Source organism: Podarcis vaucheri (genome assembly GCF_965113315.1).
Source record: "Podarcis vaucheri genome assembly, chromosome: 15".
In the NCBI taxonomy this organism is placed as follows: domain Eukaryota; kingdom Metazoa; phylum Chordata; class Lepidosauria; order Squamata; family Lacertidae; genus Podarcis; species Podarcis vaucheri.
The window spans coordinates 10,077,976-10,222,154 of NC_138753.1; the positions used below are offsets into that span (position 1 = coordinate 10,077,976).

The 144,179-nt window shown below is 44.1% G+C and overlaps 1 protein-coding gene across 1 annotated transcript; it reads left to right on the plus strand.

The window, feature by feature from the left end:
* Nucleotides 1–45,884: 45,884 nt before the first annotated feature.
* Nucleotides 45,885–88,799, plus strand: WSCD1 (WSC domain containing 1). The gene is made up of 9 exons (XM_082201244.1): nt 45,885–46,391; nt 59,129–59,829; nt 63,117–63,231; nt 64,708–64,895; nt 74,016–74,137; nt 79,365–79,542; nt 84,356–84,520; nt 85,032–85,232; nt 86,850–88,799. Exons 2-9 carry the CDS (start codon nt 59,403–59,405, stop codon nt 87,200–87,202), a joined length of 1,749 nt encoding a protein of 582 aa, XP_082057370.1. The 5' UTR covers nt 45,885–46,391; nt 59,129–59,402; the 3' UTR covers nt 87,203–88,799.
* The last annotated feature ends 55,380 nt before the right edge of the window (nt 88,800–144,179 follow it).

The window sequence follows — 144,179 nt, forward strand, 5'->3', positions numbered from 1 at the left end:
ATTTTAGATCTGGTCCTAACCAATGTTGATGACCTGGTTAGTGGGGTAGATGTGGAAGGATCATTAGGCGCGAGTGATCATGCTCTTCTGAAGTTTACTATACAGCGGAAAGGAGCAGCCAAGCATACTAGGACTCAATTTCTTGACTTTAAGAAAGCCGACTTCATAAAACTTAGGGAAGTGCTGGGTGAGATCCCATGGACAGCAATACTTAAAAGAAAGGGAGTTCATGATGGCTGGGAGTTTGTTAAGAGGGAGATAGTAAAAGCACAACGACAGGCAATACCAATGAGACGGAAACATGGAAGGTGCCTAAAGAAGCCAGGGTGGCTATCTAAAGAACTTTTAACTGAATTAAGATTAAAAAAGGATGTGTACAAAAAATGGAAAAGGGGGGAAACCACCAAAGAGGAATTCAAACAAATAGCCAGCACGTGTAGACACAAAGTCAGAAAAGCTAAAGCACAGAATGAACTCAGGCTTGCTAGAGAGGTTAAAAGCAACAAAAAAGGCTTCTATGGGTATGTTCGTAGCAAAAGGAAGAACAAAGAAACTGTGGGGTCACTCAGAGGAGAAGATGGTGAAATGCAAACAGGGGACACAGAAAGGGCTGAACTACTCAATGCCTTCTTTGCCTCAGTCTTCTCCGATAAAGAAAACAATGCCCGACCTGAAGAATTTGGAGCAAATGATTCAGCAAAGGAAACACAGCCCAGAATAACTAAGGAGATAGTACAAGAATATTTGGCTAGTTTAGATGTATTCAAGTCTCCAGGGCCAGATGAACTGCATCCAAGAGTATTAAAAGAACTGGCAGATGTGATCTCAGAACCACTGGCAGTCATCTTTGAGAATTCCTGGAGAACAGGCGAAGTCCCGGCAGACTGGAGGAGGGCAAATGTTGTCCCTATTTTCAAAAAGGGGAAAAGAGAGGACCCAAATAATTACCGCCCAGTCAGTCTGACATCAATACCAGGGAAGATTCTGGAGCAGATCATTAAGCAAACAGTCTGTGAGCACCTAGAAAGGAATGCTGTGATCACCAATAGTCAGCATGGATTTCTGAAAAATAAGTCATGTCAGACTAACCTGATCTCGTTTTTTGACAGAATTACAAGCCTGGTAGATGAAGGGAACGCAGTGGATGTAGCCTACCTTGATTTCAGCAAGGCATTTGACAAGGTGCCCCATGATATTCTTGTAAAGAAGCTGGTAAAATGCGGTCTTGACTATGCTACCACTGAGTGGATTTGTAACTGGCTGACTGACCGAACCCAAAGGGTGCTCATCAATGGTTCCTCTTCATCCTGGAGAAGAGTGACTAGTGGGGTGCCACAGGGTTCTGTCTTGGGCCCGGTCTTATTCAACATCTTTATCAACGACTTGGATGATGGACTCAAGGGCATCCTGATCAAATTTGCAGATGACACCAAACTGGGAGGGGTGGCTAACACCCCAGAGGACAGGATCACACTTCAAAACGACCTTGACAGATTAGAGAACTGGGCAAAAACAAACAAGATGAATTTTAACAGGGAGAAATGTAAAGTATTGCACTTGGGCAAAAAAAATGAGAGGCACAAATACAAGATGGGTGACACCTGGCTTGAGAGCAGTACATGTGAAAAGGATCTAGGAGTCTTGGTTGACCACAAACTTGACATGAGCCAACAGTGTGACGCGGCAGCTAAAAAAGCCAATGCAATTCTGGGCTGCATCAATAGGAGTATAGCATCTAGATCAAGGGAAGTAATAGTGCCACTGTATTCTGCTCTGGTCAGACCACACCTGGAGTACTGTGTCCAGTTCTGGGCACCACAATTCAAGAGGGACACTGACAAACTGGAACGTGTCCAGAGGAGGGCAACCAAAATGGTCAAAGGCCTGGAAACGATGCCTTATGAGGAACGGCTAAGGGAGCTGGGCATGTTTAGCCTGCAGAAGAGGAGGTTAAGGGGTGATATGATAGCCATGTTCAAATATATAAAAGGATGTCACATAGAGGAGGGAGAAAGGTTGTTTTCTGCTGCTCCAGAGAAGCGGACACGGAGCAATGGATCCAAACTACAAGAAAGAAGATTCCACCTAAACATTAGGAAGAACTTCCTGACAGTAAGAGCTGTTCGACAGTGGAATTTGCTGCCAAGGAGTGTGGTGGAGTCTCCTTCTTTAGAGGTCTTTAAGCAGAGGCTTGACAACCATATGTCAGGAGTGCTCTGATGGTGTTTCCTGCTTGGCAGGGGGTTGGACTCGATGGCCCTTGTGGTCTCTTCCAACTCTATGATTCTATGATTCTATGATTCTATGATTTTATCCTCAAAACAGCTCTGTAAGGCAGGTCAGGCTGAGAAAGCTGACTGTCCCAGGTTCACCCAGTGAGCTTCATGGCTGAGTGGGGATTTGAACTTCTCTCAAATCCTAGTCCAATCCTCTAACCAGTGCACCATGCTGACTCTCATAAAAAAAACCCAGCCAAACAGTACAGTGGTACCTCAGGCTAAGTACTTAATTCGTTCCTGAGGTCCGTTCTTAACCTGAAACTGTTCTTAATCTGAAGCACCACTTTAGCTAATGGGGCCTCCTGCTGCTGCCGTGCTGCCAGAGCACGATTTCTATTCTTATTCTGAAGCAAAGTTCTTAACCTGAGGTACTATTTCTGGGTACCTCAGGTTACATACGCTTCTGTACCCTGAAGCGTATGTAACCCAAGGTACCACTGTATTGTAAAACCAACCAACACAGGGATTCTTTTATGCTCCTGGAACATAAGAACTGGTTCTCAGCACTGTGCAATGGGCTAAGGAAGGTCACCTCAGCTTAGACGACACGGTAGCAAATGAGGGCCCTTAGTATCTTTATCATTAGTTATCACTGCGAGACGTAAATGGGGCAATCAAAGGATTAACAACAATCACATTAAACTCCGGAAGCGAAGCTTCTCACATGACAGGAGGGCTAGAGAGTTGGAGAGACAACTGTTTGCACATAAAACAGCAACACTTTGCAGGTGCTGCCTATCGATTTAAAGCAGAGCTCCAAATTGACAGAGGTCTCTCTCCATCTCCAATCCATGGCTATCACTCTGAGCAAATTCCTGTGAAATGTTCTTCCTGAAGAACTGAGAGCAGACTGGCTGGATGCCCAGAAAACACATCACCCTCCAGTTAATTTCTACAAACTAAAAAAAAAAAAGGGGGGGAGGATGGGGGAGACACAACAGTATTGGATGTTCAATTGTATTTTTTAAAAGGCAGGATCAGAGTCATTCCACTGGGTGCTTTAAGAATGAGACAAAACCCATTGATGAGGTCCTGAGAAATTCAGTTCAGTGCACATTTAAAGGTAAATCTACCCAATTCACAGTTCCTGAATTGTAAAATGGACCAAAACACAGCCACCCTTCAATATTCACTGTTGCTGCTCTTCTCTTCCTCTCCCATCCTGAGATCTTGTGGTGAAGGGTGGCATATAAATCTAATAGTAAAGGTAAAGGGACCCCTGACCATTAGGTCCAGTCGCGGATGATTTTGGGGTTGCGGCGCTCATCTCGCTTTATTGGCCGAGGGAGCCAGCGTACAGCTTCCGGGTCATGTGGCCAGCATGACTAAGCCACTTCTTGCGAACCAGAGCAGCGCACGGAAACGCCATTTACCTTCCCACCGGAGCGGTACCTATTTATCTACTTGCACTTTTATGTGCTTTCGAACTGCTAGGTTGGCAGGAGCAGGGACCGAGCAACGGGAGCTCACCCCGTCGCGGGGATTCGAACCACCGACCTTCTGATTGGCAAGTCCTAGGCTCTGTGGTTTAACCCACAGCACCACCCGCGTCCCATAAATCTAATAAATAATAATAAATAACCTTTTGCATCAATGTGCCTCCCCTCCCTCTATAATGTTGGCTTGAACAAGTCACTTTTTCCAAGGTTGAATAGAAATTTTGGGAGGAGCCCCTGATTGGCACTAAGGACACCTCTTTTGTCCCTACTTCAGCCTTCAGGAGATCAGCTTAGGGTTGCCATATGTCTGCTTTCCCCCATACATGTCTGGAATTCAGACAGTCCGTGAATTGCCTGGAGTGAGGTGGTGGTGAGAAATTGGGATTCCACCGGCTATCCCCACCACAGAGCACCACATTGAATTGCATATGGCCCCTTCTCATGCACAGATGTGGCCTCTGAACAGATGTTCATGTTTAGGCTCTAGTTCAACCTTCAAATGAAGTTGTGGATGTTGGGAGGTTGGAAGCAGGGCAATTGCATCTGAATTTGGCTCGGCTCACTTTTGTCTTGATAACTTTCCAAAATCAATGTTTTGAAGCAATGAAATGATTCCCTTTCCCAATGTTATCACGATCCATACAATGATAACCTCGGTATTAATACCATAACTGGATTTTAATGCTAGCTGTTCCATCAGAACATTGCCTCAGAGAGTGCAGGAGTGCCTGACTCATTGAATTACAATCTGTACATGGCAGCGAACATCAGTACGAATGTAGAGGACTCAAGTTGCATTGAATTTTGGGGGAGAAAAAGGCTGCATTGGAAGGAATGAAATGTTACAGGGGCCCTGGAACAATAGACATTTGTCGGCATATCCTGCAGGATTAATAGAATTGTGGAGTTAGAAGGGAACCCAATGGTAATCTAGTCCAACATGGGAATCACAGCTGAAGAATCCCTGACAGATGGCCACCCAACCTGTTTAAAAACCTCCAAGGAAGGAGAGTCCACCAACTTCTGAGACAGTCTGTTCCACTGTCAAATAGCTCTTATTGTCTGAAAGTTCTTCCTGATGTCTAGTTGAAATCTCCTTTCTTGTAACTTGAAGCCATTGATATATGGGATCTGTGGGATGTGAGACATAAGTAGCAGTCAAATACGACATTCCTTGTTTTCCTAGAGTGGACATGCAAGGGGATGCTTGGTTCAGCCAGTCGGAACTTCCTGTTTCCTGCTAGACTGGGACATACTTCCTCTTGCATGTGACTAGAGGTGGGCATGACCTTACCTGTGCAGGTAACAAAAGCACAAGGCACACAGCCCTCCTCCCCTCCTCCTCCTCCACCTTCCTTTCATTGTGTGAACTGCAGTGACTACCAGTCTGCAGTCACTGGGATTAACCCCCCATATGGGGTAGATGCACATATATATCTGTAACTAAGTCTGCCTTCAGGGATCCAACTGTGAACTGATGATGTGAGTAAACCTCTTTTATATACCTTACACAAGATTGTGGTGTGTTTATTCTTTTAAGAGGGATATAAGGGAACTTACCAGGTCACTAATATTGAGAGGCTTAAACAAGCCTGCAACCAGCTATCTGCTGTGCATTTAAAAGGGGAATGTAAAACTCTGCTAAGTTATAGAACTTGCTAGCGCAAGTTAGGAAGGATATTAATAAACAATATATCCTCTCCTGCCTCCCCAAACATTCCCACAGGATCTACCCAGTGGAGCGGGAGAAAACAAGCTTGCTCCATCTTCCATGTGACAGCCCTTCAGATATTTGAAAATGGCTATCATATATCACCCCTCAGCTGTTTGGGGGCAGAAACCCTGCAGGGAGGGAAGGAGGAAGAGAGCTATTGCTGGTTGTCTGAAGCCATGTCAGGAAGAAACCTTGGAGGGAGTGGGGAGGGAGACTGGACAATTCACTGTTTAGAAATGTTTCCATAGGAAATAATGGAAGCCGACAGTTCGTTATAAGAATGCTCATCTAACAAACAATTTCCTGGCACTGCACTGTGTCCAGAAAGGAGGACTTGCATGTATGTCACACAACATCCATGGCATTGAATTCAGTTCATAAATTTGGTGTCTGTTTGCCTCATGATGGGGCAATGTGGCCTCTTCTGTTTTCTCCCCACCCCCCTAAAAAAACCCCAAGCAAATCATTTCAAGAACTGGACTTTAAATCCTGTGGTCAGGATGTACTGCTCTGGATGATTTCCATGACAATATATAATTTAGATGTAGAGGGGCATTGTTGATTTGCCAAGCACTCAATTTGCCTGGGGTTTTGCTAAATCACATCTCCATTTTCCCTTGCTTACCTCTCACTATTAGACGACAGGTTGGCGGCTGCAAAAATCAATAGGTTGGAACAGCTCCTGTTGACGGCAAATCTGGAATCAAATGAGCCACTGATTGAACATGGCAGGCATGTGAACTTGTGTTCAGGAAGTTTTGTTTTTTTTATAAAACAGCCCTCTGCCTAGATCAGTTTCCCCGCAATCATCCAAACCGACAACTTCAGTTTGCTTAGCCTTTACTCATGACAATATTTTGAGGAAATCTCTCTGGCATGAGTACATTTCCAGACCTTTTTGTTCTGTGCACGTGCCCTTGTGGTTTTATCCAGCTTTTCAAAAGGTACGGCAAAGATCCCAACAATGCCAACTCGTATATTATTATCATTAGCATGTGCACTGGGGACAATGCAAAAGTTCTCAATGGATGGGGCCGTGGCTCATGGGCAGAGCATCTGCTTTGCATTCAGAAGGTCGCAGGATCAATACCTTTGATTTGGGGACTTCCATTGAGGTGAGGAATTTTAATTAAAATTCTACAAGGCAGGCTTAAGCAGTATGTGGACCGAGAACTCCCAGAAGTGCAAGCTAGATTTTGAAGGGGCAGATGAACCAGAGACCAAATTGCAAACATGCGCTGGATTATGGAGAAAGCTAGAGAGTTCCAGAAAGACATTTACTTCTGCTTCATTGACTATGCAAAAGCCTTTGACTGTGTCAACCACAGCAAACTATGGCAAGTTCTTAAAGAAATGGGAGTGCCTGATCACCTTATCTGTCTCCTGAGAAATCTCTGTGTGGGACAAGAAGCTACAGTTAGAACTGGATATGGAATAACTGATTGGTTCAAAATTGGGAAAGGAGTACGACAAGGCTGTATACTGTCTCCCTGCTTATTTAACTTATATGCAGAATTCATCATGCGAAAGGCTGGGCTGGATGAATCCCTAGCCAGAATTAAGATTGCTGGAAGAAATATCAACAACCTCAGATATGCAGATGACACAACCTTGATGGCAGAAAGTGAGGAGGAATTAAAGAACCTTTTAATGAGGGTGAAAGAGGAGAGCGCAAAATACGGTCTGACGTTCAATATAAAAAAAACAAAGATCATGGCCACTGGTCCCATCACCTCCTGGCAAATAGAAGGGGAAGAAATGAAGGCAGTGAGAGATTTTACTTTCTTGGGCTCCATGATCACTGCAGATGGTGACAGCACTCACAAAATTAAAAGACGCCTGCTTCTTGGGAGAAAAGCAATGACAAACCTAGACAGCATCTTAAAAAGCAGAGACTTCACCTTGCCAACAAAGGTCCGTATAGTTAAAGCTATGGTTTTCCCAGTACTGATGTATGGAAGTGAGAGCTGGACCATAAAGAAGGCTGATCACCGAAGAATTGATGCTTTTGAATGATGGTGCTGGAGGAGACTCTTGAGAGTCCCATGGACTGCCAAAAGATCAAACTTATCCATTCTGAAGGAAATCAGCCCTGAGTGCTCACTGGAAGGACAGATCCTGAAGCTGAGGCTTCAATACTTTGGCCACCTCATGAGAAGACTCCCTGGAAAAGACCCTGATGTTGGGAAAGATGGAGGGCACAAGGAGAAGGGGACACCAGAGGACGAGATGGTTGGACAGTGTCTTCGAAGCTACCAACATGAGTTTGACCAAACTGCAGGAGGCAGTGGAAGACAGGAGTGCCTGCCGTGCTCTGGTCCATGGGGTCACCAAGAGTCGGATACGACTAAATGACTAAACAACAACAACAATATTGAGGTGAGGAAGTACTTTATTTCATCTGAATCTTCCAGTGTTCAGTTACATTCAATGTCCACGAGTTCTAGTGTTACAAGGAATAGCTAAAATTTCCTTTATCCACTTTCTCCAACCCATGCATACTTTTACAAACTTCTATCATGTCTACCTTTATTTACCTTTTCTCTCAACTAAAAAGTCCCAAACACTGCAACCTTTCCTCCTAGGAGAGTTTCTCCACTCCCTTGATTATTTTGGTTGCCCTCCCTTTTTTTGGAAACTTTTCCTACTCTACAACACCCGTTTTGAAATGAAGCAACCAGAACTGCACACAGTATTCCAAATGTGGTTGCACCAGTGATTTCTATACTGGCATTAAGATATTGGCAGCTGCAATTTCAGTTCTTTTCCTGATGATAGTTGGCGTGGAATTTGCTTCCTCAGCCCCCCACAGCTGCAGCATACTTTCTCCCCACTGTACAGAATTTTTTACACTGCTATCATATTCCCTTTTACTTGCCTTTTCTCTGAGCTAAATAGCACCAAACATTGCAGCCACACAGAGGAGGTGGTCCAACCCCTCATTTATTTTGTTGTTGGTTTTCTGAAACTTTTCCAGCTCTGCTGGGAACTTTTCCTTTTCTGAAATTGCCCTTGCCTACTCTTTGCCTTTTGGGGATTCTGAGCCCAGCAACCACCTGCATAAAATATGCTCCTGTCCAGTCCCCAAACTATACTTTGGAAGTAGAGAGTCACTGCCCGCCCCAGGCAGCCTAGCTGTAGACCCCATGCTGCTGAGGAAATATCTGCCTATCAACCTGTCCCCTGGCGGTGCAATGTAGCAGAACATGACATAGCCAGTGTGAATAATTCATCACACTCCGCTGCCTGGCTTGATGTGTCAGTCACCATCAGCTGCATTCCTCTTAAAGAATAACACAGTCCCTGGTCAATTAGGAATGGGGGAGAGGGAGAATTTGATTTTCTTTGCATTTTAATTTGAAACTACATGCTTCGTACTCCTGGAAGCAGTATGCAAACCGAAACAAAACAATCCTTTGGCACTAATCCGAATTTTGTGATAAAGTTCCCCAGTCAAACAATGGGGACAAAACTCCATCTGTTAAGGGGGAAAGTGTACACAGCGATGCATCACTTGGTGAAAATAACACAAAGAATTGTGCTGTATTAGGGAAGTTGCTTGTAAAATGTGGATGTTAGTCAAGAACCACCAAGAGAAATACAGTGGTACGTCAGGTTACATATGCTTCAGGTTACATACGCTTCAAGTTACAGAATACGCTAACTCAGAAATACGCAGTGCGGCAGCAGCAGGAGGCCCCATTAGCTAAAGTGGTGCTTCAGGTTAAGAACAGTTTCAGGATAAGAACGGACCTCCGGAACGAATTAAGTACTTAACCTGAGGTACCACTGCATGTGTATTCAGAGAAACCTGCACTAAAATGTTGAATAACGTTCAGGAGGATTTTCCCTCTTTTTAATTGCAAACTCAATTTAAGATTGGCAAAATGAGAAACAGAGAGAAGCAGAAATAGGTAGATATTCCCATCCCTTATTGTTCCTACACCCTCAAAGAAGACTCATGATACCAAAGCTTGGTAATGGTTGTATTTATTGATATAACAACTTGGAGGAACTGCAAAACAAATTAATCAAATTTACTTAATTCAGAAAGTACAGGCAGGTGAGGATTATATCTCATTCTGGTAGGGAAGCATCCCTCCAGACTCCTGGGCATGCAATAGGGTGGGGATAAAGACTTTTCTCTGTCCACTTTCCCTGCACAATGCATAATTTTATACACCTCAGTCATGCCCCTTCTTCCTTGCCTTTTCTCTTAACAAAAAAGCCCAGAATGTTGTATTCTTTCCTTGTAGAGAAGTTGCTCCAACGACTTGTAATTTGGGTTTGAGTCTCTCAGTCCACTTCAAGCTGTGATCCATGTTCTGAGCTGCTTTTCCACCTATACAATATCGTTTTAGTAGTGCAGCAACTAGAACTGTGCACAGGATTCCAAGGGTGTTTACTCCTTAAATTTGTATAGAGGCATTACAAACATGGCTGTTTTATTTTCAAGCTCTTTCCGAATAGAATCAATAATCATCAGGTTCTCCATCGTGACCCAAACATCTCTTTCTTGGTCAGTCCAGTCACCTCCATGTTCAGACATCAAATATGAATTTTAATGTAGGGTAGTTTGGTTTTTTAAGAACTGCAGAGAACACATGCAGAATTGACAGCGAAAACATACTTCTGATCCATCTCTACTTAAAAGACACTCATAATTTGGAACTGACAACACAAAAACTGCAGTTCCCCCCACTTTAAAGAAAAATGCCTGGGACACATCATAAAGATTATCAAAGCCTCAATTTTAAACGGCTCCCCGTCATGGTTTGTAATGAGAGAAGAAAAGGGGAAAAAAAGCTATCTTGAAGTCCTGGCACTAATAAGCCTATTGTTTAAAGGTCACCTTCATCTAGGAATGCTTTATTATCAGTAGAACAGAGTAGGACTGAATATGTAATGGCTTTTATCTGATGATGGCACTGTATTCTATTCTGTGAGATAAATGCTTCTGATGATAATCATTTATATACAGACGTTGCAGAAGGAAAACAAACTCATCCGGGGAAATTAATTACAAAAGTAACTCTGAAGGTGGGCTGCATTTCACTGTTCTCCATTTCAACAAGCAACCCAAAACTTCTTCTGCAGGAGTGCTAGTGATCCAGGAAACTGTCTCTATACAATACATTGCAGGGTTGGGGTTTTTTTTGTTTTCTTTGCCAGTTTTGTATCACCCTGGCCACACCAGTGTCCACAGCAACTTCTCTGAGAGAGGACTGAAGATGAAAGATCAGGACTGCAGCCAGAAGTGGTAAGAGCCCATTCTTCAGATCTGGAAGCTCAGCGGCCCTGGCAGCAGCAGCACCAGCAGCAACAGTGTTGATGGAGAGGGGTGCAAGGTCAGTAGCCATGATTGGGCTTGAACTGAAATGGAGAGATGATGGACAACCTGCCTTGGGTTTTTCATCAGGTGCTTAGCAGGTTGGTCCTGCCCCGGGCTGAATTATGCGGCACATTTCGACATGCTTTCTCATACCAATTCTTCTTGCAGGGTAAAGGTCAGCCACAAGGAACAATATATCCACAGTTCTGTCACATCGCAGAACCCAAGTTTTCTGGGCACAGAATTGAGGTCAGAAGCAAAAGGAAGAGGTGGTGGCAGATGAAAGTTGAGCTCAACTCAAAAGCTGCCCTTCCCGGTGCGTTTCTAACTCTACAGCTCTTTAGAGCATGGGCCTACACTACTGTTAGGTGGAATGAGTTCAGTGGCCACCACAGGTGGCAGGTGCTGAGAGGCATGATGGGGCAGGTGGCTTTGGAGAACAGAGCTCTGTGTGTCCATCCCTTTGCTCGCTAAGCTAGCCTGCTGGGCTCAGGTGTTTTGGAAAATGCTAGCCCATCACCAGTGCTGAAGTAAGCTTCACCACCCACCAGACTTAAGCAGGCTTCTGTATTTGACTTTTTGGATGACTGCTGCCCAATTCTTTACCTCAGGGCTCTTCCAGATGTATATTCAGCATTCCTTCGGCTTTGCTTGCACAAAGCTCACATGGCGGTTAGACTATACATTTGTTCTAATTGGTTTACAGGGCAGTTATATTGAGCATTTGCCCTTCATTCACTCCAATTTGCTTGCAGGGTATTTACGTTAATCATTCATCCATTGCACACTTTCAAGGCATTTCCCTGTCACTTTTCAAACTGCAAAAAGTTCTGTTCTTTTGCTTTTAAGTGGAGTTATTGAGCTAGAGAACTTCAATGTGCTTTAATTTCAGAAGCTTCCAGTTTCAATATGTCCTTGAATCCCTCCTGAATAATAGTGACAGTCTAGAGGAACTCTCAGATGGCAAACATATCCTGAACTAGCTGAGCTTCAAAGGAAAATGTCACCCCAAACAAGCATAGGGCAGAGTAGCAGAAATAGACTCCTGTTTTAGCTAAGATGGTTCACCTTGACTTCTCTTCTTGGAAGGTTGATGCTAACTCTTTTCTGTCTTAGAATCCCCCCTCTCTCTCTCTTGTTAGAGCACAGAGTATATTTGTCTCTGATCATGTGTTGGGACAGAGAATCAGGAAGTATGATGGGTCACCTTATCCATTTGTCTCAACATCCCCCTGGACTCTGTCAAATCACTTGGATGAACCAAAGAATTAAAGGAGAGATTTTTCCCCAGAGAGATTATCTTGAGGCAAGTCTGGCTTTGCATGTTTTCTCAAGTGAATTCAGTGTGAAAGTTGAACGAAAACCTGAGAAATTACACACCATTGCCATCATCAGTCATGCTTAAATTGCAAATGAAAAGTGGTGTTAGGGATGAGCATGGCCAATCAATTAAAAGTAGGACTTGGCTCAAAATGTGCCCTTCTGATAAACAGAACAGGGTTCCAAAGCAGCTGGCAAAAACCTTGTGCTTTGTTTAATCTGCATGTTCTTTCATCTGGGAAGTGCTTCCCTTCCCCAGCCCAGGCAAGCAGGGTGGAATCTGCTGCCAAATGCCACATGTTTATGCAGTCTTTGGTCCACATAACAAATGAGGAAGTGCAACTATGTGTGCACAAAAATATTCAAGGCTTTTACTTGAAGAAAGCCATGGAAAAACAAGAGTGTAAGTGGAACTGGGCAGATTCTGCATGAGCTGAATTTCCTGTGGAAAATCAGCTGCTCAGGGATGTAAACAATGGCATGGGGTGCAGAACTCCAAGTTCTGCACCTCTCTGTTAGAGACACAAATGCCTTCTTAGCATTGTTTATTCAAGCATCTCTTATGTGCTAGCCTGGTCGCTCATTGGATCGGTCGTTTCAGCTTTTGTCTGAGTCACTGAGTTCCACTGCAGTTAATCACTCCCCAGCGAACTCATAGACAGTTTCCCAATTAAGTTTAAACCTATTAAGATATCATTTGTTTTAAACTGGGAGCGACGTGATTCCCTCCCCCTCTGCCGCACCCAGGTAATTAAAAGACGATGTGTGGTCAATGAGCAGAAACAAACAAACATGCAATGCAAGTTGAGACCCATTCCTAAAATTAACTTGGGTGGGGGGAAGGAACCCACTATTTTCTGGCTGAATGAAACAACACATTTGGATGGCACATAAACCAAGTGCATTGTGTGCATAAATCATATTGACACCTATGATGTGCTCTGCCAGGTGATTGGTCTCCTGGAACATGCAGAGTAATGAAGAGGACATAGCAGAGGGGTGTTGTGCACAGGAGGGGCCCTAGAAAGTGGTGGGAAGGTGGAAACCCCATATATGGGGTGTGGAATCTCAGGGGGCTGGATGCAGCCCTGCAGACCCCTTCGGCTGGTTTTTAGAACTCTCTGCAGTCCAAAGGAACTAAGAAGCAAGCTAATGATGGATTCACCATCAAAGTCATGCTGGAGAACACCACCATGGAGAATGACAGACTTGCATCCAGTGTTGCAAGATAGTTGTGACGTTGGGTTCGATTTTCAGAAAAGTTCAGACAGGCACCACCACCACCATTTAAAGAAATCTTGCTCTGCAAGATTGGCATTGGTCTAAACCACTAAGCGCCTTGGGCTTGCTGTTCAGAAACTTGGCAGTTCAAATCCCCGCGACGGGGTGAGCTCCCGTTGCTCTGTCCCAGCTCCTGCCAACCTAGCAGTTCAAAAGCACCTCAGTACAAGTAGATAAATAAGTGGTGGGAAGGTAAATGACATTTCCATGCACTATGGCTTCCGTCTCAGTGTTCTGTTGTGTCAGAAGTGGTTGTCATGCTGGCCACATGACCCGGAAAGCTGTCTGTGGACAAATGCCGGCTCCCTTGCCCTGAAAAGCAAAATGAGCGCTGCAACTCCATAGTTGCCTTTGACTGTCCAGGGGTCCTTTACCTTTTACCTATTACTTTTATTGAAATCCAAACTGATTACTTCATTGAAATAAAAAAAACACCATCTCCATATTTATTGAAAAAAGTCAATCAAATGAGCTTCAAATTGGGTTTTCTCATTGAGGCCTGGAAACCTGTACTGGGGGAACAAACTGTCAGCCTTTCAAGCAGGCTGGGTCATATATTCTATGGCATTAAATACACTTTAGTTTATTTCAGTGAATGTGTGGGGGGGAGGGGCATAATCAGATTTGCACATTCCAGCAGCAAACGCAAAAAGCTTGCTGGAGAGTGAGCTTCTGCAATAACATCAAAAACAGCAGCAAAACTGTTTATCAGAAATTTAATCAGTCCCTCTTAAGGCTCTGTCAGACTCGTTATGTTGGGATCCATTTCTGTCATATATTAAGATCTGGAAAGTTGTTTGAGCACAGCAGTGCAAATTAAATTGCCATCTAAAGCTTCAGAGGGCATCAAAACAATAAGCACAACCAATCTTCTTTTTTTAGCAAAAGAAAATCACCAAGGGGCCAAAACATCACTTTACATGATAGGTCCTTATGAAGTTAACTCCATATTCATGCTTGACAATAAACACTGCAAATCCTTTGTGGGTGGAATTCTAAAGGCTCAGGAGAACATTCAGTGAATGTTAGAATGGGCATAGAACAATAGATCTGGGCAGTAAACGTGAACATTTCACTACAACGTAGCTCATATTTTACATTATCGCCTGTTTTATGCTTGTTTTTTCTTTCTTTTCCTGACACAGATGAAACAAAAGCAAAAGGTAATCTTCAAAACACTCACTTTGTGTGTCCTGGTGCCTCTGTAAAATTTCACATAAGCTTTGGTCAAAAGCACCCCTAATGTCATGATCTCCCCAATCATGAAACATTCATCTCTGACCCACCAAGTGTCCCCATTTCACAGGGACAGTCCTGGATTTATAGAAGTTGTCCCAGTTTCTGTTTTGATCCCAGAATGTCCCATTTTCCCTTAGGTTGTCCTTATTTCCATCAGATAAATGTTGGAGGCTGTGGAATTATCTGACCCCTGAGCTGTCTGAAGGCAGCCCTATATGGAGAAGTTTTTAAAATGTTTAATGTTTTATTATGCTTTGATATATGTTGGAAGCCACCCGCCCAGAGTGCCTGGGGCAACCCAGTTAGATGGGTGGAGTATAAATCGTAAAACTATTATTGTTATGGAATAGGACATCTTAATTTTCATCAGAGAAATGTTGGAGGGTATGATAGCTCTTTTGGTTTTGTTGCATGTGAAGCCCCTGTTCTGTAAATGTGCTTGTACCAAGTCAGTGTAACTATTTAAAATAGGGACATAGGAAGTTGCCTTATACCAAATCAGACCTTTGGTCCATCTTTCTCCAAAGCAAGGGCCTTCTCGGTAGTGGCGCCCGTCCTGTGGAACGCCCTCCCATCAGATGTCAAGGAAATAAGCAGCTATCTTATTTTTGAAAGACATCTGAAGGCAGCCCTGTTTAGGGAAGTTTTTAATATTTAATGCTGTATTGTTTTTAACACTCGATTGGGAGCCACCAAGAGTGGCTGGGGAAACTCAGCCAGATGGGTGGGGTATACATAAATTATTATTATTATTTATTTATTATTATTATTATTATTATTATTATTATTATTATTATTATTATTTATTTATTTATTTATTTATTTTCTACACTGACTTGGTGTGGCTCCCCAGGGTTTGGAGATGACAGGGATCAAACCTAGCATATTCTGCATGAAAAGCAGGTGCTTTACCACTGACCTATGGCCTTTCCCCAAATTTGCAATGGACCAAGGTTTAGCAAATGATGGTAACATTGTATGTCATGTGTCAGGGAACTGACATCGGAGCGAGAGGCGAAGGGGAGGCTCCCAGATGATGCTGGCGAAGGACCCAGCAGCAGGGGGAGAAACAGCTCAGTAGAGGGGGAAGCCAATCAGCGCAACACCGGGGATAAAGGGAGGCAGACGGGGGAATTGGAGAGAGGGCTCCAGGACTCTTCACTGGACATCAGTGAGGAGAGCCCAGGTCCTCCGCTACCCACGCCTTCCCTGCGCAGAAGACTCCCGCGCAGTGAGAGGAGGAGGAGACTGGGTGTCAAACAACTTTTATGTTGGAAGAGGTTCAAGAAACGCCCACTGACGGATTCTGCCAGTGACTGAGGCAGCCACCATGAGAAGGGGCTGTGCAGTCAGAAAGGTTTAACAAGGCAAATTAACTGAGAAAGGCACCAGTTTACGCACAAGTAACTCATACCTATTACATCATGGTTAGGGATGGGGGAGAAATCTTATTCCGTTTGCATTTAAAGGCAAACCTAATTTGCACTTTTCGAAACAATGCGTAAACTGAAACAGTCATCCGTTTAAATTCGGTCTCCTCCGAATTTTGCAATGCAGTTCTTCAGTGACAAAAAATGCATATAAACAGGGAAAGGGACGCCTAAAACCTTTTATAATTAATAAAAAACAATATACACCAATGCATTGCATTTGGGGAAAATGCTATTCAAAATGGCACAGAGAAATCTTTATATTGAGAGAAATTTGCACTAGCGCTCTGGTGAATTTTCAATGGGGACTTTTATTTTATTGGTTTATTTCATAAAGACTGCAAGAAACCTCAAAGCTGTTTGCAAAAAAAGAATAAAACAATAAAATGATTGGTAAACCAGTTAAAAACAGCTATTTATTTTTTTAAAAATACAAATATAATAATGATAAACTAAAAACAGATTAAAATGCACATCAACATTTCACATATCTAGGTGGGTTTCTCTAAACAAAATGCTATTTGGGAAACCACAAAGGCTATAGTGGTAGGATAATGCTTGAAATGCATGATGCAGGTGGGGTCTTAAGATGAATAGTAATAATGCAAAGTCAAAGTAATCTATCTTTGATTCAGATGTTTGTTTTGCTTTGCATTTGCTGTTAGCACATATGTATCATTTCCTTCTCTGTGGGGAGGTAAAACTATTGGAGAAAAACAACCCCACTTCCATTTTGTGCATCACCTCAACTTTTTGCAACACCCGATAAATCATCTGAAGAGCACACATTATGACTGTCAATGCACCGTTGTCCAAGCACAAGGCTATTTTGAGACATTCGAGAGTTACACAATGCTATTTTATGCTTCATTTGTCTGTTTCCTACTGGAGGCCATAAATAAATGAAGCATAAGTTGCTTCCTCATGGAACACTGGAAATAAACAAAACGATGGCTGCAGTAATGGGACAGGACTTGGAGGATGCAAAACTGGACTCTCCGTCCAGCAACAACCCTGTTTCGCAGATATTTAAGGACCTAAGAAGAGCCCTGCTGGCTCAGGCTAGGGGACTGAGTTCAGCATCTTGTTCCCACAGTGGCTGACCGGGTGCTCATGGGAAGACTGCAACCTGGGCATGAGCACAACAGCACCCTGTCCCACTGCAAGTCCCAGCAATTGGTATTCAGAAGCATGATGCCTCTGACAGTGCAGGTAGAACATGGCCAATATGGCTAGTAGCCATTGTCCTCCATGAATTTGTCTAATCCTCTTTTTAGCCAACCAAGGCCATCATTACCTCCTGTGGGATTGAGTTCCACAGTAAGAGGAAGTAAGTGATATAAAGGGTGAGACAATGTTTTAAGTATCCTGGTCCCAAACTATATATGACTGTATACCTGAAGAAGCACCTCCATCCATACCGTTCAGCCCAGACACTGAAATCCAGCTCCAAGGGCCTTCTGGAGGTTCCCTCACTGCGAGAAGTGAGGTTACAGGTAACCAGGCAGAGGGCCTTCTCAGTAGTGATGCTCGCCCTTTCATCCGATGTCAAGGAAATAAACATCTGATTTTTAGAAGACAGCTGAAGACAGCCCTGTGTAGGGAAGTTTGGAATGTTTGATGTCTTACTGTGTTTTAATTTGTTGGAAGCCACTCAGTGTGGCTGGAGTAACCCAGTCAAATGGGTGGCATATAAACAACAAGTTGTTGTTGCTATATGATGATGATGGTGATGATGATGTTTACCCCACCTTTTCCCCTTGACAAAGACTCAAGGCAGCTTACAGATAAAATAAGAACAGCTAAAAACATGGGGGGGGGCAATCATTCACACACAAACAAACACACACACACACACAACACACACACAATTAAAATACATACAATTACAATAAAAGCAGCACTGCACCAGCCCTTTCATTAAAAGCAATCAGTTCCCCAAAGCTTGTTGGAACAAGGTCTTCACCCGCTGGCAGAAAGACAAGAAGGAGGGAGCCACTCTAACTTCTCAAGGGAATTTCAGAGCCACCAAAAAGGCCCTCTTCCATGTCCCCACCAAGTGTGCCTGTGAGAGACGAAGAGAAGACCCCCCCCCCCAATCTCAGAACCTAGCAGGTGTTGTGGCCTTTCAGTCCCAGGACCTTGAACTTAGCTCAGCGGCCCGTTGGCAGCTAATGCGATTAGCAAAGGCAGTGCTAATCACTCCCACAATCCATTAGGTTTGCTTTGCCCACGATTTGTAAAGGAATGGCTTTTGTTTGCTGCCGGGGATATGAATAGTGAGGTCAGCATGTGAGAGGCAAAATGTTGGGCGTCTAAAAATAAGTTTTTGCTGTTTGGTTTGGAGATGCCAGAACACCTTAGGCTCTTTCCCCTTGACTGGAGCAATTAGAGAAAGAGGAGTTCAGCAGAGGAAGTGGGTGTCCCTGGAGTAAACAACCATCATATGTAGCATTAAGAAGACAGGAAGTATGTTGCTTTCAGCCTCTCCCAAGCGGCTACTGAAAAGGCAACAGACTTCGTTAGAAGCACTTCAGACATTTCCCCTTTCCTCTTTCTGTGGGGATCATCTGTAACTGGTCCCTGCTCCACACATCTCAGCTGGCTGGGGAAATTCACTTGGTAGAGCAAACTTTTGATTCAGTGTCAAATCATAAGGAGGACTGAGTGATACTGTCCATTAGGCCCTGTAATCTGCGTTCTTTATTTACTAGAGATGTGCAAAATGTCGCCTGGCTTTGCTTATTGTGTGGGCCCCAACTGCACCATACATTTAAAGCACTATCATACAACTTTAACCAGTCATGGTTTCACCCAAAGAATCATGGGAACTGTAGACTGTTAAGAGTATTGGGAATCGCTAGGAAGACCCCCCCCTTCATGGATCACTGCCTTGCCGTGGCGAAGGGGCTTGAAGAACTCAGAGAAGCTATGAACTACGCCGAGCAGGGCACCCAAGATGAACAGGTCATAGTGGAGAGTTTTGACCAAACGTGATCCACCTGGAGTAGGAATCGGCAAGCCACTCCAGTATCCCTGCCAAGAAAACTCCATGGACAAAGACAACAGGCATATAAAAGTTATGACACTGGAAGATGAGCCCCTCAGGTCGGAAGGTGTCCAACATGCTACTGGGGAAGAGCGGAGGACAAGTACAAGTAGATCCAGAGCTGATGAAGCGGCTGGGCCAAAGCCGAAAGGACGCTCAGTTGTGGATATGCATGGAAGCGAAAGGAAAGTCCAATGCTGTAAAGAAAAATATTGCATAGGAACCTGGAATGTAAGAACCATGAACCTGGGTAAGTTGGATGTGGTCAAAAATGAGATGGCAAGAATAAATATTGACATCCTGGGCATCAGTGAGCTAAAATGGACAGGAATGGGCGAATTCAGTTCGGATGACTACCATATCTACTACTGTGGGCAAGAAACCCGTAAGAGAAATGGAGTGGCCCTCATAGTCAACAAAAGAGTGGCGAAAGCTGTACTGGGATGCAGTCTCAAAAATGATAGAATGATCTCGATACGAATCCAAGGCAGACCTTTTAACATCACAGTAATCCAAGTTTATGCACCAACTACTGGTGCTGAAGAAACTGAAATTGACCAGTTCTATGAAGACTTACAAAACCTTATCGAAGTGACACCAAAGAAGGATGTTCTGCTCATTATAGGGGATTGGAATGCTAAAGTAGGGAATCAAGAGATAAAAGGAACAACTGGCAAGTTTGGCCTTGGAGATCAAAACGAAGCAGGGCAAAGGCTAATAGAGTTCTGTCAAGAGAACAAGCTGGTCATCACAAACACGCTTTTCCAACAACACAAGAGACGACTCTACACATGGACATCCCCAGATGGGCAACATCGAAATCAGATTGATTATATTCTCTGCAGCCAAAGATGGAGAAGCTCTATACAGTCAGCAAAAACAAGACCTGGAGCTGACTGTGGCTCAGATCATCAGCTCCTTATAGCAAAATTCAAGCTTAAACTGAAGAAAGTAGGAAAAACCACTGGACAGGTAAGATACAATCTAAACCAAATCCCTTATGAATACACAGTGGAAGTGAGGAACAGGTTTAAGGATTTAGATTTGCTGGACAGAGTGCCTGAAGAACTATGGATGGAGGCTCGCAACATTATACAGGAGGCAGCAACTAAAACCATCCCAATGAAAAAGAAATGCAAGAAAGCAAAGTGGCTGTCCAACGAGGCCTTACAAATAGCGGGGGAGAGAAGGCAAGCAAAATGCGAGGGAGATAGTGAAAGATACAGGAAATTGAATGCAGATTTCCAAAGAACAGCAAGGAGAGACAAGAAGGCCTTCTTAAACGAGCAATGCAAAGAAATAGAGGAAAGCAACAGAACGGGAAGAACCAGAGATCTGTTCAAGAAAATCGGAAATATGAAAGGAACATTTCGTACAAAGATTACCATAATAAAGGACAAAAGTGGTAAAGATCTAACTGAAGCAGAAGACATCAAGAAGAGGTGGCAAGAATACACAGAGGAATTATACCAGAAAGATATGGATGTCTCGTACACCCCAGGTAGTGTGGTTGCTGACCTTGAGCCAGACATCCTGGAGAATGAAGTCAAATGGGCCTTAGAAAGCACTGCAAATAACAAGGCCAGTGGAAGTGATGGTATTCCAGCTGAACTGTTTAAAATTTTAAAAGATGATGCTGTTAAGGTGCTACACTCAATATGCCAGCAAGTTTGGAAAACTCAGCAGTGGCCAGAGGATTGGAGAAGATCAGTCTACATTCCAATCCCAAAGAAAGGCAGTGCCAAAGAATGCTCCAACTACCGCACAATTTCACTCATTTCACATGCTAGCAAGGTTATGCTTAAAATTCTACAAGGAAGGCTCAAGCAGTATGTGGACCGAGAACTCCCAGAAGTGCAAGCTGGATTTAGAAGAGGCAGAGGAACCAGAGACCAAATTGCAAACATGCGCTGGATTATGGAGAAAGCTAGAGAGTTCCAGAAAGACATCTACTTCTGCTTCATTGACTATGCAAAAGCCTTTGACTGTGTTGACCACAGCAAACTATGGCAAGTTCTTAAAGAAATGGGAGTGCCTGATCACCTCATCTGTCTCCTGCGAAATCTCTATGTGGGACAAGAAGCTACAGTTAGAACTGGATATGGAACAACTGATTGGTTCCAAATTGGGAAAGGAGTACGGCAAGGCTGTATATTGTCTCCCTGCTTATTTAACTTATATGCAGAATTCATCATGCGAAAGGCTGGGCTGGATGAATCCCAAGCCGGAATTAAGATTGCCGGAAGAAATATCAACAACCTCAGATATGCAGATGACACAACCTTGATGGCAGAAAGTGAAGAGGAATTAAAGAACCTTTTAATGAGGGTGAAAGAGGAGAGTGCAAAATATGGTCTGAAGCTCAACATCAAAAAAACGAAGATCATGGCCACTGGGCCCATCACCTCCTGGCAAATAGATGGGGAAGAAATGGAGGCAGTGAGAGATTTTACTTTCTTGGGCTCCATGATCAGTGCAGATGGTGACAGCAGTCACGAAATTAAAAGACGCCTGCTCCTTGGGAGAAAGGCGATGGCAAACCTAGACAACATCTTAAAAAGCAGAGACATCACCTTGCCAACAAAGGTCCGTATAGTAAAAGCCATGGTTTTCCCAGTAGTGATGTATGGAAGTGAGAGCTGGACCATAAAGAAGGCTGATCGCCGAAGAATTGATGCTTTTGAATTATGGTGCTGGAGGAGACTCTTGAGAGTCCCATGGACTGCAAGAAGATCAAACCTCTCCATTCTGAAGGAAATCAGCCCTGAGTGCTCACTGGAAGGACAGATCGTGAAGCTGAGGCTGCAATACTTTGGCCACCTCATGAGAAGAGAAGACTCCCTGGAAAAGACCCTGATGTTGGGAAAGATGGAGGGCACAAGGAGAAGGGGACGACAGAGAATGAGATGGTTGGATGGTGTTCTTGAAGCTACTAGCATGAGTTTGATCAAACTGCGGGAGGCAGTGGAGGACAGAAGTGCCTGGCGTGCTCTGGTCCATGGGGTCACGAAGAGTCGGACACGACTAAACGACTAAACAACAACAACAACAGGAAGACCCCCTATTCTCTTTACTGAGCTACAGTTCCCAGAGTGGTTTAACAGTCAACCCCTTTCAATGCTATTATTATTACTGTATTTTCTGGTGTATAAGACTACTTTTTAACCCAGGAAAGTCTTCTCAAAAGTTGGAGGTTGTCTTATATGCCGGCTACAGCAGCAGCTCCTGCAGCAACTCCCCACCAAAGGATAAAACAAGAGCAAATTAAATCAGAGGACACCAAGCTCTCTAGATGAAGCAGAAATATGCTTGGCCCCAGAAGCCCCTGGCCACTGGGAAGTGGAGCGGATTTCTGAGCTGGACTGGAGACTGGGTTTTTTAAATTTTTATTTGGTGTGCGTTGGAAGAGGGGTAGTCTTATACGGCAAGTATTTCCCAAACTCTATATTTTAACTGGAAAAGTTGGGGGGTCGTCTTATACGCCCAGTCATCTTATACGCCGAAAAATACGGTAATTAAATTTGCATACCACTCTTTAGCCAAAGATCACAGGGCATAACCAGCTCCCACAAACACATTTCAAAGGCCTTGTTAATTAGCCAAAGGCCCATGAGAAGAGGAATGTTTTCAGTTGATGCCTAAAGATATGCAATGAAGGTGCCAGGAACATTCCACAAACAGGGAGCCACCACAGAAAAGGCCCTTTCTTATGTTGCCATGAGGAGGAGGCACCTGAAGAAAGGCCTCAGCTGATGACCGCAAGGTCTGGTTTGGTTCCTGGGGAAGTCCATGAAATTGCTTTGCAAAAATGTGTATATCCGGCAAAATTGCATACAAATGTGTAGAACATTGGTGAGTTTTCATGAAGATTTTAAAGGACAAAACAAACCTCAGACTGATGTAGAAATTTGGAGAACTGAAGACTGGGGGGGGGGGAATAAGAAATAGAAAGAAGTAGAAATGGACAGAGTCAGTCATCCCTGCCCCTTCCACTTCTGGTTGTTCAGTGTGTTTAAGAAAACTTGATGCAAGCACTACCAATGCCCAAGTTGGAAGAGGAAGATGCTTTGAATTATGGCGAACAAGCACCATGCCATTTTAATTGGCCCCCTGGTGAATAGCAGCTTGAGAATGGGAGCAGCTAATTGCTGCCCTTTGTAAAATGTCTTCTCTGAATTCAGCGCTAGAAAAGCACATTCTCAGTGGTCTTGGGGGAGTTTCCAGTGCCTCCTCGGCCATGCTCTTCAAACAACTTGCTGGCTACGCAAATATGACATTCAAATTGTAATGCACGGGGGGCGGGGGGGCGGAGAACAGAATTGTTTATGGGTTTCTCTTCCAAAGCGCAGGCCTTAATGAGCAAACTACAATTCAGTCCTACTATGTCCAAATAATACTTTATTTGGTCGCTGAAGGTTTTTGTGGTGGCTCGTTTCCCTAATAGAACAGAAAAGTTACCAGGACCACCTATCCAAGCCCTCTTAAGACAAGGTCAGAATTATAATTATGGTTACAAAATGGGTTAAACTGAGGTGGTAAATTTGGCAGCTTCAAGCCTTAAGAAGAAGGTGATTTTTTGTTAACGTTCCCTTGCGTTCAAGCAGCACTATCTCCCTGCAAAGATAAACCTAGCACATCGTGGACAAATGTTCAAGCTCAGTGCTTATTCCGACTTTCAGGGAGTTGTTCAATGCAATGTGTGTGAATAGTGACATTCTCTAGTCTAATCACTAGGTAGCACTGGACACCATTGTATCTGCGCAGAGTCAGGAAGGTCCTGTATTCTGTTGCTCAAGAGAGGCCATTAAACTCTTGTCTAACTTCCTAACTACTGTAAGCCTTCCATGACACAAAGGAATACTGTGGAGGGGGGGAGCATTTCTTTTTAAAAAGTGGATTAGTGCTCCTAGAGAGGCAAAATGCTTAAGTTCACATTAACTGCACCAACCTAAATTTCCCAGTTGCTCAAATTGCTCCTGCAAAATACCAATAGCAATGTCCAAATAGTAAGGTCCCATCTGCGCTATATATTTAAAGGAGGATGATACCTCTTTAAACAGTGATGGCTTCCCCCAAAGAATCCTGGGAGCTGTAGTTTGTTAAGGATGCTGAGAGTTGAGTGGAGGCCTCTATTCCCCTCACAAAAAAACAGAGTTCCCTAATTGTTAAACTACTCTAGGAATTGTCAGTCCATGAAGGGAATAGGGATCTCTTTAGCGGCCTCAACACTGTATACCTGAAAGAGTGTCTCCACCCCCATCATTCAGCCCGGACACTGTGGCCAGCTCTGAGGGCCTTCTGGTGGTTCCCTCACTATGAGAAGTGAAATTACAGGGAACCAGGCAGAGGGTCTTCTTGGTGGTGGCACTCACCCTGTGGAACACCCTTCCATCAGATGTCAAGGAGATACAAACTTTAGAAGACATCTGAAGACAGCCATTTATAGGGAAGTTTTTAATGTTATAATAAGAATAAGAATTTATTATTTATACCCCACCCATCTGGCTGGGTTGCCCCAGCCACTCTGAGCGGCTCCCAGCAGAATATTAAAAATGCATACAACATCAAACATTAAAAACTTCCCTGTTTAATTTACAGTGGTACCTCTGCTTGCGAATGGGTTCCATTCCAGAGGCCCATTCGCAACATGAAAAGAGGGCACTGCGGTGCGTCTGCGCATGTGTGGGTTGTGATTCGCTGCTTCTGCGCATGCGTGTGATGTCATTTTGCGCTTCTGCGCATGTGCGAGTGGCGAAACCCGGAAGCAACCCTTTCTGGTACGTCCGGGTCGCCGCCGGACATAACCTGAAAGAACATAATATGAAGCGGATGTAACATGAGGTATGACTGACTCCGCGGACACGGAGCAATGGATCCAAACTACAAGAAAGAAGATTCCACCTAAACATTAGGAAGAACTTCCTGACAGTAAGAGCTTTTTGACAGTGGAATTTGCTGCCAAGGAGTGTGGTGGAGTCTCCTTCTTTGGAGGTCTTTAAGCAGAGGCTTGACAACCATATATCAGGAGTGCTCTGATGGTGTTTCCTGCTTGGCAGGGGGTTGGACTCGATGGCCCTTGTGGTCTATTCCAATTCTATGATTCTATGATTCTATGATTCTATGACTGTATTATGTTTTGATATATGCTGGAATTCTCTCAGAGTGGCTAGGGCAACCCAGTCAGATAAAATTATTGAGTGCTAAAATGTTGAGGTTATAGAAAAAAGGGGATTACAGCTGTAAAAGATTAAGTAAAAGAAAAGAACAAGGGAAAATTAGATAAAATCAAGGGGGAGGATTTGCTGAAACAAATCTGGAAATAGGGATGCAGAAAGGGGAGGTACGGGGAAGTCGGTGAAGTAAGGTTTAAGAAAAAAGGATTTGAAATTATACATGTTTGTTTATGTGTTTGTTTTTTGTATTGTCTATTGTTTGTGTTTATATAAATTGTGAAAAACCAATAAAATTTTTTATTAAAAAAAGGAAAGAAATAATAAAATTATCATTACAAGTCACGGTGGGTGGTGCCCACTGGGATCTGGTAGGGCAGAAGGAAGGGAGGCCAACAGTAGGTGGAGCCAGAGGCAGCAAATGACAGTGTTGATCCCTAAGTAGCTGCTAGTGAGACAAGCAGGTGTCAACAGGCTGATGACGGACTGAAGTTGGTGGGTCAGCAGCTCATCTGCCCTAAGATATCAGCCTCTACTGCTTGCAGGTGATGCTGGCCCAGGATGTCAGCAACCTGCTCTGGAGCTTATCTCAAAGTGTGTGCTCGCTTGCACCACGACCAGGCCCAGAGCATAAGGAGCCCAAATCTGTATCGACACATTTCGGTTTATATAGTCCAACAGGTTTTCACACTGTAGCTGGAATAATCTCCTTTCCATTACTCGCTGTGGTGCAGTTAGCTCAAACTAACTCTTCTTGAAAAGGTTGTCAGGCTTCATCAGGGAAAGCTGTTCGGAATGGAAAACAGTATTGGCTGTCTCATTTAGACAAATTTTTATTCCTCTGCTGTTATTACCCCAACAAAGTTTCACTCACTGTACGGCATTTAGCTTTCTATTGATTTCTCGACTGTCGTTGAGGGCCTCTCTTTGCGCCGCCCAAGCAAAAGGATTGTTAAAGGTGGATTGAATTTGCTGAGGTCAAAGATCAGAAGTATGCTGGTGAACGTGAGGCTCCCAACAGGACCAAAGCTAATTGTCGTTATAATGTACAAGCTGTAAAATCAGAGGAGGCCCTGAATTATTTACTCACCCACCACCACTGTCCTTGCATTTGCAAACCTAAAAAAACCAACACAAACATATACAAACACCACTCCTGCAAACCCAGGTGAAACTGAAGCCCAGTGGGGCTTAAAATCCAAACTTAACCCGCGTCACTTAAAAATTCAAAGGGAACCAATGGATTAATTGCCAGGCTGGCTTTCATGTAGGAAATACCCCTTTCAATGGCCACACCTGCATTAAACATATGTTATAGGAATTCTAAGATGCCATAATTAAACTGAATGTTCATTAGTGCACACGGTAAACACACATATATAAGTACCGGGCTTTTTCCCCATCAGAACTCAGTTCCAGCACTTTTCAGGTAGGCACCATTGCTATTTTAAGAGAACATAGGAGGTGTTCATGGTGAGTTCCAGCCCCTCTTTTTTCTAGAAAAACAGCACTGCATAAGTATATAAACTACATGTCTGAAAGATCAATCCAGGAGATCAATCCTGAAGCCATCTTGACTCTTAATGACTCCAAATATTCCTCTGCAGAAGGAAATATATTGGAAAAACCTCTCCCAATGGTTCTTTTCACTTAAAAATCCTTCAGATCTTGCCTTAAGCACATATTTTGTCTATGAATAGGGTAGGCTTGTGACCTGGATTCAAGAACTAAGGTATTTTACCATCTCAAAAAATTTGCCCAAACTGGCCAGGAAATGCAATCAGCAAACATTATCAGTTAACTTGACAGACAGGAGGCAAGCCATACCCTCAAATTTCTGTTGTAGACCACCTCTTTCTGCGATGGGGTGGTTTTTGGCTAAGGGGCTGGGCAATTCCTTAAGTCTTTAAAAACTCTTGCACACCTGTGGTCTGTGTCTTCACATCCCACCAAAGGGGTAGAATGGCTTCTGTTGCAACAGGAAAACAAAGATCTGCCTTGCTCTCAGTGGATCCTGCCTCCATCCATTCTTCTCTGACCAATCATGGACTTGACGGTGAATGAGTCCCTTGATGGAGAGCTGGGCTGTAAAAGCCAACTCTATTTTTTTCTATTAACACATTCAAAGCACTATAACAGTCATGGTTTCTGCCAAATAATATTGGGAACTGTAGTTTGTTCCGGGTGCTGGGAGTTGTGAGGAGACCCCCTATCCCTCCCCCCACTGAATTACAATTTCTGGAGCAGTTTGACAATCAGTACTTCTTTCCTGGGGGACTCTGGGAACTGCAGCTGTTGTGATATCTTTTCATGTAAGTTTCCTGAATAAAGACATTTTTTTCTTTTCTTTCCAGCCATCCCAGTGGGGCGGGCAGGAAATGCTCCTGTTGCTCCTTTATATTCACCAGAAGGATTATATCCCAGGATTAGTCCCCACAATTTATAGTTAAAAACATGATCTAAAGAAACTGGCTTGATATACTCTGGTTGACTGCTAGCCGCCATGGTTGTTAGAACTGGGCTTGACGTGGTTCAGTTTAAAGGCACCTCCTTAAAGCCTTAGAAATGGTAGCAAACCACAAAAGTAAATGGATCTGTCGTATGCAACATCATTAGCAACAGAGAGAAATGTTCTGGAAAACTGCAAAGAGAAACTGCAATGGAACAGCAGGTTCTGGGGAGAGGAGATGTTGAGCTTTCGGATAGGAAAGACTGCCTTCGGCATAAATTGATGGTTGGTGTGATTCTTTTTTCCTTTACCAGAGCAGGTGTGTGTGTGTTTTAATCTTGCACCTGTAATATGTATATCCCCAGTGACTGATCTCAGAGAGCATGCAATACTGTAGCATTGTTGAAGCTGTGACTGGGGACTTGTGGGTTGACGTCTTTGTCATCATCCAGTCCCTGAGTCCACCTGCAACCCTTCCTGCTGTCTGCCTCTCAAGAAAAGAGCACAAGGGCAGAAGAAGAGCTCCGCTGAATCAGGCCAGTGTCCCATATAGTGCTGCATAAAGCACCAGCTCCTAGGGGCTGAGACAGTTCCTCCTCCTCCTTCTCCTCCTCTTCTTCTTCTTTTTGTTATTTATTAAATTTATATACCATGCTATACCCAGGGGTCTCAGTGCAGTTCACTGAATAAAATCAAGATATAAAACCACAAAATACGTAATAAAAATATAAACAACAACCCCCAAAAAAACATGTTTTAAAGGGCCATAGGATGTAAATCAGATCAACCAAAGGTCTGGTTAAAAAGGAACGTTTTTGACTGGCAGCTAAAGGTGTACAATGAAGGCACCAGGAGAACTTCCCTAGGGAGAGCATTCCACAGATGGGGAGCCACTGCAAAGAAGGCCCTGTTCTCATGTTGCTACCCTTCAGACCTCTCGAGGAGGAGGCACACGAAGGACTGCCTCAGAAGATGATCTCAGAGTCCAAGTAGGTTCATATGGAAGGAGTTGGTCCTTGCAGAGGCCGGAGCTAGGTGCTCCGGCACCTGGAGCAGCGTGACCTGGAGGCAGGGGAAGCCACCTGTGGGGGCGGGGCTAGCATCTGGGGGGTAGTGTCCCAGGGGGGCAGGGTGAATGTCCCGGGGGGACGGGGCGAGCGTCCTGAGGGTTAGTGGCCACCCGCCATGAGTGTATGTATGCAATTGCAAGTGATTATTTGTGAGTAAATGTCTTGTATTACAAAGCCCTGAAAAACGTGGGTCCAGAATACCTCAGCTTGACCACCTAGATCATCTGCTGAAGCATCACTGGTTGTTCCCTAAGTTGATGAGGGTCATCTGACAAGGACAAGAAACTGAGCTTTTACTTTCATCAGTCCAGTATTATGGGATGCACTGCCAATAGAGATTCAGCAAGCACCCTCTGCACTAACTTTTAAACACCTGCTGAAAGCACTGTTATTCTGCCAGGCCTATGCAAGCAATTCAGAATACATCCTTCCACAATGGTTAACTGATGGCTGGATCGACACTGATCTGTAAAAACACTTAAAAAATAATGCAATTTTTCATTGAAGGTGGATTGCTGCTTTACAGCACCCTTTGGTGTCACATTTTTATAACACACGTTATAACTGACCAGTGTAGATTAGTCCGATATCTGTTTTTAACATTTTTTATGGCTTTCTTTGTATAGTTTTATGTTTTGTTGCTGTAAACTGCTTTCATACTTAAAAAAAATATGACGTGGTAGCAGAGAAACAGGTTCAGGTACCAGGTACCAAAATGGCTAAAATGAGTGGAAGAATCAGAAATCAGGAAGACCAAAATTTTAATAAGGAATGGGGAAAATTTATAATTTATCTTAAAAATCATTGTAAACAGCTAAAAATGTTAGGATTGTAATAACACTTGTAGTTTAATGTTGAATTATGGAAACAATGGAGATGTACATTGGCGATTGGTGGCTGCTGTCAGTGAGCGGGCAGATGATTGGTGGCTTTGGTAAGGTGTGTGATTGGTCAGGTGGGTAAGCGATTGTCGACACCCCCCCCCCAATAAATAGCTCAAGAACTCTGGGCAACCCCCCCCAAAAAAGGTTTAACAACTCTGGGCAATCTCCCCCCATTTCCTTAATATGGGTCGTCTTATACATGGGGGCAGGAGAGAGGGAGAGTTGTATGCATTTTCATATCTCTAAGAGTAAGAGTGGACTTCTGGGATAGCTGAGTCTGTAGAACATGAGACTCTTAATCTCAGCATTCGAGCCTCACATTAGGCAGAAGATCCCTGCATTGCAGGGGGTTGAAATGACCCTCATTGTCCCTTCCAACTCTACAATTCTATGATTCTAATACAACTTCTTTTCATCAGAACATTCCCATCAGGCCTCCCAGGTGAAACTATCTTGCTATATACACCACTACCACCACACACTCCCCCGCTACTTCTCTACACTTCTAATGTGTATTAAACAAAGGCATTAGCAGCATTTGTCAAAGTGGCCCAAGAGAGGTCTACTTAACACTTGATCTCTGAATGCTTTGCAAAGAACTGCGGATGCAAAGATTAACATTCCTGAGAGTCTTCTTGCCAGGCTGTTCAATTTCTGTGTATGTTTCAGCAAATGAGAAGCAGGCGGAAAAAGGACCACAGATCCTAGCTATTCAAAATACCTCTGTGATGGCTAAAAAGAAAGAAAAAAACCATTCTCGCATGAAATGCACCTAAACCAATTTCTTAATCGGGGACATTAAACAATTCTGCTCCCGTGAGCATAACGATCCAAAGTAAATAGGCTGAGATTTTCTGAGACTAAATGCTGCTCCTTCTGCATGCAGGTCACACTTTAATGAACTCGCATTCCACAAAGCTTTTGAGATGGAAGGAAGATGCTAAGGCCGTTATTGTGAAGGCTCCTGGTGCCTCCAGAGCAATTGAGTAATGCGGCCAACCCCCAAACAACCATTTTTAACATGTTTAATTTGAGGTTAATTCTGGGCACAACACTTTGATGTGAGCTTTAGCCTCAGGTGTCTACTGGTGTCCATCTAACAGCAGATGAGGATGGGAGGGAAAATAAGATTTTCAAATGTATGGAAGTTGTTCTGGGGTGTATGTGTGAACCAAGTGTCCTGCGCTGATGATAGGGGTGGGTCAAAATATCCACTTAGGCTTCTCTTCATTTCTCATTTTCCCCAATCTTAAATTCAAGTTCTTCACATTTCTATACCAGGTCACATTAACCAAAAAAATGGCCTCCGCCTACTGTTTGGGCTACCTGCCTTGTATCTCAATGGACATCAGCCCCGATTCCAAGGAGCTCTATAAAATTGCCCTTTAGTGGATTTAAAGCCTTGTGATACAGGCTCTTTATTCGTTCTGGGGAGCAAGATATAAAGAGATACTATTAATGCTGTATTTCAAAAAGCCAATGGTGGGTACATAAATCTGGGCAAGCCTTTTTTTAAAAAAAACACACACCTCTTTTCTTAAAAATAGATATTACGAAGCCAAATGCATCCCTCTCTTTGCTGGTCAATTGGGCAAGAAAATGCAGAATCACAGTGGAAAGGCTTTTGGTTATGAAAATGTTCACAATATTGGGAAAGGTCCAAAAGACACCCCCCCCTCTCATTTACATCTCACAAACAGCTCGTAGATCCAACTCGAGCTAAAAGCACTGTAAATACATCATTTTTCCAACTCAGCATATGAAATCCTCAGAGGGTGGAAAAGCCTCTAGTAGGCCATTTAATTATATACACTTGGCTCTCCATAAAATTGCAAGGGTTGGGGGGGGGAAATATTTTCTTTCTGCTGGTGTGGAACACTTCAGCATATGATGAGGCCAGCAGGCACCATGATAGAGGGAGGGCAGGTTAGGGGCAGGCAACAGACTTTTCTGGGTCCTAGCACACTATATGTATACTCCCCTGTTTCCCTTGGGTTGCCATATGTTCGCTTTTTCCAGGACACACCCTCTTTTTCATGGGTAGAGTCGTCATAGCAGTCCATAGTTAAAATTAGAAGTTGGCAAATGTGTCCTCTTTTTTGCAACCCTATTTCCTTATGCCTCTTCTTCTTCTTCTTCTTCTTCTTCTTCTTCTTCTTCTTCTTCTTCTTCTATCATTCATAGCCGAGTAAGATTGTCTTCCATAAACATGGTTTTAACAATGAGTCCGTAAGTGACTGTGGAGGCCAATTCTGGAACTACACGTCCTTCCACAGTGGGGACATTGGTTTCCGGGTGGGAGTTGATCACAGTGTGGATTTGCCAAGTGCGCCTTCCTCTTAGCACATTTCTCCCTTTCGTCCTGAGTTCGAGTGTCTTCAAAGCCCATGCCACCTTTGGTAAAGGCTGTTCTCCAATTGGAGCACTCTCAGGCAAGTGTTTCCCAATTGTCAGTGTTTATGCTACATTTTTAATGCCCCACAGGTGAGGTGGAGACCCCAAAAGTAAACAAAGGGCCATGCACAAGTTGCCTGACAGACTGAGTGTCAACGGGTGAGGCATTCCCTATAGTTGTATTTCCATATTAGAAAAGACTTGACCTGCTGAAAGTCTGCTCGCCAACAGCTGTTAAAGCCACAAGAACCTCCATTCCCCCATTGCCACTGCTTAACCATGCAAAGAGCTCAATTGGTAGAGCATGAGATTTTTAATCTGAGGGCCATGGGTTTGAGCCCCACGTTGGGCAAAAGATTCCTGCATTGCAGCGGGTTAGACTAGATGATCCTTGTAGTCCCTTCCAACTCTACAATTCTATGGTTCTATGGGATGTTGCAAGTCAGTGATGTTAGTGTAGGTGTTTCATCCGTTGGTCCTAGGCTGGCAAGACTCTGCTTGGGGCAAAAACCAGTCAAGGAATTTCAGATGGCGAGGAGTACCAGAGTGTGTTTTGAATAAATGTGCAATTAATTGTTACTGTTTTGAATGCCATTGCTATCTTCCTTAGTGGGTCATGCAAACTGCTTTTCTGAATATTCTTTTATAGGGCAGTGGATACTGGAGATGAGTTTGTGGAACCAAGGAGGGGTTGGCCCAAAAACATTTGCAGATCACTGATCTAATTAATTCAATTCACAAATCACAAATCATTTTTAAAAATCAAAACATCTTTAAAACAATTCCAATACAGATGCAGACTGGGAAACATAACTACTTTAAAAGGCTTGTTGGAAGAGGACAGTCTTCAGCAGGTGCCAAAAAGACAACAGAGATGGTGCCACTCTGATATTCATGGGGCAGGTATTCCAAAGGGCAGGTGCCAGAACACTAAAAGCCTGGTTCTTCTTCTCCTTCTGAAGACTCACCAATTCATAAATTTGATTCCTCTTGACATTGCTGATTACCAAGCATTTGGCACTTCTGATTAACTTGATCCTGGGGGGAAAGATGCTGGGTAAAGGGAGAAGCTGTCTCTCAAAGAATATGCCCGTGCTTGGAATGGATATATCGTCAATTTTAATGGCTCAGTCATCCAGTTATAAATTCAGTTCTCCACATTTCTGCAGCAAATCACAATTTTAAAAAAAAATTATAATGGACATTCCTAGGCATTTCAGTGCAAATTTATCCTGATAAGCACATTTATTTTGCATGCAGTTTTGACTAACATACACATTTCCCCCCTCATACATGTCTATCCCATAATGTTCTTGCAAGATCTCATGGAATAGGGATCCACCCATGAGATCTTATGAGAAGAGGGAGGGATCAAGGCCTTTAAAAGGTTTCATCTGCAAGTGTTGGGGCCATTTTCCCTTGAGTTTCCTACCCACCTACCCTTAGTGGCCCTCTCTGGGTCATCTAGGTCACTGGTTGACAGGCCAGAAATAAATTGCTTTTCAATCTCAACCACAGTTGGCCTGCTGGTTGGGTTTTCCCCTCAACCACCCGTAGCAGCCTGGTTTGCACCATGCCAGGGTTCGATGCTGGACCATTCCCATGAAGTAGGGCGGGGACGAATCGCTATTCCACCAGAAGAGGCTAAGCGGAATGCCAAAATTACCCTTGCCTTCGGCCAACCCCACTTTCCAGGTGCGCTGACTCTAGGAGGCAAAGGTGTCACCAGTCCCCTCAATATTCCTTGGCAGGGGGCTCAGCCCTCCCAATATTGAGGGCGGAGGAGGCCAAACTGCCAAGACAAGCATGGTTCGGCATCAAAGTAGGCTCTGTCTGAGCACAAGAGAGGAGGCACGGTGGCCATTGAAGCTGTGTGGAGCTGGGCAAGGCCTTCTGCAGACATGGCTCCTTGTCCTGACAATGCGTGCGTGATTTCACATGCACAACACATCACTAACCTCCCAATCTTTGCCTCAAGATAGCACATATGTCATTTTCTGCTGCAGTCAGTAAAGGCTGGGCCAGATTTCACCCAACACCTGTGCCTTGTATTGGTTATTCCCTGCTCTCTCATAAAAAAGGTAAAGGGACCCCTGACCATTAGATCCAGTCATGGCCAACTCTGGGGTTGGCCGAAGGAGCCGGCGTACAGTTTCCGGGTCATGTGGCCAGCATGACTAAGCCACTTCTTGCGAACCAGAGCAGCGCATGGAAACGCCGTTTACCTTCCCGCCAGAGTGGTACCTATTTATCTACTTGCACTTTGACATGCTTTCGAACTGCTAGGTTGGCAGGAGCAGGGACTGAGCAATGGGAGCTCACCCCGTTGCAGGGATTTGAACCGCTGACCTTCTGATTGGCAAGCCCTAGGCTCAGTGTTTTAACCCACAGTGCCACCCACGTCCCTTTGCTCTCTCATACCCTCCAACATTTTGCCAGTGAAAATAGGGACCTCCCATTCCTGTTGTTGTTGTTGTTGTTGTTGTTATTACCCTGACCATCTGACTGGGTTGCCCCAGCCACTCTAGGCGGCTTCCAACATATATAAAATCATAGTTTTAAAAAAGTCCCTATACAGGGCTGCATTCAGATGTCTTCGAAAGATACTTAGCTCCCTGGCTCCAGGGGCGCATAATTCTATACCCTCCGATGAAAACAGGGATATCTTTCTATACCTGCCAACATTTCTCTGATGAAAATAGGGATGTCCTAAGGAAAAGTGGGACATTCCGAGATCAAATCAGAAACTGGGACAGCTTCTGTAAATCCTAGACTGTTCCTGGAAAATAGGTACACATGGAAGGTCTGCTCTCCCAAGAGCTGAGAAAAGGCTGATGGGTCTCACTTCCTTTCAGCAACCATGCTGCAGAATTCTGCACTGACAGCAGTTCATGGAAGAACTTTCTCCTTCAAAATTATAGGACGGTATCCTCCACTGAATTCATCACCAAGGAAGGACGGAAACCAAACGGTTCTCTGGTATACCAGGAAAAGGTGTTAATTGTGTTTTTTAAAAATAAAATAAAACGATCTAGGTTGTTCTCATTCATTTCCCGGCCTGGCCAGCTTCCTGTTAACTACCCTCTCCCCTTTGCTGGGCTCGTTGCAAGCATATTTTCTCACCTTCAATGTCCTGAAAATTAATGTGAAAGCAAAGGAATGCTGGCATGCCTGCTCTCACAATTTAGCTGAAGAAACAATAGTGATGGATGTTTAATAGATGTGAAATATCTGTTTTTAATCTCCTGTGCCTCAGATGCTACCTTTGCAGCTGAAGGGATTGTGGTGCATATTGAAAGATTGTTCCTATTTTTAATTGAGTTGCCATGTAAACAGACGTTCTGACTAGTGTTTTGATGTTGGAAAACTGTCCCCTTGCCTTGCCTCATCTGGATCCCCATCACAGCATGGACTGTTTCAGCAAAACAAAGAAGAATAAATTTAGCATATAGGTGACAAGCCTCCACTGCTCACTTTTAGGCGTGTTTGCTGGGGAGGTGGTCCCACTATGATCCGTGTAACTTCCTTCATGCAAACAGTGAGAACAATGCTGTACAATACCAGGAAATGGGTATTTAGTGTGAGATATAAATCCTTTTGAAGAGAACAGGCCATGTATTATGGGGTCACAGCTGTGGCCCAATACTAAGCCAGGTGTATTGGCTGCATTGCATAGGTTCTGCAGTTTATAGTTATAACAAGCAGGCTTGTTGAACAATACATTGGCAGGATTTTAAGAACACTTGTAATTTGAGAGTTATTATGGGAAAAATAGGATGATTTTTTTTTTTGAGTAATAAAAATATGCAGTTGCTTTTGTTGGAAGCCACCCAGAACGATTGGGGCAACTCAGTCAGATGGGCAGGGTAAAATAATAAAATGATGACGGTGACTATGGTGTCTGTTAAGGGCGTGGCCCTCAACAGCTGTACATCCATGGCATTTTGGAGAGTGAGTTAACATGGATCACTATTAAAACACAGCACGTTGAACTGAAAGATTTTGTTGCTGTCATTAATGAAATAATTTTGACACAACAACAGGCACCCTGGCAGTGCTGACTAGCCCTGCCCCAATATCGCAAACTCCGAGTAGAAGGACACATTCAGTATTCCATTGTTATTTCCACCAAAACTTATTTACACTGTTGAATTTATCTCAATGCTGCCAACGTTTTCAAGTGTACACAATTTCCCCCCATTTATTCAACAAACATTTTCCAATCTTCTTTAAGCGAATGTTCTTCTTGCTCTCTTATTCTATAAGTTAGATCCGCAAGCTGCGCAAGACCTCGCTTGTTTTTCATTTTTGAGCCAGCGTGGTGTAGTGGTTAAGAGCAGTGGACTTGTATTCTGGGGAACCAGGTTCGCGTCTCCGCTCCTCCACATGCAGCTGCTGGGTGACCTTGGGCCAGTCACACTTCTCTGAAGTCTCTCAGCCCCACTCACCTCACAGAGTGTTTGTTGTGGGGGAGGAAGGGAAAGGAAATTGTTAGCCACTTTGAGACTCCTTAGGGTAGTGATAAAGTAGGATATCAAGTCCAAACTACTACTACTACTACTACTCCTCCTCCTCCTCCTCCTCCTCCTCCTCCTCCTCCTCCTCCTCTTCTTCTTCTTCTTCACAAAACACGGGCCACCATAGTTTTACATAAATAACATTTTTTGACACCTGGGAATTCCCTTCTGAATTATCCCCAACAAAAAGGACTCTGATTTTTCGGGGGGGGGGGAGAGGTACTTTTAACCATTTCCCCCCCCAATTCATTATAAATTATTTCCCAATACTCTTTTACCCTTTTACAGGTCCACCACTCGACCTCATTGCATCTCCCCATTGGCATTTAGACCCCACAACACCCTTGTGTGGTCAGTTAGGTTGAGAGACAGTGACTAGCCCAAGGACACCATGTCAACTTCATGGCTTTGTGGGAATTTGAACCCTGGTCCAACCCTAACCACTACATCACACTGGCTCTCAAGTGTGCTAACTGATGTGTGGTTTGGAATTTAACTATCCTTCATATTCCACACTTTCCAAATGTTCTAATGGAGTTAATGGTTTTAAAAAGGGGCATAAAAAATCATGTTAACATGTGTGTTTTGATCAGATACCCCATACATTTAAATGCAATTTTCTTTCTTTTTAATTGCAGATTAATTCAGAAATGTGACAGAATGAATTTAAAGTGTCAAAGTGAATTGAATCAGCAGCAGATTATTTGCCCAACTCTGTTTTGGAAGAGTCCCTGCCAAATACAAAGAACCATAATAAAGAGGAGCGGGAGAAGAAGGGCAATTGTATCTGGAGAAGCCCTCAAATCTCAAAATTAAGAACAGTTGCAATTCGAAAAGAACTAAAGAGAAGTGCAGAGAGCTATTGGAAGGAGGACACATGTCAGGGTTTTCTTCATTTGTTATTCTTTGCCATTCCAACTCTTTTTGGAGGGTGGTACAACGCTTTTCTTCCTGCAGCTCCCTTCTGTTCGTTTCAGCTCCAAAATTTCAAAGTGTGTTCTTGTGAATGCAGCAGGGATATTGCAGTTGTTGCTTGGTAACTGGCCGTGACATTTCAAAAATGCCTTGCTTTTCAATGAAGCTTCCCAAACTAATGACTGTAAAAGGAACAGTTGTTCTTTCAGAATCATTTTGTATCTCTCCTTCTTTTAAGCTTCTTTTCAGAGGCGAGAGTATATTCGCATTTGGGCTTGGAAAAACGTGCCCTGTCACTGGCCCCGCCTGGGAATCAAAAATCCTTTCCAAAACAAACAAGCTCCCTTTTTCCTTTGGGAGTTGATAAATTGTCGCTCAAGAGCATCGTCAGTCTTTTGGCTTTTCTACTCCTCTTTTTATCCATGTTATCTGTTCCTTGAGGAGATTCCAGGAGGTGGGTCTGTCTGCTGCCTTCCACTGAATCAGACCAATTTGCTTCAGACTTCAGGTTTTGGCCAAATCCCATGAACACCCCTGCTTCAGACCATAGATAGATATTAATATGTAGGTAAGGGCTACAGATAATGCTTGTTTTTAGATGACATTCAGGTGCATCATGTTGCAAAATAATATACCTGCTACACATAGCATATTGTGTGTTCTGCAACTTATTCAAAGCACACAGAACAAACACTTTCCACACACACACAAAATGACGCCCGAGTTTCAAAAATGCAAGATATGTACTTCCAAAGTGGGTTATTATCTTGCCATTCCAATATTTTGCTTCAGGTTGGCTCTGTCTTATATGTATTTCCATGGAAGTCTGCTTACCTTAAACGGTCAGGTTAAAGGGATCCGTGAGGAGTTGTTTCTGTCCGATGCCCTTATGGGGGTAGGGCGTTAGAACTCCTCTAGTGGAGACCTCTATTTGCTGTAAGTCATAAGGTCCCTCATGTTGTGGCTTACCCTTAGATACACTCCCAGGGATATTGAATCCTCGTGACGGGGTGAGCTCCCATTGCTCAGTCCCTGCTCCTGCCAACCTAGCAGTTCGAAAGCACATCAAAGTGCAAGTAGATAAATAGGTACCACTCCGGCGGGAAGGTAAACAGCGTTTCCGTGCGCTGCTCTGGTTCGCCAGAAGTGGCTTAGTCATGCTGGCCACACGACCCGGAAGCTGTACCCCGGCTCCCTCGGCCAATAAAGCGAGATGAGCGCCGCAACCCCAGAGTCGGTCACGACTGGACCTAATGGTCAGGGGTCCCCTTTACCTTACACTTCCAGCAGACATGTTGGAGCTAATTAGATGGCTTCACCCAGTGACTATGCCAAATGGTTCTCATCTTTATCCAATAAAGTCATGGCCTATTTGAACCCAAAACCTATATTCTGCTGTCTTGTATGGTGATTTAACCATATTGAGAGTGATTGGGTCATGGGGCCTTGGCACACAATTACAGTGGTACCTCGGGTTACAGATGCTTCAGGTTACAGCTGCTTCAGGTTACAGACTCTGCTAACCCAGAAATAGTACCTCGGGTTAAGAACTTTGCTTCAAGATGAGAACAGAAATTGTGCAGCAGCGGCGCAGCGGCAGTGGGAGGCCCCATTAGCTAAAGTGGTACCTCAGGTTAAGAACAGTTTCAGGTTAAGAATGGACCTCCAGAACAAATTAAGTTCTTAACCCGGGGTACCACTGTACTCAATCACCTCTTTCAGCTTTTCATCGCAATGAAGCAATGGACCGCCACATGGTTTCCAAATCCTTCATCTTTCTGTTGCGAATCATCTACAGTTCCACTCCTCTCATCTTTGGATAAGGCAGCCTGACAGTTTTCTTAATTTTGTTGGTTGTGTCCTTTAGAGGAAAACTCCCTCCCCCCCCACTGGCGTGGTGGTGGTCACTCTTAATTGGCTTGACTGTCTTCTGCCCTGAAACATTATGCTAATGGAGTTGAAATTGACCGAGATAGACTAATTGCAGTGTCTTTACTATTTCTCCTTCTGATGCCAGGGAGGTGGGGAATGCTAACGACAAGAGCTGACCCATGAAGGAACAAAGCACACTGTCATTGCTCTAATTTGGAGTCTGGATCGGTGTGATCGCCGTTGCTCTCCATGTCGGCCGCTTGCTAATTGCTGCTGTCAGTTCCCAATAATGAATGACTGAGTCAGCACAGCATGGGGGGGGGGAGGGCAGGGAACCCAACCCTGATTTAATGCTGTAACCATCTTAACTTTGCTCTGCCTAAAGGGAGATGGGCAAAAGCTTTTCTTAGTGCTGTTGTTTCTTCCCTCTTCTGTCAGCTATAGCCATTTGGTAACTATAAAGCCCACCTTAATGTGCATGATGACACACACACACCTTGCACCGGACCTCCCCCCCCATCTTGGGAAAGACTTGGTGCCTCTGCTAGCCACCAAGGCTGCCTAATAGCACCTTCATCTTTGCAACCCACTTAAGTTGTTGAACAAAATTGTCCTTCTTTTATCATATACAGTTGTACCTAGGTTTTCGAACAGCTTGGTTCTTGAACCTTTTGGCTCCCGAACTCCGCAAACTTGGAAGTGAGTGTTCCAGTTTGTGACTATTTTTGGAAGCCGGACTTCTGCAGCTTCCTATTGACTGCAGGAGCTTCAGTTTCCAAACATTTTGGAAGTCAAACAGACTTCCGAAACAGATTCCATTCAACTTCAAAGTACGACTGTATATTATAATGTTGGTGGAGTTTCCTCTCTCTCTTTTTCTACTCTTGGCTCCCTCTGATCTGTCAGATATATATATACAGTGGTGCCTCGCAAGACGAAATTAATTCGTTCCGCAAGTTTTTTCTTCTTGCGAGTTTTTCGTCTTGCGAAGCACGGTTTCCCATAGGAATGCATTGAAAATCAATTAATGCGTTCCTATGGAAACTGCTTGCCAGGCTGGCGGTGCGGAGAAGGGCTTTTCTCCCCACCGCAAGCCTTCAGGACAGGTACGGGAACATTAATGCGCTTCTCCTCTGTTCCCGGGGCTTGCGGTGGGAGGAGGGTTTTTCCTCCCCACCGCCAACATTCAGAACAGCATTCTGAATGTTGGCAGTGGGAAGGAAAACCCTCCTCCCACCGCAAGTCTTCAGGACAGCCATCCGAAGGCTGGCGCGGGGAGAAGGGCTTTCCGCCCCACCGCCAGCCTTCGGAGGAGGTCCGAGGACAGTGGGGAAGACGCGCTGCGCTTCCCCGCTGTCCCGGAGATTTCCCTATGGGCTTTCATCTTGCGAAGGAAGCCCATAGGGAAATTCGTTTTGCGAAGCGCCTCCAAAACGGAAAACCCTTTCGTCTAGCGGGTTTTCCGTCTTGCGAGGCGTTCGTCTTGCGGGGCACCACTGTATATTTAAGCCAACAGCTGAAACAGTCCTTATCATCTTTTCATTTTCAGTTAAACTTCTTCAAAAGCTTTGTTGTTCCTGCAAAGCATCCCCGCCCAGCCACTGGATATTGTGTTGGCAATCATTCACAATCATTCACAAACTACTGAACACTGAATGCTAGCAACTCCCCTTCACTCAGTTCAGAATTGGCCCAGTCCTATCAGACTATTCTCATCGAGCTTATGATATTGGTGCATGAATCTCATGTATGTTACTTAATGTACTATCCACTAGGAATTTTGGCTAAGAAATTCAACCACCTCATTCTCACTTGTCCATCCCAGCTTTCTTCAGGTTTTGTGTACCTCAGTGGTACAGTGGTACCTTTGGTTAAGAACTTAATTTGTTCCAGAGGTCCTTTCTTGACCTGAAACTATTCTTAACCTGAGGTACCACTTTAGCTAAGGTACCCCACTTTAGTGGGGCCTCCCGCTGACACCGCACGGCCACTGCACAATTTCTGTTCTCATCTTGAGGTAAAGTTCTTAACCCGAGGTACTACTTCAGGGTTAGTGGAGTCTGTAACCTGAAGCATTTGTAACCCGAAGTGCTTGTAACCCGAGGTACCACTGTAGATCATTGCATGTGGAATATCCCAGCTTCAGTTTCTGACTTTTCCAGGTAAGACTTGGAGTAGGGTTGAAAGGACCTCTAGTTCTCTGAGGTTCTCCTATTTCTGATCTTAGATTTGGTTCTCATTTCTGCTGCAATTTGCAATATGAAACCAAATTTCTCCCCTTTCCCTGCAATCCCTAAGCATAAAAGAGCACTCTGGAAGTTAGGAGTCGGTTCCCTGGAATGTCAAAGATACGCAGTCAATATTTTTCAAATGAAGAAACTTTGCTAAGATTAAGGATAAAGGATGAATGGGATATCAGAGAAGCAGCAGAAAGGGGGAAACAATTACTCTCTAAATACTGTACATGAAATAGTCTTAGAGATCTCCCAACCTGCAAAAAAAAAGGGGGTATGAAGCAAGTATCACACATGCCAGGGCTTTTTTTCCCCAGCCAGAACTCACGGGAATTCAATTTCGACACCTTTCAGGTGGGCACCATTGCCATTGTAAGAGAACGAGGGAGATGTTCATGGTGAGTTCCGGCATCTCTTTTTCTAGAAAATTTGCACTGAAACATGCTCCTTAGCTGCTGATAAATTGATGTCAAAATTCGTAAGGCCTCTTTTTTATCCCTGCAAAATAAAATAAAAAGGGGTGCTGAGGGAATGTAAGAGAATACACCGATCTAGTGTGACTGTGGTAGGTTTGATGTACTCAACATGTAGGCAAGGCACACCTGTGGAGATTGACTATTAACACTCCCCCCTCCACCTGTAGAAGGAAAAGGTGTAAACTGGTAGAAGTCTCTAACCCTGGTAGACAAGAATCCATCATGGGAAATCTTAGCTGCTTATTCATCTGAGAGATGCTTGAGAGACATGGTTGGAACAGCTGCTCTGAAACAGAGAAGCCAGGTCATTTTGGCAGGGATTAGTGGATTTTAAATGTCACTGTCATTTTATACTCCTGCCTTTCAACACAGGGAGTGCCAAAATCTGGGTGCAGCCACTGTGGAGATTCTCTCTCAAGTTACTAACACACCTACATTAGATGCTGTTAGGGATAGAACATGAGCAGGAAGTTTTAGAATATGGAGAGAGAGAGAAAGCACAACCCTTTGTATTTCTATGTGGGCTGTGAATGGCCCATGTCTGAAACCCCGAAGAGCTGTTACCAATCAATGTAAACAGTACTGAGCTTTTGAGAAAAATGGCCCATTGGTCTGGCTCAGTATAAAGTAACTTTCTACATGCACCTTAAAGATAATAGGGCAAGGGCTGAGGATGCATGGTACACTGGCTTGAGAGCAGTACATGTGAAAAGGATCTAGGAGTCTTGGTTGACCACAAACTTGACATGAGCCAACAGTGTGACGCGGTAGCTAAAAAAGCCAATGCAATTCTGGGCTGCATCAATAGGAGTATAGCATCTAGATCAAGGGAAGTAATAGTGCCACTGTATTCTGCTCTGGTCAGACCACACCTGGAGTACTGTGTCCAGTTCTGGGCACCACAATTCAAGAAGGACACTGACAAACTGGAACGTGTCCAGAGGAGGGCAACCAAAATGGTCAAAGGCCTGGAAATGATGCCTTATGAGGAACGGCTAAGGGAGCTGGGCATGTTTAGCCTGGAGAAGAGGAGGTTAAGGGGTGATATGATAGCCATGTTCAAATATATAAAAGGATGTCACATAGAGGAGGGAGAAAGGTTGTTTTCTGCTGCTCCAGGGAAGCGGACACGGAGCAATGGATCCAAACTACAAGAAAGAAGATTCCACCTAAACATTAGGAAGAACTTCCTGACAGTAAGAGCTGTTCGACAGTGGAATTTGCTGCCAAGGAGTGTGGTGGAGTCTCCTACTTTGGAGGTCTTTAAGCAGAGGCTTGACAACCATATGTCAGGAGTGCTCTGATGGTGTTTCCTGCTTGGCAGGGGGTTGGACTCAATGGCCCTTGTGGTCTCTTCCAACTCTATGATTCTATGATTCTATGATTCTATGAAGCTAAGCAGGGATGGATTTGATTCTTAACCTGGATGGAAAACTGCCTGGGACCCTGTAAACTAGAGGTCACCAAACTTTTGTGGCAAATAGACACAGCTGGAGATTTGAGAAAGCACCATGGGTGCCAGTCACGAAATGTGGCTGTGCAGCCTAACTTAAAATGGCTGCTGTAGGGGCGTGGGACAATACAAAATGGCTGCCGTGGTGTATCTGTGTGTGGCATGATGCAAATGGCTTCCACATCCAAAAGAGCAGAATAAGATATAGGGCCACGGAATAGTAAGAGGGTGCCCATCATCAGTCCACCCTATGACCAGGGTGTGAGGGAGACCCCACACTCACTCACAGAGCTGTCCAAAATGGGTGGGAGCGTGGATGTCCAATTCTGGCATCCAATGCAACGTGGACATGTTTTAAGCAGGACATGTTTAACGTAGGAGAGGCTGAGACAGTGCAAAGAGGAACTGAGCGAGGAGAACAAAGTCTCTCAGGTCTTGTGGGGTTTTGAGGAGTTATTTCCTGAGACCTTTTGTGGAGGTTCTGCCAGGTACACTGGTCTCCAGAGGCACCATATTTGCAACCCCTGCTGTAAATACTGCCTTGAGTTCTATGATGAAGGATATAGATGCAATATTTCTGCTGGGAATAATATAAAACTGGGGTGGATGTCCATCACATTCTGTCCCCAAGTTATCAGGCAGATCCACCCTCCTGACTGTGACTCACCTCCAGGTATATTTTCCATCTCCACCAGGCTGAGTATATAAGAACATAAGAAGATCTGCTGGATCAAGTCAATGGCTTTTACAGTCCAGCCGACTGTTCCGGTGAAGGCCAACAAGATGAGAAGCCCCAAAGCAGAACATGAGCAGAAGAGAGAACTCTCCACTACTGCAGTTTCCAGCAAGCGGTTTTCTAAAGCATCACTGCCTTCAAACTGCGAGGCAGAGTATAGACATCATGAATGGACTGTTACATTTTTTAACTGTACTTGTAAAATTATATATATAGTCAATTAAAAGAAATTAATTAAAGAGAAATCAGCACCATTTTATTTTATTTAAAAAAAGAAAACAACATCCCGATTGCATCATTATACTGCATCTCTCTTGAGCGAGACTTGCCTTCACATCCAAAATCTCTCCATGTCTCTTGGTAAATTTTCTAAGCGGTTGTTTACAATCTTAGACCAAATGGTGGAAGCAGGTGTTTGCAAGAGGTGTTTGCAAGAACACACAGATAGCTAAGACTAAATTATTAGCTTTTATTTCATTTATGACTCATTTCCCATGAGGCATGATGAGGTGATCTACAATATTACCATATACCAAACAACAACAAACATAAAAACAGTCTTAAAAATTGGATATATATTTATTTATATAATTGGCTTTTTGAAATTGTTTTTATGTGTGCAATTGTTTTAACAGTTTTTATGTACATAACTATTTTGTAAGTAATAAATATAAACTATGTATATTTATTTATGCACACACATATATGTGTGTGTGTGTGTGTGTGTGTGTGTGTATGCATTTATTCATTACACAATGTATATTTATTTTATCTATTAAAAATGCATTTCCATACTGCTCTATCACTAAAATACCATGGTGTTATACACTGACTACCCTCCCCTCCCAAATCATTTTGAAAAGAAGATAATCATTAATATGACTAGTTGATCAAAAGTTAAACTGCGACAAATGTCTGCAGAAAAGGTCTTCAAGAGACACCTGGATGTCAAAGAGGAGGTTGCCTGCCGAACTACTGCTGGAAGGGTTTTCCACAGTGACCAGTGGGACCAGTGACACTAAATGCTTGACTTCTATTTGAGGTCTTTGGGGGCTTGGTAACACAGGGGACACCAAGCAGCGCTCCTTCGGATGGTCTAAATGATCAAGCTGGGATATAAGAGTTCAGGTTGTCCTTAAGGTATCCTGGGCCCAAGTCATTCCAGCCTTTGAACCTGAACCCAGTAGCCTATGGACAGTCACTGCAGAGCTCTGCTTCAAGACCTGGACCAAGGGCAGCCCCACAAAGAGCACATTGCAGCAATCCAGTTTGAAGGTTACCAGAGTATGGAATATAGCGGCCAACTCATTCCAATCCAGATATGGCTGTAGCTGTTGAACCAGATGAAGCTGTATTACAATGATAAAAAATAAAATAACAACAGCAAATAAAATTCATGCAGATTTATATGACTTGATTTACATTCAGCATAGTAATAGCATTAAGGCATTGCTTATGCAACTGTCATCTTCAGCAGCTTTGCAAAAACCCACGAAGAGAGGCAGAACAATTGTGGAGAAATTGCGGTCATAAGCGGTAGAAATGTTAACAGCTTCCTGGGGATGTTTGGGGAGGGGGGAAGCCTTTATATGCCATCAGACTGAACCAAGCTGCTGATATGGATGCCATTTCCTACCGTGTGTGTGTGTCCTTCTCTTTCCTGTAGCTTGCAATGAAAACAGACAAGGCAGTGCTCTTATTTCCCCGAGTACCAAAGTCAACACAAGTGATATTTTGCATCCTGTGCTGCTGTACTGAACGGTGGCTGGGTGAGTCACTTAGGACCCTGGAGAGCTCCGGCTTGTGCAGTGGCGAAGCCCGGTCCGCAGTGAGCATGTGCGAAGTGGGTCTGCTCTCTTAGGGCTCGGTTAGTTACTGATATAAACAGCTGGAGGTATTCAAGTGCTGAGCTTAGAGACGAGCAGAGCTGCGAGAAGGAGGATGCAGGAGGATTACAGCTTCTGTATACTGAAATCTGGGTGGTAGAAGGAGGATTAACGGAGCAGGGCGCTGGGAGACGGATTGATCTGCTTCACAGAGCTGCAATACAGTTTTCTGGTAATATTTCGCTGGATTTGCGGAGGACTTTGCCTCTCTCAAATTGGAGTTCTGATTACATGCGCAACTATGTATGTGAGGTGAGTGTTCCTTCCCTTCTTATTGGCACGTTGAAAAGTGTTTGCAAATATCCATCCATCACTGCCTAAGTCAGAACTGAACAACTTTCTTTCTTTCTTTTCCTTCTTCCACCGTTGTCCCTGAGCCATTAGCAATTGCATGCATTACAGAGGCAGGTATCTGTGGGGTTGATGAAAATGATCCGTGCTATCTCAAGCATGTGGTGTGTGCGTGTGTGTGTAGCAGGATTGTGTTGTGAAGATTGTGCTAGGAGGCTGAGGCACTGTGAAGCCTGGATTTGGTATACTTGAAAAGGGAGATCATATATGTGTGTGTGTGCACAAGAGAGACTGTTACCCCTGTGGTCTGAAGATCACAAGTAGAGGCCAGTGTTTCTCTGAAACCCCCCTACCCCAAATGCAAGCACATACATTTTTGCAGCACTTTATAAATAACATCTATCTCCATTTTTGCTTGGTTGCTATTGCAGCTCTGTAGTGTCTCCCAAACCCTCAACCATAGGGCCTCTCAAACCATACATTTGGGATGATATTATTCCTTGCTGAAAGAAGAAGCCTTTCTGAAACTACCATTATGCAGAGCGTCATCTCACACGTTGCCCCTTAGAGAAAAACTTACTTCTGGCTGTCATGCCAGAACCATATTGGTTTGCAGAAATGATGACAAAGAAAGCAGCTTGACCTACAGTTCCTGGAGATCAAAGTGAGGAACCCATTTGCAAATAGGATTTCTTCCCCTTGGATTTTTCAAGATCTTAAGTTTTATCAGATTTCCTCTTTCTCACCCTTCCCTTAACCTCCTTTAAAAATAAAATAAAGACAGAAGTCATAATCCTTTTGCACTGTATGTATACATTTGCCATAGCACAACTCCCCCCCCTCCTGTGGCTATCTCTCTCTCTCAAACAGTGTGTTTTCATTTTACCCTATAATTTGGCAGTTTTGCCACTGACCTAGAAAATAAAAGTGTTGATGGCAAGGTTCACGAAAACAGGGATATCATTTCATCTCAGTTCATTTCACTAAAGAAGGAAGGAAGCAGTTTTTAAGTCTCCAGTTTCTTCAACTCAAAGGGATTTGCTCCCCCCTCTCGATTTCAGACATCCTTATTTCCCCTGAGTAGCAACATTGGTCTTGAAAGAGGATTGTGTTTCCTTCCTCAAAATGATCTTTGCAATTAAACTTTGGCTTTCCCAGAAGAGCCTAGCAAACGGATGTTTAACCTCAGATTTAGTGAGCAGACCATGGACACCCTTGACTCGTTTTGATACCTGAGCCGAAGTGCTCTCCTGTCATTAGTACTGCTCTCCCTGCTGGGAAAGATGGTTTGATTGGTCCTTGAACATGGAGCTTTTAAAAGGCTTAAGTATCTGGCTGGAAAAAGAACTTGTTGCCCTATTTCTCCCTGCAGCTGTCTACAGCCTCCTATGAACATTCCAGCCTCTGAAGGCATCACGATCTATCTCCTGCCCTCTGCCACCTCCATAGGCACCCAGGCACTCTCCCTCATCCCCAGTGTTCCTTCCAATTCTCCTGCACTGCTGCTTCAAGCATCTTGCTCAGAATGACTAAGGCCTGATAGCCCTTTGCCACCTTGTTGTCTGTTGTGGGCCTTCCTGCAGCTGCAATCCCCCCAGGCCAGGACTTAGCACAACAGTTACCAGAAATGGCCAGATCTGCTTTGAATAGGGCAGAGTGGAAGAAACACCTGTTCTGGAGCGCAGCGAAACAGGTTCTCTAGATGTACTAGCCATAAAGACTATGATGTGCCTCCACAGTGGGAGGCTGTGTGCTTCTGAATATTAGTTACTTGAAACCACAGGAGACAAGAGTGCCCTTATAATATATATAATATATATAAAATTTTATTTATATGTATTAAAGTGGTTGGTACTGACCTCTTGGGGGCTGACAAGATTGTTCAGAGGTGTGTGTGGATAAAAGTCCTAAGTGCTGAAAGAGGTTGGAAAAGGGCCCAGAGTGGAAATGAAGCTTATGAGATATGGTGTGAAAAATGTAGGAACTAGAAACAGGATATAAAAGGCACGGGCATGTATAGAGTGTATCTCCCTTGCCCATGGGGAACTTCTGTATTTAATAAGGTGATTCCAAAATACAACAGCATTCCTTATTTTTCTTCCTGGTGGTGGTGACTGGTGATATTTCTTGGCTTTATTCAATTTACATTCCTAAGAATTTGGGCTGTGGTCAATTACCACTTTACAAGCTCATAAAGGGAGTCAGTGAACTGAGAAGCTTGTGAAACCCTGTCCGAGATCAGGGAGGAAGTTGGTAGCTACAATTACCAACTTCAGCACTGGATGCCACAAGGAGCAAATTCAGAACCGTGCTGATACCCACCATCAAATGGTATTCAGTGGCATATCACTTCAGGATATAGACATTCCGCATAGCCTTCACTTCGCAACCAATAGGCAACAGAACGGGAGGGCTTCCAGAAAGCATTCAGTAGACCACCATGGACCTCAAGATGGAGTAGATGAACTGTTTACATCACCTAACAGAGCTCAGTTCTGATTAACCCTGAATAGAACTCCCATATTCAGGGGCAGTGTACCTTAAGAGCACCAGATTCTGATGAACAATTAAAAAGGAGAGTCCTTTTCCTTTATACCCTGTTCAAAGCCTTCCTAGAAGCATGTGATTGACCACAGAGGGAAATAAGTTGCTGGGCTAGACAGGTGAAATATACCCGGAGTCCTCAGTGCATAACAACAGGCCTTTCATCTAATCCAGCAGGCCCTACCTGAAACTCTGGAAAGCCACTGTCAATCAGTGTAGACAACTCACAGCTAGGTGGACCAATGGCCTGACGTGGTAGAAGGCAGCTCCCCATGTTCCTATTGGTAATATAACACTGGGCAGCGGCAAGCAACTTTTACATGCAAGCTTTCATAGGAAGAAGAAGAAGAAGAAGAGTTTGGATTTGATATCCCGCCTTTCACTCCCCTTCAGGAGTCTCAAAGCGGCTAACAATCTCCTTTCCCTTCCTCCCCCAAAACAAACACTCTGTGAGGTGAGTGGGGCTGAGAGACTTCAGAGAAGTGTGACTGGCCCAAGGTCACCCAGCAGCTGCATGTGGAGGAGCGGAGACGCGAACCCGGTTCCCCAGATTACGTGACTACCGCTCTTAACCACTACACCACACTGGAGCAGTCTATCTGAGCAGCGCTGATGCGGAATGTTGGCAACAGTGTGTTCAGATTCGCTTTTGCGTCCTTCACTGGCTCTCCAATTCCATGCTCTACACTGTTGATCTGTAAGGGATAAAAGGATCCGTCAGTTTCACTTCTATCATTTTTCCAATCTGAAAGTCAGTTCCCCACATTTCTGCAGCAATTTGTGCTCTTTTTGCTTGTTTAAATCCTCATGTGTGTGTGTGTTTTTAGCATTATAGTGTGAATTTCTTCTAACACACTTTTTTGGGTGTGCAGTTTTGATTAATGTACACATTTTGGCAAGTAGTTTTCCTTAATATGAATTCATGTATGCTATTTCTACTAGTATCCTTCCCCCCTAAGATATGCATTTTTGTAAACATTGTTAGGTTGGAAAACTGCATCACAGCATTCATAAAAGTGTGAATCTCAAAGGATGGCTATGTTTCGGTTTTCATACTGTTTCAGAAGGTGGACATTTGATAGATTTGACTTTAAAATGCAAACTGAATTGAATTTATCCCCCATCCCTACTCATGGATAAAACACTGCTTAAAACAACAACAAATCATTTTGATTTCACTGTACTTAGGATATTCTCTATATTACTTTTGAATGGTGTTTCTTTTTAACGTAATCCACATACTGTTTTTTCATGTTGGTAGATAAACATCATGTGGGGAAAAAATCTTAATGGGTTTGGGTAGGATTTATCTTTCTTATAATACGGCAGGATAATAACTTTTAAGAAGTAGCATTGTTTTATTCTTACTGGTGTTTCTTTGAGCATTTGCATGGATATATTTTTACAGTTGTACGTCACATTGAGGCATTTCATGCAGTAAGCAACAGACAAAATTAATAAGACGATAATTTGTGGAAATTGCAGATTTCAGCAAAATGCTATTTATTTATAGACTGCTATTTCATTAAAAAAATAATCAAAGCTCTTTACAACAAAAAAGACATAAAACCGTATTGCAAAAATCATATTTGAAAAGTTGAAACAGACGATTGCAGAAAGATGTGTTTTTAATTGCCTGCATAAGCCCTAGTGAAACAGGAAAGTTTTCGGCATGATTTTAAAAGTTGAAACAGAAGAAAAGTTTCCCAGAATGAGAACAACAGAACAGACCTAAGCCATACACAGCTGGCCTCTTGATATTCTCCACCTGATCTGTGGACAGAGGAACTGAAGGACACCATATCACAAATTTCTCCAGGTGGAGGATAAATTTTTCTAACAGTTTGTTGGGGCTGAGGGGAAGGGGGGTCACCAGTACCGAAGGCAGAAGTAGCACAGGTTCTTTTGAGTACCTGAAGCTTCCCCAAATACACCTTTGGCAACCACTCCAAGCAGCAGCAACTACTGTACCAGCAACCTGGCCAATATTTTGTATTGTTTGCAGTGTCCCAGACCTTTAGCCTTGCTCCAAGTCATAGTTGGGGGCAAATGACAGCTGCCACAGAGAAAAGAAATAGTGGGCAATAGTGAAAGGAAATTCTTCAAAGTAGCTTTCTTTTTCAGCTCAAGACTTCGGATAGGGAGTCTCTCCTGGAGATGCCATGAATTGGAGCTAAGACCTTCTGCAGGCAAAGTGGATGTTCTGCCTACAAATGGACTCAAAGGGATGTAAACATTGCCATCTTCATGTTCCATCTCTAGGTGGGTGGCGAATGCAGCTTGGCAGTAGACTAGCGTGCATCCATAGAAATGCGAACCAGGGCATCAACTTGCGCACAGTTTGCCATCAGGATCAGACCAGCGGCTCCTTATGCACTGCACTCTCTTTTTCTCTTTTTATCGTATGTTGACATCGTCCACCTTAAGTGCCTTCACTATGAACAGGCAAGATAAATATATAATTAGACTTTAATAAATGCATGCATACAGCCACACATGGACTTCAGGAGGATCTGAAATGTTGGAAGGCATCTCTTTGCTGCTGTAGATTTGAAGACCCAAACAGACTTGTTGAGAAATCCTGATAGGGTTATCTGAAGTATTTCCACCAGGAGAACAAAGGGTTAGTAATGCCCACACAATATAGTAATGCCCACCAACTCTGATGGCATTAGAAGAGCATTAGAATAATTCATGGCATTAAAAGAGTGGTAGACTAATGAATGGAGGAGGAGGAGGCTATCAGTGATTACTAGCACGACGGCTATGTTCTAGTTGCTGGGAATTACAAGGGAGAGTTGCTATTGCACATAGGTCCTGCTTGTGGGCTTCCTATTGGGGTTTCTGGTTGGCCATGGTGAGAACAGGATGCTGTGCTAGGTGGGCATTTGGTCTGATCCAGCAGGACTCTTCTTATGTTCTTATTATTGTTTGCAGAGATGCACATGAACACACATGGACATGCGCTAGCATATCTAACACCTAATTACAATCATGTCTTTTTCTCAGATTGTCCTCACGATGTTCAGGTACCCTACAATACCTCTTTGCAGCATGGCAATAACGATGGCACTTTGTGTGACCATGTGCCCTCCTTGTCACTCACATGAAATTAGGCCTAAGAACATTGGCTACAACCCTGTGTTTTCAGATATTCCTATTATTAGACAATTGAGAGCCGGGAAATATTGATGAGCTACTACAAATCCCCCAGAAATCTATTAGTGGATTATGGTCAAACTTCTGGCTACCCTTGATCTTATTCCAGCTAGCAGAAAATCTCCACAGTCTCAGGCAAAGGTTTTTTTGTTTGTTAAAGCAGCAGTACACACCAACCTCAAGATTTGGTTCAGATCTGTAGCTTTTATGAAGCAGACTGATTTGTTCCAAATCTGTGATCTGTCTGACTTGACTCATGATTCAGGTCCAAATTTACCTTAGCGAAAAACAAATATCTGTATCCCACTGTTCACTATGAGGGGGAATCTAAAAACATCTACCTTGTTTTCCTCTTGAAAGAAGTGGGTGAAATTTGCAGGCACAGGAGCCCCTCTAGAATGGATGGAACATGCCAAAATTACTGGCAGATAGCTTTTAGCGTTTTGTGTGAGTGTGCAGACAGTTTGAACTTTTATTTTTATACATTTTTTAAAAAGTCTAAACTTTTCCATTTTCTGTTGGAACTGGATGCAATTTGCATGCATGGTTGATGCTTCTGAGGGATGGAGCCTGCCAACTTCCAGAGTGACAATTGCAATGCTTTCCTCACAAGGCTACAGACTTGACCCTTCCAGGGCAGATCACTTGGCCTCTCCCGTTGTTTGGTGGGCAGTCAGTATGAAAACTGCTGACATGAGAGAGGTGCCCCTGGGTCAGAAATCTGCCAAAGCACAGACAAATAGAGAGTCTTTAATTCTTTTGTTTTCTTCTTGTTGTTTGAAATAGGATTGGGTGCTTAATATAAACAGGAAATTATTGGAAAGGGTGAGAGGTAGGAGAAAGGAACCACCCTGTTCCAGAGAGACAGAATTTGCAATGGAACAACAATTGCATGAAACAAAAACTATTTCACTCAACAGTCCTCACCCAAAGCATTGTGATTGGGAAGCCCAGATAAATTCTTAAAAGCTAGGCCTGTTCTTCAAAGCAAACTCTGCCTTCCCCACATTTCCCATAAGCTACTCCAGAGTGTTCCCCTTATACAGTGGTACCTCGGTTTAAGAACAGCCCTGTTTACGAGCTATTTGGTATAAGAACTCAGCAAAACCGGAAGTAATGTTCCAGTTAGCAAACTTTATCTTTGTCTATGAACAGAGGCCAAATGGTTGAAGGGCACCAGCAGCAGAAGGCCTCATTAGGGAAAGAGCCCCTCAGTTTAAGAACAGCTTCAGTTTAAGAACGGACCTCCAGAACGGATTAAGTTTGTAAACCAAGGTACCACTGTAATCAGTTTGGTTTCACTTTTAGAGCAAAGGATGTCTGCAGCAGTTTTCCTCCTGCCTCTTTTTTGGGGGGGCCTAGGCAATAGGCCTGGGATCTGAGACTTTTGGGATATAGCATTGCCTCTCTGACTCAAGGTGCCTTGTTCCTATAGTGCTTCAACTCAGAAATGTAAACACACACACACACTGAAGTGAAGGCATGAGACAGGAGTTGGTAATGCAGGTGAGCTGTGCAGGAGCAAGCTGGTAAGCATGCTCCAAGCAAGCTGCCGGCTAGCTCTACAGAGGCTCCTTTTATTAGCAGAAGTCAACACTTGGAAACAGTAGTGAAACCACCCTGAACTTAACGTATTTCCATCTAAGCACATTTCCAGCATTAGCAAATACACGTGTCAGCAGGTGCTTCCCTCGAATGTTCCCCCCAATACTTGATTAAGTCTGTGTTCCCCACCATGCTCCAGCCAAGTAATATGTCTAGCAAACAAATTGCGAAAGGACAAAAGGTCAAGGGGAAAACCCTGTTTTCTAGCCAAGAAGGCAAAAGGTCAGGGAAAGCAGGCATAATGCTCTGTGACATACTGATGCATGTCTGGTGTGAGGTTTGCCTTCGCAAAGCGGAGCGTTACCTCTACAACACAAACCCTGAGGCACCTTGATTTGACTCAGGGTTATTGCACCCTTGTAATTTCCTGTCTTTCCACCTGATATCATTTTAACATTGGCAGTTGTCCATCAAGTCAAGCACTGTCTACTCTGGCTGGTAGTGGCTCTCCATTGGGTCAGGAAGGGTGAAGCCTTCCCTGCCACCTTCTGGGCTTCCTCTCAGCTAGAACTCCAGCCAGGCTCTCAATGCCTTTTTGCTTTGCTTCCCCTTCCTCCGCAGGTATAAGAAACTCTGAAGCTTCAATGCCAACTGCTGTGTCTCTGCCGTGCAGTTTCTCATCTGTTTGATCAGGCCCCACTGCAGGAAGGAGAAATGGCAGGTCTTGTCTGGTTGCAAGCTTCCCTCTCAGCATTTATCCACCAGGAAGACCTGCTAGCCAGGGCTCTAATCCTTCATCCATATGGAGGGATGTACAGAGGGAAGTGGGACTGTCCCTGGTGGTCCTTCACAATTATGGTGATGATCATAGAATCATAGAATTGTAATGGTGGGAGGGATCACACCCCCAGCAGTGCAGGAGCCACAGCTAAGCAATCATAGCTTTATCATGTTGTGACGGCTACACTTCCTTCTGAAGGAAGGGTAAGCCAAAGCATCTAGATAAACAAACAAAATGCTCGGATTTGTATGTGAGCATGTTTCCCCCCGTTTGCTTTGGCTTCACGCTGAGTGATCTGCATGTACAAGTTATTATATTAATACTGACTTTCCTCCCCTAATAAAGCTGCAGGGGAAAAATGGATGTCTATATCCAGAAGGCAGGCTGGAAGCCAAAATCTATTTTGGTTAGGTCCTGAAATTATTTCCAAGCTTGAATACATTTGTTCTCAAAGAGAGCTGACAAAGTAGAAAAGCAAAATTAAATGGGTCCATAGGGTTGTTACACCCCTCTCTCCCAAATAAATTGTTGATAATGTTTTAATATATTGGCCTAAAGGTTTTCATTTATTTTAATGACAAGGATTTGCATTTTAGGAGATATTCTGGGTCCGTGCAATAGATCCTCTGTTAGGGGGATCTGCAACAAAATGTTCCAGTATACAGTGGTGCCTCGGGTTAAGTACTTAATTCGTTCCAGAGCTCTGTTCTTAACCTGAAACTGTTCTTAACCTGAAGCACCACTTTAGCTAATGGAGTCTGCTGCTGCGCTGCCGGAGCACGATTTCTGTTCTCATCCTGAAGCAAAGTACTTAACCCAAGGTACTATTTCTGGGTTAGCGAAGTCTGTAACCTGAAGCATATGTAACTTGAAGCATATGTAACCTGAAGCATATGTAACCCAAGGTACCACTGTATTCAGAAGTGCATTCCTACACCCTTTTAGAGGGTGTTGTAAGGCAGATATGGGGAACTTTCGACCCTCCAGATGTTGCTGAACTGCAACTCGCATCATCCTTGGCCATCGGCAGTGCCTTTTTTCTTGAAAAAAAAGTTGCCAGTACTCACCATGCAGTTGTTACAGTAAGGGCATGTTTTGTCATTGGCCACAACACCAACCTCCCCAGCCGCATTGCAGGGGGTTGGACTAGATGACACTTTCGGTCCCTTCCAATTTTGTACAGTGGTACCTCGGGATACAGATGCTTCAGGTTACAGATGCTTCAGGTTACAGATTCCGCTAACCCAGAAATGGTACCTCGGGTTAAGAACTTTGCTTCAGGATGAGAACAGAAATCATGCTCCGGCAGCGCGGCAGTGGCAGCAGGAGGCCCCATTAGCTAAAGTGGTGCTTGAGGTTAAGAACAGTTTCAGGTTAAGAACGGGCCTCCAGAACGAATTAACTTCTTAACCCGAGGTACCACTGTAGTTTCTCAAAGTCAGATGACCCTCCTCCCTCCCATCCATTACCTGGGGCTCTTGCTGCACTAACTCAAGATTTTGGCACCTCCGGTGGCTCCTGCGCCCATCCCACCATGCTCATTGTGAGCATTGCCGGTGAGTTGACCAGGGTGCACATGGATAGCAGCAGAGTGCAGTGCACTGGCAGTGACCAGGAGCCGGCAGGTCTTTGCTCATGCCATGACTCCCCATGAGGGGGGCAGGCGGGGAGGTGCCAGTAGTGCATAACGGTGAGTATTATCATAAAAAAGCACTGGCCACCAGTCATGCTTTCTGGGCTGATAGGAGTTGTAGTTTGGAGAGCCAGTGGTTCCCCACATCTATTTTATAAGATGCATTATATCACGGGTTCCCAGACTTGGGGCTCCATCTGTTTTTGAACTACAGCTCCCATTATCTGTAGCTAGCAGGATCAGTGGTCAGGGATACTGGGAACTGTAGTCCACAAACAGCTGGTGTAGCAGACCTGTCTGTTACTTCATTAGGTATTTTGGTCTTTGCAGCAGTTGCTTCTGCCTGTAAGTTGCCTGATGTGTCAAGGATGAGCCCACAGCCAAGAGAAGTGGAAACTCCACTTCTGCATTGCAGGGGTTGGACTAGATGACCCTTGGGGTCCCTTCCAACTCTACAGCTCTATGATTCCAGCAGCAAGGGCCCCCTTGCCCCACGTCTTCAGGCAAAGTACTTAGAGACAGCAATTGCTGGAGTGGTCAAGGCTGGTCAGCAACTGAAAAAACTCAGTCTCCAAAGCAACTTGTCCAGCCAAGGAAATGACCATCATGCAAATGAAACATGAACGGTCTGGTTTTCTCTTTGCTCTGCTCTGCTTTTGCACGAGCTGTGCTCCTTGGAAACACCAGAGCAGACGCTTGGCCAGGAGACAGCTTTCGTTTGTTATAAAAGAGGTTAAAGGTTACCAGGAGCACAAAAAGTGTTTTTCTCTTTCAAGAACAATCCTGCCACTGTGTGACTCACGATAACAAAGAGCCCAGTGAGGTCTTAGTGCTGACTAGAGATGTCTGACAAACCTCAGGCTTGAGGGGTGGTGGTGGGGTGTTTTTAATTACACTGAGTGGATGCCTGTTCGAAATTTCCACCTGCTCAAATATATGCAGAGAGCTATTTGCTCAGACCTCAAGCCGTATCCTACAATAGCAAGCAGTCTACTTTCCTTTAGGGGCTGACCTCTGACCCTCCTAATGTTGTTAGATTGCAGGTCCCCTCATCCCTGACCATTTGCCAGGCTGCCTAGGACTGATGGGAATCAAAGATCACCAACATCAGGGGGGCAACAGATTAGCCACCCCTGGTTTAAGTAGTGATGTTTTCCTCTTATCACCCACTTTTCCATCATCAACTGACCAAGCAGAGCCGCTCTTAGTCTTAAGGACAAAATATTACACTGTCCCTCCTAAAAAAGATAAAAGATAAGATGTGGGGAACCCTTGGTCCTCCAGATTCCCCCCACCTGCTCTAAAAGGTGCTTGTTATGTCTACATATTCTCCAGCTGTTTTCATTGATTAAAGGTCATCCTGATTTCCTGTCTTCGAGAAATTACTGTCCAGATTTTGACACCCCCCCCACCTTTCCCCTTGCTATTTGAGAATGACATATTCAACTGCTGCTAGCGTAAGATGCTAGCATTGTCATTTTCCAGGGTTCAGCTTTCTCTCAAGTCTCCACAATGTCAATATATGAGTGGGTTCATCTTGCCTCCAATGTGCTGGCATAGAAATTTGGGGTGTAAGAAGCCCGTGATTTCCATTCCTACCTGTATTCATCGCAACCAGTTCTGTTTTCTGTTTCACTGGAGTTCAGTTTCTGCCATATGCTACGTTATTAATTTTGCTGCCTACTATTTAAGCTAAGTCTCCCAACTTAATGTAGCTACTCACCCAACTTATGTAACTTGCATACAATTCAATGTAAAGGAAATGTCAAAACAATGTAAAAAACAGTCAGTAATCATGCATTGTTTGCAGACTTCAAAGCAACGATGCCAGTGAATAGTAATCATATTCGCTTGACTGATTCCCGTTCCTGAGCACAAAAACTGCTTCAATTTCTACTCCTTTTTGCATTTTTACTGGAATTCTATGCCATCCCTAATAGAAATGCATGCACATGACCACTAAGGTACCATGTAGCGCTCGGTCTGCCATTTACATTAATTCATTTCAATGCTGTCTTCTCAGCTATTTTGGAAGGGAGATTTAGGATGCAGCCCTGAGGATGTGCATTTGTGTGTGTGAGGGGATTAATGATGATTAAACTGCCTCCTCCAATCTGCTTGCACCAACAGGGTGGAAGTGAGCCTCCCTCCCTCCTTTTTTTTAAACTTTTATAGTTTCTTCCCATTATTCCCGTGGGAGAGAAATTAATGGGATGGAACTATGCCAGCTCTGGAGCTGGCATGTTTCCCTGCCTGGTTTTCAGGCATGTCTGAGGTCTTGGGAAGACATTGCATCCTTCAGATCCAAGCCTTCCCTGGTCCAGCCTCAAACCACTACCAGCATACACCCTTTGTGGCCTTACCAATGTAGGACCTCAGAACTTTGGATAGAAATAGCAGGTAAGCAGATTTTGGCTAAGTATTAGGAGAAGCCTCCAGTGGTAAAACTTGAGTGACAGTGGAGCTGACAGCCTCAGAAGGCAGTGGGTTCTCCTTTGCTAGACGTATTTAAGCACAGTGTGTTGTTGCATCCTGCAACGGACAGGGAATTGGACTAGTTTGCCAATGGTAGAGAACAGCAGGGATAGCCAATATGGTGCCCTTGAGGAGTAGCTGTTCCCCTCATTCCTGGCCATTAGACATGCTGTCTGGGACTGGTAGGAGTTGAAGTTCATCACCTGGAGGGCACCGCATTGAAAACATCTGCTTCAGGGCCTTGGGTTGATCCCTGGCAACTGCAATTAAAGAGTCCCAGGTGTGTTTCTAGGAGTGTACATTTCATCTATTCCCCAAACTTTCCAAATTGGAACCTCCCTTTTAATTTGAAGCAAAAGAGAAACAGTGTGTTGATGCAGCTGAATATTTGTTTTCTGCTGCTTTGCAACCCCCAATCAGCCATTCTTGCGGGATTATTGTCTTTAAAGTGTAGAATGATAAACAACAGATGGGGGAGTGTTTCACTCAAAGGGAGGGTGCACGCCATGAGAACAAATCACTGCGCTTTGGAACTGAACAGATTTTGCTTTAATATTGCAGATCTGGGGGACTCTGAAATGTGAAGCACTGCAACAAGGGCTGTGAAATGTGACGTGTTGCTTGTGATGGTCAGCAACAATAGTTCAAGGATCCTTAAAGCACCAAAGCATCCTGAATACAGAGGAATATGGATCTCCATCCAACCGTGATAGTGGAAGAAAGCATTTTTGAGAGAGGAAAGGTTCCAAGATAATGAGATGGACCTGTGGGAGGAATGAATGAGAAGCCTAGCAGTGTGCTAAAGACGTGAGGAGCCCAGGTTCACAGCAAGGGTATGGCCAAACCTTTTTTCAGACCACAGAAGTTTCTCCGGAGGACCCAGTTTCTGCTTTTCTTCCTCACTGCAGCTTATCTGATGGCTGGTAGCCTCCTGCTACTGCAGCGATCCCGCTTTGTCCTCCAGCAAGGTTTCCGTGGGGCCTCTGGGAACCAGGCCCTGCCAGTTGTGGACTCTTTGGTAGGTGCTGGGAGCGCAGATACGAGACCTGTGCAAAACACTCATTTGACTCCTAAACTTCTAGTGAACATGGATACATTCCATGGACCAACACCGGACCAGAAGTATGGGCCGCGGTGGCTGATGTCCAGAAACTCTGAACTGAGGCAATTACGAAGGAGATGGTTTCTCCGGTTTGTAAACGAGCAAGAACCAATGCAGTCTGTGGGAACGAAGAGGCTGAAACACACATCCGAAAGCAAAGGTAAGTGGCTTTCTAAAGATGTCAGTGATGGCTGATGCTCATTTGGACTGGTGGGGCAAAAGTCAGGGCACCCAAATAAGAGATAGAAAGGCAGTTGTCAGGGGGTGCAAAATTTCCATACCTGGTGCTGCCTTAGTACAGCTACATGCTTCTGTTGCTGGGCTCTATTGAAAATGGTTTCTCCATGCAAACCAGCAAGTGACCTCTTCAGACAGCAGAATGACTCTTCTTATTTCAGCAGCTGCGATCTCCTGGGTAGCACAGACAATGTTAAGCAGTTGAATGTGCATGTGTACTCTGTCTGTTTCCTTCCCTCCAACCCCTGTCCATATGGCCCCAGCCACTGGCAACCTTTGCTATGCCACTAATAGGAGGTGACGCAAAAGCCAACGACAGGCAGAGACCTCTAACTCCAGTTTTGCCCCCAGCCTCCTCCCTGCTGAGTTCTATGAAGGCAACACTGGGATTTAGGAAGAGGAAGCTGGAAGGCAGCGCTACCCCTTGTCATGTTTGCAAGTAAGAAGGTAGAAAGGTGGAGATTGGCTTAGGACAAGCAGAGGTTAGTGAGTGAAGTAACTGACTAACCACCAGTGAATAATAGAGAAGTGGAAATTGAGAAATGCATTATCTAAATCAGGCACAGGCAAATTCGGCCCTCCAGATGTTTTGAGACTACAATTCCCATCATCCCTGACCACTCGTCTTATTAGCTAGGGGTGATGGGAGTTGTAGTCCCAAAACATCTGGAGGGCCGAGTTTGCCTATGCCTGATCTAAATCATTGGTGGTGATCCTTTTGCCCTGCTAGAACTCCAACTCCCATCAGCCCTAGCCAGCATGGTCAATTGCCAAGCAGCACCACCTTGCAACTGGTTGCTATTAAAATTGCCAGGCAGGTGAGGGTTGGCTGAGGGCAGACTGAGATTGATGGGCAATGCCTCATTCACCCTAATGGACTAGCCACTCTTCATATCAGATGAGACTGCTGCAGAGGTGTCAAATCCAGTGGGGCTGAGCGTTTTTGCCCCACCAATAATGTTTTTTTTGGGGGCAGACCCCCACAATGTTTCCTACCATCAGGGGGCGGAGGAGGCCAAGCACAGAGCTGAGTGTGGCTTCCGTGGCAGGCTCCTCCTCTTCCTGTTATTAAAGGCTGCCGAGAGAGAGAGAGGAGAAGGAGCCGCTGTGCCCTGTGATTATGACTCTGTCCCCTGGCTCCTCCCAAAACAACATGTAACATCGTGTGATGCATGTATGACATTACAAAGCATGCCCGGCCTGTGTAACAGGTATGAAATCGCATACATGACCAGGCCCCCTCAATCTTTGGTGCAAGTTTATGCCTTTTCTCCACAGTCTCAGGCCCCAACAGCAGTATACATTTAAAGCAGTATCGTACCACTTGGAACAGTCATGGCTCCCCCTGAGATCATTCTAGGAAGCGTAGCTTGTTAAAGGTGCTGAAAGTTGTCAGGTGACCTTTGTTTCCTTTAAAGTAAAGGTAAAGGTACCCAGGCCGGACGGGCCAGTCTCGCCAGACTCTAGGGTTGTGCGCTCATCTCACTCTATAGGCCAGGAGCCAGCGCTGTCCGCAGACACTTCTGGGTCACATGGCCAGCGTGACAAGCTGCATCTGGTGAGCCAGCGCAGCACACGGAACGCCGTTTACCTTCCCGCTGGTAAGCGGTCCCTATTTATCTACTTGCACCCGGAGGTGCTTTCGAACTGCTAGGTTGGCAGGCGCTGGGACTGAGTGACGGGAGCACACCCTGCCGTGGGGATTCGAACCACCAACCATGCGATCGGCAAGTCCTAGGTGCTGAGGTTTTACCCACAGCGCCACCCGTGCCCCTGTTTCCTTTACAGGGCTGCAATCCCTCATCCCAGAGAACTCTGGGAATTGTAGCTCCTTGAGGGGGATACTGGGGGAGGCTCAGTTTATCTGCAAAGGGGAAAAATTAGTCCTGTGAAACACAACCCAAAGAAACATACAGAAGCTGTCTATAGCTTCCTCCTGCCTGCACCTTCTAACTGGGTTATTGTGGGCGTCTGTTCACGGTGTATGAACTTCCTAATTGCACATTTGCAAATTGCTCCTTGTCTCAACATCTTATTTCCAGAGTTCTGCTTTTTCCTTGTATATATATATAATGTGTGTGTGCGTGCATGTTTGCGCATGTGTTCGCACAAACCTGGAACCATACAATTATCTGCTTATTCTGAATCAATCTGTGGAACACCATCATTCAATATATTGACTGAATTGTATACTTGGGACACCTGTGCAAATCTGGTTCCCCAACCATAAGGAGAGAGCCTATCTTTGTGTTATTTCTTAGTGAGTAGATCCTGCTTAGAATTTGAATGAGCACATTTGGCTAGGGAGCAAAAAAATTGAATGGTTTACACCATCCCAAATAACACATTCAATGATCAGGAACCTGTTGTCTGAACAGGACAAAAGTCACTACTACTCAACCCAACCTAACCCTACTATTACTCTTAGCTTCATGGCTTCAGGACACACACCCCTTTTAAAAAAAAAATTAAGACAAAGGTGAGCAAGAGGAGACAAAGAGACAAAGGTGCATAAAAATTAGGCAAGATGTGGAGAAAGTGGATAGAAAGAGTTCTTCCCCCCTCTCTCATAATACTAGTGAACATCCAGTTCAGCACAGACAAAAAGACTTCACAAAGCACTATGTAATTCGCGACAACAAGATGTGATGATGGCCACCAATTTGGATGGCATTTAAAGGGGATTAGACCAATTTTAAAAGGGATTAGACCAGCCTTTCTCAACCTGTGGGCCCCCAGGTGTTGTTGGACTACAACTCCCATCACCCCTAGCTAGCAAGGCCAGAGCTTGGGGATGATGGGAGTTGTAGTCCAACAACATCTGGGGACCCACAGGTTGAGAACCACTGAATTAGTCCAATTAAATGGCCAGTAGCCATGACTGCTATGTTCTACCACCACTGTCAGAACGCCATATGCCCTTGAATCCTACTTACTGGGATTCACAGGTCCTGGTCATACTCAGGTTCTTCTTATAGGTGTCCCATTTGGGCATCTGGTCATCATCTGTGAAAACAGAGCGGTGGACTAGATTCCAGCACCATAGAGTGGTTTAAAAGTCCTTCCATCTTCTCAGGGAACTAAGATCACAGGAGCTGGGACAGGATATACATATCTGGCAGTGAGGGTGGGGGAAACCCTTGCATTTGCAATCAAATGTTCCAGTCTACAATATTATTTCAAACACTGTGCTATTTTCATCTACTCAAGGCACTTACATTGGATGCTTCGGTGATGATTCCAGGGAGAGGACTCTGAAAGGTGCTGTGTTTTATGACTTGAGAAAAATGACTATTTCTCACTGCCAGGAAGCATGCTCTGAGAGGTAAAATATATGTACATCTTTCTCTATATAAATATATTTGTGTCCTTCGTGCGTTTACATCTCTTTACCAGAATTCAAGGGAACTTCAAATTCCATTCGCTTAAGAAAGGAACTTACATATATTATTTCATTTCGTTTATTCATCTGTTGGTTTGTTTCATTGTTGTTCCTCCCACCTTTCAAGGACAAGTGATCCCGAGGCAGGTTATGCAGTACCACAAAATCAAACATCAAAACACAAGAATAGATCAACAAAACATTAAAAGAGGATAAAATCTCCTTCTCAATATTGACACCCCTGGCCTCCAAAATCAACACCGCTCTCAGTCAGTAGCCTGGAGGAACTGACAAGTTTTTAGCTAGCACCAAAACTAAGCAGTGCCATGTCCTAAAGAGAAAGGCTTTCTGCAACTGGGAGGTGGAAGGGGTGGTGGTGGTGCCGCCATCACCAAGATTCTTTGTTGAGTTTTTCAGCCATGAGCATCACTCAGAGATGGGTGCTAGCCAATGCGCCTCTGAAAAGCAGGTGGGGAGAGCATTGTTGTGCTCATGTTCTTCTCTGGTTGGTGACTGAGAACAGAATGCTGCACTGGATGGGCCCACTGGTCTGATGAGCAGAGCTCATATTTTGTCTTCAAGCCTCAGCAGGACAATCCTGGTAGAGGTATTCTCATTCAGATAACTGGGTCTTAAGTCTTGTAGGGCTTTAGAGGTCATCACTATAACACTGAACTTTCCTCCACAGCATGCAGACACTTCGAAACAAATGCTACAAAGTTCCAGCTGGCTGAACCAATCAGGACATTTTCAGCCACATTCTGTGCCAGTTGAAGCTTCCAAACCATAAAATCATAGAATTGTAGAGTTGGAAAGTGCTCTGAGGAACATCTAGCCCAGGGGTCTGCAAGCTTTAAGACAAAAAGAGCCACTTGGACCCGTTTCCGAAGAAAAAAAAAACTGGGAGCCACAAAACCATTGCGACATTTAAAACAAATATATCTCCGGAGCCTCGATCTGACAGCGGGCGGGAAGGTGACGTCGGGATGGTGCGTGACTAACGCACGCACCGCCCCATGCGACGTCACAGCCATTACAGCGCCCACCACAGTGGGGAGTGTCGGGGCGCACAATGCGCCTCCTCCCCTCGCTAGTATCCGCCCCGGAGCCGCGGCAAAAGTGTAAAAGAGCCACATGCGGCTCCGGAGCCGCGGGTTGCAGACCCCTGATCTAGCCCAATCCTCTCCCTGCAATTCAGGAGTATGCAGCTATCCCACACAGGGATCAAACCTGCAGCCTTGGTGTTATCAGCACCAAGTTCTAACCAACCGAGCTATCCAGAGCACCTCATCTTTAAGGACAGCACTGCACACACTATGTACAGCTCTGATATAAATTAAATGCCATGATGTGCTGAGTCGACGTTTGCTACAAAACTGCTGGATTTTACAGTGAGGGGGTTCGTTTTGTCCCATCTAGGGCTTACACCTATGCTGGCTTGGAGTATGGAGCAGAATGCTATTGTGGAAACAAGTTGCCCACGACTTTGGCAAAGCAGGAGGAGTGCAACAATGAATGCAAAGGAGAGAAAGGAACCATCTGTGGAGGCATCAACAGGCTATCTGTTTATCGTGTGGAGGAGCAGCCATGGGCTGGACCAAAACGACGTAAGTGATGTAAGGCTCTTAAGTGAGTATTTGCTACCAGAAGGGGTGGGCAGCAGAACGCCTGCTCCCCTCGTGTCTTCCATTACGATGACAGCATGGATCAGGGACGACATGGAGATTCTCCTTCCGTTGCAGGCAGTTGGGACTGGTGCCCAGAAGGCAGGGAGACCAACAGCAGGAGGAGACAGAGACAATAACAGGCAGAGCTGAGTGATTCTAGTTTAGCTCCATCCTCCTCCCTGCCAAGTCCTACAAGGAGGAGGAGGAGGGTGACAGCCACTGCCACCCGCTGGTCTGGCTGCAAGTAAAAAGGCAGCAGGTGGAGGCTGGCTAAGGCAGTGCCCCAATCAGCCTCCACTCATTGGAGAGATTCCCATTATATTTGCTGCATGTTCCATGGGCCTCCTTCCACCAGAGAGCTGACAATTTTCACGAGTCTGGCGGCAGGTCCAGCATTAGAGGAAGGAAGAATTCGGCGCTGTTCAAGATCCACACTCTTACAGGTCCACAGCCAGTCTCTGGAAACCCCTGGCCCTGCGTTTCCATCTCCTACCATCGCTGCTCATTTCCCTACCCTCTCTGAGCACACAAGCAGTGATATGAAAGGGGAGATATAGCTGTTTTCTTCCCCAGGGTTGTTTTGCTATCTGCGTGCCGTGTACCTATATGAGCAAATTCTCCACTGGCAGAGCCAGGGGGGCTAGACAGTTGCTCTGCAGAGAATCTCCTTTGCTTTAACTGTGGTAGAAGGCACCAAGTTTGGAGGGACTCGGTGTTTGGGTGGATTTAAAAGAGGATTAGACAAAATCATGGAGGAAAATAAGGCTATCATTGGCTACCATCCATCATGGCTATGTTCTACCTGCAGAGCAGAGAGTGCTCTTCTGCTCAGGTCCTGCTTGTGGGTTTCCAACAGGCACCTGGTTGGCCATTATGAGAACACAATGCTGGACGATGGACCATTGGCCTGATCCAGCTGGTTCTAACAACAACAACAACAACAACAACAATGTTATTATTTATACCCCGCCCATCTGGCTGGGTGGCTTCAAAAAATATATATTAAAATACTGTAATACATCAAACATTAAAAGCTTCCCTAAACAGGGTTGCCTTCAGATGTCTTCTAAAAGTCTGGTAGTTGTTGTTCTCTTTGACATCTGGTGGGAGGGCGTTCCACAGGGAGGGCGCCACTACCGAGAAGGCCCTCTGCCTGGTTTCCTGTAATTTGGCTTCTCGCAGTGAGGGAACCGCCAGAAGGCCCTCAGCGCTGGACCTCAGTGTCCGGGCAGAAAGATGGGGGTGGAGATGCTCCTTTAGATATACTGGACCAAGGCCATTTAGGGCGTTAAAGGTCAGCACCAACACTTTGAATTGTGCCCAGAAACGTACTGGAAGCCAATGTAGGTCTTTCAAGACCGGTGTTATATGGTCTCGGCGGCCGCTCCCAGTCACCAGTCTGGCTGCTGCGTTCTGGATTGGTTGTAGTTTCTAGGTCACCTTCAAAGGTAGCCCCACGTAGAGCGCATTGCAGTAGTCCAAGCGGGAGATAACCAGAGCATGCACCACTCTGGCGAGATAGTCTGTGGGCAGGTAGGGTCTTAGCTGCATACCAGGTACAGCTGGTAAACAGCTGCCCTGGACACAGATTTGACCTGTGCCTCCATGGACAGCTGTGAGTCCAAAATGACTCCCTGGCTGCGCACCTGGTCCTTCAGGGGCACAGTTACCCCATTCAGGACCAGAGAGTCCTCCACACCTGCCCGCCTCCTGTCCCCCAAAAACAGTACTTCTGTCTTGTCAGGATTCAATCTCAATCTGTTAGCCGCCATCCATCCTCCATCCTCTTATGACATCTAGAAATAGTATTAAGATTTCAAACTATCTTTTTAAGATGACACCATGGAAAAAGAAAAACAGGGACAATGTGAGAGTAGTGAACCAGGACAACAATCTACCTGCGACAGACCAGAAAATATTTCTAGTCTCTGGTTCAAAAGCAACAGCTGACACCTATGCAGTTCTGTCTGAGAACTAGGCCTGTGTCCATAGTCTATGACTTGCCCTTAAAGTACGATGATACGATGTGTGGAAATGAGCATCCTCAAAATCACAGTTGGATGCTGAGATAGAAACAGGCACTCTCTGCTGCTGGCCGCAGTCCTTTGCATTTGGTAACAAAAGGGACATTCTTTCTGAATGTTGAGGCCCCAGCTCATATGCATTTGAAAGGAATTCCAGGAGATGTCAAACTGCAATCTTACTGACCGCTCATTTGCACAGTGTCACTGCCCTTGCAAAACCGGTTCATGATAAGTTCATGGTGATTTTGGAGGGCACCTCTGTATTTTTCCACCTCTTCTCGCTGGTGAAGGAATTGGTTCTCAGCTTAAGATCAAAGCAGGAGTTGGCCGTATTGCTGGCATGCCTTCTTGTGAGCTTTCATTCTCGTATTCCTGCCTCTGCCTCAAATGCAAGAGGTGGACTTTGTTTGTAGATCGAAATCTTGCTGGAGTGTCAGTAATCCAACGCTTCATTTCTTTGGTTCCCATGGTTACAGGGACTCTTTATAAGCAGCAAGAGTGAAGCAAAGCAAATCAGTGGAGCTGAATGGAAAGACCATAACGGGGGTAGAGGGAACAATGGGGGGGTGCTGATTCACATAGAGGGGGTCAGAAGCCATTCCCTAGTTCTCATGACACTCTCCATCTTCTTTTTTAAAGAATAATTTCACTAAGTTTTCAATTTTACATTTCCAAATAAACATTTTACAAACTTAAATATATCCAATGACTTCCCTTTTTCTCCTTCCATGGTTCATTTTACATATCATACATCATATTTTGCTATAACTATTCAAATCAGTTTTCCATTTTTACATCCATCAAAAATTATTTGTTCAATTTATCTTAGTGCTGCCAGCGTTTTCAGCTGTGTATACAGTTATTTTCCATATATTCAATAAATGTTTTCCAATCTTCTTTCAATCTTGCTCTCTTATTCTTTTCTTAAATCTGCAAGTTCTGCATATTCTGTCAATTTAAGTTGCCAATCCTCTTTAGTTGGGACCTCGCTCACTTTCCATTTGGGGGCTAACAAAACACGGGCTGCAGTTGTTGCATACATCAATATCCTTTTCTGACACCTAGGAATTTCAGTCTGTGTTATTCCCAACAAAAAACGACTCTGGGGTTTTTTTTGGGGGGAAGTAGTTTTAAACACCCCCCCCAATTCATTATAAATCATTTCCCAATATACTTTTACCTTTTTACATGTCCTTTGCCTTTGATTATATGGATACCATGACCAAACAGGACAAAGGAATTCCAAAGGATTTGGGGAGAAAATCAATCTTGCTTGCATTTTAGTGTGAAACCACGTGATTTGCACTTCTCAAATCATCCCACACTTCACACACCCCTTTCCTTCATAATCTGCACTTCTCTAAATTTGGCAATGCAGCTCTGCAGCTCAGCTTGGGGCTTAAACCCACAACCATGGGCTTAAATGCCACACACTCTGCCAATTGAGCTACATTGGAAAGTGCAAATTAGGTAAACTCACCTTTAAATGTGAACTGAATTTAACTTCTTCCCCAACCCTAGCTTCACAATCCGTATGGGATCATTTTGTCTGGGTGGTTAAGCATTCCAAGTAAGTCTTCCAGCTCAAGTTGGTCATTGGCACATCCTGAGAAGCTTCCAGACTAGAATGGATCTCATCCTGACTATGACTGGTTCTCATTTCGCAGCTGCCACCCAACACGGATATTGCTTCTTGATTGAGAACTTGGAATTCAACCCGTTTTTGAAAGGTTCCCTTCCTCTCTTTTCTTACATTCCTTCAGACTTCATGTGAGATGCAACTGGGAATAAAAACGCCTTTGATTTGTACAGCACATCTCAGCCACTGAGTCATATAGACTCTTCTCAAACTTACAACTCCCCATGGATGCTATCTGTGGGAAAGGAACATTAGAATTTTAACTCCTACCACCAAAGATGGTGTTTTATTGCTTTTAAAAAACAGGTTGTTTATTAATTTTTTTTAAAAAAATACTATTATGCACTCTGCAGAGACTCACACAAATCTTGGAATTTGTGTCATTGCTGAATTCAGTGCTATCTGGTTAGATATTTAAATAAACCATTTCTCATATATATATATATATATATATATATATATATATATATATATATATATTTGGGGGGGGGGAGTAAGATGGATTTAAAAATAAATGCCACCATGCTGGGTGGCTGATGACAAGCACTACCTAGAAATTGTTGAGATGAGAAGATGGAATAGATGTAAGAAATCTCACCCCTTCCTCTTACCTAGCTCACCCTACTTTTACCATCATAGACTTCTCTCTCCATTATCCGTTTATAGGGGTGCCTGTATTCCACTTCCCTTCTGCATATCTTGAGGCAAGGAAAAGGAGGTCCAATACCTGGCTGGCAAAACCCAGTAAATCCACCAGCTCAAGGAGCAGCAATGATACATATTGTAATACCCTAGCCAGCTAAACCACCCAATCAATATTTCAACTGCAATGTGCAATGTTCATTCAGTAGGTGCTTAATATAACCATATATTCCATCAGACAGCAGAAGCATCAGGCACAAGTGATGACAATAGAAGATAAATAACAAAATATCAACATATCAAAATTCACCGCGCTTCAGAGGCTGGCATATTATCCCTCGGAATTCTCACTCAGAGTGAAACCATAAATCAAAACTCTCTTTTCTTCTCACATAGGAAGATAACAATACCACCCCTAATTGATAAGCCCCTCCCCTCCCTTTGGCATGAATGACCAGCTGCACGAATTTAAAATGGGGCATAGCTGGCCTGCCAGTAGTACATGTGAAAAGGGATCTAGGGGTCTTAGTAGACCACAAGCTTAACATGAATCAGTGGTGTGATACAGCAGCCCCACCCTCCAAAAGCTAATGCAATTCTAGACTGTAGCAGAAGTACAGTGTACAGATCAAGGGAAGTCATAGTTTCACTCTGTTCTGTCTTGGTAAGACCACAACTGTGTCCAGCTCTGCAGGCCACAATTTAAGAAGGATGTTGAGAAGCTAGAATGTGTTGAGAGGAGGGTGATCAGTATGATGAAGGGTCTGGAAACCAAGCCTTAGGAGAAATGGTTGAGGAAGCTGGGTATATTTAGCCTGGAAAAAAAGGAGATTGGGAGGAGATATGATAGCCATCTTCATATATCTCAAGGACTGTCACATGGAAGATGGAGCAAGCTTGTATTCTGCTGCTCTGGATGGTAGGACCTGATTCAGGTTACAATCAAGGAGATTCCGACTAAACATCAAGAAGAGCTTTCTGGTGATAAGAGCTGTTTGGCTGCGGAATGGACTTACTTGGGAGATGGTAGACTCTCCTTCATTGGAAGCTTTTAAGCAGAGGTTGGATTGCCATCTGTCATAGATGCTTTAATTGAGATTCCTACATTACAGGGGTTGGACTAAATGACCCTCCAGGTCCCTTCTAGCTCTACAATTATTTGATTCTATTATTCTTTCTCTCTTGCACAGCAGGGAACCCCTTTTCCAGGATGGTATTTACTGTGCACATGCAGACATCACCTAAGAAGAAGCAAATAATGCTTCTTCCCTCCCCCATCTGGACAACTGTTTCACTCCTATGCAGATCTAATCAACAACTTAATTGAATTAATCAATTTAAATGCATACAATCACTTGACTAAGATTTCTTTAATTGCGGACTAGAACTCCCCCACTTTCTCCTCTGAAACCAAATCTTTTTAACTGTTTCAGTTAAGAGATGGAGATTTTGACCAAGGCGCTGCCAATGATTATCCGAGCAAGCTCCCAGGATGGATTGAGATTTCAATCCTCACTGCCATCCTCTTCTTTACCTGGTCACTTGCTGGATCACGGCTGAGCCTCATCTGATTTATTCCTCCTCCTGAGGGAGGAGAGGTGGAAGGAAGGCTGTACCTTTTCTCCCATGAAAACCCCCAGAAATAAAGCTCTCTGGTGACCCAATGCATATCAGTTTGGGGGTGGTCAGCAACCACCTTTGTTCTTGAGGTCCAGGGACAAGGGTGGAGAATTGGGGGGGGGGGTCAAGGCATGGTTCAGAATGTGGTCAGGGCCTCAGACATCAGATCTGTGAGACTCCATATGGCTTGTTTATTGAACATTCATCCTTTTTTATTTGCCCAAAGCTGAAAATTGCACCCAGCCTTTATGGAGCATTCATTCTGATTTGTTTGTGTGATTTGTTATGTGTCCAGGAGTCATCCCTTTTTGCTTGCAGGGTGTTTCCACATTTCCCTGTTACTCATTTGTTAATCCCAATGCATTGCCCCATTATTTTCCTAACCACAAAAGACTATTTCTTTTTTTAAAAAAGAAGAAGCTAATTTGTTGTGCTAGGGTGACAGCACTGCTTAATCCATTTTAACTGCCCAAGCCTAAGTTGTCCATGTTCTGGCAGCTTCTCCTTTGGACTACTGTAATATGGGGCTGCCCTTGAAGATGTCCCAAAATGCAACTGATAGGCTGGTAAATGGGGCAGCCTGATGGGAGCATGTGTCAGTGGTCCTGAAAGCACTGCATATATATTTTTTATAAGATATTTATTAAGATTTTCAAAATATTACAAAATAAAAATAGAAAAAAGAAAAATACAAAATAAAAGTAATTAAAAACAACTCAATCTTTCCATTACTTATTTTTCATTAGCTTGTTTCCCGGACCTCCTCACGCCTCCCTTTTTTGTATTCCAATTCAGTTTGTTGGTTCAGCAAATCCTTCCCCTCTTTCCTTATCCTAATCTTTAATCTTAAAATATTGTAACATTAAATCTTTACCTATTAGTAATCCATTTTTCATATTCCCTTATAGTATTGCAGCTAAAAACCACTTAGTTTCTATCCAACAACATTCTAACATTCATTAATCTTACAATATTTCTGTAAATAGTCTTTAAATTTCTTCCAGTCTTCTTCCACCAACTCTTCTCCCTGGTCTCAGATTCTGGCAGTCATTTCTGCCAGTTCCATATAGTCCATCACCTTCATCTGCCATTCTTCCAGAGTGGGTAGATCTTGTGTCTTTCAATACTTTGCAAGAAAGCACTGCATATAAAGCCCATATATCTTGGGACCATGTCAGAAACACAAATCTATCCATAAGAACACAAGAAGAGCCCTCTGGCAGTGGTGTAGCATGGGTTGCTACCGGAGGTGAGGTTGCCCCGGATGCAAAATTGTTTAGGGGGTGCAAAATTTCAACACCTGGTGCTGCCTTAGTACAGCTGCGTGCTTCTGTCGTTGGGCTCCACTGAAAACGATTTCTCCATGCAAACCAGGAAGTGACCTCTCCAGGCAATGGAACGACTCTTCTTCTTTTTTATCTCTGCAGCTGCGATCTCCTGGATCACCTGGACACCATTAGGCAGTTGAATGCGCATGCATTCTCTGTCCATTTTCTTTCCTCCCTCCCTCCCTCTCTTCCTCCCACCCTCTCTGTGTGGCCCCAGGTGCTAGCAACCCACGCTACACCACTGCCCTCTGGATCAGATCAATGGACCATCTTGCCATCACAGTAGCTGAACAATTGCCTGTAGGAAACCAGCAAGCAGGATTCAAGCACCAGAACACTCTCCCCTCCTGTGGTTTCCAGCAACTTGTATTCAGAAGCATTGCTCAGGAGACAGAACATATCCATTTTGGGATAGTAGCCATTGATATCTCTCTCATCCATGAGTTTCTTTAATCCTCTTTTAAAGCCACCCATGTCAGTGACCATCACTGCCTCCTGTGGGAGAGAGTCCCATAGTTAAACTATGTGCTGTGCATAGTCCATCTAACAAATATGATCAGTATTATTGGTTGCTGTTGCTTTCGGTCTTCATACAATATGTGACTGATTATCACTGTGTTTCCTTTGCATTGAAATGAATGGGGTCGAATGATGCATTGACCATGCAATTTATGTAAGTTACATAATTACTTTTGCAAACTGCATCAATTACATAAATTTGCTACAGTGGACAGCCAGGTAAATAACATAGTTTTGGGCAGAATAGGAGCTGTAGCAGATTGGAAGCAATGCTGCATGCGACAAACACAGTGTGGGATTATGGTCATCTGATACCTCAGTCGGTAGAGTATGAGACTCTTAATCTCAGGGTCAGGGGTTTGAGCCCCATGTTGGGCAAAAGATTCTTCAACGCAGGGGGCTGTAGATGACCCTTGTGGTCCCTTCCAGCTCTACAGTTCTATGATCTATGAATGCTAAGTTATGCCTTATTACATCCCTTACAGGAATATACAGTTGCTCTGTGAGGGACCTCATTATTATTTATGTTATTTCTGAGTTTATTTTGGCACATCCGGGGCTCTGAGGCTGCCGTTCATGAATAGCAAAATTAATATAACGTAACCATGCAAACTATATGAATGTGGCATTTAAATTTAAAAGGCAGGGTTGGTTTGGTCAGATGACCTCTGAGTTGCTTCCAGTTCTTTACAACCCCATGAATCCACGATTCGGCCCACATGTTCCTGTCTCTTTGGCTGCCGCAGCAGAAATCTATTTTAGCTCCTGAAGGTTGCATATAATCTCTCTGGCTTGGAAAAGAATGAATATGAGAAGGTGCTGTGGATGGAGTAGTAACCAAACACACCCGCACAGCCCCGGAATGGGGCTCCCTGAAGGTGTTTCAACAACTCATTGAAATTCCATTTTGTTCCTGGTGCAGCTCATGAAAAGCTTTGTAGATTTTTATCAGAGCTTTCAAAGCCTTGCAGGGGAAAGTCAGGAGGGGTGGGAGGAAATCTTCAAAAGAAAACCAAGGCATGAAAACAATAGCAGAGGCCTCCTTGGGGGAGGGGGGATTTAATTTCAACTCTTCTGTGCTAAGGCACACTTTAACAGCCAGGACTCCACTAGAAGCTGTGTGTTCATTTCAGCAGAGCAAATTTTCTCACTTTCCATCTCAATGCCAATTATTGCATCCAAATAGTGAATGAGAATATATATTCTGAAACTAATATTCTTCCCTGTGATAGGAAGAGGCTGCTATGGTTGTTGTTTCTTGAGAGATAACTATTTCTTATCCCTGCAGGGCAGAATATTATCTATCGAGGGTGTTTCAGAGCACCAGAGAATTTAACAAACACCTTGCCGGTCTCTTTGATACACGCTAATTTGACAGTGGAGATGTGCTCCGAATTTTGCTCCAAGAAAGTAAGGACAGTTCCCTTTCTTTTCTTCTCCCCATCCCTTCATCTGATTTTGATCAGTTTCCTAGCGCCTCTGGAGCCTGATACTAGGAAAAGAGAGAGGGAGAGAGAGAGTGCTCTGAGGTTCTGGGGTGGGAAATGCGTGTATAATTGCATTTTAGAACCATAGCTGATGATGCACATTTCAAAGCAAATCAGATTTCTGTGCTGCTTTTCCTCAGTGACACCTAACAACTTTGAATTCTGGCAGCTTTCAAAAGTTTCAGCATCCAGAGGTATTTCAGCTTATATTTCCAGTACAAGTTTCTAGACCTTGTGAGTGCTGAGAAGGGGCTGAAAGTGATGGATCTTTCCCAACCATTGCATTCCCGCAGGCCACCTAGCTCTTTGGCAATGGAAGCTGAGCTGTTCCATTTTTATATCAACCTGTCCAGTGCTTGGGGGGGGGGTATTGTATAGATGCTTATTGGAGAATGTGGGAGGGGGGGGAATCCCAAGCCTTGAATACTATTATGATGCTTGCCAGCTTGGGCAGATGGTTTCTCTCATTGTAGAAAATGAGTGCGCACCGTGGGTAAAAATGGAAAACGCCGCTATAGATGGAACTCTGTTGAGTGTTTACCCATTTTGGAAACACAATTTTCAATCTTTGACATGGCTAGACAATAGTTTTCAAAGCATTTTGAGGGAAAGAAATCACTTGCATCTGCCGGGACATTGACTCCATGGTTACAGCAGATGAATCTTGAGAGGTTTCCAGAGCGCTGCCTAGTCCTGTTGTGTTTGATGTGTTTCAGTTAGTAAGGCTCAAGGTTCTTAGATTGGTCAGAGTGACCACTTGTGCTCTGGACCCTTGCTCCCCTTGGCTGCTAAAAACTAACAGGGAGGGGACAGCTGGCTGGGCCAGGGAGGTGATTAATACCTCCCTGCGAGAGACAGTGGTGGCTGCCTGCTTGAAGGAGGCAGTGTTGAAACCACTCCTCAAGAAACCCTCCCAATATTTGAAAAATCTATGCAACTACCAGCCAGTTGCTAATCTTCCCTTCTTGGGCAAGTTTCTTGAGCAGGTGGTTGCAGAACCAAAACCAGGCACTCTTGGAGGAAACTGATTTTGTAGATCCATTTAAATCAAGGTTTAGGCCTGGCACTGAAAATGTTTTGGTTCCCCTGTCTGATGACTTCTGTTGGAAGAGAGAAGGGCAAAAGTGTCCTTGTTAATTTTCGCTGACCTCTCAGTGGCTTTCAGTATCATCAACTGTGGTATCCTTCTGGAGTGGCTCTCTGAATTAGGGGTGGGTGACACCACTTTGCAGTAGTTCTGGTCCTACTTGGAAGGCCGTTTCCAAAGGGGAATGCTTGGGGAGTGTTCTTCGGCCCCATGGAGCCTTCAATGCAGGGTTCCTCAGGGCGCAGTTTCGTCCCTCATGTTGATGAAACCAATGAGCGGGGTCATCCAGAGTTTTAGTTTTCAAGCCCTGCCCCCCTCTTCTCCTTTCTTGGGACTCCTATTTATTCAGATGTGGGCAGGAGAGCCCTTCAACTAGAGGAATCCTTTGAACAGAGGGTTGTATTCTGACAGCCAATAAAATAGAGCAAAGATAGCCAACATGGTATGCTTCAGATGTTATCCTAGTTCCCACAAATGTTCCCATTTGATCATAATTTCTCCAACATTCTCCTTCAATGCCTTCACTTATAAATCAGAAGAAGATGCTTGGTGTTATTTGTTTTGTGGAAATGAGCTGTTAGAAATCCTCTCCGGAGCTGAAAATTGCTCTGCATTTTCCAAAGCAAAGCCAGGCTGCTCAAATCATAATATTGTAAATAAAGCAGCATTATCATCAAAAATTCTCAAATCATTGGGTAAAATGTGCAGAGATGTGACAGTTTAATATGCTTAAAGAAAGAAAACATTACAGTAAGTTGAGTGAGCAAGCTTCTTTTGATTATTTCAAATGCCAACAAATTAAAGTCAACGACATTCCAGGCAGAGAAAGTATGCTTTTGTTATGTTTCATTCTCTAAATTGGTGTCTGAGATGTTTTATTCTCTAATTTGGTGACTGAAATCTCAATCTGTATACTCATTTGGATCTATTTTTCCTTGCATTTAAATGCCATGACGGCCTAACTGCCTAATTCAGGTGGAAGTAAGTCAGATCCACTCAAAATAAGTCCAGATAGGACAATTATTGTTAAGGGAATTCAGTTCAGTTCATGGCAGTGCTGGTGTGCAGCAATCAGGACTATGGTTAGCTCCAAGTGGGCTCTGCTAGCTGAGCTACAGAAATATGTTGTCTCAGCAAAGGAAGTCTCACCTGAATCTTTAAAAGGTGGCCTGCATCCCTGTCTACAATCCTTAAATGACCTGCATCTGGTTCTGTAGTCACATGTTTCTCTGTGGCTGTGGAGCAGGTTAAGCTCTCATGTATGAGTTGCATCCCCAGGCTGCCAAGGGGTAGAAGGGATTACTGTGGGTTTCTGCCTGAGTGAAGTGTCCTGTGATTCACCCTAAACTGAATCCTCCTCAGGAGCATACTAGGATACAGGGGGCATGACGCTTGACTTCCACCATTCAAGGTGCTCTGTTGACCACTACAACTTTTTACGCTTATGACCTGGACTATAAGTATAAAGCACCTATCTAATAAATGCCCTAATGCCCTATGGACCTGCCTAGTCTTTTTGCATCTTCAGAGGCTCGTCTCTAGATGATAGTGCCTTCTAGGGATCAAGGCCTTTTCTGTAGCAGTGCCTCATTGTGGACCAGCCACAGCTAGGAATGCTTGAACATGCCTGAGCTATACCTCCTGGATTCAAATGCAAATTGAAATATGGTTATCTTCAGAATACACACCCACAACAAATTATTTAAGGTGCTCCCTTTTTTAAAAACAACAACAACAACAGGCAATAGCTGCCTGAAGAGGTTCCTGCCCTACACATTGGATACTGGACTGCCAATGCCCCTAGAGAACCAGGGAACAAGCTCCATACTCAGTGCTAATTTTCTAAGAAAATGAACGCCTCCCTTGCTCTCTTATAATGGCAATGACACACACCTGAGAGGTGCTGGAACTGAGTTCCAGTAAGTTCCTACTGAAAAAAAAGCTACTACCACCACCACCATTACTTCTACCCCACCTTTTCCCCTGACAAGGACTCAAGGCGGCATATCCAAGCTAATGGTCACCATTCCCTCTTGCAGGGCGAAATTCCCAAGTTTAACTCCGTGTTGCATGAAGAAGGCTTTCTTCTGTCTGTCCTGAATCTTCCAACACTCTCCTTCTTTGCATGAGCCCAACTTCTAGTGTTATGTGAAAGCGAGAAAAAAACCACACCTCTCTCTATCCACTTCCTCATAGAACCATAGAATCATAGAGTTGGAAGGGACCTGAGGTTTATCTGTTCCAACCTATATCCTGTCCATTCTTATTTGCCTTTTCTTTTCTAAACTAAAAAAAGCTCCAAATGGTGAAACTTTCCTCAGACAGGAGCTCCCACACCCCTTGATCATTTTGGCTGTCCTTTTCTGAAGCTTTCACAGCTCTGCAGCATTATTTTTGAGCTGAGGTGACCAGAATCTATCACAATATTTCAAGAGCTGTGTCAACATAGATTTGTAAAGCTGCATTATGATATTGGCAGTTTTCTTTTCAATCCGTGTTCTAATGAACCCTGAAACAGAATTTGTCTTTTTCCTCAACCAGAGCTGCCACACACTGAGTCAGCATCTTCATCAAGCTATCCACCATGACCTCCAGTTCGTACTGTATATGGGGACATGACACAAAGTCTCCCTCTACACCACACACCTGTAACAAGTTCTATTTTTTAGAGAATGACTCACAGCCTATCCCCTACAAATTTACTCGGAAGGAAGCCCCACTGAGAACAATGGGTCTTCCTCCCTGGTAAATGTGTCTACAATTTCGATCACCACCTGTTCCTTGCTTTTTCTTTTTCTTTTTTTGAAAAGAGATTTTTAAATCCAAACAAACTGAATCTCCTTGTAGAATTCACAAAAATAGTTTAAAAGAGCCACCATTTTTCCTCCCTGCCACATTTAACCTAAAGGGGAAGTCAGAATGGGATGGTTTGAACCCAATTATGTTGACAACTATTTAATGCCTCGTCATGCCGCCAGAACACTGGAAGAGAGCCTTAGGGACTCTCCATAAATTACCTCATTAGGAGTGGATCATTACATTTGTCCAACAGAGCCTGTGTTCGCTGCATGAGAACAACACAGGGAAATTTTGCATAGGACACATCTAGGTGTCCTGCTGCTTTGATCAGACACTTTTTATGCATTGCTTGGGGAAAGACCTACCACAATTATCCCACCCCCACTGTAAAGATGAACAGGTTTAAGGGAGGTGTGTATGCGTGCCCATGAACATCTTTAGTTTTATCAAGAGTTATGTAACATGGTTTAATTGGGCCTCATTTTCCCACGTACAGAGTTTGCATCTCTTTTGCTGGTGGGGTTTCCTTTACCTAGGCTTGATTGTGGTGTGGCCTTTGAGCATGATCAGAATTTGAGAAGGCATTTTGTCACCTTTTGCAGAATCAGACAGAGCTGGGATTCATGTCGAAAAGCATTGTTTATTTCATTTTGTTGACTGTGTTGCCTACTCTGTCACGTGGCACAAAGTGGCTAGGATGCAGCGCTTTTGTGACCATGCAGAGAATGGAGGCTATGATGATGCTATGAGGAGGGGTGGAATCTGAGGCTATTTAAAAGGGCTGTCGAAAGCCTCCTCCCTAAATCTGATTTGGGCCCCCACTCCTGGGCTGATCTGTGCCAACCCAAACCATATCTGGCCAGAATATCTGGCTAGTCCTACTCAGTGTAGACCCACTGAGGTTAATAGACCTGACAAACTTAGATTCCTTACCTTCAGTGGGTCTATTTGGAGTACAACCTACTTGAACACAACTCACTGTTTTCTTACTGTGCAATGTGTGCATTGATCAATCCAGTCTAACTCACACAATTCATTGGCTAAGTAGTCAGCCTGATCAACCCTCTAAATTCTGACAGCATCCACAATAGGAAATGTGAAGAAAAAATGGTTTGGAAAAGGAAAATACTTATCTGAGACAGGACAATTCAGAAGAGGAAAACTGAACTTTAGGATTTCCCTTCGCATTCGTTCCAGTTCCAGTGGATGCTTTCTAATGTTTGCTAGCCTTTTTTAAATTCCAGCCTTTTATTTTATTTTCTAGGAATTCCCTTTGGCAGCCATCAGAGGACCCCAGTGCCGCTGCGGCTTCCCAACAATTCATTTCCCGTTACGCAACAGCTCAGACAGCTTATTCTGTAGCAGGTTGCAAAATGGCAGCAGCACAGCTGAAGAGCCAAAGAAGGGGGACTATCTCTTTGTCTATCAAACTCCTGTCCAAGGTAAGAGAGAGGTTATATATATATAATATCAATAACTATGTGTAGGGAGGTGCTGTGCATCTTATACCCCAAGCAATGAGGCAAGACACTTGCTGTTGGGTTACGTAGTGCCATAATTTTATTAATGCATTACAGGAGAAATCTGTAGTGAATACTGCAAGCTGTTCCAGGACATTGGATGAGGGTGAGCAGACTTGCAACTGCCGACTGTTGCCTAGGATGGTGTGTCTGACAGTGCCCTGAATCTACGGACTCAGCTAAGCAGCTGCAAATAAAACGTTTTAAATGTGTTGTAAAGTGCAGTATGAAATAGGACAGTAGATTGCGACAGTGAGCTATGCAAAATTCAATGTATTTTCCAAAACTTTTTTTAAAAATATATATTTTCACAGCGGTTTTTTATATGTGTGTAGATTCCACCTAGCATTTAAGAATGACGAAGAAATTCAATTCAGTTCGCATTTAAAGGCAAACCTACCCAATTCTCACTTTCTGAAATGGCACACGAACTCTCAGAAATGCACTCATCTTTTGCAATTTGCTCTTCTCCAGATTTTTCAATGCTGTTCTCCAGCTAAGTAATGTATACAAAAATGCAGAGACCAAATTCAAATTTATTACCAAAAATTCAACTTGCCTCATGCTGGACTGACATTGTTATATTAGAGAAATTTACAGGGAAGTCCACAGTCATCAATGGCGTATCAAAGACAGGCAAATCTGAGGTGATATGGTTGGATCTTACATCCTGTATTAATGAAAACCACTTGCAGCATCACGTACTTACTGCCTCTCTTTTTGTATGGAGCTTGTGAATGACACCACACACACACGCGCACACACACACACACACACACACACACACACAGGCTCATCTGTATTATTACATTTTCTCCTGCACACTGAAATCGCCAACGTCCCTTTGTTTTTGCGTGTGTTTGTTGAGTTGTGGTCTTTTTGTTTGTAACTGTTTTTCTATATTGTAATAGGTATGAGTTACTCGTGCGTAAACTGGTGCCTTTCTCGGTTAATTTGCCTTGTTAAAACTTTCTGACTACACAGCCCCTTCTCATCATGGCTGCCTCAGTCACTGGTAGAATCCATCAGTGGGCGTTTCTTGAACCTCTTCCAACATAAAAGTTGTTTGACACCCAGTCTCCTCCTCCTCTCACTGCGCGAGAGTCTTCTGTGCAGGGAAGGCGTGGGTAGCGGAGGACCTGGGCTCTCCTCACTGGTGTCCAGTGAAGAGTCCCGGAGCCCTCTCTCCACTTCCCCCATCTGCCCCCCTTTATCCTTGGTGTTGCGCTGATTGGCTTCCCCCTCTACTGAGCTGTTTCTCCCCCTGCTGCTGGGTCCTTCGCCAGCATCATCTGGGAGCCTCCCCTTCGCCTCTTGCTCCGATGTCAGTTCCCTGACATATATATACAAAACCAATTTAAAAAGACTCTAAAAATGCACAAACTGATGTAAAGTGTGCATTAAACAACTATAAGCCCAGACTAGACCTTAGCAGTCTACCTTCAAGAGAGGAGAAGCCTCTTTACAGGGGGTTGTATCAAACTCAGATCCATTAAAGTTATGGATCTAAGTAAGTCATTTCAATGGTTCTACCCTGAAGAGGACTAGCATTGCATACAACCTGGGCTCATTGTCTGCTTCAACAACAGCATAGGGGAGACTGGTTCTACTACATCTTTTGGGCTGGAGTCCTTAGAGCTGGAGGGAACCTCCTCAGGCCAGAAAGTGCTGGCTGTTGCTGTTCCAGAGGTTCTGGAGCAGTGAGGTGTTCTGGGGGCTGGTTCGGGAGCCAGGCCCTCAAAATCTATGGATCATCCTCTGAGGAGGCCTGTACTTTTAAACCATGACCAGAAATCAGGAGACATACGTGTAGATGAACCTTAGGGGCTCATCCTGAGGAGAAATATTGGAAAAATTTCAAGGGAGACCAAAAGAGAGTCAATAAGACTACTGAAATGTATTAAAGCTGTTCTACACTTCCCTTAACTATTCACAATGAACTGACATTGATTTTGACTGGGATGATATGGCACAGGGAAATCCATCTCTCTCTTTCTCTCTCATCTTGTGGTAATGCAGAATATATCCACTGCACTTGCAATATTGATCTGCCCTTAAGGGAGGAAAAAATTGCAATACAGATAGGCAAGACCAGCATTGAGAAATAAGAGTCAGGGAGTATATATTCAAACATGTCTGATTTGGATCTTTTCCTGGAGAAACCGCTAGCACAGACAAGTCTTAAGTAGATAATTAAGAGACAAACATTAAGCGTGTCCAAATCTATCTTGCTGGTAGGCAGAAAATCCTTTGTTTTATGGTGATAGAAAAGCTTAGCTGGAATACTAGGGCTGGAGGGGATGAAATTATTATGCCATCCAACCCCCTGTTCCAAAAGCAAGACCACCAGCCTCAATAGATCAAGCTGTGCAGTCTTAACCACAATGCACCCCAAGCAGATAGTTGATCCTTTGTTAAATAAAATAAAATAAACTCACAGAGCAAATACTTAATGCAAAAGAGCCAAGCCACATATATTGTTGTGGTTGTTTTTTAAAAAAGGCTTGCAGGGCAAATATGTTAATTCAATAGTCATCTACTGTAGTGGAACGCAAAACTAACAAACGTGACAAGCCAATCTGACCAGGGTTGTCAAGAGATGAGTACAAAAGGTACTCTGAATGAAATCTTTCTTTCTTTCTTTCTTTCTTTCTTTCTTTCTTTCTTTCTTTCTTTCTTTCTTTCTTTCTTTCTTTCTTTCTTTCTTTCTTTCTTCCGGAGTAAGTTTCTAGTCTTCCTAGAAAAAAAAGATATGAAGCCAAATGTCCTATGCAACTTTTCAGAGATGAAACCAACCTGCTACTCCAACCTTTCACTGTCTTTAGCGAATGCGTGAAGTCAGAGCTGTAATTAAACAATGATTTCTTTGGATGCTGGGTGATAAGAATCCCTTTGGTCCTAAAAAGCTGCTGTTTTTCCCTCTCCTTCAGTGCAACTTCTATTCCTGCTTCTGTGAAACTGCATTCATTTGGGGCAGAGGGCAGGAAACCTTTTCAGAAGGGGGCCGGTCCATTGTCCCTCAGACCTTGTTGGGGGCTGGACTATATTTTTTTTGGGGGGAATGAACAAATTCCTATGCCCCACAAATAACCCAGAGATGCATTTTAAATAAAAGCACACATTCTACTCATGTAAAAACACCAGGCAGGCTCCACAAATAACCCAGAGATGCATTTTAAATAAAAGCACATGTAATGGTTCTAGGGGTTGCTTGTGTGTAAATCAACACCACCCTTGGCTGGTTGCCTGAATGAACCCTTTCTGTCTGGACAGCCACGCGCCCGTGACTGTCTCAATCGCTGGCAGAATCCGTTAGTGGGTGTTACTTGAACTTCTTCCAGCAAAGAAGCTCTTTGACGCCTAGTCTCCACCTAGCTTCCCTGCGCGGAAGCCTTCTGCGCAGGGAGGGTGTGGGCATCGGAGGACCCGTGCTCTCCCCACTGGTTCCCGGCGAGGAGTCTTGGAGCCACCTCGCCGATTCCCCCATCTGCCCCCCTTCTCCACTGGTGTTACGCTGATTTCTTTCCCCAGAAGATGTGCTGCTTCTCTCCCTCCCGGGACGCTCTCCGGAACCCTTCTGGAGCCCTCCCTCTCCCTCTGGCTCCGAAGGCAGTTCCCTGACAGCACACATTCTACTCATGTAAAAACACCAGGCAGGCTCCACAAATAACCCAGAAATGCATTTTAAATAAAAGCACACATTCTACTCATGTAAAAACATGCTGATTCCCAGACTGTCTGTGGGCTGGATTTAGAAGGCGATTGGACCAGACCCCGGGCCTTAGTTTGCCTACCCATGGCTTAGTGTGTCTGTTGTTTATCAAGCTTAACTAACTGGTTTTTATTTGTGTTTTGCTGTAAATACCAGGAGTTGAATGCAGCTATCAAAGCATGGAGGGGGTGATATGCCTAACTTCCTGGCCTTATGTCTCTCTGTGTGTTTTTCCTTAGTAACTCATCACTTCTCTTTGACCATGAGTGCTGTGTTACACCCCCCCACCCCCCACACACCCCCCACAATTTTTATTGGTTTTTAAACAAATACAAATGCAACTATAAAACACTTATCCAGCAGTAGAGATAAGTGTACTGTCGCTAGACATACACATACTTTCAACATTCAAACATATTACTTGACGTAACCCCTCCACTGAGCATATTGAGTTGTTGATGTAACAATGTCTTGATTTGGGCTATCAACGTAGTTAAAGAAAGGGGTCCATGTTTCTTGGAAGGTGTCTCTAACTTATAGATGCTCATTTTTATTTTTGCCATCTTTACTCTAAAATTTCAAGGATGTAGCAGTGGAATGGAAAAACTAAAATATTATCTAGTCTCCTGGTATGTGTGTGTTTAGGGAAGTAAAGTATGTGGGTGTGCTTGGTTATTGCTATTATGCTCAACTTATGGGACGATTAATTGCTTTTCCACCCACAGAGGAAAAATTTGTGGTTTCTTCAGGGTGAGTTATTGTTGCTGGTATGCATACTTAAATTGGCATCTGCATCTGCAAGAATCAAACAAAAGAGGGGTCAGGTATGAGATATTAATGATCACACAACAGCTGATCTTAGAATACATAGCTTGCTTTTTTAGAATTTAAATCTTGAATTTATCAAAGTGCAACCATGTGAAAAATAATTGTTGTAAATTGTTGTCATTTTGTGTGTGTATTTGTTGGGGGGGAGAGAGATTACTTTGCTAACAATGAAATGCCATCTGTATCTGGTTGTAGACACCCGCTGCACTGACCGGATGTTTCTCCCCACCAAATCCAAAGCTTTTGTGGCATTGTCAAGCTTCCCTGGAGCTGGCAACACCTGGGCTCGTCATTTGATAGAACATGCTACAGGATTCTACACTGGGAGCTACTATTTTGATGGAACCCTATATAATAAAGGTAGGCTATTGAGCTGTGCCTGTCTTGTTTGTTTGTTTGTTTGTTTGTTTCTAAGAACAAACACACTGCCAGCTTTGGGCTCTGAGTGTTTTTGTCTAAAAGTGGGTTTACTGAACAGTGGGAGGAAAGGGGTGTGTGCCACATTAGATCGGAACAGTGTAGTAGTAGGATTCATGATAGGGGTGAGTAGGAAGTAGAGGTTACCAGAAGGTGAGGGGGAAGGGGGGGGTAATAGGGGAGTGTACCAAAAATACAAAAAGACAGGCAGGGGCTCATGGGCAAATTTGGGAGAGATGGGTCCCAAACAAGGAAATAGTGGAAGTGTACCAAAGAGGGAATTGCTGGTAGGGCCATGACAAACTTGTAATGGCTGGCCTGCTTACAGTGGTATATATGATCTAAACACAATAATATATATCTCAGTCTATCTATATCTTTCTTTCTTTCTTTCTTTCTTTCTTTCTTTCTTTCTTTCCACACAAACACACACTTTATATACACACACACACAGGTTTTAAAGGGGAAAAGGATCACTGGAGAAGCAGGAGAACTATTTGTGTCAAAACTCACGAGAGTGGCCAAAAAGAAATTGAAATGTTTGACTCGGCCATCTTATTGATACGGAATCCATACAAGTCGCTGGTGGCAGAATTCAACCGGAAGTGTGCAGGCCATCTCGGGTATGCCACAGATCGAAACTGGAAAAGCAAAGGTAAGCCATTACTTTCTGACTTCATGTCAGAGAGGGATTTAAGGAAACATGCTGCACTCCTGTTTTCTTTACTTGTCAAAATTATAGACTGTTTCAAAGCATAAAGCCATCAAAGTAGCATATAAGAGAAAAAGAGAACAAAACACCCAGTTCTAAAACAAACAAACAGTAACACGGAGTCATTGAATTGTACAAAGTTGGAAGGAACATCATTTTAAGGATGCTAATTCTAAAAAAAAAAAAAGGCAGTTTATCTAGGTATATAACTGATACTCCATAAATGACTAGGTTTCTCAGGGAAAGAATTCTTAAACCAAAGCATCTTCAGTAGGTTTCTAAACACCATGATTTCAGGTGCGTGTTTCATTTCAGCTAGCAATTGATTCCATAGAGTTGGAGCTGCTTGCACTAAAAGCTCAGTTTCTAGTACAAGCTCAGCACATGTGGGATGCTCAGTAGTGAGAGGTCTAGTTGCTGGGCAATGATACATGGGGTGAGGTGGTTCTTTAGATACCCTGGTCCCAAATGAACATTTCTTCATGTTGGAGGAACATCTACCACCGTTTTTTTCAAGCAGAAAAGGTCCTTGTTCTGTCTCTGGCATCACCACTTGTAAGGATCAGGGCTACATCTGCACCATACACCATAGCTGTCAATGTTTCCCTTTTTTAAAGGGAAATTCCCTTATTCCGAATAGGATTCCTCGCAAGAAAAGGGAAAAGTTGACAGCTTATGCCATACACCTAAAGTGTTACAATATCCCTCTAAGAGTCATGGCTTCCCCCCAAAGAATCCTTTGGAACTGCTGAGAGTTGTTAGGAGACAGAGCTGCAATTCTCCAAATGGTTTAACAACCAATCCTTCTTGCCAGGAAACACTGGGAATTGTAGCTCTGTGAGGGGCAGAGCTTAATGAACTACAGTTCCCAACATTCTTTGGTGGAAGCCATGACCGTTTAAAGTGGTGTGATAGTGGTATAATGTAAAGGTAAAGGTAAAGGGACCCCTGACCATTAGGTCCAGTTTTGGCCGACTCTGGGGTTGTGGCGCTCATCCTGCTTTATTGGCTGAGGGAGCCGGCGTACAGCTTCTGGGTCATGTAGCCAGCATGACTAAGCTGCAGGGCACAGAAACACCATTTACCTTCCCGTCAGAGTGGTACCTATTTATCTACTTGCACTTTGACGTGCTTTAGAACTGCTAGGTTGGCAGGAGCAGGGACCAAGCAACGGGAGCTCACCCCGTCGCGAGGATTCGAACGGCCAACCTTCTGATCGGCAAGTCCTAGGCTCTGTGGTTTAACCCACAGCGCCGCCCACGTCCCGGTTAGTGGTATAATGTATTGAGCATTAAATGTACAGATTGGGCCTAAGTGAACTAATACTTTTCAGAAGAGAGCTTTCCAAGAAAAAAAGACACTTCACCTCCTCTCCCTCACGAATTTTCAAGCAACCTTCCCCTCAATTTTTCAACACACAAATAGCACTAACAGAAAGGGGTTATCTGCTTCTGATATCCTTTTAAAGCAGTCTTCCTTTGCCATCCTTTTTCTACTTGGCAACAGCTGGGTTTGAAAACAGATAAGTCAATATCCTTTATTTTGCCTTTCGCTTTGCAGAGTGGCCAGATTTTGTAAACAGCTATTCCTCCTGGTGGGCTTCCCATGTGTTGGACTGGCTCAAGTATGGCAAACGTCTCCTCGTCATCCACTACGAAGACTTGAAGCAGACCCTGCTCCCTAATCTGAAAGAAATGGTCAGATTCCTGAACATCACAGTGACGGAGGACCGCTTGCTCTGTGTTGAGAACAACCGAGATGGGAACTTCAAGCGGTCAGGAGCCAGGCAGAAGGGATTTGACCCATTCACAGAGGAGATGAAAAACATGATCAATAAATACATTATGATGGTGGACAAAGCCCTGAGAGAGAGAAACTTTATCGGGCTTCCAAAAGAGTATTTGCCCAGATGATGTCATATGACCAGCTAACTACATAAAAAAAAAGAGAGATCCTAATAATGATTTTTTTAAAAAGGCCAGAATTTTATAGCAGTAAAAAGGCAAGATTTGCACAGGGTCTGCTGATGAATGCAAATTCTTGAGACTTGGACGCTCTTCAGGGGTACTAAGTGCTACGAAAGGCGAGCAATGAAGGATGGAAATTGGGTTATAAACCAAGGCAAAAGACATTAGCGTCTCTGCCTCTGTGTGTCCTTTTCTCTATAAATGGCTACAAATTTTAACACTTGTGTGCCCTGCTAATTATGGGAAATGTGTGTGAGGTAGGGTGGGGTGGGGGAGGCAGACAGTTCCTTTGTATCCCCCTAACTGCCTACTATCAGTACTTCTCAAGAGTAACTATAACTTTTATAACAATTTTGGCAATTCAAATGTGCAGGTTACCTCCTTGCTTTCTTTGTTTTAAACTCACCCTGATAAATATTTTTAGCTAAGTAGTTTGGGGGGGGGGAGTTGTTTTCACTGCCTTCTTCCTTTATTTATGAATTTTAAAAACTGGGTCTTTATCCTTCATGAAAAGGACATGTCTAGAGGGTTGCAATCTAGGCAATCTCAAATGGGGACATTCCCTCCTCAATATTTCTAATGAAGATTTCTAATGAAATTAAATTGGGAGCAATTATTCCTCTTGCTTTCCCACTGGAGATGGCTGAATGGATATCTATCTCCAACAAAATTCTACTCAGAGGAAACCCATTGATGTTAATGGGCCTACGTTAGTCATTAAAATGTAATAATCAGTGGGTCTGCTTGGAATAAGACTCAGTCATTGGATGCAACCCATATTCTTTAAACTAGGATTCATTTGAATTTCAAATTATGCATCTTGTTGGGTTTAGGGATTTTAGAGGGGAAAGGTATAGAATTCTAGAATTTGGCAGTGGTGATGTTGCATTAATTTTTTAACTTGGGCGGAGTGCCTCTCAAATTTTAATTTCTAAAGAGAAATGGGGAAATCCAAAATTGAATTCAGTTTCGTCAGATTTGTCAGATTTGTGGAAATCTTTACTATGGCCCCAGCTTGCTCCAGCCCTGACAATCTCTTACCAGCATGCCTTTGATGAGCTCTGGCATGAAACGAGAGGCAACTATGCAATCAGAACAGGGTGGACTCTCATTCAACCAAAGGTTTTAAAGCAGAGATTGGGTGGCTGCCCATCTAGGTAACTAGTGCAATGGATTCCCTGGGTTGGCAGAGAGTTTAGACTGCATTATCTTTGAGGTTCCTTCCCACACTATGATTGCAACAACAATATTGTTATGCCATTGTTCATCCAGTGGTGGGGGTTGGGGCATTACAAGAGTGAAATGGAGCTCCTATGACAGGACAGATCAGGGACCACACAGTGTGCCTTGTGATGACACTGCTTAAAGTGCATACAATATTGTCTTACTTGCTAACCAAGAGGGAAATACCAGCATGGAGTTTTCCATCACAAGTGAAACATAAAATACATAAGGGTAATGTGGGGGTGAGTGGGAGACTGACATGTCTAACTTTCAACCACAGTGGTTTGGAGGAGGGATAAATAAATATAAGCAAAAACCACATGGAGGAATATGGATGCCTTTGTGTCTCACCCACATCCGATTAATAAGAGCATTACTGAAAATTCATCTGATCCTATTTGTCTGTAATTTGGCAGGTTTGTTACCCAGAGACACATCTCTCATGTCAGCAGACTTTCAAGGGTCCATCAAGTTGGAAATCCTGTTGTCCAGGAGGGCCGTCCAGATGCCTCTAGGAAGCCCCCCATGAGGGCTAGAAGCTTGGCTTAACCTCTGTCCAAATAAGCACACCATTTTCACTTTGTACACACACATATATACACAAACACACTTGGGTGGGCATGACTTATTCTGGATGACAAATCATCCAAATTAGTCTGAAGTGATTTTCAGTTCTGAAATTTCCCATTAATTGAGCATCTTTGCTAGTAGGCATGTCACAGCAAGACTGCCAGGAGATGTTGCATAGCAGAATGTTATAAGTGGGACCTACAGCTTGCAAAGAAAATTGTAATGCAGAGTGCTCCTGTGCAGGTTCCTGGCCAGGATAGCCTATCTATTCCCCTTTGTAACCCATTTCCATCTTCTTCCACAACAATCAGTCAGCACCCCATGGTCAATGAGAATACTACATACAAACAGGGCTTTCTTTGAGGCACTTTCACACTCAATTCCCCCATCACCCCAAAGATTTGAAGAGGCAGGGAGCCCCTTATTTCCCTCTCAGACCTACAATTCCCAGAGCTGTTTAACAAGTAATCCCTCTTTCCAGGGAACTCTGGAAACTTCAGCTCTGTGAAGGGAATATTGGGTCCTCTAACAACTCTCAGCACTACAGTTCCCATTATGTTTTGGGGAAAGCCATGACTGTCCAAGTGGTATGAGTGCTTTAAATGCATGGTCCTGACAGCAATCTTCTGAGAGAGACAGAAGGCAAAGGTGTAACAAGAAGTAGACTGGTGTGGATGTGGCCATAGAGAGAATCTGCACATAGCTGCCTATGCCCAGTGAGATAATGAACAAGGTCTTCAGAACTTGAGCAAATGGCTGCAGTATCAAAGTCCTCATAATCCTGGAGAAACCAACACTTAACACGTGCTCACCGTATTCTCCTAACATCCTAACCAGAACGTACCCCAGTTAGAAAATGGCTTATGTAAGCTTACTTTGTCATACAATTGGTTACATGCTACAGTTGTTGGCTCATGAGAGCATGCGTTCCTCCCAATGAAAGGTATGAGATGTTTTTGACCAGCATAACTTTATATTAGCACAATCCTTCAAAGATGCCTGGAGAGCAGAGATGTAAGAAGGCACTGTTTTCTATCCATCACATGCAGCACTGTTTCCATGCTGCTGCAGTCTGTCCCCAAAACTACATTATTTGTATTATTCCACACTGTTTGTTGCAATGTGATGTGTGTGGGAAGGGGGGCATAATCAATTAGCTATCATTTGCAGACTGAAACCAATCACATTCACTGAATTGATTTCAGTTTCGGATATGAATGAATAAGCACTGGCAATTTCTCCTCCTGTTTTTGTTTTCATTCTCTGACGCCTTTACTGGGGAGTCAACAAGTACAGATGGTCTCTATGCTCTGATAATGAGGGAGACTTCTGGATTTCACCTACGCTGTGTTTATAATGCTAGAATCCTTGCAAACTTGCACTGTACAATAAAACCTCCTTCTCCTTTTCACCCATTAATGTAACAGCAACACAGTAGACTCACAGGTCTTCATCACAATGACACTACAGGAAAACTGTTCAGTCCATACAATCAAACCAGTTAATGATTTGATAGGATTACAACTGGTGTGTTCCTTTGTAAAGTACAATTCTTTCCACTCTAGCTGGAATATTGTGCAAGTCTATTCTTCAGAATTCTTTGTTCTATAAAGATCGGAATAAATGATAATGTCACTTACATTTTAGAGACAGTTAAGTCCCCGCTGCCTTAACACTCTGCTGTGGAGAGCATTTGTTTCCTTAGACATTTCCTTCCCTTCCCATTCATTTAAATAGGTTCCACTGTGCCTGTTTTATGGTTCTTTTTCATTCCTATCTCTACTAAATTAAGTTCTGGATTTCGAAAAGAAATATCAATAGCACATAACATCTGAAATCATTTTCTGCAACCCAGAGAGAACAGCAGAGAGGAATAACTTTGCCTGTCATTTCTGTCATGTTTTACATCCAGGTTCTGACTTTGAAAGCAACCTTAGATCCTAAATGTATGCTTTATTCATTATACTGACTGGTGGTGTGGTGGAACTACTGTATAAGCATTGTTTTGAAAAGGTCAGCACAGAATTAGTCCTCCCCCACTTTACTGAAGAAAGTTGAGAAAGGTATCATTAATTAACCCAAAATATGAACAGGTATGTGCACATCGATTCCATTAAGAAACTGACTGCTAGGTTTCACATTTCCTCAAGAGCGTTCTCTTTGCAGTCCTGGATAGTGGTTTGTAAAGCCATACATTTCAATGTTATGTTCGACCATATTTATTTCTGATGCAGAGTTTAGTTGATTACTGATAATACTTGTCAAGTGATTAAATGAAAATCAACGATTACATACATTTGTGTAAAATTAGAGATAGGTGCCAGAACAGCCAAGTTGATGAGGAAGCTGAGTTGCATTTCAGACACAACAGAGACTCAGATGAAGTTTCTGGAAAACATCTTATGGCTCTGCCTTTATTGGCAACACCAATTAAGATAGCTTTTGCAATTTGCTACAAAGAACCAACGAGACAAGCAAGGTGAGAAACAGGTGATTTCTAGGAGAGGAATAATGCTCTGAGAAAGAAGGAATGTGCTGTGAACTTTTAGGATATAGGCTGCAAATATTTTGAAGGAAGGAAGGATTGGATTATACCAAATGCTATTCAGATATGATGGATGGAACCAATTATACACCTGATAAGCTGTGAGACATATGACTAAGACTAAGAATGTGAGAAGAGCCCTGTTGGATTAGACCAAAAGCCTATTTATTACTGGAAAGCTCAGATCAGCTGGAGATTTGGCTTTTCTCTGTGGAAGGAGTGTGGTGCCATTGCAAAGGAACAGAGACAGCAAACACTGGCTTAAGCTGGCTGATGTCTCTAGGCTGGTTTGAGCAATAGCTTTGGTGACAAAATATGCAGAAACCTAATTTGTTCCCAGAAACTTCTCCATATCTAATGAAGGCGCATCTCCATTTTTTGCCATTAATATATCCTGAAGGTTTCCTTTCAGCAAGCAAAGTAATTAGATGGAATCTTAATTTGCATTCCCTGGGAAAAGACCATTGCCTTTCCCCAAGAGGGACACCTTTGTGAATTGGTTGTTGCCTCTGATTGACCAAAGACCTGTCATGACTATCCTGTAAACTCTGCAGTGGGAAACCTATATTGTTCTGCATAGTCTTGATCCAGTACTTGGGTTAATTACTATTTAATCTCCTCTCTGTCCAATAAACTCCTAAATATAATCACCTTTTGCTTATGGCACACCACACATTGTGAACTCTCTTTCCTATAAATCAGTGTTTCCCAACCTGTGGGTTCCCAGATGTTGTTGGACTACAACTCCCATCATTCCTAGACACCATGACCACTGGTCAGGGATGATGGGAGGTGTAGTCCAACAACATCTGGGGACCCACAGGTTGAGAACCGCTGCAAATGGACATCCCTCAGACTCAAAAAAAAATCCAGCTTTTATGGATACCCCAGGAGGCTGCTACATTAGGGCATGTCATTTTAGCGGGTGAAGTATTTTGAATTCCCAAGTCATGTTGCAACGTTTTAGAACCCCTCATTTTTGAAAGCTAAAAAATTCAATGCATCTCCTCTACTCTTCCCTAGATCTCTTCTCCTTGTCTCATCTCCCTGTCTCTCAGCCATGTTTGTTATTTTGTTTTGGGTTAGTCATGGCCCTTGTAGGAAGTCATGACCCTTGTAGGAAGCCACAATCAAGCATTTTTCCCCCTTTTTAAGGAAACAGATTGGCTAACAGAATGCAAGCTTGTTGGATGCCTCTCTGCCATGGAACAGACCAGTCATCAAAGTCCCACCAAACACTTGCTACCTTGCCCTTGCAGTTCATACTTTCATACTGCATCACGGTGTGGTATGCTGGTTTGACATCAACTGATAGGAAGTGCCTACAGAGGGTGGTGAATACAGCACAAGATATTATGGGCTGTCCCGTGAATCCGCTGGATGAAATAGCGGAAGAACGTTGCCTCAGGAGAGTGAGGAAAATTCTCAGGGATGAGTCACACCCTGGCTGGCACTTTCTTGATCTCCTGCCCTCAGGCAGAAGATATAGAAGCATGATTAGTCGCACCAACAGGGTAGAGAACAGCTTCTATCTGTGGGCTGTTAGGCTGCTGAATTAAGATAACAACAGGGCAACTGACTTTCGGGTTTGGTGGGTGTGCATCAGTAAACGAGGGGGAATTAAAACTAAGAGAGCTGAGTGGGGGTGCTTGTGTAATCTCACTGTATACAAGTTGTACAAGTGACAATAAAGTATTTCAATTTCATAGGGAAACTCAGAGAACCATTTCCTTCTATTCTGCTTTCCTCAGGACAGGCAGCTACTGTCTGATCACTCACCACAATGTCCACCTTTTCTATTTCCCCAATCTCACTGTCTTTGTATCCTCACAATGCCATTTCCATTCAAACTTCTCCCTAGTACATCTAGGTTTCCATTGTAGCCCTTCTGCTTCCCTAGCACCCACACACTCCACATACAGTAAACACTCCACTCTCCATCTCTTCCTGGCACTACCATTGGAAGGGTTGAAGCTATTGGCCCAGTCAGTGTAAATGTGGGTAGCCTGTACATTAATTTGTAGCAACCCACCATCTCACTCTTTGCTAACCTGGCAGTTGACATGTCAAGCCACGTAAATCCATTTTATTTATGATCCATGTTATTCACGATCCAATCTTTTAGTAGTGTGAGATTACAGGGGTTCCAGGCACTTACCCAGTGTCTGTGTTTGTGTGGTATCTTTATGATATATGGTTTCTTTACACATATATACAACCTGAGCTTACGATGGAGGGGTCTTGCTTCTCCCATAGCCCAGCCTTGAATTCAAGCAGATATCAAACATTGCTCTCTGACCCTCTGCTTGCTGTTTTGCTTCTAGCTCACAAAATTCCACACTTCAAGCTCAGGCTTTATCTTTCTACGTACAGTGGTACCTTCGTTCTCGAACTTAATTCATTCCAGGAGTCCGTTCGACTCCTGAAACATTCAAAAACCAAGGTACAGCTTCTGATTGGCTGCAGGAGCTTCCTGCACTCAAACCAGTGGCGTAGCGTGGGGGTGCAGGGGGGGCCCGGCCGCACCGGGCGCAACATCTGGGGGTTAGGGTTAGGGGGCGCAAATCCACGGGTTAGGGGGCTCAAATCCATGGGTTAGGGGGCGCAAATTACTTGCCTTGCCCCGGGTGCTGACAACCCACGCTACGCCACTGACTCAAACAGAAGCCACGTCGGATGTCTGGCTTCTAAAAAACGTTTGGAAATTGGAACACTTACTTCTGGGTTTTCAGCATTCAGGAGCTGATTTGTTTGACAACTAAGCTGTTCACAAACCAAGGTATGACTGTATTTGAGAGTTGGCGGAGGGGCCCCACCCATCTGCTGTCTGGCATAGAGTCCCATCTCTTAATGGTCCATCACCCCAGGCAGTTACCTTATCAGAGAGCTAGCCTGGCTTATATTTTAACATTTGCTGGGTCCAGGGGTTAAAAAGGTCTGGCCCACACAAACTCATAGCAGTACACAGAGGTGCTGAATGTATGCTATAAAAAAACCCAGCCCCACAAAACCTAAACATCTTGGATCTGTAACAGAGCCTTTATGTGTTGCATAAAACATTTCATTTTAATAATGCACTTTCATTGTATATATTGTTGCAGTGATCGCTTGACATCATTTATGTGAAGGAGTTTAGCATTCCCTCTCATTAGGATAGATGTAATAGGACTTGGCCAAAACTAAGCACCCATTAAGAAGCATGACTGGAAATGAAATAATTCCTAATGTGATTCTCTTGCTTTCCAACAGATGTATAGTGAAATCTGCTTGATTAGCAAAATGGGATCAGATTTACATTAGCACCAAACTTCATCTTAGTTACGGTAGAATCATCACATCTGCAAACAAGTACAGACAGTAAAAAGGTTATCTAATCTTAAACAGAAGTGTTTGGACATAACCCTTAGAAAAGTAGTGGGCAACCTCAGACTTAAATACTAATTGTAGCCCTCCAAAATGGGAAGGGAAGGAAAAATGACCACCTCCTTGCATATCCACCATATATATGTAACAGGGAAATTACAGGGCACAATTCAAAGCATTGGTTATGACCTACAAAGGCCTATACAGCTTGGGTCCAGGTTATCGGAAGAACTGTATCTCCTTACGTGAGCTGGACTGGGCTTTGAAATCTTCTGAGGAGCCTTTCTCTTGGACCTTCACAGGGACATTGGGTGAGGTCATGACAGAAGACCTTCCTGGTGGCTGCTCCTAGATTGTGGAACTCCCTTCCATGGGTGGTCAGAGTGGTCCCCTTCTGGCTTTCCTCTCACCAGCAGGCAAATAATTTTATTCCAACAGGTCTTTGAACACTAACTGACTGACGTGGTAAGGCTTTTTGTATGTCCTTTTAAGCGTTTTCAGTGATATTTCAGTGCCATTTTTAAAAGATTCATATTTATTGTGTGCCATTAGTTGCATTTGTTTCAATTTATGCAGTGAGCTGCTTTGGGGCCTACATTGGGAATATGAAATAATATATGTTATATCCAACAAATATTCTTGAGTTTCAATCACAGCTGGAGAAAGGAATGGACCAGGCCATTTTGTTACCTAACTCAAAGGGCAAGTTGGCAGCACGCCCCATTCCATGTAGAGAATTCCGCTGGTCTGGTTGCTGAATCTTTCTTCAACACTGATGACTGGACAGCATCGTTGCATGTGACAACAGCAGGCTAATTTAGAAGGCACAGGACAGGCCACATGGTGCATACAGAAGGAAACAACCCAGGAAGTGGGACTTGCCACCCCATTTCTTATGTGTGGTGTGGAGAAAGCAGGTGGAGGGAAGTTTTTCTCCTCTTATAACACTAGGACTGAATGTCGGAAGCTGAATGTTGGAAGAAGAAGAAGAAGAAGAAGAAGAAGAAGAAGAAGAAGAAGAGGAGGAGTTTGGATTTGATATCCCGCCTTTCACTCCCTTTAAGGAGTCTCAAAGCGGCTAACATTCTCCTTTCCCTTCCTCCCCCACAACAAACACTCTGTGAGGTGAGTGGGGCTGAGAGACTTCAAGGAAGTGTGACTGGCCCAAGGTCACCCAGCAGCTGCATGTGGAGGAGCGGAGACACGAACCCGGTTCCCCAGATTACAAGACTACCGCTCTCAACCACTACACCACACTGGCTCTCCTTTGAGAGAAAGCACTTCTTTGAACAGTGCATAGTTAAACTATGACATTTGCTTCCACAAGAGGCTGTGATGGCCACCAACTCTCCTCAGAAAAGCATTACCTAAATTCATGGAGGATAAGGCTACTAACCCAGATGGCCATGTTCTACCTCTGCAGTCAGAGAAGCACAGGAGGGGCGAGTGCTGTTGTACTCAGGTCCTGCTTGTAGCTTTCCCCAAAAGAGGCACCAGCTTGCAAGGGCATCAAACACATGTCAGGACATCCTGCACATGATGTCCCAACATGATGCACATGACTGCACATGACGTTAGGATGTTGGGAAGAGCCTCGGGGTGGAGCCAAATGTGGCAGCCATGTGACTCAATGGCCTGCAGCTCCTCCTCTTGAAGCTGCCACCAGCAGGAGACTGCTTTGGCCCTCCTTCCCCCTCCTTCTCCAGGAGGAGAAGGAGCCAGCCACCAGAGCCATGCCACGCTAGTCTCCGTGCTTTGGCTCCATGCGTTTGGGACATTGGGGGGCCTCCCCCCAAAATATAGGAGGGCTCTAAAAGGGCCCAGCCCCTATTCCCACAGACATCTCATTGTCCACTGTGAGAGCAGGATGTTGGGATAGCTGGGTCACTAGACTAATCCAGCTGCGCTCTTATGTTCCTTCAGCATCTGTTGTCTGAGACCACTACTTTTGCCCACTGGTGAGGCTCTACTTGTTTGGAGAATATTCCCCTGAAAGGTTGTACAAGAGGTTTTCTTTGTCCGTTTGAAGCAAATTCATTTGAGCTCTGTTTCAAACATATTCTCCTCCTTTTTAACTTCACAGAGAAGGACAAAAAAAAATTGGGGGGATTACAAACCTAATATATAATTTGCACATCTGAAAATGTGCTGCAGTCATTAAAGACTAATAAAATAAAGCAGATTAAAAGGATAGCTCCCTTAAAGATTGATCTTGGCTACCCAAGGTCAAAAGTAAATTATAAGTAATGCAGTCAAGAAGTTGGACGGCACTGACTGGATAAATGTCATAACTGAAACAAGCAGTAACTCAATTTTCTATATTTGAACATCTCATTATATTCCATGCCATTGAAAGACATATTAGGTTCCTGAGAGGTGACACAGAAGGTCTCCAGCTGAAAATCCAGCCTTTAATTATTTTGTGGAGGTTAATGTGCCTATAGGAGTGCAGTAGCTCGGACTTAACAGTGACTAATAGATTCCGATGGAAACGAATTTAATGGAAAATTAATAAAGCGGTACAGAACGGTCCCAGGTTTAAATATGAAGGCTTGGAACAATTGCAAGAAAAAGTAGGTCTCAAGTTCAAATGCCTCCTTTTGAAGAGTTCCATTGCTCAGGTGGTTGGCATCTAGGTGAGAGGTCCAGCATCATGAGTAGTCTTTTGAACATTTACAGCAGTTTACAATGTGTGTTAACACACTCTCAGTAAAGGCTGTACATGTTGGTTTTCCATAGGGAAGGTCAGTGAATTAGTGGTAGAGCATATCCTTTGCATGAAGAAGGTCTCAGATCCAGTCAAATATCTCTAGTTCTGAGAGGTGCCAGAACTGAGTTTCAGTGACTTCTGGCTGGAAAAAAAAAAGCCCTGATGTTAAGGCACTACATAGAAATAATATTTGCACAGGCTCTGTGTGCAGTGTGTGGCAGAGTGAACAGCCCAGTCCTATTCACTATTGGAAGCTACCTTATACTGAGCCAAACAATTGGTGCATCTAGTTCAGTATTGTCTACACTGAGTGGCAGCAGCTCTGTGGGATTTGAGGCAGGAAATTTTCCTAGCCTTACCTCGAGAGACCAAGGATTGAACTTGGGACCTTCTGTATGCAAGACACATGCTCTTCCTCTGAGTTATGGCCCTTTGCGTGGTGATTCCCTCCTCCCACCAGTTGGAATAAATGAAGACACAGGACACCGTTATTTTAGGTTAATGGGCAAAAAATGGCCACAACTTTATTGGTTACAGGTAAGAGCGGTATTGGCTTTAGGCCTATCCGGCATGAAACCGGAAAGGGTTAACACCAGCAGGGGGAGCCCCTGCGATGCACATCCCTAGGCACGCCCTGAGGGGTCACCGCTCGGGGGTGCACTTTAGGCCCTGGCCTCCATAGGTTTTGGACGAGGCAACGCCCCCCGGAATCCTTTACCAGACTTACCTTAAATATTTGGGGGAGGTGATGGCGCTCCTCCCCCCCAACTCATCTGCATAATAATACCCCTACCAATGCCTAACCACCAAACCAAGGACGTTGTGACGATTTGCTACGAGGTAGGTGAAAAAAACAAATGGCCAGTGCCAATTTGCCAAGCGGAAAAATTCTTACCAGGCCCCTTTTGACAACCAACCGAGGTCCATAGCAAGGTCAGAGGGAAAACCTAGAGGGTGGGTGGGAAACCGCAGCTGCAGTGAGGACGAAAAGGGGAGATTCCAGGGCCGTGCCGACCTTAAGTGACCCAGGCCACGCCCCCGGGGCCAGCCGATTGGCTGGCCCTGGGGCTGACACGGCCCGAGGATTCCCCAGGTCGCACGGAGCTGAAGGCAACCCTGCGCAGTTGTTGGGGGCGTGAGCCCGCAACTCCACCTCCTCCTTATGTCGGAAGTGGCTTTCTCAATATGTGTTCTTCTTCACACGTTCCCAAATACACAGCTGGGAAACCTTATGGAATGATGACAGTGCTGAACACCATGGCAACAACATTCTTTTTTCCTGCCAGCTAGGCAGTCTTTTTTCTCATTTTTTTTTTTTTAACAGCACACATGTCTTAGCATCAGCCGTCAGGGAGGCTGGCTCCTTCCGAGTTTCCGGGAGATAATCTTCTTACTCAAGGAGTTTACAAGAAGATTGTGTTAACATTTCGCATGATGCATTTGTCAATTTCCATCTTGAAATCTAGCCTGCATTTGCTAACATCCTCCTAGGAGCCACAGCTGGAATGAGCTTCAGTCCCATTTGAGCTAATTGGGCTATTGAAAGAGAAATTCAAAAAGCGTAAAGGGAATATCCCTATTGAAGTGTTCATGTGCATCTGTAGACGATTAAAGGAATAATGTGCAACAATGTTTATTTTAAAAACTGATAAATGGTGGAGGTTTAGCCATTCTCAACAACAACAAAAAAAAGGACCTGCTCAGAGCCCCCCTGGAACACCACTTTTGTTGTCTGAGGCAGAGAAGCAAATCATGCCCTCCTTTCCTCAAGTCGAGGTTCACAGTACCCCAGGCCAAGTTTTCATGGCACATGAGCAGGGCTGGATTAAGAAAATAGGCATGTGCATCAAAGGAAGGGGAACAACACAGAAATTTTCCACTGATGGATTTACCATGGACCATATGGTGTAACTGAACCAGGTTCCACAAAAAAGGCTCCCACAATAAATGGGGGGGGGGAAATCACATACATATGCATACAATACTAATAACACAGCAATAAAAAAAATAGTAATAATAGAGATGAATGATATATGGTTTCTTATTGTTTCTATTTTGAATTAGATATATATGGGGGCACTAAAACATTTTAAGTGCTTAGGGCCTCTAAAAGCCCTGCACATGAGTCTGAAAATCCAGCATCTCTTCCTCTTTGGTACTGTTTGGAATCCCATCCCAAACAGTGTTGCTGGCATGGGAAAGGACTGGTGGTGTCTCACTGCATGGCACCCTTATGTGAGAGAGGGGGGATCCCAGGAACAGACCAAGACCACCAGCTGCTGGCTTCCCAGTGGGGCTCCTCAGCTTGCATGCATTCTCGCAGAACAGAAGAAGCCCTGAGGCCTGGATTCAGCAGCTTCCAGCCAGTGGCGAAGCTGCATGCTCCGGCACCGGGGGCGGAGAGCAGGTGGGGGCATGGCCAGCGTGCGCCCTGGGGTGTGGTGTGCCACCTGCAGGGGTGTGGTGCCTGGCGCAGTGAGGAGGTGTGGGGTGCGTGTCCAGGGGGGTGGCTGCAATGGTACCCCCTCCCCAATGGTGCTGGGGTGGTGTGCTCCTCCCTATTCCTCCGCCAGTGCTCCCAGAAACACCTGCCACTCCACTCCCTAGCTGAATTTCACCATCTAGCTGGGTTGGTGGATTTAAATTTGGGCCGTTGTGGGGGCAGGCCTGCTACCAGCAAGGGTGACAGCAAAGAGGGGAGCCCCTTCAGGGGAGAACAAGGGCAAAGGAAAAGAAGGACAGAGAGTAGTGGGAGGAAATGCATTTTTCTACAGACCTGCTAGAACTGTGTCTGGTCTGTCCCTGTCCCCATATCCTTTCAGAGATTTTCAATGCAATTACCCCAATAATTATCATGGGATACAAGCAGGAATTACTCGCCATTCCACCCTTTGTTCACCACATGTGGAAATGTTTCCATTCTTCTGTGGTTAATCTTCCACCAAAAAGCTATGTTATTAACCTCCCCGTCCTGCCCTTTACGTAATTCAGTACGTAAACTGCATTGCCATAACGTAATTCCATCCCATTCATTTCAGTGCAAAGGAAACACAGCACAAAGGTGTGGGAAAGTAACCATTTACACATTGTTTGTGGACTGAAATCAACAAGAACAGCGAATGCCAGTTGCATTTGCTGGATTGATTTTCATCTGTCCAGGAGACAGATGAATAAACTCCTGTTTCTGTTCTTGTCAGAAATCTCTGGTATCCCCAGATGTAGTTACAAGAAACTTGTGGCGATTGGGATCATATAAAAATCAGTGGTGAGGAACAAGGACCACCCAGTTTTCATTTGCCTATAGCTTTCACAAACCTAGACCATTGCCCGTGCAGTCTGAGGTTGATGACAGTAAGAGCTCAGCAGCATACAACAATTGGAGACCTTCAGGTTCTCCATTCCTGGTGAAAGCATACCCCTCATTCTAGAGTCCTGATGTGCCAAATTAGTGCCTCTGTTTTCTATCCACAAAGACACACAACGTCAGAATCAAGACAGCAAGTTAATAATTGCTCGCCTGTTAGGTTTCCAATGTTAATTAGGGCCTAAGGGCTTCTGGCTGTAGATCTGAACAGCACAGTCCCTCTGAAAAACAAAGCATTGAACTTATATGGAAGGGGTGGGATGCAAAATTAATATGCATCCACAAACAGGGAAGGGCATGTAATTCACAAGAAAGGGAAAGAAGAGGGTGTTGCATTCTAGGGCACACATAAAAGGATGTGTTTAGGTCTTAATCTGAGCCTGAAGTCAACACATTTCAGACCTAGAAAATGTTTTAATTCCAGAGCTTCAATTAAATATGAGCTCACTCTTCCAGTTCTGTTTCTTTCCAGTTCCATGGTTTTAGCACTGTCTTCCTTTTCTCCTGAATTTAACGAGGATACTGTCTGGAATTTGAGGCACAGGTAGACTGAAGCAGATTATACCTCCTTCCATTTATTTGCCTCTTTTTTGTAGCCCTGATAGCAGTGTGAGTGACCAATACAGGTGTGTGCTTTGACGAAATCCAAAGCAATACTGGTCAGACCTGTTTATTTCTTTATGTGTGCCATGAAAACAACACAGAGATAAAATAAATGGGAAAGCAGAATAACAAGTATTGGAATAATATTTCAAGTATTAATTAAATATATGCTGCCAGCTGTGAATGTCAACAACTTGAGGATAGAATTATCCTAATAATTGCTGTGATTATGTTACTCCACAGCAACAATGCCATATTGATTAGAAGTTCTTGGGATGGAACTAATTGAATATTTCGGCAAGTTCAACAGCAATTGCTCTAAGAAGCCAGTGGAAGCGCTTTGTGTTCATTTGAAAATATATTGCTGGGATGAAGACTGTTGCGAGCATAAATACTGGGTACAAATAAAGGGCACTATCAGGACCGAACTTTGGATAGTAGTCCATGGTGAGCCAAGGGCTGTGAACCAGGAGCCAAGCTCCAAGCCAGATGTCAGGAGAGAAAGTGAGACCCAAAGAACAAATAAGGAGAATAAGTTAAGAAGCGAACCAAAAGTCAAGAATGAAAGCCATTCAAGGATGCAGGAATGCACCTGAGTTCAGGTAGACCTTACAGCTCAAGCAGGCTCAGATGGTAAAGGAATCCCCTTATACCCTTTCTTGCTCTTGAGGAAGCCAATGGCCAACTTGAGTAGCTGGAATCTGATGGTACTTACTGAGAAGCTTCCACCTGCAATTCAGTGATTTCACTATGTGATGCAGCAAGACACAATCTTCATTGTCTTATACTTACAGACCAATAGATCTTGGATATGAAATTCATGTGTTGGTGGCTGTTGGGGAATTTGCTAAAGATTGAAAATATAGTGGTTCCTTACTTGGTCTGATCTGATCTAATTCTATGAACTGGTGTGTTGAAAATTTTATTCACTATTCACAGGATTCACTCTATACGTCCTAGCTTTTCACAAGGACAGAAGTCATGTTAGCACCATCCAAAGCTTCTCCAAACACCTATAGAGCACAGGGACATGGGAGAAGACACACACTTCCTTATATGGAAAGGTTGGTGCCTTGGATAGCCCATAGCTAATGACTTGTTTATGTATCAACCAACCAACCAATCAAAAAACAAACATAAGATGCATTGATAAGACATTTTCTGAACAGCAATCAGTAAGTTCCCTCTGGCTCAATTCATAGCTAATTTGGGCTTCCCAAGATCTCTCAGGCAGAGAGAGAGAGAGAGAGAAATCTGTATTTTCTGCTCTTGAAAACAACTCCCCCCCAAAAACCACCACAACTGATGCCCAACAACAACAGAAATCATGTCTGACTTCCCCCTGCCATCCATCTCTGCTAGTCCCCTTCTCAAGAAAACTTGCCTGAGAGAAACCTGCTCCTTGGTAACAATGGAAGCCTTATATTGGTTCTTTCCCTAAAAACTGAACACTAATAAGCAGGCTTAATGACATAACATCCTGCCAGGGCGCATGGGGATGTTGTTTTCTCTGCCTTCTGGCCCAATTCAATGAATTGGAAGGCTTAGGAGGCTACAGATCTCATGCACCCCAGAAGGAAACAACACTTCTGGGCATTTTCCTGGGCACCCAGGTATCAAATACGGTTTAGTATGGCTGGGAAGCCATCCCCCACCATCCAATTCAGGACTTGATTTGGGACTACAGATTTGCTCAAACCTAGACCAATCTGAGGTTGACGTAATCTAGATCTGGGCTCTGAACTGATTTAAACATTAAACATGCAGTTGGGAGGGGGAGGAGGTGACGCTACCTCTCCTCCCATCCCTCCCTACTGCACTGCAGAGAGCAAGATTAAAATGTTTGCTCACTGCATGGTTCTGTCCTGTTCTACAAATGCATCGCCCCTGTTGTGAAAAGTCTTGCACAGCCAAATTGCAATGTGGGGCTGTTTGAAAGTCCTCTTGCAAGCAGCACCACATTACTCCTTGATGGTTGCTTCTGGTGGACTTAACTGACCTGGGGAGATCAGGAGCTATCTTAACCCAATTCAATGCAGGCTTCAGGCTTCGGCCGAATCCAGTGCTAGTTAGGACAAGTCCCATAAAAATGGTAAGTACTTTGAACAATGCCAAAGAGCTACAAAATAAAGGGAGGCAAGCAATGTGGAAGCACATGTGGTAGAAAAGCAAATGAGCAAGAGTAAGAAGGACCTTGCATATTTATGGCCAGAAGATAAAACCGTGCCTTGCCATTTAAATCTTGCAGCATCTATGGCTAAAAATTAGCTGATTCGAATGTATGTGAGCGGAAAGCTTATAAGGGCATCATTATTCAATAAAACACAGCCAATGCCTCTGTTGAAAATCACACCTGACAGGCTGAAGAGCTTCTAAAGTGTTTCTAAGTCTGGGAAATTAAATCCATATCATTATGGGATGCACGCGCACATAGAGAGAGATGTTTTGAGTTTCTCAAGCTGGGAGAAATGTGTTCCATGATATAACTTACCTTGTGCTGAGCCTGACACTATTAAACTACAATTCCCATCATCCTTGATCATCAGGCATGATGATGGGAGGGCACAGCCTTCAGCACCATTAAATGCAATGGCACTTGCTTGTGGGTGAATGGGCATGGAATTGCACTGCAAATCTAGGCAACTTTGTGGATCCCAACATCAATACTGAGCAGTGTAGAGAGGAGAAAGAAATAGGGGAGGGGCAAAGAGAATAATTTATTATTATTATTATTATTATTATTATTATTATTATTATTATTATTATTATTTCTACCCAGCTCATCTGGATGAGTTTCCCCAGCCACTCTGGGCGGCTTCCAACAAAATATTAAAATACAATTGTCCATCAAACATTAAAAGCTTCCCTAAACAGGGCTGCCTTCAGATGTCTTCTAAAAGTCTGGTAGTTGTTTTTCTCTTTGACATCTGGTGGGAGGGTGTTTCACAAGGCGGGTGCCACTACAGAGAAGGCCCTCTGCCTGGTTCCCTGTAACTTGGCTTCTCGCAGTGAGGGAACCACCAGAAGGCCCTTGTTGCTGGACAAGAAGGAAACAATTAAGAGTAGATCTGTTTTTGACCTATAAAGTCTAATGCAGCTCAGGACCCTTAACCTTATTGACCGTCTTTCCCCATATGAACTGAATTGTATCCTGCAATCATCACCTGTGCCCCCTTCTTCATATGCCTCCTCCATGGGAGGTCTGGAGGGTAGAAACATAAGGATGGTCCTTTTCTGTGGTGGGAGGCTCACCTTCCCCCAGTCTTATACACCCTTATACACCAGATGGGGAAAAAACAAATAATTTTTTTTGCCAGGCCTTTGGGTTTTAATTACCTATGGCAGTAGTTTTCAACCAGTCTTCCATGACACCCTGGGGTGCCTTGAATGATGGTTAGGGGTCCCACAGGCCATCCTGGCCTCTGGCCTTCTTTCCTTCCCTTCCACCTCTGATGTCCTCTTGTGTCTCTGCCTCCCAAAGGCTTGCACAGCTGTTTGTTGCAGTGGCCCTGGCTACAAGCTCCCCAGGTGAATGGTGCCTCTGGGGCTGGCTAGGGGGTCCTTCCCAGGCCCCTGTGGAGCAGTGTGAGGAGGCACCTCTTTGGAGGGCGGGCGGGGGGGCAGCTCAGAGACTAGGGGTGGCAGCAGCAGCTGCCCAGAGGACTCCCAAGGAGAGGAGAGAGGAGAGAAACACTGAGGGAACACTCCACAAGGAAGGGTGTTTGAAAAAGGGTGAGAGGCCGCCAGCTCTGCAGGAAAGGATTACATAACTGGGCTCCTGAGTCCCACAGAGGTGCCACAGAAGAAATGTAGTTGGTCAAGGGAGCTGTGGACTCAGAAAGGTTGAAAACCTCTGATCTAGACTATCTTAGATACTGGAGTAGACTAAATGCTTTTGAGGACCATATTCCCACAAGTTCTGCTCGTTGGAGCAACTAAGGACAAGAGACTGGGGACAAAAATGTCAAGACAAACTTAGGGTTGTTTAATAATAATATTTTTTTATTATTTATACCCCACCCATCTGGCTGGGTTTCCCCAGCTACTCTGGGTGGTTTATAATCTCCAAATGGAAAAATATTTCTCCCTTAATTCATGTGAACTTAGAAATTAGATCTTTGACCATGACGCCATCTAAGACAGAGCTTCCATTACTGCGGGCTGCTACTCTGTTTGGTACCCTGAAATTCAAGGTCTCACTACTTTAAAACACTGACTTTTCCACATTTATGTAGAGGCTTTGTTAAACTTAGGTTTCAACAGCATACTCAGAAGGGAGATACTTTGGAATGGCTCATATGACATGGAAATAGCTCATATGGCATTTATGGATGTAATCAGGTTGAGGATATCATGCACTATTTGTTGATTTGCCCTTTGTATACAGTGCCCAAAGAATTTTTTGCATCTCCTATTCCTTATTGGTTCTCAGATCGATCCCCCCAGGAAGTGATAGCTGAACTCTTATTATTATTATTATTTTATAAAATGATATTTATTAAAAGTTTAACAATTACAGAATAAAGAAAAAAAGAAAACAACACAAAATTTAACAAGACATACATTACAATACATAAAAAGGAAACCATAAAAAACAATACAATAATAATAATAATAATTTATTATTTGTACCCCGCCCATCTGGCTGGGTTTCCCCAGCCACTCTGGGCGGCTTCCATAGAAACCAAAAAACACTAAAATATCATACATTAAAAACTTCCCTGAACAGGGCTGCCTTAAGATGTCTTCTGAATGTCAGGTAGTTGTTTATCGTTTTGACATCTGATGGGAGGGCGTTCCACAGGGCGGGCGCCACTACCGAAAAGGCCCTCTGCCTGGTTCCCTGTAGCTTTGCTTCTCGCAATGAGGGAACCGCCAGAAGGCCCTCGGCGCTGGACCTCAGCGTCCGGGCAGAACGATGGGGGTGGAGACGCTCCTTCAGGTATACTGGGCCGAGGCCGTTTAGGGCTTTAAAGGTCAACACCAGCACTTTGAATTGTGCTCGGAAACGTACTGGGAGCCAATGTAGGTCTTTCAAGACTGGTGTTATGTGGTCTCGGCGGCTGCCCCCTGTCACCAGTCTAGCTGCCGCATTCTGGATTAGCTGTAGTTTCCGAGTCACCTTCAAAGGTAGCCCCACGTAGAGCGCATTGCAGTAGTCCAAGCGGGAGATAACTAGAGCATGCACCACTCTGGCGAGACAGTCCACGGGCAGGTAGGGTCTCAGCCTGCGTACCAGGTGGAGTTGGTAGACAGCTGCCCTGGATACAGAATTAACCTGTGCCTCCATGGACAGCTGTGAGTCCAAAATGACTCCCAGGCTACGCATCTGGTCCTTCAGGGGCACAGTTACCCCATTCAGGACCAGGGAATCCCCCACACCTGCCCGCCCCCTGTCCCCCAAGAACAGTACTTCTGTCTTGTCAGGATTCAACTTCAATCCATTAGCCGCCATCCATCCTCCAACCGCCTCCAGGCACTCACACAGGACCTTCACCGCCTTCACTGGTTCTGATTTGAAAGAGAGGTAGAGCTGGGTATCATCTGCATATTGATGGACACCCAGTCCAAACCCCCTGATGATCTCTCCCAGCGGCTTCATATAGATGTTAAAAAGCATGGGGGAGAGGACGGAACCCTGAGGCACCCCACAAGTGAGGGCCCAAGGGTCTGAACACTCATCCCCCACCACCACTTTCTGAACACGGCCCAGGAGGAAGGAGCGAAACCACTGTATAACAGTGCCCCCAGCTCCCAACCCCTCTAGACGGTCCAGAAGGATGTTATGGTCGATTGTATCAAAGGCCGCTGAGAGATCCAGCAGAACTAGGAAACAACTCTCACCTTTGTCCCTAGCTCGCCGGAGATCATCAACCAGTGCGACCAAGGCAGTTTCAGTCCCATGATGAGGCCTGAACCCTGATTGGAAGGGATCCAAATGGTCCGCATCCTCCAGGCATGCCTGGAGTTGTTCAGCAACCACACGCTCAATCACCTTGCCCAAGAATGGAAGATTTGAGACTGGGCGATAGTTGGCCATACTGGCCGGGTCTAAAGATGGTTTTTTAAGAAGTGGTTTAATGACCGCCTCTTTCAGCGGATCTGGGAATGTTCCCTCACAGAGGGAAGCATTCACCACCCCGCAGAGCCCATCGCCCAGCCCTTCCCGGCTTGCTTTTATTAGCCAGGATGGGCAAGGATCAAGGAGACAGGTGGTTGGTTTCATGCGTCCAAGCAGCCTGTCCACATCCTCGGGGGTAACGGATTGAAATTGATTCCATACAACTTGACCAGACAGAGCTCCAGCACTCTCCCGCCCTAGCCCTGCTCCCACGGTGGTGTCTAGCTCCTTCCGAATATGAGTGATTTTATCTGCAAAAAACTTTGCAAAATCGTTGCAGGAGATCTTGGGGTCTTTAGAAGGCCCCGGTGGTAAAGGTGGTTCCGTTAAATTGCGGACCACCTGAAAGAGTCTCCTGCTACTATTTTCTGCAGATGCAAAAGAGGCGGTGAAGAAAGTCTTCTTCGCCGTCGCTATCGCCACTTGGTAGGCTCGACGTTGAGCTCTAACCTGTGTCCGGTCAGATTCGGAGTGAGTTTTCTGCCACCGACGCTCTAGCCGTCTCAGCGATTGTTTCATCGCCCTCAGCTCCAGGGAAAACCACAGGGCTGTCCGGGCTCCATGCAATCGGAGAGGGCGCTTCGGAGCCAGACAGTCGATAGCCCTGGTTAACTCCGCATTCCAGCGGGCCACCAGGGAATCAGCTGAAAAGCCATCAACATGGGATAAAGCATCCCCTACCACTCTCTGGAAACCATTTGGATCCAATACAACAATATAACAAAAAAGAACTATAACACTAAAAATCCAATATTCCATATCTTTATCTTTCATTTACTTGTTTCATCGACCTCCTCACACCTCCCTTTTTGTATTCTAGTTCAATTAATTGTTTCAGCAAATTCTTTCCATCTTTCTCAATTTTTGTTCTATAATTTATCTTAACAGTCTAACCTATTTATTAACTCAGCAAATCCTTTCCATCTTTAACTATATTCTGTCATTAAATTACCTTAATTTATTTTAACTTTATCTTACCATAAAAAGCCTTAAAACTTAAAACTTAATATTTATACATAACTCCTTATATCATTTCTACTAAAGCCAAGTAGTTTCATTCCAACATTTTTCCTAACACTCATTAATTTTACACTAATTCTCAAAATGAATTTTAAAAACTTTCTTCCAATCTTCATCCAACATCTCTTCTTCCTGGTCTCGGGTTATGTCAGTCCTTTCTATCCATTCCATCTAGTCCATCAACCTGGTGATCTTCTGTCCGAGGCTCTTAAGTCTTTTCCATGTCCCTTTTGCAGATCTTCTTCTTGTTTATACCTGCCCTTTACTTTGTCTTTTGCTGATCTTATTCTTAATTTCCTTCCTTTCTCATTGAGGAGTAGGTCTCGGGGAGACTCCAACCTAACCATGTTTCCACCACCCCCCCTCGGCAGGTCTGCCCATTATCCACAGTCAGAACTGTAATCCAAAAAGTATTTATAGGCATGTTTCAAAGTCCCTCCAAAGTTAAGAATCCCCACAACTCCAGACTCCCCCTGGCCCAAAACCATATCCCAAAAGCTGAGACATCCCTGCATAGGGGGGTCCATCCAACTTCCATCTCCAAACCAAACAGTACTCCATCTCTCCAAATCTGACTTTCTCCAGATTCAGTCGTCAAAGACAGCAGCTTATGTTCCGACAAGGCCTCGGGTCTCTCCATTTGTGTTACTTGAGGTTCAACAACAACCTTCTCCATTATCTTCTGCACTTGCCCTGTCAAAGTAGCTTCCTTGGTTGGTTCCTGAGTGGTTTCTATATGAGTATTCACTGTTTGTCCAAAATTACTGACTGCAACAGTCATCAAATCCATCTTCTCATGCAGCTGCTCCAACAAAGCACTTGTCTTGCAAAAAGCAAGCACCAAAACTTCTTCTAAGCACATTCTTATCCAAGGTCAAAGTCTGGTCTCACGATCCTTAATCTCCACAGCTGTGAAATCCCCAGATCGACTCCAGCAACAGTTTAACAAGCTCCCTCTAGAGGAGACAATTTCAATTTGTATCCATCTTTTGAAAGCAGGTCCAGCAAGGAGAAAAAAAAATACTTTCATTTTTCAAATATTTTGTTTCTTTTAAATGCAAAAGGCAACATTGGAATCAATATGTTTCTCTTTTTTAACTATCTGTCAAAAGACGTTTCATTCACAGTCGATGAACTTCCCCAAAACGTCTGTCTCTGACACCCCGTTCCCAGGTTTGAGACGGTGGAAATTTATCTTTCTTTACTCTCTCTCCTGCAGGTTGAAACAATCTAAGATCCCCCCCCTTCTCCTGCTTCCAAGAGGGGTTTTGGTAATTTTAACTGAAGGAAATTTAGTCCTTTATATACGACTTTCCAGACTTTAGCTTGCAAAATTTTTGCTTCACTCTATTTACAAAAGCGGAAGGCGGACTTCCTGTTTAGCACCTTCCCACTTCGGTGCCAAATTAAAATGTTTCGTAGTCCAATCTTCCATTCTACTCACGGGTAGTTGTTTAGAGTCCAATTGTCCACAGGAAAAAGTCAACGCTCTCCGGCAACGGCTGTGCGGCTTCACTCCGTAAAAGTAGCAGTCGATTCAAAACACCGCGCCACTCACCCCACTTCGCTTCGGATCCCCTAAAAAGGGTTTCCCCGCCAGTAGGGGAGGCACTCTTGGTGTCAGCCGAATCCCATGTTCCCAGGCTTCCTCCGCCTGGGATTTTTGAAGGGTCTTCGCCGCGGCGGCAAGACTCAATTTTCACGGAGCGGGTTCCTCTCAGTCAGAGGAACTCCGCCATTGCCAATGGCGCTAACCCAGAAGTCCATGATAGCTGAACTCTTAGCTGATAAATATTACACATCTGGTAGTCAAATTTGCTCTGGCGGCTTTGTTCCAGCAATGTTAATGCATTGGAATTTTAAAATTTTATGCTGAAGACTTTTATAGACTTAGGTTGTGTGATTTTAAAGGAAAGCCTTGCTTTTGCCCTCTGTAGTTCCCTGTGAAGGCCTTTGGCTATATTCAATAAATTGAATTGCCTTGTGAAACTTTTAATATATTCACAAACATAGGAATAAAAGAAAACAAGGAGAAATCTAAAGGACAATTCTGTTTTTAAAAAGCTGGATTAAAACATACATATCCCACTGAGGTGTATGGGACGCGGGTGGTGCTGTGGGTTAAACCACAAAGCCTAGGACTTATCGATCAGAAGGTCAGCCGTTCAAATCCCCGTGATGGGGTGAACTCCCGTTGCTCAGTCCCAGCTCCTGCCCACCTAGCAGTTCGAAAGCACGTCAAAGTGCAAGTAGATAAATAGGTACCGCTCCGGCAGGAAGGTAAACGGTGTTTCCGTGCGCTGCTCTGGTTCACCAGAAGTGGCTTAGTGATGCTGGCCACATGACCCGGAAACTGTACGCCGGCTCCCTCGGCCAATAAAGCAAGATGAGCACCGCAACCCCAGAGTCGGTCACGACTGGACCAAATGGTATGGGGTTCCTTTACCTTTACCTTTATCCCACTCAGGAAGGCCAGGCTAGGAGGTAGAGGCAGTGCTAGCACAGCATCCAGTTTACTCTGAATAGCCCCCTTCTCTGGAGGCCATTCACTGACAGGGAGAGGTGCTCCATGGTTGTTGTTGTTGTTGTTATTTAGTCGTGTCCAACTCTTTGTGACCCCATGGACCAGAGCACGCCAGGCACTCCTGTCTTCCACTGCCTCCTGCAGTTTGGTCAAACTCATGTTAGTAGCTTTGAGAACACTGTCCAACCATCTCATCCTCTGTCTTCTCTTCTCATGAGGTGGCCAAAGTATTAGAGCCTCAGCTTCAGGATCTGTCCTTCCAGTGAGCACTCAGGGCTGATTTCCTTCAGAATGGATAGGTTTGATTTTCTTGCAGTTCATGGGACTCTCAAGAGTCTCCTCCAGCACCATAATTCAAAAGCATCAATTCTTCAGCAATCAGCCTTCTTTATGGTGCAGCTCTCACTTCCATACATCACTACTGGGGAAACCATAGCTTTAACTATACGGACCTTTGTCGGCAAGGTAGGAGGGCTATAAGTAGGGCTGCTCAGTGTCATCAGTGGAAAACACATGGTTCCTTTCTTGAATCTCAATTCTAGCTCCCCATCCTCCAAGCCGACAGCACCTTCCAAGGACTCTGACATTTCTTAAGGGTCCACCAACACTTCCTCCATCCTATTAGGAACTTCCCTGCTCCAGCTCTCTGAGCTCCTCTCATTCTTCCTCAGGATGGCGCCACTCCCTTTGTCACACTTTCATGGGACTCATGACTTATGTTGTTGGACTTTCATCTCCTGACAGCCCAGCCAGCATGGCCAATGGTATTGGGTGATGAGAATTGTAGTTCAAAAATGTCTGGAAGGTCACAGAATGCCCATCCTTACTTTACATGATCATGTGGGAACTAACAGATTTCCACTGGCCAGAGTGAATTGTTCTTCTGCAGTGAGCGCCTTAATTATTGGAAGAGTGCTGCTGGAATCAATGGGTCTTGCTTTTAAATAAAGCATGCAATTAACTGGAGTGCAAATTACTGCAACCCAGATTGATTGGGCTTAGTAAACAGTCTATTGTGGAGAAACAGATCTGCAACTCAAATTGCCTTTTTTAAAAAGCTGATTTGCTTGACTGGGCTTCTGTGTATGTCAGATCTGAAAGGTGTTCAGAAGATGTTCAGCAGAGTGTGATTTTTTTATTTTTATTTTTACATTGTGGTGGGGAGCATTAAAAAATGAGTTTCATTCTAGATAAAGAATAAACCTTTATTAGGCCGACTTATTGCGAGATAAGTGTGCAAGCTTTTGGGTTTTCCGAAACTCTTCAACAGGCTAGATAGTAAGCATACCAAGGGCAGGGGGTGGGGTGGGGAGCTGACTACTCTTAAAGCCATGAGTATGCATGTATTCTCACTGCTTCATCTCATTGTGAATCTTCTCTCCTGTTGACACTTGACAAATGAATGAATGAAGAAGGCCTTCTCGGTAGTGGCACCCTCCCTGTGGAACACCCTCCCTTCACATGTCAAGGAGATAACGAACTACTGTATTTTCTCAAATATAATACTCACCTCTCTCTTTTTGACCAAATCATGTTCCGAAAATAAAGGTGCGCATTAGATTCGATGGCATATTTTCCAGCAAATCCTTTTTTGGGTTTCAAGGTTCTGAAAACTGAGGTGTGCATTAGATTCGACTAGTGGGCCCACTGTCGTAACAGTGCCATCCTTTACACCATTGACACAGAGAATCCAAGGGGATCAGATTGGAGGACCATGTGTTAGGGCCTCATACTTTCTACTCAGTGTTCTGTATGTGACTCCTTCTAACCACCAAGCAAGTATTCTAAGTGTATAGGGAGATGGAGTGGCTCTGATAAATTATTCATTCTGAAGCATGGATGGCGCTGACAGGATTTATACTTTATTAAGATTTAAAGGCATCCTGCTACTGAAGAGCTAAAGCATAAGAGTATACTAACAAAATACGATTTCAGCTGAATGTGATTCCCAAGTGTGTGCTCCCATCCAGCGGCATTCAAATCAGAGAAGACCCTCCCTCCCAAGCTTGGATCCTGTATTTTATTTCATTACAAAACCCATATGCCCAACCCCAAACTGCTATATATGACGATGCCAAGCATTTTTATTATCACAATAGTTCCACATACACCAAAATATCTCGACTCATCCCCCTCCTCATGTTCTCTCATCCTGTTTTTCATGCTTGGCTGTCCCTGTTGAGATTGCCACAAATTGCCAGGTTTCTCAAACTGACTCTTAAAAATAGTCACAAGATGTTCTCACTAGAAATGACAAGTGGTTCCATGTCAGAAATTCCTTTATTTCTCTCTCTCTCTCTCTCTCTCTCTCTCTCTCACTCTCACTCTCACTCTTTCTGTCTTTGTCAGCTCTATATATTAGACAAACAGCCCCTGGTCAACATGGCACAATGTTGATTTGGGCCAATTTACAATATTATTAGCCTTTTTATTATTAATTTTATATTTTACATTTATATCCCATCCTTCCTCACAAGAATGCCCAGGGAAGCAAACACGCAAACAATTAAACAACTAAAACACACAAAAACATCAACTACAATGAGGATGCAGACTGGGAAAGGTCTCTACTTAAAATAACCAGGGCAGGCTTACCCATAGATGCTAGGGGTGCGGGGCACCCGGGTGCCGGGCTCTCAGGGACGCCAGGCCGAGAGTCCAGGGCTGAGATTTGGAGTCTGGGGATTGAAGAGCTGGGCCAACCAACAGCTGCTATTGAGCAGAGCAGAGCCCGTCGGAATCCAACAGGCTTTCTTGCTGCAAGTGCTGAGGCAGCCAGCCGGTTCTGCCTTCCTGCGTGCCTGGGATTGGTGGGCCATCGAGAGGCCCGCCCAGCACACACATGCTGCTCACACAAGGTGCGCAGTTTCCCTCCTAAACCCCTGCATGGATCGCTCTCCTCCCTCTACTCGCAGCATGGGAGAGAATTGTGTGCCCCCCAAAAGCTCAACAACTCTGAGCTGCCCTCCCTAAAAAAGCTTAACAACTTTGGCCTGCCCCTTCCCAAATGGGGGTGCTGGGCAGTTTTTTGCACCCCAGCACCACATATGCTAAAGACGGCCCTGGATGTGACACTGTGCCAAGGATCTCCTCAAACCTCAAAGTCAACTCTGCCTATTTTGGACCACACACCTGCTCCTTTTGCTCCTCTTGAACCAGAACCAGCTGCTTCTGAGCCCAAGAACTCAGGGTGGTTAAATATGTCAATCTAAATTTCTCTCAGTTCCTTATTTTTTTGATCTTAAGTTCATTTCTTCCAATTTTCACATGAATTTGAGAAGGTTTGTTTTTTTAAAAGTCCTCGCAAACATTCATCAGCATTTGAGTGCAAAATTCCACTAATATGCAAACATTTCTATGCAACTTTGCCTGATATATTCATTTTGGCAAAACAACGTTCCCTGATATAATGTATTTTTTTTTTCATTTTATTCTCACCAATATATGTATTCTTATGCACAGTTGACTCCGGTGTGTGCATTTTTGTCCATGTTGCTTGGCATGAGAAGAGCATTGCAAAATTCAGATAACTGTGAATGAGCATTTCCCTATTGTTGCAGGAAGTACAACACAGGCAAGTTTGCATTTAAATGTGAACTGAAGCAAATTCCCCCCATACCTACTTGGAACTCAACTTTTCCTGAAGTCTGACACTTCCTGAGGCCTGACAGTAATGAACCAAACTGTGTGTACAGATGTTGATGACACTCTATACAAAGCTGCTGGAGCTGCTTTGAGAGCAAATTCCCATAACCTAGAAAGCATTACATTCTCATGTCTCTTTGCATGATCAAGTTCCTATGTACACGATTCCTCATGAAAATGAATAACTCCTTGCATATATGAATGTGCCATCAGTCTTAGCGCTTGCATCATTTGCTTGGTTTTTAAAAGTCCTGATGATATTAAAAGCCACAGGAGATATGAAAACAGGTATTTATTATTAGCAGTTTATCTCAATATAGGCTGCAGATGCTCCTTTTATCTTTGTCACTGCCAACACTAGGAATAATATATTTTTTCTGAATTCCTGTAAATGTGGAGATTCCCAGAAGTATGAAGAGGAACTGATCAACAGAAAGGACTGAACTGCAATTATTGCTGTCACTTGCTAATGCTCCCCCCACATCTATCTCAGCATCCATTAGTGATGGAAGAAGGCACTGCTTTAACATTCCACCCTGCCGTTGTTGCATGCAGCACTGTTTCCATTCCTCTGCTGTTATTCATCTTGGCGTCTACTTGTGGTGTAACTTATGTCACCTTTACATTATTTTACCCCATCCATTTCGATGCAAAAGAAACACAATGTGAATGGGGGAGAGGGGAATGGAATCAGTTGCATATTCTTTGTGGACCAAAATCAACAACAGTGAATGCTGATCATATTTGCTGGATTGGTTTCTATCACAGACATAGGATGAATGAGCAAAGGTCGGCAATTGTGAGCCCTGTTTTTTAAAAAATTATCTGGCAACTCTACCTGGCTACATCCAAGAGAGGCGAGACAGTAAGTTCCCCCGCAGTGGCTGAACTGGGACCAACTGCCAACATGTTCCGCCAGTGTGGTGTAGTGGTTAAGAGTGGTAGACTTGTAATCTGGTGAACCAGGTTCGCGTCTCTGCTCCTTCGCATGCAGCTGCTGGGTGACCTTGGGCTAGTCACACTTCTTTGAAGTCTCTCAGCTCCACTCACCTCACAGAGTGTTTGTTGTGGGGGAGGAAGGGAAAGGAGATTGTTAGCCGCTTTGAGACTCCTTTGGGTAGTGATAAAGCGGGATATCAAATCCAAACTCTTCTTCCTCCTCTACCAGAATTGCCTCCATCTACAGTTATTCCAGCAGGTGGAGAGAGAGAGAGAGAGAGAGAGAGAGAGAGAGAGAGAGAGAGAGAGAGAGATATCTCCTTCCCACTCTCAGGACTGGGACTAGTAACTCTTGAGCCAGAGGTTCCCCAATGCTAGTCTAGACCAGGCTTCCTCAACCTCAGCCCTCCAGATGTTTTGAGACTACAGTTCCCATCATCCCTGACCACTGGTCCTGCTAGCTAGGGATCATGGGAGTTGTAGGCCAAAAACATCTGGAGGGCAGAGGTTGAGGAAGCCTGGTCTACAGAGACAAATATTATGATCTTACATATGGCAGCTACTATTTCTCTTTAGAAAGTCATACCTCTTACAATACTTTATCGTGGACCATGACAGTTCAACATGCTTGTTAACTGGGTTAAATTTATACTACAGACATATTTTCATTCAAGATGGGGGATGGATGTTGGATAATTCCTATGAATATAGAAATAGGGACAGAAATTGTTAATGTTGATTTGGTCATCCTGTGCTTGGAACAGACACCAGCCCAGTGAATGCAATCAGTAGTCATTGTTTGTTTGTTTTCAGTTTGCAAACAGTGCATCGTTTATCACACCCTCCCACATTTGCTTGTTGTTTCCTTTGTATTGAAATGAATAGAGTGAGATAACATAATGACAATGTAATTTGAATTAGTTACATAATGAATAAGTTACACGATTTAGACAAAACAATGCCATTTTTGGCTGAAGACGAACTGCAGCAGCATGGAAACAGTGCTGCACATGAAGATTACAGGGAGGGACAGAATATAATGCCTTCTTACATTCCTACTCAAGACAAACCTCGTTTTGTATCCTAATGCAAATATGGTGAGACAACTCCTCAGATGTGCAAGAGATTCTGAATCACCCCTACCTCTCAATAGACTGAGAGACTATACCAAGAACAGCAAACCAATCATCAAATGTGACTTCTCAAGCCAAGTCCAATCTGATCTCAATTCTTTCTTAGCCAAGCACAATCTGCAGACATTAAGCAGGAAGGAGTATTGACTTCCTGTCTTAGCTTCTAAAACCAATAGCCATTGGATGGGGTGTTGGGTATATGAGTTAAGGCCATTCTTTTGAGTAAAATAACTGAAACTGAAAAGTGTTGATTTCTTAGCAACCCCTCCCTCCAAAGCTATTTAAAAGTTTGTCATCGTCTGCTATTAGTGTGTTATCATTTTGTATTTTTATGTTGAAAACCGCCCTGTGATCGTCAGTTGAAGGGCTTTATATAAATTTTAATAATATAGTATATTTAACCCACCTTTCTGATGTGATTGAAAGTAAGGCATTACAAGGCATTTAACAAATTCATGTGAATAGTCCTTTGAGAAAAAAAATGAAGTGAGCATTTATTTTTGCTTGCTTAATTTATCTGAGTATAGACTAAGGGTCAAATAACATGTCACAGTGAATTACAGAGTGGTAAAACGGCAGCCAATGTGGTTTCATATTTATATTGTTATGGGACTGGGTATGGGTATGGGGCATTGAACAATATATTGGAATCCTAGTCAAACCTGTGGTTTTATAACTGTAAGATGGTAGTCTGTAGTAGAATTAACTGGTGAAGTGGTCAAACCAGTCTCTGGCCCTAGCAAAACCTTAAGCAACTGTTTTTGCATGTCTCTAGAGTTAGTCAAGTGCATGTGTGTTGACATAGAAACAATTAGCTAGTGATGCTTCCTGAAGGAGAGGGCAGGCCTTTCCATCCCTCACAAACTGGGAGGTCACATCATCCTAGCAGTAAGAGGACAACAGGTCTAGGGCTAGTATGGTCTATCATCACCTGAAGTTGGGAAGCTACAGAAGAGGCTCACTGCTGAATTGTTTGTTTGTTTTAAGTGCATACAATTGGTTTAAAGCAATTCAGGAGTGAATCTGGTTGAAAGATGCATTTCACTACCTCATCTCACCTGGAACTCCAGATTAAGATTCCCCCTGCAGGATAATATGAGACTGGAACCTTGGCACAACCCTTTGGTGAGAACTGAAGGGAAGAACATAGGATGTTCTCAGCTGAACGTGAGAAGCTGGTAGGAGGCAGGCACAACAGCCAGAGAATGAGACATCACTGGCAGAGGAACGGGGGGGCAGGGGGAGTACACCACCCCCGGCAACATCAGGGAGGGGGGTACCATCACAGCCGCCCCCCTGGACATGCACCCTGCCCCCCACTGCACCAGGCACCATGCCCCCACGCGCAGCATACCATACCCTCGGGATGCGCGCCAGCCATGCCCTCACCTGCTCTCCGCCCCAGGTACTGGAGCATGCAGCTTTGCCACTGTGAGACATGACAGCAGAAAGAAGGTAAACAGATCATTGGGAGCAAGGGCAATGAATTGAAAACATCTGCCCCGGTCCCAAGCAGCTGCCACCACCATATGCGGTAAGCTGAGGCATGGCCTGGGTAGATTTTGTTTCTATGACCAGGAAGTTATTAGTTTTGAGAATCTGATCCTTGTGCTAGAACCAGCTCTTGTCCTGCCAACTCTGCTGCATCACAGCCTCCCTGTGAAAGGTGGTTGATGATTTCAGCATTCACGCCTTGGCAGCCACAAGTGTGCCAGCTCTGGGTATGCCAATTGGTTGTGCCTCCATATATCATGGGCTCAATGATTGTGGTGGGAGAGACCCCCAATCTGGTCTTTGCTGCAGAGCAGATTGGGAGTGATCCATTGACGGCAAAATGATTGTCATGGATGGATTAGTTGGCCATTGGTCCATTAGTTGGTCCATTGGCCATAATGGAAGGGGGGACATGAGCTGAAGTTAAAAACCAGTTGTACAACACTATGAAGGATCTCATTTTTCATTCTTAGCCTGAGAAGAACCTGGGGAAATTGTCCTATTACAGTCATAATATTCCAAAACATTACAAGGTGGGTAAATCCATGTTCCAAACCAGGTAACTATAAACGTCAGGGACAGTCATCATCAAGTACATTTTGTTTACATATAATCAACTACAACTATATAATATATAGATGTATCTAGCAGTGGCAATTCCATCAGACTGTAAGAGAGAGAGAGAAATGAGACTGTGTGGCTCCTGTTGGTTTTACTGAGAAATCCATCCCTTCAGGTCTCAACAAGAACTCTACGAATCAGTGTGGAAGCTTGATTGCCCTTCTCCTCCCTCCCCATCCCCTTTTTATTTTGTTTCATGTCCCTTAAATTGAGAGTTTGTGGATAGGGACTGACTACAGCCTCTTTTGGCTCAAGCACAGGATAAAAATGCTTTTGATTAATAATTTCACTGAACAATGGACCTTTCCTTGCCGCAGTGATATTTAACAGCACAATCCTGTGCATATTTGCTTGGGAGTAAGCCACGCTGTGTTGAATGGTGCTTATTCACAAGTAGTTGTACACAGAATTGCAGCTTAAAACTGAAAAGGTTTTCTCATTGCTTTTCAGTATTCTTCCTTGGAACTGATGTTTGCATCACCATGTTTAATAATCCATTCCCCCCTGCTTTATAGCAATTACCTCTGTTATAATTTTGTTAACAGCAATATTGTCTAGGATGGGGTCTATTGGGAGGGGGGAAATATGATGGTTAAATAAATGCCTGTGCAGGGCCTTGAAAAGCTCTTAAAAGCCTACAGCAAGGATTGCAAAATCAATGATAAGCATCAAAAGGAAGAATGCAGCCCTGGGTAGATAATATGTGCAAGGGGAGCTCACTCCAGAAATCAGATTCATTGTGCATCTGTAACTGCCTGTGAACAGATCTTGGGAGGGAGCCAAGTAGCATCCACAAATTGTGATTTTATTAGTGCAGATTACGACTCATAGACCAGGGACTTTATATTCACTCAAGGAAGATTGGCCAGCTCTAGTTAGACTGATAACTCCCTCTGAGACTTCTTTATCTTGTTCTCCAAAACTACAGTGGTACCTCAGGTTAAGTACTTAATTTGTTCTGGAGGTCTGTACTTAACCTGAAACTGTTCTTAACCTGAAGCACCACTTTAGCTAATGGGGCCTCCTGCTGCTGCTGCGCCACCGGAGCACGATTTCTGTTCTCATCCTGAAGCAACGTTCTTAGCTTGAAGCACTATTTCTGGGTTAGCGGAGTCTGTAACCTGAAGTGTATGTAATCTGAAGCATATATAACCTGAGGTACCACTGTATAAGGAAAAGAGGTGGAGCCTGAGCACCCGAGCTCGACTCTGTAATGAATTGCTACTCTCACTGCCACCACTTTTCCTGCAAGGTATGACCACCAAGAGAGACCTTTCATCTAATTTACACAAAAGCAGTGTGGCTGGTGCACACTGGGATTGGTGGGGTGGAAGCCATGGCGGCCAACAGTAGATGGAGCCAGAACCAATGCAACGTAGAGCTAATTCTAGCTTTGTTCCTATTCTCTCTTTGTTGAGTTCTAAACACTGAGATAAAAGAGGAAGAAGCTGGCAGCCAGGGTCACCCCCAAGACTGGGTGTAAGTAAGAAGAAAGACAGTGGGCAGAATGAAGTTGGTGGGGCAGTGCCTCATTTATCCTGATGGACCAGCCTCCAGGGCGCTCAAGCAAATGTTGCTGCTATTCACATTGTATTACCTTAGTCTGAGCACATGTAAATCCAGGTCACAAAAAAACCAAAATAAAAATAGAAAGCAATATGTCAAGTGCAAGTGATGGTTTTACATTTTATTCTTACTGTGATGCTCATCTGCCCTCCCCAGTGGTGGAAATATGAAGTTGGATTGCTGGCCCATCTTTTCGCAAGATGCATTTGGGAAGTACAGTGGTATCTTGGGTTAAATATGCTTCAGGTTACAGACACTTCAGGTTACAGACTCCGCTAACCCAGAAATAGTACCTTGGGTTAAGAACTTTGCTTCAGGATGAGAACAGAAATTGTGCTCCGGTGGCGTGGCAGCAGCGGGAGGCCCCATTAGCTAAAGTGGTGCTTCAGGTTAAGAACAGTTTCAGGTTAAGAACGGACCTCCGGAATGAATTAAGTACTTAACCTGAGGTACCACTGTATATGCTTAAGCCTATACTTTTGATCTCTTGATTTATTTATTTTTAAACTGAGTCTTAATTGAGTTAGTAAACTGAACTTTTCAATCATAACAGGGGTAAAAGGATTCCGTCTGACCCTCATTCTGCTCACAGTAAGATGTCTGTGGTTTTATTCATGTGCTATTCATGTACAGCTTCTGTACATGGAATAAGAAGAGGCCCATTCTTGGCCTTTGCCTCAGGCAGCAAAATGTCTTGGTCTGCTTCTTGGTAGAAGGCGGCACGATTTCCCAATTGTATGGGGAATTGTTTTTGCATTTGTCACATGCAGCGTTGCTTCCCTACCACTGCACTATATCTGCTACCAACAAAAAATGGTGTTATAAATCTCGCTGCCCGCGAGTGGTGAAAATATGTAACTTCTGTAATTTGCATGATTACTCAAATTGCATAAATGACACAAATTACATAGTCATTACGTTATTCCACTTCACTCATTCCAATGCAAAAGGAACACAATGCAAATTGGGGAGTGGAGTTGCATTCAATTATGTGTCATTTGCAGAAAGAAAGCAGCAGTGAATATCAAACCCATTCGCCTGATTTATTTCCATTCTGGATCTGGGACGGAAAAAAGAGAACACCGCGATAATTTCTGTTCTTGTTCTCTTCAGAATTCTCCAACGTCCCTAGCTAGCCCCGAAGAGAAACAGTTCTCTCCCCCTTCGTGTACATTAGCCAATATTTTACTCAGAAGTCCCCAAATTACTAATCTGCATGCTCCAGTCAGTGATGTGAAAGACAGATGGCAATTTTCATTTCGTAGAGATTAGCGGCTTGGCGAGGATGCTGATCCAAAGGCATTGTTTTCACTGAGATAGGGAGGGGAAGGCATGCTACAATGTTTCCTTCTGTACACAGCAGAAGGGCTACTCTCCCCAAAGCCAAAGGAAACAAATGTTAAGATATGCAAATTTCAAAGCCAACACAAAGTAAACCGCTCTTGAACTTGGAGAGTTCTAATTTGGCACCCGCTTCATGCCCCAGCCATCTGTTACAGAGTTGCAGTTAGAGCTAGAGATAGCACCTATATACACACACACACACACACACACACACACACACACACACACACACACACACAGTAGTACCTCGGGTTAAGTACTTAATTCGTTCTGGAGGTCCGTACTTAACCTGAAACTGTTCTTAACCTGAAGCACCACTTTAGCTAATGGGGCCTCCTGCTGCCACAGTGCCGCCGGAACACGATTTCTGTTCTAATCCTGAAGCAAAGTTCTTATCCTGAAGCACTATTTCTGGGTTAGCGGAGTATGTAACCTGAAGCGTATGTAACCTGAAGCGTATGTAACCTGAGGTACCACTGTATATATGTACACACACACACACACACACACACACACACACACACACACAGTAGTACCTAGGTGTAATGTGTATGGGTTGCTCGTGCGTAAGTTGCCGCCTCTCCAGGCTTTGTTGCCTTGCTAAACCTTTCAGTCTGGGCAGCCCTTCACTTCGTGGCTGCCTCAGTTGCTAGCATAATCCGTCAGTGGGCTTTTCTTAAATCTTTTCCAACATAAAAGTTGTTTGACACCCAGTCTCCTCCTACTCTCTCTGCGCAGAAGTCTTCTGTGCAGGGTGGGCGTGGGTAGCGGAGGACCCATGCTCTCCCCGCTGGTGTCCGGTGAAGAGTCCTGGAGCCCTCTCGCCGATTCCCCCCTCAGCCCCTCTATATCCCTGGTGTTGCGCTGATTTGCTTCCCCATCTGCGGAGCTGCCTCTCTCCCTGCTGGGCCCTTCTCCAGCATCATTTGAGAGCCTTCCCTCCGCCTCTAGCTCCGATGTCAGTTCCCTGACACTAGGGTTACATATAAATAGTGCTTACATATAAATAGTGCTTCAGGTTAAGAACTTTGCTTCAGGATAAGAACAGAAATCGTGCTCCGGTGGTGTGGCAGCAGCAGGAGGCCCCATTAGCTTAAGTGGTGCTTCAGGTTAAGAACAGTTTCAGGTTAAGAACGGACCTCCGGAAAGAATTAAGTACTTAACCCAAGGTACCACTACACACACACACACACACACACACACACACACACGCTTGGAAATGCTTGCATCAAACTTTAGGGGGAGAAATTTGATTCAGTTCACATTTAAAGGTTTATCTGCGTTATCTGCATATCGGGAAACAAAGTGTGAAGCAAAACATAGCCATCTTGCAAAACGGGCATTTCTCCAAATTTTACAATGAAGTTCTGCAACCAAATAACACGTACAAAAATCTCCAACTGTCCTCTCCTCCCTAGCAGCAGTTGCCTAGCACCTGTTGCTGTCACTCATCCCCTTTCCCAACATTGCACTTCCTGGGTATTGTTTCCTAGGACCAATGATCCTGAGCTCTGCCGGACAACCAGATTTTCCAGCATTCATTCTGATTTGCTTGCACAAACCTGATGTGGTAGTTATACTATGCCTGGTCTCCACTGAACATTTCTTCTGATTTTTATTTTTAAAAATATGGCTGTTACATGACAGTGTTCATTCATCTTGATTTGTTTCCGAGGCGTTTGGAGGATTTCACGTCCTCCTGTAGGCATTTTGTGAAATGTTCCCCTGAATTTCTCTGCTCGCAAACAAGGTGGAGAATTTCAAGGGGCTGTTTGTGTGTCGCTCTAACCTAATCAACCCATAAATAAGCAGATTATTACAAAGGACTCTCTTCTTTTACTGAAGGGAAATGGCAGTGCTAAGGCTGCCTGAACATCCCTGGCACTCAGAAATGGGAAATTGAAACAGTGTCAATCCCGTCTATAATAAACCATCTTGTTTATTTCAGGAATAGCTTGAGCCAAGATTTGTTCCCGCCTGCCCAAAATTTATTGGTTAGATTCCCACACAGGTGTAAAGCGATAATGGTGCTCAATGAAGTTATAATTACGCTCTGAACTGACCCCTATTTGGAATTATTTATCTCCGCAGTGAAAAAGGCTGAAATCATATATTATGTCATGGGCTGTTCTCTCGCTTTGAGTTTAGTGCTGGCTGCTGTAGATTTATCAGCCGTGTCACATTTTCTGCATTTCCAAGGCTCTTGCATTATTCACCGATGGTGCTGGAGCAATCCTGCCTTTAATGCATTCTTCTGCATCCAATAGGCAGCATACAATATTACCCTTGACATGGAAAAGTGGTCTGCGCACTATTGCTGACTTGCCTGATAGACTCTGCCAATTACCCCTGCTGAAGAATATATATACTAGAATTGATTATATATATATAGAGAGAGAAACTACAGCGATAGCACTGAATCAAACCTTCAAATGATTGGTTCCCTTGACTTGAGACTCCTGTTTTAATCACTGCGTTTTAATGTGGTTGCTCGAGTGTTTTATTTTAACTATGGATGTTAATATTTTAATATGCCTGTTTGTTGAAAATACATCATAAACAAAATATAAAGTTTTGTAATTGGTTTTCGTATTTTGCAAACCACTTGGGGCCTGTTTGGCATTTAGAGCTGTATAAATTTACTACTAACAGCAATCATTCAACTATTGGATGATTCAACCATTAGAAAAGGGGGGCTGTGGTGACCGTGGTGGTATGTGGGGTTGTTTATATGGACTGCGCACCACCCCTCATCCACCCTCTCACCCCAATCCGGGGAGAGGCAATCACATCCCTTGCCTTGGACCTGGTTCTGAATTAGTTCAAGGCAGGACTAATGTTTAATTAGGCTTTTTAAAACAAACAAAAACCAAATGGAATTCAACATATGGCCAGGGAGTGGAAGAAGACATTGCATCTCCTCCCCTCTCCCATTCCCAACTGAGAGCAATGGATAAATTATGCTGGGTGCTCCTTTGCATACAACATCTCTTCTGGAAAGCCATTAGCAAAGGAACACCTTCAAGAGACGGAATGGAATGTTAGCTGATTATTGATAGTTATAAGAATTTTCGATAATGACATCAGATATTGATTTTAGTGTAGTGTCTAATTTTTTTAATCTTAATCTTAAATTTTTCTTTTGAATTGCCAATATTTGTCCTTGTGTTATATTACTTGTGGCTTGTACGAGACCGCTGTTTTATTTGATTTGTTTTGTGTGTTGTGCTTTATGATGGGCGTAAAGCCGAATAAACATTTTGATGAAGGAACACCTTGCAACATGCATGGTGCTGCTTCAGGGATGGGCATCAGGCAGGAAGAAGAGCCAGACTGTTCCGCATTGTCCAAGGAAGATGCAGCTGGTAGTCAGCTCTTAGCCTTTGTGCATAGTTTCCCCACCTGGTGCTTGCCTTATCTTCTGTCTGATACCCCACCCCCTGACAGCAATGGACATTTCTGGGCCATCCAGCCTGATCCATGGCTGTCTGCACCTGACTTATCCAAGCTCCTCCCAGTATGCTTTATTCACCTCAGAACGTCTGAGTGAAGGAGCGTCTCCACCCCCATCATTCTGCCTGGACACAGTTACCCCACCTACATCACATTGACAAACAACTCAAGGGGATTCCGGAATGGATCTGCTTTTGACCCTGGAGTCCTTGGCTCATTGAGTGCTGGCCAGGAGGGATGCTGGTTGAGCGGTCAAGTGGCCACTAAGCTAGTCCTTCAGTTAGTAGGTGGTGAAAGGCACAGATCAGCGAGCTGATCTATCCAACACATTGAGCAAGGGTGCAGCAGGAGCTCTCCCAGCTGCCTCCTTAAGCTATGGGTTGAAAAATATAAGGTGTTTGGTTTTCATTGCAAACATGTGGCATTTACACCCAAATATTGCAACATGTCTTTGTTTAGACATTGTTGGGCTACCATCCCCATCCTACCCAGCCATAACTCCCTTTGGCTTTTTTGGACACACTCAGTAGAAAGGCACTTGGGGCAAATCTGGTTATAGAATTGTCAGCACAGAATACTAAAGATTCAAAACTTAAATCAAACCACAAGGAGCACATGTTGGAGATAGATGAATCTGCAATTTTAGCTTCTCTGATTCTTACTCCCCTCTGCGCCTTCTTAATTTCAGGCTTCCCCATTTCCATTTTGGCTTGTGTATTTTTATTTTTTTTTAATTAAGAGACTGCAAATTTTGAAAGATAACTACTGTAAACTGTAAAAAAACAACAACAACCAACCCCCTCCTTTCCTGTAACTTCATGCAGCCACTTTCTTTAGCTATGCTTGTTAGCCTGACCACCCAAGAAACAACATACTGTTTCCATATTTTATCACTCTGCCCTCTAAAACCTTCAGCTGGTAGCAAGCAATCATACTAAACAAGCAGTGTCAGAACCTGACGCAGGGAGAGGAAAAGAATGATTAAAATGCTCCATAAGGCACTGTTTAGCAAGGGTTTAATTATTACAAAAAGCAGTCTTAACAAGTTGCAAATGTATTTTCCAAACACTCTTGCTACTTATAATTGATGCAGCCAATGAAAAGCAAATCACAACGCTGAATAATTTTCGCCTATTTAACAATGTATTTCATTTTTCAGTCTTCCATAAGCCTGAACAAAATATCCTTCATAGTGTGGGGGTGAGGGCGAGGAGGAGTTGTGTTGGGGGTTGAGAACCATGAAACTGACTAGGATATTGACGTACAGCAAAATTGCCAAGCATAAACCATTTTTCTGGCTGCAGAGAGACTGAAAGAGCATATTAAATAAACAAGCAGAATCCCACATAATTAGTATAATTTAAAAACAAAACAAAAAATCCAGAGAGTAGCAACCTATGTAAATTAGTACCAATAGCTATAAAGCAGTTGTTTCCTGCAGAAACCCACTTCAGCTTCCTATATTATGTTGGTCAACTATATGACATTTCAATTAAGCAACGCAAATTAAAACCTTGGTCAATCTGCTTCTTTAAAACTGCCCCTGATATTCTAGCCTGGATAACATCAATTATTCAATAGTCAGCTTTTGATATTTAATATTCTATACGGCATCATAGACCTCGCTCTCATTAGCAGCAAATGAAATGTTAAACTGGGGGTGAGTAATTTTCGCATGCTTCCCCCCCCTTTTACCCATAACCTAGTTCTGTTCCTGCATTAATATGCATTATTTAAATATATATCAAAAATGGTTTTTGAATATGTTTAAACCAGTGTTTGGTGTGGCAGATGGGAGATGTTGGTCCAAAGTTTCTGGAGGGCCCCAAGTTGGTGAAGAATGGTTTTAACTGCAAAAACCAGCATTGCAAGATTCAGAAAATTGTAAAGTCTAAATTCTGACTCACTTTGCAAATCTCCAGTACGTACGTTGAACCCAGAAGTGAACATTGGGGCATTCCTTATGGTAATTCAGAAAGATCCAACATCTCAAGCATTCCTATTGTGAACCAGTTTATTGACACTACCACATTGAAGGATGTATATTCGGTCAATATTTTTAAGTACACTGATCTAATTTGTACCTCCTGGACTTGGGTTGGATTAGAATTAAATTATCCTTTGGAGCTTTGAGGTTTTGGCTCAAAAAAAAAGAAGTGGGTTGAATCTGGAATTACTCCTATTCAAAGGAGACCCATTGAAATGAATGGGCATGACTAATGAAAGCCAGCGTGGTGTAGTGGTTAAGAGCAGTGGACTCGTAATCTGGTGAACCAGGTTCGCGTCTCCGTTCCTCCACATGCAGCTGCTGGGTGACCTTGGGCTAGTCACACTTCTCTGAAGTCTCTCAGCCCCACTCACCTCGCAGGGTGTTTGCTGTGGGGGAGGAAGGGAAAGGAGATTGTTAGCCGCTTTGAGACTCCTTAGGGTAGTGCTAAAGCGGGATATCAAATCCAAACTCTTCTAATTTGAGTCTTTTGATTTCAATGGGTCTATTTTGTGTAGTTGGCTACAACCCCATAGATAAGTTTTAATGTGAGTTTTTTCCTAAGGATTTGCTTTTTTCTGTAAAGCACCACAATTTAATGCAGAAATGGGATGAGGGGAGGGAACACGTGGAAAATTGAAATCTAACAAGTAAGATATAAATTAGGAAATCATGGGAGCAGCTTAACATAATTTAATTATCGTCTATGTTGCAGAATAAGAATAATTATGTTGAAGAGCTCAATAAATGAAGGTTGGTAATTAGATATGTCAAAAGAGAATTGAAAATATCCGAATAACGGGTGGATTCCCCCCCCCCGTTATGATGTATTTTTATACTATAGCACAGGTGTGGGGAATCTGGGGTTCTCCAGATGTTGTTGAACTACAACTGTTATCATCCCTGGTCAGTAACAATTGGCTGGGAACTTAAGTTGTGTCATTAGCTGCACAATTAGTTCTCTGAACAGCAACTGATATTGACGTCAATTGAAGAACTTTTGCAAAATACAAGTTTGGAGCGAGCTAGGAGGTCAATTTGCGGGCAGAAACAACTGATTTTTGCACCAGTAAATTCCAAAAGCAAGCAAACATAAGCATTCTCATATATTCAATTCCTGCATCTTATCTCCCTATTAAGGAGCAATGTTGAATAGGCTCAGGTGGGGGGCATGTTGTCTTCGTGAATGAGTTCTTGTTTTCTAAAATGAACTCTGTAGGTGCCCATCATTCACTGAAGTTTTCCCTGCATTTGGTTAGAATTGCTGCTAAAATCACACACGCAAAGAAAGGATTTGTTCCAAAATGTGTCAGGCCCAGAATAAATCCTATTTCAAGAAGTCAGAGCCCCTGCCCCCCCCCACAACTCTTTTTACCTGCCAGGGGTGTGTTCCTTGTTTTATGGCTGGGTCTCTGCTGCATATAAATCAGGCTGGCTTCTTTAGTCACCATGGATATCGTGGCTACATCATTTAAGAACAGTTCTAAAAGCTGGACCTGTCACATTGGCCTGCATGGGTTTGAAAATCAGTTCCATTCTTTAACACAAGCCTGGCGTCATTTATCTATATTTAACCCGAAGGGGGACAAAAATATAATAAGCATTTTATTCAACTGTTCTGTCCAAGGAAATGAATAGAAATGTCAGTATTTGCAGCGGAGGCCAGCCCACTGGAACAAATGGGACACTGCCCTAGCAATCTTAATCTGCCCACAGCCTGCCTTCTTATGTACAACCAGCCCAGCTGTGACATTGCCTTTCAGCTTCTCCCTCCTTGGTCCTCAGTGCTGCCTCCTGTAGAGCTCAGCAGCAAGATGAATAAAGAAGAAGCTAGAATTAGTTGTCCATCATTGACTCTCCTTCTGCTTACTTTTGGGCTCCCAATCTAGTCCCAATGGGCACCCTCCACCAATGAGTATTTGGTAGCTTAAACAATGTAGACATTATTAGGAATGCACACAAATGTGTCGTGGACTGGCTGGATGCGGAGGAGTGGTGGAAGCAGTGCCAGAGTTACAGTGGTAACTCTGGTTACGAACTTAATTTGTTCCGGAGGTCCGTTTTTAACCTGAAACCATTCTTAACCTGAGGTATCACTTTAGCTAATGGGGCCTCCCTCTGCCACATCTGCGCGATTTCTGTTCTCATCCTGGGGCAAAGTTCTTAACCCGAGACACTACTTCCGGGTTAGCAGAGACGGTAACCCAAAGTGTCTGTAACCCAAGCAGTTTGTAACCCGAGGTCCCACTGTATAAGCTAAACAAGCTATAGCTTAGGGCCCCACTCTCTTGGGGGCCCCAAAAAAAACCCAAGGAAAAAACCCCTGGATGTACATTTCCAAAATGTAAGATAAAAAACAAATAAAATAAAATAAAACCAAAACCTACATACGGCAGCAGTGTTTTGTGTTGTGTATGGACCTATTAGGTCCATAAATTACCATATAGCATATATTCAACACAAAAAACAGCAGCAATTTGTTGTTGACAAAGGAGAGCTGGACATATAAAGGGCCCCATTACCTTCAGTGGCATAGGGCCTCATCAAACCTAAATCCAGCCCTGGGTGGGAGGCATCAGCTGAGGAACTCCCCAAGGGAACCCCCAGGGGAAGAAGGCTCAGAGCCAGGGAATTGGTGGTGGGATGATAAGTGGTCAGAGGGAGAAGAGGGAGCAGACTACTGGGTGGAACAGGTGTCAAAAGCTGAAGAGGTGACCTATCCATTCTTAAGGAAATCAGCCCTGAGTGCTCACTGGATGGACAGATCGTGAAGCTGAGGCTCCGGTACTTTGGCCACCTCATGAGAAGAATCCTCATGATGTTGGGAAAGATGGAGGGCACAAGGAGAAGGGGACGACAGAGGACGAGATGGTTGGACAGTGTTCTCGAAGCTACCAGCATGAGTTTGACCAAACTGCGGGAGGCAGTGGAAGACAGGAGTGCCTGGCGTGCTCTGGTCCAGGGGGTCACGAAGAGTTGGACACGACTAAATGACTAAACAACAACAAAATGGTGTGGAAAACAATGCCACTGAACCTGGCCTATGCAAAGCCATGGTGAAGGACCATAGCTCAGTGGTAGTAGGCACCAGGTTCCAAGCCCAGTGTCTCCTGGTAGGATTGTGATAAGCTCCTGTCTATAACAAGGAAAGCTACTTCCAGTCAGAGTAGACAATGGTCTGAAACACATAACACTCAAAGGCTGCAGCTCGCCTGCTTTTTTAAAAAATCAGGTGCCTGTTCAAAAAGTTGCTGTTTTCAAGACAGAGAGTTAGAGAGAGTGCAGAATGTAGACGCCTACATTTTTCTAGGCTACTTTGCAAAATCTCAGGCAGCCGCTTGTAATTTGGTGAAAGCAGAGGCTGTCTGAATTGTAAAAAGCAGCAGCAACATAGGCACAATCTGCTTGCTACTCAATTTTCCCCCAAACAGAATTAGAAATTAGGAAGCATGTAATTTCCTACTCCTTGCACATAAAAAACAGGATACTGTCCTTCCCATTCATCCCTGTCTCTGCTGCTAGCTTGCTGTTTCTCTCTCTCTCACACACACACACACACACGTGCCAAATGACTCAGCTTGTACCATTTGCTGCCCAGATTTCTCCCCCTATTTTTCTCCTCTCTCCCCTTTTTATTTATATCCCACCCTCCCCAGCCGAAGCCGGGCTCAGGGCGGCTAAAACAATAAAATAGTACAACATTCTAAAATCATTTCATTATAAAATTAATTCAAATCAAATTGATGGCAACCATTAGGCTAAAGTTCTGTGAAGGTTGCCAAAGGAGGGAGTCAAGCTGTGCCCTGACCAAAGGCCTGGTGGAACAGCTCTGTCTTGCAGGCCCTGCGGAAAGATATCAAGTCCAGCAGGGCCCTAGTCTCTTGTGACAGAGCGTTCCACCAGATTGGAGCCACAGCCGAAAAAGCCCTGACTCTAGTTGAGGCCAGCCTAACCTCTCTGTGGCCTGGGACCTTCAGGATGTTTTTATTGAAAGACTGTAAGTTCCTCTGTGGGACATATCAGGAGAGGCGGTCCCATAGGTAAGAGGGTCCAAGGCCGTATAGGGCTTTGAAGGTTAAAACCGGCACCTTAATTCTGATCCTGTACCCCACCGGGAGCCAGTGCAGCTGGTATAGCACCAGGTGAATGTGATATTCACATGTAGAGGGCACTTTCCCCAAGTATATACATTGTTGAACACATCATTTGGCAGGACAACCTCATTGTAAAATTCAGAGAAGTGCAATTTTTCATGGGCATCTGTGCTTCGGTTCACACAGCTTTGGGAAATACAAACTTATTTTTTTGACAGAGTAACAAGCTTGGTGGAACAGAGGGATGCTATGAACATAGTGTGTATCTTGATTTCGGTAAGGCCTTTGACAAAGTCCCCCATATATTTTTGCAGAGAAACTGGTAAAATGTGGGCAAGGTTACTGCTGGGCGTATTTGCAGCTGGTTGGCTGACCAAACCCAAAGAGCACTCAATAATGGTTCCTTGTCATCCTGGAAAAAAAGTGACAAGTGGGGTGCCACAGGGTTCTGTCCTGGGCTTGTTGTTGTTCAGTGTCTTTATAAACAACATGGATGAACCAATTGAGAGGGTAATCAAGTAAAATTCCTGACACCTGCAACCTCAAATCACCAAAATTAGGAAATTAGTATTGTCTCAGTTACCTGGCGGGATGCAGGTGATGCTGTGGGTTAAACCACAGAGCCTAGGGCTTGCTGATCAGAAGGTTGGCGGTTCAAATCCCCATGATGGGGTGAGCTCCCGTTGCTCTGTCCCTGCTCCTGCCAACCTAGCAGTTCGAAAACACGAAGTACAAGTAGATAAACAGGTACCACTGCGTTGGGGAGGTAAACAGTGTTTCCATGCATTGCTTTGGTTCACCAGAACCACATGACCTGGAAGCTGTACGCTAGCTCCCTTGGCCAATAAAGCGAGATGAGCACTGCAACCCCAGAGTCGTCCGTGACTGGACCTAACAGTCAGGGGTCCCTCTACCTCTACAGTAACCTGGCAGTGGTGCTCCAGGGATGTTGACAAGGGATCTCTCCCAGCCTTACTTACAGATGTCAATGATTGAACCTGTGACCTTCTGCATGCAAAACAGATGATCTGCCATTTAGCTCTGTCCCATTCTGCTTGCTGGACTCTCCACCACATCTGTCAGATTATACTTATGGACAAGCTTGGTGGAGGAAGAATCACCTAAAGGTACTCGTAGGGCTGCAAATTCAGACAGGTTTAAAGGCAGGATGGCCTGAAGTAGCTTCACCAAAATTAAAAAGCAACATATCCCATTTTTTTGCCACTATAAAATTAAGTACAGTTGGAGGCTGATGTTTCAGTTTCCTGAATTATGAGTCTCAGCTCCCATACAGCCCGAAGACAAGTGCAGTGCTGATGAAATCCTACCTTTCTAAATCCACCCGGCATAGTGCACACCAGGAAACTGTGGGAACTCACACTTTATTAATGATATAAATCAAATCCTAATCTTTCTTGCCCAGCAGCCGGTGGGGTGTACTTGCTTTTAATGCTCTCATGACCATCCTCGGCATTCTCTAACCTCATAACCAAATGGGATTTCTCTAGAACAGATGTCATCACTCATTGCAATCAAATCATGGGGCTAGGCTGCAGCCTTCTTCCCTTGCTACAAAACCTGTAGATATATATAAAATGAGACCCAGGAGGCATCTGGCCACGGCTGTGCAGCCATGTCAGCTTTTAGACAGGGGAAACTGATGCAGTTCTTTCTAGCAATTGATGTGGGGAACATACCCCCATCTCTCATTCTTTTCAAGGCCAAGGGACACATGCCCTCTTGTGCAACTTTCTGAGGGCCACGTACCAGTGGTGGGTGGGGTCAGAGGTGATTGGTGAACAAAATGTATGTTTTTATCTCTATACACTATGCACGTTTCTATGCACACTCATGCAACCCTGTCTATCCCCCATCAAGATAAGTAAGAGGCATTATCAGAGCTCGAGGACACATTCCAGACATGCAAAAACACAGGGGGGAGGGGGTGAAGTAGGAGCAGTGAAAGTGTGGCCTGAAGATATTTTGTGTGGGAATGTTCAGGGATGCAGGAGAGGATATATTGTTTGATTATAGCCTTTCCAACTTGTGTTAACAAGTTCCACAATTTAGCATAGTAACATTCCCCTTTTATACTCACAGCGGATGCGTTTACTCAGGCTCGCTAAAGCCTCTGTAATAACTATTCTGGTATTTTCCCTTATTCCCTCATAAAAGATAAGACACGACACAGTATAAAAAGAGTTTGCTCACATTCTGTTCACAATTGGATCCCAGAAGGCAGACTTAGTTTCGAGGTGTATGTTACTTTTCTAAGCTATCTCATAAGGAGACAGTCCCTTTGTCCTCTCTTGGCTGGAAACCAAGAGAGCATCTTTGGCTAAGCAGATGTTGCTTCTTTGACGAAAGTAGTCACAGAGAGAGAGATGGCTGTCCTGCCCTGTGATTTTGTCATTACCTGCACAGGTGAAGCCATGCCCACATCTGGTCACATGTAGAGGAAGTTTGTCCCAGACAGGAGAAACAGGAAGTTCCAATTGGCTGGTCCAGACATCCCCTCTTATGTCCAGATAGACCTTTTATGTTGGAGGTCCAGATAGAGGGGCTCAGAGGCCAACATTTGACCTCTGGGCCTGAATTTCCCTGCCCCACTAGGTACTCCTCTATTCTTCTTTGGCCAGACTTCAATTACTGGATTGTAGCCAATGAAATTTTACTCAAAGTAGACCCATTTCTATTAATTGATCCAAGTTAGCCATGCCCATTATTTTGAATGGGTCCACCATAAGGAGAAAACTAGTGTTAGATACAGGACACAGCGTCCTATTGTGACCGCAGCAGTTTGTGAAAACAATGGACCAAGCAGAAGATGGAAAGAGACCTGGAGACCAAGTCCCATGAGGAAAATTTGCAGGGATTGTTAAGAAGATAGAAAGATCCTGCTGGATCACACAAAAGCCACATCTAACCCAGCATCCTCTTCACACAGTGACCAACCAGATGGGATGTTGGGATACTGCCAGGGAGACAAAGTCCATCATGGCCCCCAAGCCGGCTGCCGGACGATCCATCGATCTCCCATAGATACAGTATCAGCAATTAGCGACACGAGTTTTCTAGAAATAGCTTGCCACATTCCAGAGCTCATGCACACTCTATCAGCAGATAATGCACAGCCAAAGTCGCACTCAGGAGAGCAGTATTTACAAGTTTTATTCAGTGTTGATCAGAACAAAGAAAAACATGACTGCCTGCATCAGTGTCTCCAGACACAGAGAGAAAACGAAAGCAACAGAAAACATAAATATCCTGTGAACAGGAAATGCGCAGACTCTGTGACTCACAAAGCCTGCTCCCTTTTAAGGTGGAACGGAAATATCCTAACATGGGAAGCCCCAAAGCAAGGCCTGAGCACAAAAGCATTATTCCCATTTGTGACTCCCACCCACTCATATTCAAAGGCTTACTGCCTCTGGCAGCAGCCATAGAACATACTCATCATGGCATTTCCTATTCCCCACTTCCAGAAACTCTCATTCAAAAACAGAGAAAGCACAACATCCCGCACTGAAAACTGTGGCCCACAAAATCTGGAACAAAGTATGCAGAAAACAAAACATAACAAGGTGCAGTGCTATTATACACCCCACCACCACCCAAAGAATCATGGATCACTCCGGCACTGCTCCAGAACTCAGATCTCTTCATTTGGAAACTTAAAATGGGGGTGGGGGTGTTGAATTTGAATGGGGAGTGTTTACAATACTTGTCTGGATAGGTTTGGGGGTGTTCAGTGGGGGTAATTATTAAAAATCATTCCACAATAATAAGAGCAAAATGCATGTTCACTTTTCACTGGAAATCTGCTGCATTAAGGTACCCTCCACCTTCCCATCTTCTTTTTTATGGCCATCCCAAGGGGTGGCCCTGGTTAGCTTTCTCTTCCTTAATCTCAGTATTGCCCATTTGCAGAACTCAGTTAAAAGGTAAAAGGACCCCTGACCATTAGGTCCAGTCATGGCCGATTCGGGGGTTGCGACGCTCATCTCGCTTTATTGGCCGAGGGAGCCGGCATACAGCTTCCGGGTCATGTGGCCAGCATGACTAAGACACTTCTGGCGAACCAGAGCAGTGCACGGAAACGCCGTTTACCTTCCTGCCAGAGTGGTACAAATAGGTATTTGTCTACTTGCACTTTGACGTGCTTTCGAACTGCTAGGTTGGCAGGAACTGGGACTGAACAACGGGAGCTCACCCCGTCGCGGGCATTGGAACCGCCAACCTTCTGATCGGCAAGTCCTAGGCTCTGTAGTTTAACCCACAGCGCCACCCGCATCCCATTTAGATGGAGACAAAACTAAAATTGGCTCAGGTATCATTAGCTCTGGCTCTGCCTACTCTTGGACTCCCTGCCTTCTTACCCTACCAGCCCCAATTTGTACCAGCCATTGCTGTTAAGGAAGAAAATTCTGCCCAAATGGAAGAAGACAGAGAGCGACCAGGTGTACCTTATAACCACTGCTTCCTTTACTCCAGGTGGCAAAATGCTGATATTTTTTGCAAAGTGAAGTCTACTGTGAACTTTCCCCCTCCTATAATTCATTAAATTGCAGTATTATTTTATAAAATAAAAAGGTAAAGGTACCCCTGCCCGTACGGGCCAGTCGTGTCTGACTCTAGGGTTGCGTGCTCATCGCGCTCGAGAGGCCGTGAGCCGGCTCCGTCTGAAGACACTTCCGGGTCACGTGGCCAGCATGACGAAGCTGCAGCTGGCGAGCCAGCACCAGCGCAGCACACGGAAACGCCGTTTACCTTCCCACTATAAAGTGGTCCCTATTTATCTACTTGCACTTAAGAGTGCTTTCAAACTGCTAGGTGGCCAGGAGCTGGGACCGAACGACGGGAGCTCACCCCGCCGCGGGGATTCGAACCGCCGACCATACAATCGGCAAGTCCTAGGCACTGAGGTTTTACCCACAGTGCCACCCGCGTCCCGCTGTTAAAATATCTGTTAAAATATCAACAGTTTAGGTTTTACTCAAGAACACACAGAGAGACATACATTCTCTCTCTCTCTGCCTTTAGGTAAAGGTAAAGGTACCCCTGCCCGAATGGGCCAGTCTTGACAGACTGTGGGGTTTGTGCGCCCATCTCACATTTATTGGCCGGGGGCCAGCGCTGTCCGGGGACACCTCTGGGTCACGTGGCCAGCGTGACATCGCTGCTCTGGCGAGCCAGAGCCGCACACGGAACGCCGTTTACCTTCCCGCTGGTAAGCGGTACCTATTTATCTACTTGCACCCAGGGGTGCTTTCGAACTGCTAGGTGGGCAGGCGCTGGGACCGAACAACGGGAGTGCACCCCGCCGCGGGGATTCGAACCGCCGACCTTTCGATCGGCAAGCCCTAGGCGTTGAGGCTTTAGCCCACAGCGCCACCCGCGTCCCCTCCTCTCTGCCTTTAAAAAAGCCTTAAAAGCAAAGAAAGACGCAGAACTCAAAAACTGGTTATTTGTTGCTGTCAAATAGCAAGTGTTAGGAGAATCACAAGCAGATTTGGTCATTTTCTTGAAGACAACAGGGTCTGAAGCAATAAAATAATAAAAAAGCCCTTTCATTAATTTGCACTTGGAAAGATCAATACCTGCGACAACAATGCAAACTGATCATTTTCTCTGAAGTTCCAATCCAGGGCTGAACAAAAACCCTGTAGTCAGAAAGAAAGCTGCTGGAAACGCAAACCTGTGTTAGTCTTCTTTTTTGATGGGATGTAAAGCCTTTTCACTCTCTTTTTCTTGGAACAAACAGAGAGCTGGTCTCAGAGATAAAGAGAGAATTGTGTACTGTACCAATAGCCCTTGATGTCTTAAAGAAGAGCTCTGCTGGATTAAGCTAGATGGCTACCAGCCATGATGGCAATATTTTACCTCTACAGTTGAGAGTCGGTGTGTCTCTGAGTGCTAGTTGCTGGGAAATGCAAATAGAGAGAGTGCTGCTGTGCTCAGGTCCTCTTTGGGGCTTCCCACGGGCATCTGGTTGACCACTGTGTGAGAAGAGGAAGCTGGACTAGACGAGTCTCCAGAATGTTGCAGTACATATATGAAATCTTTACATAATAATACATTATATTCGTAAATTCACATTTTCACATTTCATTATGCACCAGCATTTATCCATTTCTTATTTCTTGTCCTGTGTCTTCCCTCCACCCGTGCGTGACTTCCTTGTTATTATTTTGTAACTTTATTATTGAGATTGTATTTTTGTATCTTAATAATTAAACATTCAATCTTATATATCTGCTTAGCTTAGCTTAGCTTAGTTTAACTTTGTGAAATCAGTCTATACATATCAATAATATCTGGTTGGAGCATCTTTTGGTCATGTATTTTTCTACACATTTCCATTCCTGTTTGAGATTTTGATTAGATTACATTCTAATTGTTGCCGTCATTTTTGCTAATTCAATCATTTCGAAAAAATTATGTTGCCAATCTTTCAATGTTGGTAACTTCTTCTGATTTCCATTTTTTGCAATCAATAACCTTGCGGTGGCTGTTGCATATAAAAAGATTCTCTTCATGTCTTTGGGGATGTCATTTGTTATAATTCCTAAAAGGAATATTTCCGGCTTCTTACCAATTGTTGTTTTAAACATTTTTTTTTCTGAAGCAATAAAATAATAAAAAAGCCCTTTCATTAATTTGCACTTGGAAAGATCAATACCTGCGACAACAATGCAAACTGATCATTTTCTCTGAAGTTCCAATCCAGGGCTGAACAAAAACCCTGTAGTCAGAAAGAAAGCTGCTGGAAACGCAAACCTGTGTTAGTCTTCTTTTTTAGGGCTAAAGCAGCCTCCCGCGACCCTCTCCCAGCTGGAGAGGTGACACGCAGCTATGGCAGGAGCCTCTATAGCCGCGCGTCACCTCCCCAGCCAGGAGAGGGTCGCAGGTGCTTCTTTAGCCCCGCGTGCGCTCTCCCGGCTGGAGAGGTGACGTGGGGCTGTAGAGGCTCCTGCCATAGCCGCGCTTCACCTCTCCAGCTGGGAGAGGGTCGCGGGGCTACGGCGTCTTCGCTCCATAGGACGCACACACATTTCCCCTTCATTTTTGAAGGAGAAAAAGTGCGTCCTATAGAGCGAAAAATACGGTAAGTTTATTCATCTTAATATAATCACACTGCATGGGCTGAATACATTTTTTTGATTTGGGATGTTTCTTGTAGTACCTCTTTAAGAAACCTTCGGTGCTTCACAATCTCTACTCATAAATGTCCACTAGTGGGCTTCCTCTGTGCTCTGCTAGCCAGCATTCAGCAGTTGCCTCTACTTGTACCTGATGTGGGACTTCGTTAACTTTGCAGGGTGAGTTAGTCTTTAGAGGATCGGCTCAACTCTTGGTGCTACAGGAACTCTCTGGGCCCCAAGGCTGCCAACAACACAATGAGAAAGATCAACAAGGACTAATACCAGCCAGTCCCTGCTTCAGTCTTTCGTCTCAGAGGAAATTGAGACAAACCGCCCCCCCAGCCTGTTAAAACACCTTCATCTGGGATTCTTGGGTCAGGAATTGATGGTAGGAGGAATTTTTTCCTCTTTCCTTTGTATTAGTCATCTCATGTGCAGTTACTGGGTTAGTTTCATTGCTCTACGATTATATTTAAGTTTGCCTGTCTTTAGTATGTACTTGATTACTGTCTTCCTGCCAACTGTATGCAATTCTTCATCCCTGAATATATATTGTGTGGTAGTATTGTTTTAATTTACAGGATGTCCCATAGATTGTCTAATTTAATTAGTTAATATTGTAGTAGGCTGATAAGCAATGTAATAATTGTTAATTAGTCAAATAGGTATTTAATGTTTGGTTGGATTTGTTTTGTTTCAATTAATTGGAGTGTACTGAGTTGCCAAAATTGTAAGTGTATTAGTGGGTTGGGAAAGGAGAACATTGGTGTTACCAAGGAAGGCCAGCATGGGGCTTGGGATCACTGCAGTTGAAGGGCAAGGGAGGTATGGCGGTGGGGGCAGATATTATAAGCAAAGGGGTTTAAGATATGGATATGCTCAAACCTCTTCCAATCTGCGTCCCATCCCGAGGGACAAAGGTAGGGTGAGCAGGAATTACCCCATTCCATCTGCTGTGCAATGCCAGGTCTATAGGCAATAAAACCACCACTCTGCAAGACTTCTGTACCTCACAGGGGGTTGATCTGGCTGGTGTGACAGAGACCTAGGTGCGTGAAGGCAAAACAGTCACCTTTTGTGAGATGGCGCCCCAGGGTTTCTCCGTCTTTCACCAATCACGGACTGTGGGTTGGGGGAAGGGGTGGCCAATGCCGGGAGGATTGCCCAATGCCAGCACCATCAATCTCTGGCATTGAATGTGTTGGCCTGGTGTGGGGCACTGAAGAGAGCTTGGCTGTCTGGCTGGTGTACATCTAGAGTACCAGCAGCCATCCTGTCAGGCCTACTGGAGGTAGTGGCAGGCTAGGCCTTGGAGTTCCCTAACCTATTGGTTTTGAGGGACTTCAACATCCATGCAGATGCTGCCCCCTCCTCACAGGCTCTGGACCTGGTGTCTTCCATGGTGACACTAGGGCTCTCCCAGTTTGTTTTGGGCCCCACACATCAAGCAGGCCACACGCTGGATTTGATATTTGGCGCAGGTATAGATGTGATAAAGGTAAAGGTACCCCTGACCATTTGGTCCAGTCGTGACAGACTCTGGGGGACGTGGGTGGCGCTGTGGGTAAAACCTCAGTGCCTAGGACTTGCCGATCGTATGGTCGGCGGTTCAAATCCCCGCGGCGGGGTGAGCTCCCGTCGTTCGGTCCCAGTTCCTGCCCACCTAGCAGTTCGAAAGCACTCTTAAGTGCAAGTAGATAAATAGGTACCGCTTTATAGCGGGAAGGTAAACGGCGTTTCCATGTGCTGCTCTGGTGCTGGCTCGCCAGAGTAGCTTCGTCACGCTGGCCACGTGACCCGGAAGTGTCTCCGGACAGCGCTGGCCCCCGGCCTCTTAAGTGAGATGGGCACACAACCCTAGAGTCGGACACGACTGGCCCGTATGGGCAGGGGTACCTTTACCTTCACCTTTATAGATGTGATCATGTCCACCCCTGTGGAGGTGCCAGGGTCTGATCACCATGCTCTGAAAGCCAGGATTGATGAGCTCATTGAAGGCCCGGAATAACTGGCTTTTGGCGGCCATCAATGAGATCGCACCTAGGCGCTCTCTGCAACCCCGCCAAAAGTGGACCCTTTAGTTCACTGAGGAGCTCTGGAAAATGAAGTGGGACCTTAGACAGCTAGAGCGAGTGTGGCGGCATGCTCAGGAGGGAGCCTCAAGAACATCTTATAGGATGCTTATGAAAGCCAATGAGAGGGCAGTGAAAGCTGCTAAGAAGTCTTACTTCTCAGCTTCCATTGCATCTACTAGCTCCTGCCCAGCATAACTTTTTAGTATAATTAGGTCCTTAACACCCCTGGAGGGACAGCCAAATTTAAATACAAATTTGACACATAGCTGTGAGGCATTTGCGAGCTTTTTTTGCGGAGAAACACTTGATGCTCCACCGTGACCTCCCTGCCAATTTGGATACAATAACAGAACTGAAGGCCCCTCAACTATCTTCGAGTCCAGTACTGGACCACTTTGATCAGATATCCCAGCCAATGTGGACAGACTACTCTGAGCTGGAAGGCCCGCCACGTGCCCCTTTGACCCATGCCTGTCCTGGCTGATTATAGCATGCCCAGGCGAAGTGCAGGTCACTCTGGGTGGCATCATCAATTTGTCCCTCAGCATGGGGACATTCCCAGGGGAGGTGAAAGAGGCAATGGTGCGTCCACTCTTAAAGAAAACATCATTAGATCCTTTAGATCTATCCAACTACTGCCCGGTTTTGAATCTTTTGTACCTGGGTAAGGTAATTGAGAGAGCGGCTGCTGAACAGCTTGGTAGGTTTCTGGATGAAACATCGGCTCTGGATCCATTTCTGACCGGCTTTCACCCTGGTCATGGGACCGAGACAGCCCTGGTCACCCTAACAGGACTGCCATACATCCGACATAGCCAGGATTCATCCGTTGAAAATGGCATCCTGGTGGAATTTTCGAAAAGCCGCTAAAATGTTCAGGGAAACCCTGGTATATGGCAGCCCATATCAGAAGTATTGATTTTTTTGGTGATTTTCCTTAAAAATAGGTTTAAAAAAATCATTTTCTTTGGAGATTTTTGCAAAAAGAATAAAGCTCAACAACTTTGGCCAAACAAAAAAAAAACTTTTGTGTCTGCATTTTCACTTTTTGTAATATAGCAACCCTCCCTAATATATGCAGTATTTGGCTGAAGAACTGCACCGCATATTTGAGCTAAGTGTTAATTTTGAAGAATGAATGTATTTCAGTTCTCATATGGTTTCAGAAAGTGCAAATTGAAGGAATTCAGCTTCAAATTACAACTGAATCTAATTCAGCCCTACTTAGAACAGGAGAATGCCCTTGTTTTCTTCCACACTATGCCTAAGTCTCTAAAGCTATGGAAGGGACCTAAAGATGGTGACAGCAGTTGAGATCAAGGTCAAATTTCCTCTAGCCAGAACAGGTGGCTGGGAATAATGTTTGAGCCCAATTCTTCTGAATAAATTGACCACTGGGGTCCATCAATAAGTATGGGCTTGTAAGGTCAACTGCCTAAGGTCAATGCCACAAAAGGATAAAAGCAGAAGAATAAAATGAACTCCTCATTAAATTTGACAGTTTAACTGAACAGAAAGGAAAAATAAGTGGCTCTTAATTGATGCTGAAATTATGTGTTAGCTCCTTGTTACTTGAGCTTTAATTCCTGAATGAAGAAAACTCTTTATTTAATAGTCTCTCACAATGACTAATTGCTACCTTCTGTCAGTCCCATAAGGTGCCCAATAGCCAAGTTATCCCTTCTTCATATATTTCTGTAATAGTCGAGCTTTTTAATGAAAGATCTCCAGTCACACAGGAAGATCATGAAGGAGTTTAACGAGACATTAAATGGTGCTGCACAACACGGGACATTTGCATGGATTTACATTTTACGCTCATATTAATGTCAGACAAGTTCATCATGATTCATGTAACAATAATGAACACTTGAGGAATAAGTAATGGCCATTTAGTTGCTGCTGAATCCCTCGTTTCCATTATCCACCATTACATGTGCTTTTTGTCAGTCTCTGTAGAAATGGAAAGCTTAGTTACTTCAGTCTGAAGACTCTTATAAGGTTCACAGTGACCACCACTTGCACAAGATATTTACAAAAAATAATAATTCTAAGTTAGTAAAGAATGTTTGTGAATTTCTAGGGTTATGTGAGCTTGAAGGAGAATTAACTCCATGTTTGATGAGCACACTAATTTTCAGAATTCTTGGGTTTAAGATTGTCTACAAACATTTTTTTTTTAATAATATTTTTATTGCTTTTTTTTTCCAGATAAAGATTGTTCAGCAAGTTATACAGAAAGCTTATGCATTTACAGAAAGAAAAAGAAAAAAGAAAGAAAAAGAAAAGAAATTAGTTATTTCCATGCTTGTTCCAGACCACTATCGAACTTCCCCACGTCTCCCCCGCATTGCATTCTTAACAAATAAAATTTCAACAAATTATATCCTTGTTTCATACGTTTCTTTCTTTTACCTTAAAGCTTACTTTTTAGTTTAAATTACATATTGTCATATTACTTTAATCAGCCAATATAGTTATCTTTCCAACCTTTAAACATTTATTCTTTTCATTAATTCATTATTTAATTTCATTGTCCTTCACTCTCATTGCTGGAGCTGTTTTCTCCAAATCGTGCGAAATCTTATAGTTCATATAATTTGTAAAACTTTTGCAAATAGTCCTTAATTTTTTTCCACTCCTCCTCCATTGCTTCTTCTCCCAAGTCTCGGATCCTGGCAGTCATCTCAGCCAATTCCATGTAGTCCATCAGCTGCGTTTGCCATTCTTCCAGTGTGGGCAAATCTTGAGTCTTCCAGTATTTTGCTATAAGAATCCTTGCTGCTGTAGTTGCATACATAAAAAACGTTCTATCCTTCTTTGACACCTTTTGGCCGACAATGCCCAAGAGGAAGGCCTCTGGTTTCTTAGGGAAGGTGTACTTAAACACCTTTTTTAACTCGTTATATATCATTTCCCAGTAGGCCTTCACCCTAGGGCATGTCCACCACAGGTGAAAGAATGTCCCTTCGGCCTCTTTACACTTCCAACATCTATTGTCAGTCAAATGGTATATCTTTGCTAGTTTGACTGGGGTCATGTACCACCTGTATATCATTTTCATAATGTTTTCTTTCAGGGCATTACATGCCGTAAATTTCATACCGGTGGTCCATAACCTTTCCCAGTCTTCAAACATGATGTTGTGCCCAATATCTTGAGCCCACTTTATCATGGCCGATTTAACTGTCTCATCCTGAGTATTCCATTTAAGCAGCAAGTTATACATTCTAGACAATAACTTAGTCCTAGGTTCTAACAATTCTGTCTCTAGTTTCGATTTTTCCACCTGAAAACCTGTATTTTTTTTATCCGTCTTAAATACCTCTTGAATTTGGGCATAATGAAACCAATCTTGCACCTTGTCTTTTAATTTTTCAAAA

Excerpts from the sequence above, each read along its gene's own strand:
- WSCD1 (XM_082201244.1), top strand. The coding sequence starts at position 59,403 with ATGGCCAAACCTTTTTTCAGACCACAGAAGTTTCTCCGGAGGACCCAG. Across the intron at positions 63,232-64,707 it reads CAGGAAGCATGCTCTGAGAG|GGCTTACACCTATGCTGGCT; the intron begins GTAAAATATATG and ends TGTCCCATCTAG. Across the intron at positions 84,521-85,031 it reads TGGAACCCTATATAATAAAG|GTTTTAAAGGGGAAAAGGAT; the intron begins GTAGGCTATTGA and ends ACACACACACAG.